This window comes from Miniopterus schreibersii (assembly GCF_964146895.1).
Source record: "Miniopterus schreibersii genome assembly, chromosome: 1".
Classification (NCBI taxonomy): domain Eukaryota; kingdom Metazoa; phylum Chordata; class Mammalia; order Chiroptera; family Miniopteridae; genus Miniopterus; species Miniopterus schreibersii.
In genome coordinates this window covers 165,901,494-166,045,672 of record NC_138101.1, presented here as the reverse complement: position 1 = coordinate 166,045,672, position 144,179 = coordinate 165,901,494, and the positions used below count along the sequence as shown (strand labels likewise).

General features: G+C 41.8%; 1 protein-coding gene across 4 annotated transcripts; it reads right to left on the bottom strand.

Annotated features, from left to right (window-relative positions):
• Positions 1–50,150: 50,150 nt before the first annotated feature.
• On the bottom strand, positions 50,151–124,864 carry FRMD6 (FERM domain containing 6). 4 transcript variants are annotated; one of them, XM_081123469.1, is made up of 14 exons: positions 124,756–124,864; positions 87,134–87,376; positions 80,094–80,184; positions 77,141–77,244; positions 76,077–76,153; positions 73,669–73,855; positions 69,976–70,131; positions 66,388–66,453; positions 65,480–65,548; positions 62,709–62,883; positions 58,535–58,870; positions 57,304–57,435; positions 54,925–55,016; positions 50,151–52,988 (listed from the first exon to the last, which is right to left on the bottom strand). In XM_081123469.1, exons 2-14 carry the CDS (start codon positions 87,230–87,232, stop codon positions 52,704–52,706), a joined length of 1,869 nt encoding a protein of 622 aa, XP_080979595.1. In that variant the 5' UTR covers positions 87,233–87,376; positions 124,756–124,864; the 3' UTR covers positions 50,151–52,703. The 4 variants fall into 4 exon arrangements, with proteins under 4 accessions (XP_080979595.1, XP_080979597.1, XP_080979598.1 ...); XM_081123471.1 differs by having other exon boundaries at positions 77,165–77,244; positions 124,756–124,855; XM_081123472.1 differs by lacking the exon at positions 124,756–124,864 and adding an exon at positions 124,526–124,731 and having other exon boundaries at positions 77,165–77,244.
• Between the last annotated feature and the right edge of the window lie 19,315 nt (positions 124,865–144,179).

Here is a 144,179-nt window from a genome sequence, read left to right as displayed (position 1 = left end):
AGCTGAGGGAGTCACTGTCAGGAAATGCTGGACATCAGAGGATACTTCCAGTTCTCTCACTGCATCTGCTCTTCAAGATTCCCAGGGCCAAGATTCCTTTTTTCTCCTAATTCAGTGGTTGTCAAACTTTAACAAGTATCAGAATCACCTGTAGGACTTGTTAAGATGCAGATTGCAGAATCCCACCCCCAAATTTCTGATTCAATAGGTTTGGGGTGGGTTTCAAAAATTTGCATTTTTAACAAGTTCCCAGGTGCTGCTAGTGCTAAGGGCTTGAGGCTCACACTTTGAGGACTATTGTCCTAATGTATGTGACCAATGGTTCCCAAATTATCTTCATGTTAGAATTACCTGGGGATCTTCAAAGAGTATGATGTCTGTGCCTGTGTCCCATGCCCCTGGGTTGCAATTTAGTTCACCTGAACGTAGCTTGGGCTTTGCAGTTTTTAAGAGATCCTCAGGTGACTCTATGTACAGGTAAATTTGGAAACCACTGGTATCCATACCTTCTCCCCTCCCTTTCTCTCCTACTCATCCTGGAAGGTATGGTTAATCATCCAAATAATACCTCCTACTTGGAAATTCCCCAGTATCCTTGTCTCAGCCTCTTCCCCCAGGGAACCTCAGACCTGTGTCAGTCCATCTTCCCATAGCCATCAAGTGTCGCTGGAGAAAGCCACTATGTAGCCTTGCCATTCTATGACTCATCCTAGCTGTGCTCTTTCGTTGACCTTCTAACTTATCTTTGGTTCTCTCCAGTCTCCATCTCCCTCACTGATAATCCCCAAACTTCACTGTTTCAATCCCCCTGCTTGACCTCCAGACGACCACATATCCTTCTTCATCAAGTAACACTGATATTATCAGGCATGATCTCTTTGTTTTATACTCCACCCAAAATAACAAATTTATCTGTCTCCACACCCTTTGTTCCTTTCTATCCTTTCATCTCAGAGGATGACACGTCCATCAAGTTCAAGGTCAATGCCTCCACCCTCCCATGAGAATCGCCACACTAGACTGACACTTAGCAGGATGAATTGGGTGCTCTATCCGTACACCTCCAGCCACCCTGTCTCTGCTGGCTCAGCTTCAACCCTTCATCCCTCTAGGCTCTCACTCTCCCCCCTTTCCTACTGCTCGCTCACCTCTCACATAGAACCGCAGCTCCTATTTGTCAACCCTTGCTGCCCACCGACGGCTGACTCAGGAGGGGTAAATTCTTCCAGATGCCAGCCGTAAAGGCTTTTGAATTTGGTATTCAGAATTCCTCTTTTTTCCTCTCTCTTTTTTACCTCCCACCTTGCCACATGCAAGGGGACTCTGCTGGCACTGTCAATGCCACCACACTTCTCTTTATTTCCAGACCCGGACTTCTTTGCTCAGTATGCTCGCCACTAAGGAGAAAGCTGCCTCCGAAGCATAAAGCATCATATTAATGATACTTTCGCTGCCAACATGTCCTTACTGCTCAACAAAAGGCAGGCACACAGTTCCTGTCAGCACGACGGGGAAGGAACAAATCCAAATGCAGAAACACTTTGGGAAGCCAGTTGTTGGGGGATCTGAGGGTCTCCTATTCACATGGTGACAGCTCCAGCAGAGGCAGGGGGAGAAAAATGAAGGAAAATGAGAAAAACTCACGCAGGAAGCACAGCGCAGGAAGGAAATCAACGGGCAGACAGAGGAGCGTCGGAATAGTTTGTTTGTTCGACGGAGACAATGAACCTCAGCCCGGTGGAGGAAGTGTGCGCGTGTGCACCGCGGCCCAGGTGTCAGGCTGGGTCTCCAGGGCTAGGTGAGATGTAGTCATTTCTTCCACTCACTGGCTTTGAAAAGCCTTGACACTAATTTCTAACAGAGTACTTCTGTTGCTTCTGTTCAAAATGCAAGTAGGTCAGGAGGAATAACAGGGAAAGGTTTGGTACTAATTTTCCTCATAACATACGTTTAATATAATAGCAAATATTATATTTGTATAAAATAATATATTATGTATTTAGAATGTTAAATATATTTATATATTTCTTACATTGACAATATAAAAACAGTTGATATTGAAAGCATGATACTTAAAAAATTGCTAAATTGGACCTTATCAAAATAAACTTTGTGCCTCAAAAGACACCATTTAGAATATAAAAAGATAAGCGACTGGCTGGGAGGAAATGTTTACAGATTATGTCTTTGTAAAGGACCTGTATTTACAATTGTGAGGTAATAGAAAGTAATATTGGTCACTGCCCTCAGTTCCTGAGCAGCGCTCCTGAAACCCGTAATTTCCTGGGTGATAAGAGCATCCTTTGTTCTAACAAGGTGACTTTAGGTGGGCTCCAGGATGGCTTCTGGTGGGGCTGGTCACCAAAGGACAAAGTCATGCTTAGAAGGGAGAAGGGCTGAAAATGGATTCAATGACCTATCATGCCTATGTGATAAAACCTCCATAAAATCCCAAAGGTACAGGTTTCAAAGAGCTTCCAGGTTGGCAAACACAGATATCTACACGGAGAGGTTGACATACCCCAAATTCATGGGGGTGGAAGCATCTGTGCTTGGGAGCCACCCAGACCTCACCCTACGTATCCCCTCATCTGGTGGTTCATCTGTATCCTTTATCATATCTTTTAATAAACTGGTAATAATAAATGAGTGTTTCCCTGAGTTCTATGAGCCACTCTAGCAAATCAGTCTAACCTGATGAGGGGGTTGTGGGAACCTCTGATTTGTAGCCAGATCTGACAGAAGTTGCATGTAACCTGGGGACCCACCACCTGCAGTTGGCCTCTGAAGTCTTGTGGGACTGAGCCCTTAACCTGTAGAACCTGGTGCTTTCTCCAGGTGGGCAGTGTCAAAGTGGAGTTAAACTGTAGGACCCCAGCTGGTACTGGAGACTTGCTTATTGTTGGGGGGGGGGGGAAACCCATACACACTTGGTGACCAGAAGTATCAGAAGCTAAGTGTTTTGTGTGAATAGTAAAAGAAATACACAGGATATAGACTGAACTGAGATTTTCCCCTACAGAGAAAAGACTGGGTTTTTCCTTTTCCCCAGGAGAGAATGACTGGGTTTTTTATTTTAATAACATATAAAAACCTCTTACAATTCAGTAAGAAAAAGATAACCCAATATTTTTTAATGGGCAAACGATTTGAATAGACATTTCATCAAAGAAGATATATGAATGAAAACAAGAACATGGAAAGATGCTCAACATTCATCATTAGGGAAACGCAAATTAAAACCATAATGAGATACCATCCCACACCCACTAGAATGACTATAATCAACAAAGAAATCCCACGTTAGTAAGGAGTGCAGAAATTGGAACCTTCTTACATTGCTGGTGGGAATGTAAAGTGATAAAGCCACGTTGGAAAACAGTTTGGCAGTTTCTTAAAAAGTTAAACATAAACTTACCATATGATCCAGCAATTCCGGTCCTAGGAGTCTTTACAAGAGAAACAAAAACATATGTCCACATAAAGATGCAGATGTGAACATTCATAAGAGCATTATTCATAACAGCCCACGCTGGAAACTTTTCAAATACCCATCAACTAGTGAATAAGCAAAATATGCTAAACCTACACAACAGAATAATATTCAGTGGTGAAAAGGAAAGAACTGCCGAGTCGTGCTACAATGTAGACGAACCCCAAAAGCATTACCCTAAGTCACGGGGGCCAGGTGCAGAAAACCGTACATTGCACGTCTGACTGTATTTGTATGAGTGTGTGATTAGCTGGGTGTAAGGATACTCTGAGCTGATGAAAATGCTCTAAACCGATTATTTTAATTATAACTTGATCAAATTACAAAACAGTTAACAATTCATAGTTCTTGAAATTACCAGCGAGCCAAATTTCCATTTTTAATTGCTAGGAATGAAACATAAGTAAAGACTTTCAAATATGGTGTAAGCATTGACCTCCCCGCTCCCCCCCCCCCCACCTCCATCTCAGGGCCACACTTAGAGAAAAGGCCTCAGGGAACTCCAGGTAGTTCGTGAAGATGGTCAGCCTTGTGTTTGAGCAGACTGATACAAGGAATGGAATTAACAGCCTGACAGAGAAGCCTGCTCTCCTCTGTTCCCACTTTCCCATACACAGGAGAAAAAAGCCAGAGGCCTAGACCATCCATAAACTGGATCATTATTTTGAATAATAACTCATTTTATGTCAGGTACCAGTTATTTTTGCCATCATCATATATCAGCTATTGTTAAAGCCTATCTTGTTAAAACATTAGGGAATAAATTCACCTGTGGTATTTTCTTCCCTGGGGTTATACTGAAAGGTGTGGGTGAAGTGCCAGGACCATCCTTAACATTTACGGAGCATCCTTCAAGCACTAGGCTTGTGAGCCATGCAACAAAGACGACGCAGCGTCTGAGCTCAAGGAATGTGTAAGCTGGCTGGGGAAGAAAGCTAAGAAGTAGTTATAAGTAAACAGTAAACGATAAAAAGCATTGCAAAATCAAGTGGAAAACCTCAAAGTGTAAGACAAGGGAATTGCACTGCAATATGGTTTGATTTCCTTCCAGTGTGTGTGAATATTCTACCACTTTTTAAGAGAAAGATCTGGATAGTTCATATATATAGGCTGTGGCTGAGTAACTTAAAGATTTGTTATGTTTCTGTGGCAACTACTTATTGAGTGATTTTTTTTGGGGGGGGTCTGTTTCTTAAATTGCATGAATTACAAAACTGTCTCATTTCTAAGTCAAGAGCTCATCAGTAAAGCTGTGCCAAACGTGTGTGTGTGTGTGTGTATATGTGTGTGCAGCTGCAAAATTTCCTCTTTTTTTTCCTGAGACACTCAGCTCTGCAAAATGATAATGCTGATATTCTGAAAAGTAAAGTCTATTATGAAGATTGGAAAGGGCACAAGGCAAATTTCCCAGTACTGAGCATGGTCGCATGAGCTGACCTTGTCCTAACAAACCAAACCAAACAGAGGTCCTTGGCAACTGGTGTTAGGTGCTGTACTTGAGTTTGCAAATAAAACCCAGATCTGTTCAGTGAAGGCAGATCACCGCCCTATGTACTGACACTCCTGACCTACACCCACTGTGGAAGCAGTGGTCTCATTAGTAGTTCCTTTCCTATTGGAAAATCACCCTGGCTTTAGAATAAACATATGAATTGCACATGTTAATGATGGCAGCCTAAGTTTTTGCAAATTTGCATTCAGTTTATATAGTGTGCCTACACAGAGTCTTTGAAATATTTAGGAACTTGTGGAAATAGGAGTCATTTTTTAACATCGGGTCAGGACTGAGGTGTGGGTATAAAGTGATGAAAACTGAAGTAATATCTTCCCCATCTGCTCTCTCTTATTCCCACGTCCTTGTATTTATAGATCTCCATAGACATGGAAGGGGCCACATCTTACCTAGGCGCTGCTAAATTAATCCTTCGGATGCGTGAATGCTCCTGGGGCTGAGAGGTTCCTTAAGCACATTCCTGCTTATTCTTTTGCACCTGCACCTGTCTGGAGAGACTTCCAAAGATGAGACTTTTCCTGCTCCCAAGGCTAACTCGTGTCTGGCCACACCCTGCCCCTGCCTCCTGGAATGCCATTCCCTTCCCTCATGTTCCAAATTACATTATGAGGTTTTATTTAGTCGGAAGCATTATCCTGACTTCCTTTTAGCAATCTTGTCTTGAAATGCAATACAATGCAGAAAATTATAATGTTATCAAAAATGATGCTTACCCAGCTACTTAATTCTGGGGAGAAGTAAGTCAAGTTAGACCTTTATTTCACATGACATGCCAAAACATATACAAATGGGTAAAAGCAGTAAACACAGGCCATCAAAATATTAGAAAAGGAAAAGCTAAATATGTGTCTGATTTATAGGTAGAAAAGCCCTTTCTAAGGTTACAATCAACTGAAGAAATCCTAAAGGAAAAATATGGAATTGAGCAAAATCTCTCTATAAGTAAAATTATTAATAAAATTAAAGAGTAAACAATAAACTCAGAAAAATTTTTGTGAAAATATCAATAAAAGTTATTCTGATATTGAGAACTTATTTAAATCAATAAGTAGCAATATTTCTATAAAAAGTTAATATCTCAAAGGCATAAATAAGCAATTTATAAAAGAAGCCAATTTATAAATATTAAAGGCTTCAATCTCATTAGAAACGAAAGGAATAAAAAGACCTAAGTTTTCGCTAGTCCCTTTGCTCAGTGCTTACAGTGTCAGCCTTCGGACTGAAGGGTCCCAAGTTCAATTCTGGCCATGGGCATGTACCTCGTTTGGATCGGGCAACCAATCCATGTCTCTCTCTCCCTTCCACTCTCTCTGAAAAGCAATGGAAAAAATATCCTCTGGTGACGATAGAAAAAAAATAACACCTTAAGTTCTTTTTTTTTAAGATTTGACAATCTGATAGACAATAACATCCCAGGATGGTGGGAGTGTGAAGTGAGAAATGCCTTCTCATATTTGGTGGGGGGACAAACTGATAAAAACTTCCTGGAAGGCATTTTAACAATATATATAATAAATGCCTTTATAATATTCATTGTTTGACAGATTAATTCAACTACCAGGAATTTATATTATGAAACACACCCAAATGAATGTATGAGAATGTTATGTTATTTACAATAATTTATAACAATTTTTTTAAGTAGTCTTTAAGACCAACATTAGTGAAGTAGTTAAGTAAATTATGGAGCAACCATGTAATGGACTATAATGCAGTCATTAAAAAATATTTGGGGCCTGGCTGGGCGTGGCTCAGCAGTTGAGAGTCGACCCAGGATCCAGGCTATCAGGGTTTGATTCCTGGTCAGGGCACATGCCCGGGTTGCGGGCTTGATCCCTAGTCGGGGGCGTGCAGGAGGCACCCGATCAATGACTCTCTCATCATTGATGTTTCTATCTCTCTCTCTCACTCTCCCTTCCTCTCTATGAAATCAATAAAGATATATTAAAAATATATATATATATTTGGGAAATATTTCAAATGACACAGGAAAATGTTTCTGATTTCATACTAAAGGAATCTGCAACAGCATAAAATATAGTAAAGTCATGGAAAAATTCATTTTTAGAGAGCATGGTAAAATATGTAAAATATTAATAACTGTGGGGTTATTATTGATTGTTATTTATTCTTTATACTTTCTATACTTATAAAAAAAATTTTTAAATCCTCACTGGAGGACATTTTTTACATTGCTTTTCAGAGAGAGTGGGAGGGGGGAGGGAGGGAGAGAGAGAGAGAGAAACATCAATGTGAGAGAGACACATCGATTGGTTGCCTCCCACATGCACCCCGACCAAGGCCAGGGATCGAGACTGCAACTGAGGTACGTGCCCTTGTCCATAATCAAACCCAGGACCCTTCAGTCCTGGGGCCGACTCTCTAACCACTGAGCAAAACCAGCTAGGGCTGTACTTATAAAATTATCTACCATCAGTAAGCATCTGTTTTCAATAAGAAACAAAAACATTTTTTCATAATGATACCATGAATATTTAATGATATGAAAAAATTATGATTTTCAACATCCTATGACATGACTACCTCAAATTAAAAAGGTTTTGCACAGCAAAAGAAACAATCAACCAAGTGAAAAGGCAACCTATGGAATGGGAGAAAATATTTGCAAACCATATATATGATGAGTTGATATCTAAAATATACAAGAAAGTCATACAACTTAATAGCAAAAAAAAAAAAAAAAGCCAAGTAATCTGATTTAAAAATGGTCAGAGGACCTGAAGAGATTTTTTCGAAAGAAGATACACAAATGACCAACAGGTACATGAAAAAGTGCTCAACATCACTCATCATCAGGGAAATGAAAACCAAAACCACAATGAGATATCACCCCACACCTATTAGAACGACTATTATCGAAAAGACAAGACATTTGTGCTGGTGAGGAGGTGGAGGAAAGGGAACCCCTGTGCATTGTTGGTGGGACTGTAAACTGGTACAGCCATGATAGAAAACAGTGCAGAGGTTCCTCAAAAGGTTAAAAATAGAACTACCATCTGATCCAGCAATCCCACTTCTGGGTATATATCTAAAGGAAATGAAATCACGATCTTAAAGAGGTACCTGCGCCCCTATGTTCTTTACAGCATTATTTATGATAACCAAGATGTGGAAACAATCGAAGTGCCTGCTGACTGTTGAATGGATAAAGGCAATGTGATATATATAATGAAATATTATTAAGCCATAAAAAAGAAGAAAATCCTTCTATTTGCAACAAGGATGGACCTTGAGCATATTATGTTAAATGAAATAAGGCCAACAGAGAAAGACACATACTGTGTGATCTCATTTATACGTAGAATCTAAAACAGCCCAACTCATAGAAACAGACAGTAGAATGATTGCGGGGGGGGGGGGGCTGTCTGGAAAGTGGGACATGTTAGTTGAAGGGTACAAACATCCAGTTAGAAGTTCTGGGGACTGAATGCACAGCATGGTGACATAGTCAGTGTACCTGTGGGCTGTACCAGTGGAGATGTGTTACACGAGTTTGGGGAGAGACTGGGGCTGGAGACAGAAGCAGAGGTTTCAGTTGTGAGTTTAGAGGACATAGAGGATGAGAAACGAGCCAAGGGTCTGGGACAGGGCTCAGAGGAAAACGAACATCTAAAAAGGCACCTGAGAAGAATCCCTTAAGGAACAGAAATCAGGAGGCCGAGGTCCAGAAGCCGAGGGAGGGAGAACTGCAGTGAATGGTGCTGAGCGCTACGGGGAGCGCCCGAGTAAGAGCCGAAGCGCCACGCAGGAGTCAGACTCTCCACGCCTCTGTGCGTGAAGGGAAAGCAGAGTAAGAAGAGAAGCTGGGGCCCCGGGAAGAAGAGGGGGTGGGGGGAGCGGGCAGTGAGATGTGAGGGCACTGCTAGGGCCCAGGGCGTTTCCAAAGTCCAGAGGAAGCCCACATGTGCGGAGGTGAGGGAAATAGTATAAGGGTGAGTAAGAGGCACATCCCCTGCTCCTCCTGAACGCAAGCTGCCCTAAGAGACAGGCAACACCCGAGGGACTAGCTAAAAAGGAACGGCTTTTCTCAAACTTCTTCCAAACTTAACTCACGCCCATAGGCTGCAATACGCCGACTGGATGGCTGCAGCAATAGGGCCTGGCCATCTGAAACCTGAGCCGGGAGCTTACCCAGCTCAGATAATGTCACTGCCAAAGAGGTCCTTATCCTCGGTTCCATTCGGTCACACCTCAGGGCTCTGCTGCCAGGCCCATTAAATGCTCTCTATTCTCGGCTGCCCTGGACCCCTGCCAGGATCTACTGTCATCCCAGAGCCTCTAATATATTTATCTGTCTTCCCAGCAGAAAAGCAGTGTCCATTTAAAGGACAAGTAGCCACAGATCTGCTCACTTCAGGTGTGCAGGCCATGACTTCTGGAAGCTAGCCTGGCACCGAAATGAGCCCAGTGACACAGCAGGACTGTGACACAGTGGGCAGGGCGGTGGGAGGGCAGGCAGCCATGACCTCCATTCCACTGTTCCTGACCTAGTTGTTTGCATACTTCTCTTGGTACTGACATTCTGTAGTGGTTCCTGGGGTGAGTTTTGTCTCCCCCTATAAAGAGAGGGCCCTTGTAAGACAGGGTGATCGAATCTCCGTTTTCATCTGCCCTGAGATTCCAGCGCGCAGTGCCTTACACACCCTGGGCCCTTTTCTGCTTTCTTCCTGCTTTGAATCCAGACATGATGTATGGAACTTGAGCAGGCACCTTGGGACCAAGAAGTGACAAACATGAGGGAAAGGCCAAGAGCATCACCAAGTTTCTAACCATGATGTCATCAAGCTGCTGAATCACTGCCAGCAGCCAGCTAATGCAATAATTTATCTATAAGAGAAATAAAATGTTTTGCCCTGAGCCCCTTGTAAGCTGAGTTTTTTATTTCCTACAAATAAATGTCATTTACCCAGCAACCATCCCCCCACTTCCTCACTAGAAGAACCCCAACTTTATTCAGATATCCCTCCTCCCCCACTCAGCTAGGTGCCTTGGGTGATGCTGATTTCATCTCCGGTTCTGAGGGTGGCCCTGGTCGGCCAAGTGTAGCCCCACGACCCGTGCCAGTGTTGAGCTAAGGAACGGGCGAGGCTTGGGGGCTGAAATCTGTTCCGGTTCCTGGGGAAAGTTTCCTTTGATGTAGCAGCAGGAGAGTCTGTCTCTCTCTCCTCCTGTGAATATTGTGTCCAGGTCTGAAAACTAGAACTGCTGCAGTCACCTTGCTACTCCCCTGAGAACGACGCCAACACAGAATGCTGGGGGGAAGAGGCAAACAGAACTGGCTCCTTGTAGACACTGTTGCTCCTGAACCAGCCAGGCTTGAAGGCTGCCTGGGCCGCGCCCTTCCCGGCTGCCGCAATGTCAGCTTCTTTATTCTTGAATGCAGTTTAAGTTGGGGGTTTGGTTTCTTGCCCCTGAAAACTACTTTACTGATAATGAGGGTATTTTAAAAGTTTTATTTGTGATTATCTGACTGTAGCTTTTTATAGGAAAAGGTTGATCAAGCATCAGCCTGTGTATTTAGCATTTTCAAATGCTGAATATTACTATTTCCTCCCTCTCGAAGGAGAAGCTTTAGGCTCAGAGAATGGTTTAGCTCGAATGGTGTCCTGAGGCCAGCGTTACTTTTATCCTGGCCTACCTGACCCAGCGAGAATGCTCTGATTTATTAAACTCGTGTCCCTAAGTAAGGTAGAGAAATTGAACCAATAATAACGGATTATCTCGTCTCTGATAGGGCTGTAAGGGGAAATAAGCCACTGAAAATTAACACTCACACTTTGGTTAAGACTTGAGGAAGAGAGACCAGTGATCCTTTTATAACAGGGGCTGGAGCTGCTGCAGTTGGTATCTCCCTGACCCCCAACCCTCTCCCAGTCCCCTCTGGGACCATAAAGATGGGGACTCCTGAGAATGAGCTGTGGTTGGTGCAATTAATAATAATTAATTAATACTAATAATTAATACTGTGTCTTGGAGTCATTTCATTTCAAGGAGAGGAATGCCTTAAAATCTGCCAGGTCCATATTGCTGGAACAGTGCCCGGCACATAAAAAGCACTGAAAACTATGTGTTCAGTGCTGGCCAGTGTTGCTCAGTGGTTAGATCGTCTCCCCAGGCACTGAAAGGTCTTGGGTTCAATTCCGAGTCAAGAGCATGTACCTGGGCTGCAGGTTTGATCTCCGCCCAGGTCGGGGTGCATTTGGGAGGCAACCAATCAATGTGTTTCTCTCACATCTCTCTCTCCACCCTCTCCTCCCTCCTTCCCACTCTCTCTAAAAAAAAAAAAATCAATGGAAAAAAGATCCTCCGGTGAGGGCTAATAAAAACAAAACAAAAACCTCCAAAACTATGTGTTCAATAATAAATGATGGAGGCTAGGCAAGTGGTACCATTTATATATCTCCCCCTCCACCATCATTAATCCAGTAAGCTGTCCTCTTGGTTCAAGCGTCCATTGCTGCATACAGCTCAACTATGCGGGGGCTTTGGAGAGACAGGGTAGCCTGTCAGAGGTCATTAAATTAGTCCACAAACACACCACAGTACACCTCCTCAACCCCCAGCTAAAACTTTAAGCCCAGAACATTCTTAAAAGCTGTGATCTAGAGGAGAGCCCTTCCCAAAATATTGTTTAGGGACCCAGAATTTAAACACTCGCTGCTGCCTCCAATCCCTGAGAAGATGGAGGCACGAATCTCTTGCCACGGCCACGACAAATCCTTCAAAAATGAACTTGAAATGTTTCAGGAATACAGCCATCCATGTCCCTCACCCACTCATGGTGAGGTCATCTGAGAGCAGGTTCCCAGGCACAGCCTTTGAGGCTCTCTGCAAGGCGTGTCTTCTTAAAGGGCTTAGTTCTTACATTTATTCTAATATTACACTTGCTTAGTAAGCAGCTTCCTATTCAGACACATATTCTCCCTTTCAACCCTGAACGTCATCACAGGGACTTCAGTGTGTTCCCTGTCCCTTCTGTGAATGCCCAGAACCCAGCACAATGAAGCATGCTAGAGTGCTCAATGTACGATTGTGCAACGAATGAATAAACTGAGTAGGTAGCTAGAGCGGGAGTAGACACAGGACTTTCTTTCCTAATAAATAAGTGCCTCATGTTTAAGGCAACATAGCTGATAGATTCTAGCTTACAAATTTGATTAAAAACAGCTGTAATGGGAGTGAGAGTCTGAATGCAGAAACTGGAAGGGTTTTCAGTCTTAAATATGCCATCACAAATAAATACTACTATTTGTTGTTTATCACATATATGTGTGAATTATTGGCATGGCATTAGGTGCTACATATGTGAAATCACATTTTATTCTCACAATGATCTTATATAGTAGATAGCATCAGTGTAATTCTTAGTCTAAAGATGAGGAAAGGTAGGGCCCAGGGGATTAGGTAATTTTCCTGTAGTCACACAGCTGACAGTGGTCTATGCATGTGCTTGACTTTAGAACTCTGTTAGAGTGAGCAGGGTACCTCTAATAACTTTATCAAATCAGAAAGAAGACACAGGAGCAGAGAGAACTTGGAACCAGGTGGACACTGCAAAGATTTCAAAGCTGTAAAAATCTCTTAGGGCACTATTAAAATCCATCCTGGTGTGGGTTTGGCTAATATTTTGTCCACTTTCCAGTGATAAGTTTTCAACTCTTTCTCTATTAAAAAATGCCTCTAGCCCTAGCCAGTATGGGTCAGTGGTTAGAGCATCCACCCAAGGACTGAAGGGTCCTGGGTTCAATTCTGGCCAAGGACAAGTACCTTGGTTGCAGGCTCTATCTCTGGCCCAGGTCTGGGCGAGTGCGAGAGGCAACCAATCGATGTGTCTCTCTCCCACTCTCTCTAAAAAGCAATGGAAAAAATATCCTCAGGTGAGGATTAAAAAAATAAAACAATAAAATAATAAAATAAAAATGCCTCTAATGCTTTAATCCAAGTTGATAGAAACGCTAGTAAGCAGAAATATGCCAAGGAAGATGGATGGAAGGTAAATGCTTACCTGAGCTACAGTGCTATCATGAGAGTAATCTTACTTCATATGTACAACATAAGTACCCATCCAGCTCAACAGGTTTTCTCGATAGAACCTGTGTTCTGAACTCTGTGCCAAGGTTTTCTCTTTTTCCCAGAACACCCCTCAGTCCCACCACCGTCAGTCTACACCCTGCTCTTCCATGAACGCATTATACCTACAGTAGCAAACAAAAGTCCCCACCTTCATCAAGCTTATGTTCTAAGAGTGACAGTTGGGGTGTAGGAGGAAGACTGACAATAAACAAAGAAAATATGTTGGTTGGTTGCAAGAGAAAGAAAGCAGGGTGAATCAGAACCTGACTGGGGGTGTTATTTTAGGTAGGGTGGTGTGGCAACCTTGGCCCAGGGGGGCGGAGGCAGGGGTAGCCACAGGCCCATCCTAAACCACAGAAGATATTCCCAGGATTGAAACCCAGTGGAATATGTCTTCCTGGACTTTAATATTGCTTAGGACCTTTGTAATAGGAATGTCTGTAGCCATTACCCTATGCCTGTCCCACCACTGTGTTTGGGAAGCAGGTAACTTTTCTAGTCTCTCAGGTCCACATGTAGAGAAATTTTATGCCAGGAACAGTCAGACCCAGAGACCCCCCCAGAGCTGTTGTAGATTATTTAGATGATGAGACATGGGACTTTTGAGCAGACAAAATTTAGATGAGATTTGGTCTTGAACTGATGCTTCAATGGGCTGAGACTTTTGCGTATGTTGGTATGTGGTGAATGTGTTTTGCATGTGGGAGGAATATGAGTCTGGGGACCAGTGGGTGAACTGTGGTAGGCTAAACAATGCTCCCCCAAAGATAGCCACATCCTAATACCTAAATCTGGTTAATTTTACTTTATTCGAAATGAGGGTCTTTGCATATGTGATTAAGTTAGGGCTATTGACATGGAAAGACTATCTTGGGTTATCCAGGTGGGCCCTATATCCAATTATAAATGCCTTTATAAGGGAGAGAAAGAAGGTGATTACATATGAAGGGGAGGAGGCAATGTGAGCACAGAGGCAGAGACTGGAGTGATGTAGCCCCAAGTCAGGAATGCCAGCAGTCACCAGCAGCTGTAAGGGGCAAGAAACCAATTTTCCCCAGAACCTCTGGATGACACACAGCCCTGCTGACATCTTAATTTTGGCCTAGTGGCCTCTGGATCTGGGAGAACATTTCTGTTGATTTAAGCCATCCAGTTTGTGGTCATTTGTTACAGGAGCCACAGGAGATGAATTCAGGTGATCAGGGAGGTTTCATTTCATATAGTGATACTTGAGAAGAAACCTAAGAGAGGAAGGGAGCCACAGGGCTCTCTGGGGAGACCTGTTCTGGGAGGCGTGACTAGCAAGTGCCCAGGAAGGACTGTGCTTGGAGTATTTAAAGAATAGCAAAGAAGGCAGTGTGAATGATTGGAGTAAGAAGAGAGAAAGCAGTGGGAGACGGAATCAGAGAGCTGAGGGCAAAGGGCAGAGGATGTGGCCTTTTGCCCTCAGCTGTGGAAGGCACCAGAGAATTGCGAGTAGAGGAGTAACATGATCTGACTCTGTAAGAATCCTTTCTGGATGCTGTGTTGAGAAGAGACTATGAGGGACCAGGGTGGGAAAAGACTAGTTAGGAGGCTCTTGCTAATGTCCAGGAATGAGAGGACAGTGACTTGAACGTGGATGGTAAGCAGTGGGAGTGGTGAGAATTACGATTTGCTGTTGGATTGTAGGTCAAGTGTGAGAGAAGGGTCAAGTATGACTTGACCTGGTTTGGGGCCTGAAAGAAGAGAGTTACCATTTCTTTTTTTCTTTTTCAATATATCTTTATTGATTTCAGAGAGAGGAAGGGAGAGGTAGAAACATCAATGATGAGAGAGTTGTCACCGATCGGCTGCCTCCTGCATGCCCCCTACTGGGGATGGAGCCCGCAACCCGGGCCTGTGCCCTGACTGGGAATCGAACCGTGACCTCCTGGATCCTAGGTCGACCCTCAACCGCTGAGCCACGCCCGAGTTACCATTTCTTGAAATGACAAGACTGTGAGGACAGTGCATTTCGGGAGCAAGGAATGAACACTTTAGTTCTGGAAGTGTCAAGTCTGAGATGCCTATTTAGATATTTAAGATGTTCAGTAAGCAGTTGCTTATCTAAACCTAGCGGTCAGGGAAGATTTCTAGCCTGGAGATATAAATGTGCAAGTCATCAACAAAGAGATAGTATTTAACACCTTGGAACTTACTGAGATCAGCTAAGTAGTGGATGTAGGTAAAGAGGAAAAGCTGTCTGGATCAGTTCACCCTAAGGCTTCTCTCACATGACCCGGGGCTTTGTGCTGTATGCTAAACTCCTAACGCGCGGTGTCTTGTGATTTTGGCCTATATAATCTGTAACCTACACACTATTGGGGAGTTCGGGCTTTTGAGCATTAGCTCCCTGTTCTCCTGGGTGGTGCCATTAGGAATAAGATGGCCAATATTTCTCCACTGCAGTGTTCCAGTGCTTGGCTCTGGCAGCGCAGGGTGGGTGGGCTCTTTCTGTTTATAACACTCCCTTAGATCTGGCTTCCAACAGGAGAGAGGCAGAAGCTATGGTGCAGCTCAGAACTTAGGCCTGGATCCTGCATGATGTCACTTCTGCAACGTTCTATTGGTCAAAGCAAGTCACAGAGAGACTTCATTTCTTTTTTTGTTTGTTTTTTGTTCATCCTTACCTCGAGGGTATATTTTCCATTGTTTTTGTTTGTTTTTTGTGGGTTTTTTTAGAGAGAGTGGAAGGGAGGGAGGGAAAGAGAGAGAGAAACATCGATGCGAGAAAAACACATTGATTGGTTGCCTCCCGCACACACGGAGATGGGGCGAGGTTGAACTTGCAACCCACGTACGTGCCCTTGACTGGGAATTGAACCCGCGAACCTTTGGTGCTTGGACTGACACTATATCCATTCTATCCACCGAGTCACACAGGCGAGACTCCACTTCTTGAAGGGAAGAGAGGGAAAGAACCTGTGGCCATCTTTAATTCCCTGTGCCATCTCATGCCTTCCACGCACCTCCTCCCCGTATTCCCCCACCTCTACCCAATAGTAACTTAAGACAGCCACATTACAGTGTTAAGGAGTGGGCTCCAGGGATGGATCTGTCCAAGTTTAAATTCCAACTCTACTGCCTACCTACTCTAGGGCTTGAGCAAGTTACCAGACCTCTGTGCCTCAATTTGCTCAAACATTAATTGGGAGGTGGGGGCATAGGGCATTGTGCATCATAGGGAGTTGTGAGAATTCAGTGAGTGCATACAAAGTGCTGGGATGAGGCCTGGCTTTAATCAGTGCTTCATACATGTTATCTATTATTAGCATTTGCTGGATCTAGTTCTTAGTTGGTGCAGAACACAGAAGAGTCAGGCTGGACCTTGTTCGGGTTTAGGCTCCAGGCAGCTGGTGTTAGAGAAAGGGGCACATACAATCCCTAAGGAGTCACCCTTGCACCAAAATGCCTCAACTTAGTGGATTACATGAGGAATATTTTAGGGGAGAGTGTCATCTCTGTCAGTTTCAGAAAGTGCTCCCTCCAAAACAGAACCCCTATTTCTGTAAAATTGGAATTCCACATCCTATATGCTGAAAGGTAATCTCAAAATCACCTGAAGTTCTGGTTTTCCTATTTTTTTTTTTTTGGCTTCAACTTTATCTTATCAAGCCTTGGACTCCCATTACTTAAGTACCCTTTCTTGCAAGGGCACTTTTCAGATTCAAAGGAGAAGCATATGGGAGAAGCTCTCTGCAGGATTCTGAACATTGGAATTCCAGTCATGGCACACAGCTCACTCAGCCCTGAGCAGCCATGATTTACAGCTGCAGAGTCTGAGCAGGAAATCCAGCAGCTCCCACTACACACGACAGAACACAGAGCCCCAAGCACACAGACCATGTGGCCAGGGGAGTGGGGGAGTGAACTGGGAGCTGAGAGCAGACCTCTGTGGGTATCAATAGTCTCTCTCTCTGACCATTAGTCATATTCTGTGGCTGTGAGTCTGATTTTTCCAGTTCCACTCTTACACAAACAGGTTAATCATTACTCTCACAAAGAGAGAGAGGAAGGGAAAAAAAAGATTTAAATTCACTCAGAGGCTAAGAATAACCATACTGTTGCATTAGTTCAGATGTTACTTTGGGCAAGATCGCTATTAGTCTGCCGTAATTCATCTGAACATTCTATAATAAGCCTTCTTGCCATTATTTATTCTTTTTACAGCACTAAATATTCAAAGTGTAGTCTGAGGGATGAAAGTAGAGCTTATGCTTAAAATTCTGAAATAAATGCGTGTCCTTATTGTCTTTAAGTAATATCTTTGTAGCATCAAGTATGTATGGATACAGCACTATGCTAGGCACTGAGGAAGGGGGCTGAGATATAGGGAAAGAAAACCAGATGTTTATTGAGCCCATACTCTGGTCAAGGCACCCTGACAATATTGGATTCTAATGGGCCCTGGACGTCAAAATCTGTCCTCAATAGCTTATAATACAGATGTGGAGATGACACAGATGTAAATAGGTAACATTTTCATTTTACCCATACTTTTTCGAGCTTTCTTGAGGTTAATTGACTAGCAAAACTTGTATATATTTAAGGTGCACAATATGATGTTTGATATATATACACATTATGAAATGTTTATCACAGTCAAAAGCTAATTAACATTATCCATCACCTCGCATAGTTACTAAGGAAGGTAAGAACAATTAAGATCTATTCTTAGCAAATTTCAAATATAACAATACAATGTTGTTAACTATATACGCCCTGTTATACATTAGATCTCCAGAACTTATTCATCCTGCACATCTGAAACTTGTACCCTTTGGTCAACATTTTCCATTGTTTTCACCCCTCAGTCCCTGGAAACCACCATTCTACTCTCTGTTTTTAAGAGTGAGACCTCTTTAGATTCTAGATATGTGATATCACACAGTATTTGCCTTTCTGGGTCTGGCTTATTTCACTTAGCATAATGTCCCCACATTCATTGTCATAAATGAAAAGATTTCCTTCTTTATAAAGGCTGAATAATATTCACTGTGTGTGTGTGTGTGTGCGCGTGTGTGTGTGTTAGATATTCTTCATCCATTCATTCAGTAGTGGACACTTAGGTTGGTCCCATATCTTGGCTATTATGAATGTTGCCACAATGAAGTGGGATTGCTGGATCTATGGTAGTCCTATTTTTAATTTTTTGAGGAACCTCCATATTGTTTTTCATAATGTCTGTACCAATTTACATTCCCACCAACAGTGTGAAAAGGTTCTTTTCTCCACCTCCTCTACACTATCTTTCGTCTTGTTGATAGTAGCTATCCTAACAGCTATGAGGTGTTATCTCACTGTAGTTGTGTTTTTGTTTTTTTAATTTTATTTTTGTTTAAAATATTACAGATGTACCTTTTTCTCCCCAATGACCCGTTCCACCCTGTCCCACCCCCCTTCCCAGTCCCTTTCCCCACCATTGTCCATGTCTTTGGTTAATCCCTCTCCACCCACCCACCCGCCCTCCTCCATCCCTCTGACATTCGTCAGTCTGATCTATGCTTCCATGTCATTGAATCTACTCTGTTCATCAGTATATTCACTGTAGTTTTAATTTGCATTTCTCTGATGATTAGCTATGTTGAATACCTTTCATATACCTGATGTCCATTTGTATGTCTTCTTTTGAGAAATGTCTATTCATGTCCTTTAACCATTTTTATTCAGGTTGTTTTCTTATTTTGAGTTGAGTTCCTTATATATTTTGGATATTAACCCCATTATCAGATATTTGGTTTGCAATTTTTTTCTCCCATTCTCTTCACTCTGTTTATTGCTTCCTTTGCTGTGCAGAAGCTTTTTAGTTTGATGTAGCCCATCTGTCTATTTTTACTTTCATTACCTGTGCTTGTAGGGTTACATCCAAAAACTCATTTCCCAGACCAATGTCAAGAAGCTTTTTTTCTGTGTTTTCCCCTTGTAGTTTTATAGTTTTAAGTCTTATGTTTAAGTCTTTAACCCATTTTGAGCTGATTTTTGTATATGGTGTAAGATAAGGGTTCTTCTATTTCATAATTCTACACATGGAAACCCAGTTTTCCCAATAGCATTTATTGGAGAGATCATTCTTTCCCGATTGTATGTTCTTGGTACCTTGTCAAAGGTAAGTTGACTGTATATGCATAGATTTACTTCTAGGCTCACTATTCTGCTCCATTGGTCTAAATGTCTGCTTTTATGCTGGTACCATGGAGTTTTAATTACTGTAGTTTTGTAGTATATTTTGAAATTAAGGAATATGATGCCTTCTGCTTTATTCTTCTTATTCAAGATTGCTTTGGCTTAAGGCAACATATTAAGAAATACTTTGAGGCTAAGTGAAAGCATGGACTGTAAGTGTGAGCTCCTGTTGTCATGGAAACCTTCCTTGAGGAGCAGTGTTTTGGATATGAATATAATCTATAGGTTAAGGAGCATGGGCTCAGAGTCCAGATTCAGGTTCTGGCTCTACCATGTACCAGCTGTGTGAATCTGGCAAGGTACCTGATGACTCCTCTGTGCTTTGGTTTCTTCATCGATAGAGTGGACATGAGTTACATCTTCCTCTCACAGAGTGGTTGTGAAAGTTAAATGAAGATAAAATGCTTAGACTCACCACATCATTAGTGTCATCCAAGTGCTAGATATTAGTATTTTTATTGTTGTGATGGGCAGAGAGGAAGGAGGAGCAACAAAATCAAAGGCTTATGGTAGGGAATGACATAAGCCATCTTTTACAAGACAAGAGTAATTGGCATAGGGTTGTCACCCTCTCTCCCACTCTCCACCCTTTAGCTAGCTTGACTCTTGGAGCCAGAGTGTGTGGGAAATAGAGGGAGGCGGAGGGGACACAGGGTTTGCTGCAGTCAATCTCTTGTATTCCCTTTGACATTCTTCAAGAGGTTCCAGTAGGGTTGGAATTTCTTTGTAACTATTCTTGCCCTCTATCAGCTTTTTATTTAAATGTAGAATGGGGGCCGAGACTGGCAAGAGGGACTTCTGATTGTTTTCCCCTAGCCTGAAGTGATCTCAGCCGCCTCTGAATCCTCAAGACTCTGTTTGAACTATGTGGTGGCTTTTTTTAACCCTTGAGCTAGTCTGTACCGTATACTGTGTTTACATTCGCACATCTCGTGTGACCCTGATAAACCACATCAAGGTAAAGACTGAGCCTTACTTGCTTTGCATTCTGACCACCATGCTTTACACAAAGTAGCTCGCAATAATTATTACCAAAATAAGGATGTGGCTTCTTGTTTTCATTTCAGATGCTGGCACTGGGCAGAATTGAGACGTCTCAGCCAGCTCCGCACTGGTTTTCTCCCGAGGTATAAGAGTGTGCTGGAGCTGGGACTGTAATACTGTTGATGTAATTGGCTTCCTAGTCAGATAGCTGTGAGCATAATTTGAAGGCTGCAATAGATATTTTGAGATAAATTGCACTTTCAGCCTATGCTGCTAAGAATCCTCTTCACTGCACAGAATAAAAAAAAGCAACTCCTCCATACTGCAGCTTAGAAAATATCACAAGGCCAGAAAATACCCAGACAGATTTGGGATTTGTTATCCTTTCCGGTGGTATTATTGTATAAGAAATTCTTATAATTCAAAATAGAAGTTTAAGGAAGTAGTTTTAGAGCATTTAATTCACTCCTTCACATTACCCCCCAGGCCAGCGGAGATTAATCCATAAGAAGGCAAGTTTCAGTGGGGTCGATGGAAAGAAGGCAGCCGAGGTAGGACTTGTTCAAAAAGCAGAGTGTGACCTGTTTGATAAATGCCATTTGAAGCTGGAGGCTACAAAATGGTGGTCTCAATCCTGTTAGAGACATTTTCCCTATTTGTTTTTAACTTTCACTTTTTATTGAAATATGACGCATTCAGTGAAGTGCACTGATCTTAAGCGTGAATCTTGGTGACTTTTTTCAAGGGTACCTACCTGTATAAACCTATCGGATCAAGATAGAAAACATTTCTAGCACCCCAGGGATCTCCCTGGAGGTAACACTCTCCTAACTTCTATCACTGGGACACATTTCTTGGTTCTTCAACTTCATATAAATTTGATCATATAATATGCACTCTTATTATCTGTTTTGTTTTGTTTTTACTGAATTATGTCTGTGTGACTCATCAGTGTTTTTGTATGTATTCATTGTTTATATTTTTATATTATGTGTAGTATATATTATATATGCTGTACAGCATTCCAATGTATAAATATATCACAGTTTCTTCATTCTGCTGTTGATAGGCATTTGGATTGTTTCCAGTTTGGGGCTCTTATGCATAAAACTTCTGGGAGTAAATAATCTTGTACATGTCTGTTGATGCCATATTTATCCAATTCTCTTGGGTATATACCTAGGAGTGTAAGTGCTGGGTCATAAGGAAGCCATATGTTTAGCTTTAGCAGATGCTGTCAGACATTTTCCAAGATGACTACATCAATTTATATTCCTACCAGCAATGCATAAGGGTTCCAGTTGCTCTATGTCTTCTCTAATAGTTGGTATTATTCATTTTAAATTTAAATTAAAAAAAAAATTAACCAAGATTGCATTTATGAAATACTAGCCCCAGAAAATCATATGTAATTCTCCTGGGGCAAGACTCATGCACCAGTCCTTTGAGAAGCTCTCCTGAGTTGTTCTCCTGTGCAGCCGGGGCTTGGAACCGTGATGTCCTACTCGGCTGGCTATGAGAATCAGCTGGGGAAATTTAAGAGGTACAGGCTCCTGGGTCCTGTCCTAGACTAACTGAACCAGATTCTCCAAGGGAGGATCTGTGATTTTTGACTTGCTCCTAGAGGTGATTTGAATGCAACGAGTCCTAAGTTTGGCAACCACAGATTTAAGACATGATCGCTTAAATATTTAGCTTCATTTTTTAATTTAAAAAGTCTTACATACATAGTAAAAAGCAAACAAAAAATAACAGCTCATTTGCATACACCATGGAAAGTAAGTCTGCCTCCTAATCTAGAATCCCAGTACCCTTCCATTGAGGCCACTGTATTGTTAAGTTTCATGTTTTGTGTGTATCCTTCTGCAAATTTTCTGAATATATTGTATTTGACTTTTCCTCTTTCTAATGAGAAGTATTTTGTTTTAATGATCAGTTGTTATGGCACTAAAGATATAAAATAAAGGACCTCATTTCTTCTGAAATGTTAAATGTAGAAATATAACCTACTAGGCAGAGCAAGTCTGCTCAGATTGTTTGGTTTTTGGCAAGTATTTCAGCTTTAGGCCAAACCAGTGAGAAAGAAATCTATGATATTGAGGGGTTTCTGAGAAATCTTTAACTTTCATTTGATTACTTTAATTTGGTTAATTTGAAATGTGATTTAAATGCATATCAATACTTATTAGTGAAATGTATACAAGATTAGAAGTTGCATACATGATTACAGAGTACAAGGTTACTTTCTTACTCAGAAACATTACTTAGAACAATTTCTATGTAAACTTTTACAATGTGGTCTGAGTCCATAGATATAAATTATAAAAAACAAAAATTAAAGCATATTTCAGTTAAAATTCCTCATCCATATTATATTAGGTCAATTTTTAGAAAATATTTCTGCACAAAATTTTCACCCATATTTTTTAATAGTTTCGGATATTTTGTATGGGTTTTAACCAAGAAAGTTAGGTTGCCATTGTTTTGATAAAGGTATCCCCCCATTTTGCATTCTGTGGGAATTGTATAACTACCACCAATAAACTTTGCCAGTAAAGTGTATTCCTAATTTTACATGGACTTATCTTAGAAAATAGCTCATAGAGAGCCCAGAAATGAACACGCACACATATGGTCAATTGATTTATGACGAAGGCGTGAAGAATATGCAATGGGAAAAGGCTCCACTCAGTGGTGCTGGGCAAGCCAGACAGCCACAGGCAAAAGAATAAAACGGGGCCGCCCTCTTTGATCGTAAACAAAAATCAACTCAAAATGGGTTCAAGACTTGAACATAAGACCTGAAACCATAAAAATCCCAGAAGAAAACATAGGAAGTAAACTCCTTGACATGAGTTTTGGCAACAATCTCTGGATTTGACGCCAAAAGCAAAGGCAACGAAAGCAAAAATAAACAATTGTGACTACATCAAATTAAAAAGCTTTTGTGCAGCAAAGGAAACCATCAACAAAATGAAAAGGCAACTTAGGAAATGGGGGGAAATATTTGCAAATAATATATCTAATAAGGTGGTAATATCCTAAGTATATAAAAAAACTCATAAACGCAATTGAAAAAAACACTCTGAAAAATGAGCAGAGGATCTGAATAGACTTTTTTTTCCCCCCAAAGGAGACATACAAATAGCCAACAGGTACATGAAAAGGTGTTCAACAGCACTAATTGTCAGGAAAATGAAATCAAAACCACAGTGAAATCACCTCACACCTGTCAGAATGGCTGTTATCAAAAAGACAAGCGGTAACAAGTGGGGGGGAGGGTGTGGAGAAAAGGAAACCCTTGTACATTTTTGGTGGGAATGTAAATATGTGCAGCTACTATAAAAAACAGTATGAAACTTCTTCAAAAATTAAAAATAGAACTACCATGTGATCCAGCATCCTACTTCTGGGCATATGCTTGAAGGATGTGATCATTATGTCAAAGAGATATCAGCATCCCCATGCTCACAGCAGGAATATTTACAACAGCCAAGATGTGAAAACTACCTAAGTTTTCCTTGATGAAAAACTGGATTAAAAATATGAGATATAAGATATATATATTCATATATCATGATAAAATTATAATTCAGACATAAAAAAGGATATTCTGCCATTTGCAATGATATAAATGGTCGGAAACAGAAAGACAAATAGTGTATAATCTCACTGATATGTGGAATCTAAAAAAACAAAACAAAACCAACCCTGAACTCACAGATATAGAGAACAGATTGGTGGTTGCTCTAGGTGGGGGGTGGGGGTGAGCGATGGCCAAAAGGTATAAATTTCCAGTTATAAGATAAAAAAGGCCTAGGGATGTAACATACAGCATGGTGACCACAGTTAACAATACTGTATTGTATATTTTCAAGTTGCTAAGATAGTAAATCTTAAAAGTTCTCATCATAAGAAAAATTAGTTTTGTAACTATGTGTGGTGATGGATGTTAACTATACTTATTGTGGTAATCATTTTGTGATCTATACATATACCAAATCACTATGTTGTATACTTAAAACTAGTTCAATGTTATATGCTAATTATACCTACATTTTTTAAAAAGAAAGAAAAAATCCTTCAACTGAAACATAACAGGTTTTAAATTCTGTTAGAGTCTTTGTTTTTATCATCTTTTAATTTGTGATTTATTTTTTTAAAAATATATCTTTACTGGTTTCAGAGAGAGGAAGGGAGAGGGAGAGAGAGAGAGAGAGAGAGAAACATCAATGATGAGTCATTGATGGGCTGCCTCCAGCACGCCCCCTGCTGGGGACCGAGCCCGCAATACCGGCATGTGCCCTGACCGGGAATTGAACCTCGATCGCCTGGATCATAGGTTGATGCTCAAACACGGAGCCACACCGGCCAAGCTTAATTTGTAATTTAATAAAGACTTCAAAATGACTTCATCAGTACTGTCACAGAAAGAAGGGGACAAAGTGGCTCCTTTCCCCTGCCCGCGTTACAGCCCAGCAGGCAAAGCACTGACCAAAGGGCAACATGGGAAAAACTGTGAATTAACTAATACTTGCTGGCATGTTTCCTTCCATTTAAACATCTTTACCTAATCATCTCTGGAGGATTTTCAAACACTTCGGTCACTAAAATCTGCTTTTGAGACCAAGACGATTCCTCCCCGAAAAGTCAGGGGAAATATAAAAAATGAAATTCGTGATTAAGGATACAAATTAATTAATACAATCATTTTGGCTTAATTATTTAAAGTCCAGTTTTTTTCCTCCAGAACATCTGGAAATTCACTATCCCCCAGCTATCAGAATTATACTGAGATCTGTCATTTTTATTGATGAATTTATAGCTCTCACATACACCAAGGGAAGAAATGAAAGAACCTTGAAGGTGATCTGCGCAAAAATTATGACGCAACGACATACACACCTTTTGAAAGGCAAGAGAGTTTTCTCACAGTTGCAATATCTGGGCTGACAGACATGCTTATGTTTGGGTTGCAGAACCGACCGTGTCCGTGGGAGTGGGGAGTGGGAGCACAGGGTTCACTCTCCTGGGAGGGAGGGACTCTCTGGAGCCGAGCATCGTATTTATCTGAACTGATGCTGCCTGAGAGTTTTCCTGTGGGCCCTCCTCTACTCCCCCTATGCCTTCTGAAAGGCCCCTCTTTCAAAAAGGGCTGTGGCAAGAACTGGGACTTGGAGTCATGGTTTATAGGTTTCTCCTCAGCCCCCACTGACAGCTCCTCTCGGGTAACTACTGGAATGCCCTGGAATTTTGGACATAGGCCCTTTTTCTTGTCTAGCTACATTCGTTCCCTAGGGGATCTCTACCAGTCTCCTGAATAAAATAAATGTGTATGCTGATAACTCCCCAATGTATATCTCCTATCTAATCTTGTTCCTAAAACTCTGAATAAATTTATCCAACTGCCTAGTTCAATAAGTGGCTCCACCATTCATCCAGCAGCTCAGGCCCGAATTCTTATTGTAATCGTCCACCCCTCACTCTCAACTGTTAGGCCTAATTCAATCTGAAGATATGGTCACTTTTATCTTCAAAATACATCTGAAAGCCCACCACTCGTCACCTCCTTCACTGTCAACAGCCTTCCCCTGTCACCACCAGTTCTTTCCTGCAATGGCCTCCTAACAGGCCATCCTGCTCTAGTGCTCACCTCTCTACAATCTAATCTCCACAGTGTTCCCAAGATTGATCTTTAAAAAAATATTAATCACATCACATCACCTCTGTCCTCATACCTCTAAGAGCTTCTCATACTATTCCCAGAATAAAGCTTGAAGAGCTTGCCATGGCCTGCGGGTCACGGAAGGCTCCCCGTGATCTGTCTCTGGCCGCCACTCTCCTCTCCTCTCTCACTGTTCTGTGCACACCCCCACCCCCACCCCTGCTGTATCCACACTGGGCTTCTGCAGATTCCTCACACGCACACAGCAGTCCCACCCCAAGGTCTTGAATCTTACTTCCTCCTGACTCTGCAAGTCTTCCCACAATGTGTCCACGGTTCGTTCCCTCGCTGTATCCAGGCCCTGATGCTAAGCCCCCTTCTCTGAGAGGCCTCTTCTCACTACTCATGGAAAGTCTCCCCCTCCTTGTGACACAGTAGGTTGCACCATATGCAATTGCCATTTTTGTGGGTCAAAAGTGGTAGAATATCATCAATTTTAATTAGTTCAGCACACACATATATAACATACTTACCTGTCACCGTGTGTATATTTATCGGTTTGTTGTTTATTGGTCGGTGTGCTGTCTGTCTCCTCCCGAGGACCGCAGTATCTGCAAGGCAGCAACCTGGACTGTCCATCTGTAGGCAGCTCTTGGAGCAGAGGCGTCCGCAGGTCTCGGGGTGTGCCCTTCCCCCACCCTTTGCCTAGCCCTCTGAGAAGTTAAGCTCATTAAGCTGCTCTCTGAGCGGTCACACTGGCAGTTTCGGAGGCCAGTCCCTTTCACTCCTCATCAAGAGCCAAGCCCTGTATCCTCAGAATTTTACTTTTAAGTCCTTATGTCGGTTTCTTTTATGGAGTGTCTGGTTATAGGACTAGGCTATGCTTCTGAGAGCTGTGTACTAACATTTAGGACCCATGTCAGAGGCTCCTCAGAATGGTTTTTCTTGGTCATTTTAACCCCTCACGTGACAGACAGTCCCAGAGCCCCAGCCCGTTGGGTTCCTGTACTTCTGCTTCGGCGGCCAGTTCTTCCTGGGAGGCGAGAATTAAATCTGGAGAGAAGTTCCTTTTGCGGCCCACTCTTCCTCTGCGTAATGAAATCACCAGCAAGACAGGGTCGAAAATACACTGTAAGTTCTGCTTTTAGAGACATGAGATTTCCATCCAAACTCAGAGGACTGAATAGTTCCCCTTAACACTGTGACTTGCAAATGTGTCGATTCTGTGATCTTTTTAGGAATATACGAGTCAGAGCTCCATCCTGCTCAGCTGAGGAAATGAGATTTGCTTCCATTATGCCGAGTGCTTTCCAAACCATTTAATACGGGATGGCAACCTCAGTTATCAATATGACAATGTTTAGGACCCTCCCCAAGAAATGCACCAAAGACCATGACTCGAGTTCTCAATTATAGTTGATTCAAAGTAGTATTTGAGTGTCAGTGTTAAAGAAAAAATATTTAATGGCACTTTGTTAAAGGTGGTAGGCAGACTACTGGGGACCATTTTAAAGCTATGGGAACTACCGGGATGGAATCTTGCCATTGGGGACAGAGGCTGGGGACAGAGATTGGGCTCAGCTCCAAATGCAGCATAAACAAGTGGGAATCTATGGCTAAGGAGTAGGGTGGGGGATTGGCAGATGGAAAATTACTAAGAGGAAATGTCGGGGTGGGGTGTTCTGACTAAGTCTACCTAAGAGGACTCTAGCTGAAGACAGGCCAGAGTGATCAGACATCACCTGGGGGATGTGGAGGTTGAGGGACCTGATTAGATATCGAGGGTGATCAGATATCGAGGATGGGAGTTCTGGTTAAACTGATTTAGCAGGGTTCTTGCTTAAACTAGAATATACTTAGGAGAAGGTTCTGGAACTTGAGTAAAGTTTTGTCAAGCCAGGAATTGTCTGCAGGTTGCAAATGAGGTGGGGGAATAGCACAGAGCAGGAATCCGGGGCCAAACTTGGAGTTGGACACACTCGTTTTTGATCTCTATTGCTCCTGTGCGTATTAGTCAGAAACCAAATCAGTAACTTTACCAGAAAGTAATTTAATAGAGGGAATTGGAGTATGAGTATTAGAGACCCAAAAAGGTAAAAAAGGGTTACTGGGCCACCAGAGAGAAACTTCGGGAAGCAGCTACTGCCCCTGGGGCTAGTGGAAACAAAGATAGGAGGAACTCAGAACCTGAAAGTTCCGAGGGGGGCCCTTTACAACTGCGACCCAGACCTCTGGGAAGGGGGTGCTGGCCGACTGGTGCTTGTATATCTGAGGGGCTAGTTCTGGAATGTGGGAATTTGCTGTCGCTGAGGTGAAACCACATTACTGGGGTGGTGGTGACAGTAGCAGGAAGCAAATAGGACAAGACACCTTATCCAGCCTTAGGGTCTCCTTCTAGCCAACAAAGAGCCGCTGACAATGCAGAAACATGGTCTGCAGAGTCCCAGCCTCAGAGGCACAGGGCAGAGCACAGAAGAGTGGTTTTGAAACAGAAAGAAATTGCTTAAGAGCCAGTATAACAGCCTTACATAAACTACATCACCCTTCTAAGCCTCAGTTACTCTACCTGTATAATGGAGAGAAATGCTTCCTTGAAGGTTATTGTGAGGATTAAATGAGTTATGAACACAGATTGCTCGCTAAGTGTACAGTATTGACATAGCTTCAGCTCTGACTATGCCCCTGATACTCCATCCAGCTCACTCCAGAGGCCAGAGGGTGACAAGGGAAGAAAGGAGGAAAGATGGAAAGAGGGGAGAAGAAAAATGAGAGAAAAGAGGAGGGAGGGGAGAGCAGAGGAATGTGAGAGGTGCTCTGGGCACATGTAGCCACTTCTAAAGGGAGATTCACCAGCACCAGAGAGAAGGGCCAGAGCCCTGTGGACCATTCCTGGTCTCCTTGGGAAGACTTTTCCCATTTAGAACGAATCACATGCTCCAAGTACTTTTACTGACTCCTAGGGGTTATTGTGATTTTTGCAAAATCAAGGGAACTAATACATGTAACTGGAGGAGCATGGTCATCTGCTAAAATGAAGGCTCGGTGGCTCAGCAGAAGATGATAGCAGGAGGTCTTCATGATTTAGACCACTAATCAATCCTGCCTTGTTTCTCCTTAAACTGTTTTTCTCCCCTTTTTATTTGCTGTGTCTTTGGCTGGCTCTAGCAGCTGTTCCCACTGTGTAATTAAGTCATTTCTGAGAGAGCAGAGCAGCTGGGTCAGCACCACATGTTCTAGTGATCACTGGCTGTCAGGTTGACGCTGAAATTAATAATCGGAGTCGTTATCGCACTTACGGGGCCCTGTCTTCATGGAAGCTGGCAACTGGAAGCGTTACTGGTATTCAGGCTTCTATTTCCATCAACAAGTTCTAAGAAGGGATACAATCCAGAGCCAGCCTCATACCTCCCAACAATGTTTCTTAGACTGACTGTCGACGTGAAAAATCAGCAAGACTTAATTTAGTCCGAGGAATTCAAGACATTACTGTTCACACCATGCTGAGTTATCTCCCTGTGCCTTTAGGCCTTATTTCCTTCCCTGATGATAAACATAAATTTCCTGTAACTCAAAAGGGTTACTTTCTGGAAGTGTAAATTGAAATACGCTGGCTGTATAAACTTATGAAATTAGTTCAGCAGGTGGAACAAATCTTAATTAAAGGGCTGCTTTGAAGGAAGGAAGAGTCAGAAGGTGTTTCTCATTATGTTCTCCTCGGCACCGGCCACATTCACTTTATTGACCTAATTTCTGTTTTTCTTATGTAATGGGTGACATTAGAGTAGCTTTCCCAACAGGTTCATTTCCAAAAAGTTAATGAAGTCCAGATAAGTACATAGGGTATGTTATTAGGATTTCTGCTTACAACCACCAGTACCCCCCAGTCCTGGATTCCACTTTCTGTTTGGGGAAGAATGAGATTTATCAGAAAAACTAGTCCTTCTTTTCATACTAAAAGGCTGCGTCCTCTATACCAGGAAATCACTTAGCTATCAAAATTACAGGGGAAACATCTCCCCCAAATGAGTAAATTTGCCACAATCATCAGGCTTTTTATGACTTTCCATAAAAAAAAAAAAAAAAAAAAAAAAAATTGAACCAAACTAATAAATTGAATGTATGAGAATCAAAAATTGGGAATGTAAACACCGATAAGTAGTGACCCAGTCTTATTAGGAAGTGTGTGTGTGTGTGTGTGGGGGGGGGGGGGGCAGGGTTTTAAGCATTTACTGAAGGCAGAAACAGGAGTAAAACTTAATTTTTTATACATATTTTTAAGGTGAGACTATACCCGCCCTCTCTTACATCAGGCTTCTTTTGAAAAGAGCATAGGGCTTGGGGTCAAAGGTCTGGGTTTGCTGGTCTACCATGTCCAGAGAGGAGGGACTAACAGGAACCAGGCTCACAGTTCCTGCCTGAAACAACCAAAGAGCTAGAAAAAGGAAACAGTGGTTTTCAAAATATAAACTCTAGGAAACAGAGGACTATGACTCTTGAAAAATAGTAAAAAAAGTAAAAATAAAAATAAAAAATAGGCTAGTCTTACAGTCAGTACAATCCAAAACAAAATCTCAAACGTCTTTTTCGTAGAAATTGAAAAGCAGATTCTAGAATTGATACAGAAATGCAAAGGACCAAGAACAGTCAAAACAACTTTGAAAACAAAACAAAACTGGAGGGCTTAAATAGCCTGATTTCAAGACTTCCTATAAAGCTACAGTGCCCTGGCCAGTGTGGCTCAGTGGTTAGACCACTGGCCCTTGCACCCCAGGGTCTCAGGGTCAATTTCCAATCAAGGGCATGTACTTGGGTTGCATGTTTATTCCCTGCCCCGTGGGGTGCATGTGGGAGGCAGCCAATCAATGTATCTCTCTTAGATAGATGTTTCTCTCTCCCTCCTTCTGTCTTTACCTCCCTCCCTCCCTCCCTCCCTTCCTTCCACTCTCTAAAAATCAGTGGAAAAAATACCCTCAGATTAACAACAACAAAAAGCTATAGTAATCAGACAGTACGGTATTGGCATAAAGATAACAAACAGCTCAATGAAACAGGACAGAGATGATAGAAACAGAGTTATATATGAATCTGCCCACTTGATATTCAACAAAGGTGCATAGCAAATTCAATGGAGAAAGGATAGTCTTTTCAACAAACAATGCTAGGACAATTAACCATTCATTTGCAAAAAAAAAAAAAAAAAGAGAGAGAGAGAGAAACAGGCTAATAGAAAAAAAAAGAACTTCAATATATCCCTCACATTTTTGGTAAAAAAGAAAATAATAATAATAATAATAACCAAAATGGATCATATATCTAAAAGTAAAACCCCAAACTATAAAACCTCTAGAACTTTGTGACCATGGGTTAGGCACAGGCTTCTTAGGCATGGCACCAAAAACATGATCTACAGAAAAAAACAACCTAATAAATGGGACTTTTACAGCAACATTTAGAACTTCTACCCTTCCAAAGACATTAAGAGAATGAAAGGAGGCGAAACAAGATGGCGGCGTAGGTAACAGCTGCACCCGCCGCCTCCTGCAACCACAACAAAATCACAACTAAAATACAAAACAACCGTCACTCAGAGCCTCCTGAAATCTGGCTGCACAGAAGCCCCACAACCAGGGAACTGAAGGAGCAACAAGACCGGGAGGAGGGGCGGAGACTCGGGAGGATCGGGGCTGAATCCCAGAGACGTGGCCTCGGGCCCACACCCCGTGCTGCGGCTTAAACCCAGGAGGGAATCTCGGCAGTGGGGGTTTCCCAGAGGAGTGAAGGGTCCCAGCCCCACAGCAGGCCCCCAGCCCAGGGCTCCAGGGCCGGGAAGAGACGTCCCCACAACTCCAGGCTGTGAAACCAGCGGGGACTGTCCCTGAGGGTCGCGGAGGCTGCGGGAGCCCCAGCAGCTCCTCTCAAAGGGCCCGGCACGGACTCACCCGGACGCTCCCTCCGAGCCCAGCGCAGGGCAGCGGCCTGAAAGGACCTGGGACACTCGGGGAGGAACTAACCTGCCTGGAATCCGGGCGAGAGGTGGAGGGACAGCTTCCTCCCAGGCAGAAGGGCTGGCGGAGGCCATGGCTCCTTTGGCGAGTCCTCCCCGCACACAGCCGGCAGGCAGGCGCCATATTTGAATCGCCAGCACCTGACTCTCACCTTTGGCCCCGCCCCATGATTCCCGGAGGCCCCGCCCCTCCCCACCTGCAGCTCATCCAGGCCATTTCCAGGGGCTTTTCTGTGCAAGTGGCCTCTCCAGCCTCATGCTTAGGACTTTCCTAAAATCTCTCAACCAAGCAGCAGCGGGCCCCACACGGCTTGATAAGCGGCCCCAGGCCTGGCACTAGCGGCAGCCTGCATTGGCTCATAGCTTGGCCTCTCCTGGACACCTCCCAGCCCAGCCCAAGTAGCAGCCAACTACGGTTTGCTGTGTAGCTCATGCGGAGTGGCCCTGGGCAAGGAACTGGCAGAGGCTGACTTTGCATGTCCCGGGAGGCCCCAGAGATAGTGCACCTGGTGGTCAGACTCGACCACGCTGGATTACAACCCTACCACATCCACGAGTGACACACTCAAGGGACTCACCTGGTGAACACCAAAGCTCCATTGAAGTAAATCCTGATCCGTAGGGGTGTCTCCAGCACAACAGCTCTTTGGTTGTAGTTGCAGCTGATCTTCACAGCTGATTGGCCTGGAGGTCAATTCCTCCCAGTGACACCAACAGCAACCAAGGCTCAACTACAACAGGACAGTGCACACAGCCCACACAGGGGAGCACCTAGAAGGCCCAGCTCAGGTGACTGGGGAGGCTGAGCCACTGGACCCTACAGGACACCTACTACACAAAGCCACTCTACAAATTCCAGGAGACATAGCAGCTCTACCTAATACATAGAAACAAATACCTGGGAGCAGCCAAAATGTGGAGGCAAAGAAACATGTCACAAAGGAAAGAACAGAAGAAATCTCTAGAAGAGAAACTAAATTAAATAGATCCAAGCAAGCTAACAAACACAGAGTTCAGAATTTTGTTTATAAGGATGTTTAAGTAGACTATTAGGGAAATAACTGAGAAAATCAATAACATAATAACGTACCAATTTGAAATGAAGGCTACATGAACTGAAATGAAGAATAATTTACAGGGAATCAACAGTAGAGTAGAGGACGCTGAGAATCAAATCAGCAATTTGGAACATGAGGAAACAAAAAACACCCAACCAGAAGAGCAAAAAGAAAAAAGAATCCAGAAATATGAAGATAGTATAAGGAGCCTCTGGGACAACTTCAAGAGGCCCAACATTCGTATTATTGGGGTGCCAGAGGGGGAAGAAAGAGACCAAGAAATTGAAAACCTATTTGAAAAAATAATTACAGAAAAATTCCCCTACCTGGGGAAAGAAATTGACTTACAAGTCCAGGAAGCACAGAGGGTCCCAAACAAGAGGAACACAAAGAGGCCCACAGCAAGACACATCATAATTAAAATGCCAAAGGTTAAAGACAAAGAGAATCTTAAAAGCAGCAAGAGAAAAGCAGTTAGTTACCTACAAGGGAGCACCCATACAACTATCAGCTGATTTCTCAACAGAAACTTTGCAGGCCAGAGGGAGTGGCAAGAAATATTCAAAGTGATGAAAAACGTGGAACTACAACCAAGATTGCTCTACCCAGCAAAGCTATCATTTAGAACTGAAGGTCAGATAAAGAGCTTCACAGATAAGAAAAAGCTAAAGGAGTTCATCACCACCAGACCAGCACTACAGGAAAAGTTGAAGGGTCTTCTTTAAGAAGAAGCTAATGAACAAAACAATCTGATGAATTAAATAGATCCAGAGACAATGACACATGCAATAGACGATCATATTTCAGAAGAAAGATGGAAGGGGGGTGGAGGGTGGGAAGAGATTAACCAAAGAAGTTATATGCATAACCCATGGACACAGTTAATAATGGGGTGAAGGCCTGCAGAGGAGGTGGGAGCGAAGTGGAGGGGGTCAATTGGGGGGAAAAAATGGGATACCTGTAATATGCTCAACAATAAAGATAAATTAAAAAAAGAGAATGAAAAAACAATCTATAGGATAAGAAAAATACTTGAAAAATCACATATCTGATAAGTATTCATATCCAAAATATATAAAGACCTCACAAAATTCAATAATCAGCCAACAGCCCAATTTTTTAAATGGGCAAAAGATTTGAACAGATACTTCACTAAAAGAAGAAATATGAATGGTTAATAAGTACATGAAGAGACACTTAACATCATTAGTCATTAAAAAAATGTCACTTGAAGCCACAATCAGATAGTGTTACATACCTATGTGAATGTGTAAAATGGAAAAGACTGACCATACCACGTGTGGGCAAGGATGTGGAGAAACTGGAACTCTCATACACTGCTGATGTGTGAAATGCACACGCACTTCGGAAAACAGTTCAGCTGTTTCTTAAAAAGTCAAACATATACCTATCTTATATCCCAGATATTCCATTTCTAGGTATTTACCTAAAAGAAATGAAAGCCTATGTCCATTACAAAAACTTGTGCATCAATGTTCACAGCAGCTTTATTCATAATAGCCCCAAAATAGAAATAACCCAACTGTCCATCATCAGGGGATAAATAAAAGAATATTCCTCAAGAACAAAAGAGAATGAACTACTGATACACACAGCAACATGAATGAATCTCAAGATAAGTATGCTGAACAGACAAAGCCAGACAAAGTGCATACTGTATGTTTCCATATATATACAATTGTATAAAATTAAAGTTATAGTCACAGAAAGCAGATCAGCGGTTGTCTGGGATGGCAGTGTGGGGCTGGAGAGAAAGCTGGGGGTGGAGAAGGCGGAAGGATCCCCAAGAGGACTGAGGAAATTTATGAGGAAAAAGAATATATTCATTATCTTGAGTGTAGTGATGGTTTTGTCATTTTACACATGTCAAAACTTGTCAAGTTTTACTTTATGTGAGGTCTATTGTGTGTCAGTTTTACTTTATGTGAGGTCTATTGTGTGTCAATTATGCTTCAATAAAGTTGTTTTTTAAAAAAGGCCTGTGTTTAAGTCATAGTTGTGTGAACTCGATCAAGTTTCTTAACATCTCTGTACCTGAATTCTGTCAGGGGTCAAATGGGGGCAATGATAACAGACACCTCACGAGGTGGTGTGTCAGATGCGACCCTGCAGCGAGAGCCTCAGAAAAGCACTGCATCAGCGGCAGGTAGGGCGTCTTGTCCTCCCTGGAAAGGACTTCATGTTCTCTCTCTAGGTTGTATCTTTTATCTTCAGAAATCAAAGAGCATGATTTTTGAAGCTTAGGTACTTTTATCTCTTAAAATGCCTTTATAAAAAAAGTCAGATGTGAAAAAAATGAGAACACACACGGAATTGAAAGCAACAGCATAGCATCTGTAGCTTTGTCAAGTGCTCAGGTGGAGACAGCTTGCCCGATCATCAAGGTACACAATAAATTCAAGCCATCTGGCCTATGTGTGAACCCCACCCCCAACACACACACACACACACACACACACACACATACACTCACATGATAAAACATTATAAAATTATGCAAATTTAAAATAAGAGACTCTATGCTCTGGAATCATATGTTGGATCAGACCCTGACTCATCACTCACTGGGTCTGTGACCTTGGATGGCTAACTCACCCTTGCTTGAGCTCAGTTTCCTCATATAGAACCAAGGTCCCATAGGTTGGCTGTGAGAAAGAAACTGAAGAAACATGAAAAGTACCTTGGACAGCACTTGGCACAGGGAAAGCGCTGGCTAAGTTTCCCTAAGGTAACAGGCTCCATCGTTGCAGTGCTTGGGTAGGAACCGCAGGGCCCCAGGCCAATGCCCTGTTTACTGTTGCCAGCTCACCTGTCTCACCTGTCTGTGGCAGAAGGGTCATTAGACACCAGGTGTCTTAGCTCTTGTTCTGGCCACTGTGCAAGATCTTTTTTTTTTTTTTTTACCCCACCATGAAGCAGAATTTATTTACTAACTAGGGGGAAATGGCACCGAGAGATGAAACCATTCTGGTGACAGGCCAGGAAAATCCCATTAGACCATAGTCCAAAGCTATTAATTACTAGTTCAGTCCCCAGTGTCTCTCCATGGTGCCTTCTCTGATTGCTCTTGCCCCTTAACCAGAACCCTTTCTATAGCTTTACACCCAGTAACCCTGGCGCGGGACCGCGCAGGATGCGGCGGGTGCACGGTTGTTGTTGTGGCGGCCCCCCGCCACAAGGTGGCACACGCCTCTCTCTTTCAGAAGAAAAACTGGCAAACCAGGGGAAGTCTGAAACCAGGCACATTTCAAATCTGATGAAAATGATTTGTGTTTTAAAGGCTGCCTTCCTCACTCTTCAAGTGGCGAGGAAAAACCGAAGATCATGAGAGGAGATTCTGCTGAGGCCCAGGGGATAATGGGGGACGGGGAGGCTGTTGTGGGGACAATTTGGAGACTTGGTTGGAAGTCGTAAGACTTGCCTTCTCCGTGTTTGTACATGGCCTTGTTGCTCCCCCTGTGGTCACATTCTTGTCCGAGCTCATAACTTCAAAATGGGCTAGCAAGGGGTCTCTGCCTCTGTGCCAGGGTTTATTTGGACCTTGACTAAACGCCGACATTCCCAAATTCCTCCCATGAAGGTGTGTGCATCCCTCAGCTCTTTTCCCACAGTGGCGGGCGTGCTGTCCCCGCTGCCCCTGTGCTCTCTGCTGCGGCGCGTTCAGTTCAGACGTCGTTTATTGTTGCTGTTATGTCAGTGGAGGAAATGGGAGTGGATTTCAATTTCATCCCACTTCAGATACACCAGTGCCTGGGCTGCAGGCATCTTGCCTCTTCTCGCAGCCACGACTCCATGTCACCCCTCTGCATATGGGGTGATCATCTTCTCTCTCTGTCCTTCCTCCTCACGCAGAAGCTAAACAGCTTATAAAAAGCATATTACAGAACCTAATGCACCCGTAGTGCCTCCTCCATAGCTCACAAATCTCACTCTGTAAGCAAGAGGAAATCTTGCTTGCCTAAAGTAAGTGGGAGCCCTGCACGGAAATCCACCATCGTCATTTTTCCCATTGATCCCGAGAACATGTGGGACAGACACACAGACAAACAGGTGCCATATAAACCGGAGGGGGTAAGGAGGGGTGGCTGGAGATGATTCCCAAAGACTGAGTGGGAGTTAGCTGGGCCTAAGCAGTTAGAGGGAAGACATCCTCCTTGGACTCCACTGCAGGAGGGGTGGAAGCCAGGAAGAGCCAAACGCAAGCCACAGGCAGTTCTGCTTCTTCAGAGGGCGAAACGCAGAGAGTCGTCGAAGAAACAGCTCCCCCCACAGGCAGCTGCTGGACATAGGCCCTCGTGAGCCATGCGATAAGCCTGGGGCTCCTGCTCTAAGTGATGGACGACCGCAAAAGGGTTTGATGAAGACAGTTTGTATTTTAAATAGAACCCCTAAGGTGGGGGGCAGGTTTAGGAAGGATATTCCTGCATGCAGGGGAATTAGCTGGGGTGTGATGGCAGTAATTCAGGCAAGAAATGACGGCGGCCTTACCGGGACCGTAGGAAAGGCATAGAGTAAAGGAGCGTTTACCAGGCTCACTCAAGAGGAGCTGAGCAACCGACTGAGTGCGAGGATCAAGGGCGATGCCTAAGTGCCCTGTGACACTAACTGATCTTTCTTTGTGGTCACTAGACAAAAGAATAGTAACTCTGTGGTTTGGGCTCTAGACAGGCAAACCTACCTCACTTTGTTGATCTTCACTTTATTGCACCTCACAGATGTTGGGGGATTTTTTTTATAGATGTTACATTTTTTACAAATCGAAGGCACAAGACTCCACCTGCAAAGTGATACAACGCGATCTATTGTGATCTCTTTACTGCAGTGGTCTGGAATGGAACCCTCAACAGCTCATGTATGCCTGCATCTCAGGTCTGGAAATATAAAACCATGTTGTTATTCATCATTAGAGGCAGGTGATCCCCAAGATTTAAAAAGGGAAAAGAGAGGATGGTATATCACTGGAGAGACTTCTTTAAGTTGTCTGTTTTTATGACCACTTGCCCCCTGGGAGGGACTGAGCATTAGGGGGTAGAACAAGTTTGGGGTCCAGATGCTGAGACCCAGACCCAGGGGGACAGAGAAAGGGCTGCAGCAGCAGGGAGCCCACTCATCCCATCCGCAGGCGTGCCAGCAGGTGAGAGGCAGACACGGATCTGGGCTCATGAGGAAAAGGCACCCATCGGCATGAGCGGAGGGGGCCACAGCAAACCTGTGTCTGGTTGCCAGTTTGTTCACCTTGGCCACACACACCCCAAAGAAACTTTTATAAAAATTAATGTGTTTTGAAAACACTCAACTTCTCCTTGTGCTCTCTCTCTCTCTCTCTGCTCCCTTGGATGAGATGCAGAAGTGAAGCTAAAATGCAAGGGTAGGTGTGCCATTATTTAGCTGTACCTAAATAATGGAGACGACACAAGGAATTTGGAAAATCCATGACCTGCATATCACCCCCTCTTCAAATCATCCCAGTCTTGGCCACTGAGCCTCTGTAAGCAGAGGTAGAATTTATAAGGGTATAACTTTCCCCCAGAATACCAAAAAGTCAAAGGCTCTAGGTTCTTCCTACCAAACCGCTCACTAACCACCAGGGGTCAGGCTGAGCTAATAATAGGCAGTGGACACCCCAAAGCAGAGCTCATCCTCGTTCCCCCCAAACCCCGCCCTGTGTGCCGGAGAACTCACCCAAACTGCGCCAGCAGTGGCCTGTGGAATTCCTTTCCCATTTGCAATAGAAGCTGCATGGAGTTGGGTTAGTCCCCAAGGAAATCACTCCCTCCTTTCCATTTGCTAAGTTTGAGAAGGACATACCTGAGAATCACGGGGGGATGGGGGGCAGGGAGGAGCTTATTAAAAAGCAGACTCTGAGCCTCTGGGGTGGAGGGATTGGGCCCAAGAATCTGCATTTTCTGCAGACTCGAGTGGTTCTGCCGCAGGTGGTCTAGGACCACACCAACAGACAAAGCTTTAAGCAGATGTTCAACCGGGGCGGTCCCAAAGCAGAGCCTTTGGCTTTGTGCCACGTCCAGGACTCAGGCAGGGCTGCAGGCTATCAGATGTACGATTCTGAGGTGACACAGCCACTCCTGGCCACATGAATAAGCGTGGCCTGAAGAGTCTGGGGATGGAGAATTCTTAATGCGCAGCGCAGGATGAAGACCACAGCGGGCGCCCTGCCCGCACCCGATGCCTTTCCTGCTCGAGTTCCTCCTCAGCATTTCTGGGCACCGGTTTCCTTGTTTTTCTCTTTGATGTCCCCCCCTTCTCCGCCTTGCTCAGGAAAAGCATCCTGGATTTAGAGCAGCTAAGCTCTCTGCTTGAGATAAGCTTTGTTTGTCGTCCCACTGGTGCTAAGAACCATCTACAACAGGGGCACCCTGACTTACTCGCAGCTTCTCAGGGAGGAGTGAAGGGAAATCAACGTGAAATACGCACACCCGCTGTGAGGTGCAGCCTGGATCCAGAATCAATAAAAGCTGTGTTTTAAAACTGAGAAAATTCTCTCTTACTTGATTCATTCAACTCAAACTCATTGAGTACCTCCTGCAGGAAGAACCTGTTCTAGGTGCTGTGGGAGGGTTAAGCGAGATTCATGAGGTCATCGCCCTCACAGTGCTGATATTATGGCGCAGGAGGCAGATAATTGAAAGATAATATATAAATGAAATAGTGAATCAGAGAATTGGAGATTGTGACCAGTGCTACAGGTGGAATGGAGAAGCCAATTTTAGATGCATTCAGGGGTCAGGAGGTCGAATGAAGAGAAAGACCAGAGGAAGAGTGTTTGGGGTAGAAAGGACCTTCATGTGGTTTTTACCAAGCCTACCTGGCACCTTGGCCTATGGCTACAGAACTTTCACTCATCATTTGACTCAACATTTATTGTATCCTTTTTCTAGTTCTCATAATACTAGTTCCTCAGGATACAGTTGTGGGCAAGAAATAGTTCCTGCCCTCATGAATTATAGAACCTGGTGCAATTCTTAGAGATAAGGTTCTGCTATCCCTCAGTTTCTAGGTTTACCATTTTTCTTCATCATAGAAAATCTGTTTTAGATTTTGGATTAGCATGGCCTTGGTGGGGAAGATTTTGTAATTACAGATACCAAAACCCAATGGCAAAATCACCTACAAAAGTCCCAACAACCTGAATTAAATGTATGGTGATTCAGATTTTAAAAAATAAATTAAAAAATCCAGCCACCACTTCATGCCCACTTTGGGGGGCGGGGAGAGCTTCTGTTCACTCTCTAGAACTCCTTTCCTGCTATCCCAGTTCTGGGTGAGAAGAAGAAATGGTTCCCAAAGCAGAGCTCATCCCTTTCATAACTGCATGCAGCCGGTTCAGTCACTGTCCGTTTGGGTGCCATCTTTTGGTGCTGAGCAAAAGCACAGTGGCCTGGTCAGCTCCAGCGGGCCCCCTGCCCATGCCTCAAACCATTCAGAGGTTCTCACTGAAGATGGATGCTGAGAATAAAAATGACAACAATCCACAGAAGAGCTTTGCTCCCACCCCTCCCAGGTAGCACCTGCTTCTCCTACAGCACACATTCATAACTGACAGATGCTGTCAACCACTGGCAGAAAGCAGATTTTTACCCTTGGGTTTCAGAAAATCCTCTCTGCATCTGAACTGCTTATAAAGAAGAAAAAACAGCTCAGATGGGGAGAGGCCCGACTACCTTAGGGCCACCTGCAGGAGTGGACTGGAACTGGCCCATGGGGCTCTCAGGAGTGGGTAGAATGAATGGGTGCATGAGTCCTGAGCCTTAGCCCTAGAAGTTCTGATCAGTAAGCATGGTGTGAGGCCGGAAATAAAGCCATCTCTTTAAAAAGCTTCTTTGGAACACCTGATCATCATTGGGGTTTGTGAACCTTGAAGTAGGGATAGACGGATGAACAGTCTCCTGGTCAGCTATCCTTCCATCCTCACAGCCTCCGTGTCTCTACCCCCTCCCTCCAATACCAGGCCTCAGGTTCAGTCTTCTGCCCCACGAGTTGTCATGAGTCCTCAGGGGCCTGTGGCTGAAACCTAAGTCAGCCCCAGCCTCACGCCAGGTGGAACAATTGACTGGCCGGTTCAGTAAAGGCTTCAGGTTACCAGACACCCATCTGCTGGCTGTTTTCTCCAAAGAAACGAGAGCCAGATCGCTTTCACTGGGCATCAACCCCACACTTCCCAGTGCGCAGGGAGGAAGGGAGATCCTCCCCACCTTCTGGTGCTTTCACTACAAACAACTCCCCTGTGGTTCCCCAAGGCCCTTTTCATTAATATCTCAACACCTCCCAGAATAGCCTGCGTGCGCTGTCAGTCAGAGCCCACGTCCAAAGGAAAAACCGCTTCGCTCTCCCATTCCACCTCCCGGGCTCAGCGCCCACGTACTCTGTTCACTGGGGACCAATCTCACAGCCCGATGCCCAAAACACCTTCTTGCTTCCATTTGCTGTTCCTTTTCTCTTTATGGTCTCTGGAAACCCAGGGTTCTATGCTAGTGACTGAAATATTTTTTATCAAGCTAAAAATAAATTTAAAATCATTTTTAAAGTAATACATCTACATCATTTGAAAGTCAAATGCACTACAAAGCACCTAACAAAAAAATAGCAATTTCTCCTTCCTTCCCTACCCAGACATGAACCTTTCAACTCCTGAGGTGGTTTTAGAAGAAAAGTATTTACCTCTATATTTCTAAGTAACATTCTTATGATATTTGTATACTGCTTTTGCAATTTGGAATATCATCTGTCAACTTCCTGTTGAAAATAAGAAGCTAGCGCTTCTCACACATTCACTTTCTCACCACCACACCCAGAATCTCTCTCTCCGCCCAATAGGTATGTCATATTTTTTATAAATCAATATTTAATAATGTTTACATTATGATTGTGCAAGTGTTAATTGTTGAGCCTATTTAGATAGTATTATTACTATCAGTTTTAGTTTTATTCAATTTTTTTGTTCTCAGAGTTAACAATTTCCTCTTTTAGTTTGTTCAGTTATTCTATGTATATATATATATATATATCATCAAAATTTCCCATGTTCTCACAGAACTATAAAACCCCTCTCAATACTATGTTCTGCTTGGTCAAATGCATTGAGTGGGTTGTTAGTTTTATTTCCTGCCCTCCCCTCCGCCCCCAGACACCCCTCTTGGAACCCTTCACTCCCTGCTCCTATGTGAACTGGCTGCTCAGCTATAAACCTGTGGCTTCTGTTTCCTGGATCTCATATCTGTCTTCCTCTTAATTGATTTACTCCCCCATTTTGTGGGAACATGTACTTCAGTAGCTTTCTGAGTATGAAGCTATCAGAGATAAATTTTTTAAGCTTCAATGGCTTTATTGTACTTCAACACTTGATTATTGATTGGACAATTCTAGGTTGAAAATCACTTCCCTCAGAATTTTTAAAGCATTGTTCATTGTCTTCCAGCTTCCTGTGTTACTGTTGGAAACACTGCTTCCCTTTTGTGTCCTGATTCTTCATATATAACGTTCCCTCTTTCTTTCTTCATTCCTTTCTTCTTTCCCTTACTCCCTCTGTCCTTTCTTTCTACAAAACCTATGCTGTGCTGGGGCCAAAGGTATACAAAAAATATCTGTACATAGGAAATCTCTGTCCCTTCCCTTCAATTTTGCTGTAAACCTAAAACTGTTCTCAAAAAAATAGTCTAAAAACAAAACAAAACACCTCAACCAGGGGTCGCAGGAACATATAGAAGCTTTTAGGGTTGTGTTTGTCTATCCCTGGTATTTAAATTTTTCTGATGAAGTGTCCTGGATTGGTCTTTATTACTCATTTTCTAGGCATTCCTTGCTTTTTTTTTTTTTTAAGCTAGGAAATTCATGCCTTTAAATTCTGAAAAAAAAATTTCTTTTTAATCCTCACACGAGGGTATTTTTTCCATTGCTTTTCAGAGAGAGTGGGGGGGGGGGGGAGAGAGATGTGAGAGGGACACATGGACTGGCTGCCTCCCGCACGCACCCCGGTGGGGCCAGGCTTCGAGCCTGCAACTGAGGTGCGTGCCCTTGGCCGGAATGGAGCCCGGGCCCTTCAGTCCGTGGCCGAGGCCCGGCTGGGCTGAAACGCCTCCTTGCAGGATTTTCCCTTGACCTCAGGCGCCGCGGCTGCTGCTTGGGCATGTGCGTGCCGAGTCCCCGCACGGGCTGCTTCTGTCCCGCCGCTGGGGTCTCCTGCGGCCTCCAGCTCTGCCGTCGAGGCGTTTCTTTGGCTCGCATTTGGAGGGGCCCTGGCAGTTCTCTCTGTCTGAGTCACACGGCAGGGGTTTCCAACTCTCTGGGTGCAGTATCTTCTCTCTCTCAGAATATTAACAATAGGTTGTTTTCCCTACAGTATTTTTCTCTCTGCCTTGCCTCTGTTTTTTTTCTGAGAATATGGAGTTCAAACAAACAAACAAACAAACAAAGCTAAGTCCCCAGTTCCTCCCATCTTTAATCACCCCCTTCTTCAGTTACCCCTGGTTTAGTTTGTTAGACGCCTTCAAGGCCATTTTTCACGTACTCATGCACATTGCAACGTACACATGTAATCACATACTTCACCTTTTCCACAACTACACTAGTACACTGCATTGGGCCTTTGTTTTCATACTAAGCAGCATATGATAAAGATCTTTTAATGTCTGCATTTCTAAGCCACTTATTTTAAACTGCTGCATACTACACCACAGTAAGATTGTGCCAGTATTTATTTGACACAGACAATAGGACATGTTTCTCTTTTCAAATTGATGCTATTAAGTCTTTTTTATTTCTCTAGGATAAATATCTAGAAATAAATTGCTGAGTTGCAAGTTAACTTTATTCAAAATTGTCCTAGAAAATGCTGTATGAATTTATATTCCTATAAAAATTATGAAAAAAATCTATTTCTTCACACACTTTTAAACACTGGATATTATCGGTTGTTTTAATTTTTGCCGTTTGATTGGTTAATCTGCCAATAGGCAAAAAATATGAGTATATTGTTTGGTTGCCTAGTTATTGGCAAGATTGAACAGCTTTGCATGTACTTATTAGCTGTTTTAAAATTTTCTTCTTCTGTGAATTGTCCAGTCATATTTTCCCCATATTTCTTCTGTGTTGTTTGTATTTTTTTAAATTGATTTGTAGAATCTCTCTATATACTATAGATGCCAATTATTTGTTTGTTAAAAACGTTGCAGATATTTTCTCCCTGTTCCTTGCCTATCTTTAGGGCCATCTATTTTTAGGTAGTACACAGGAGAGCTTAAATCAAAAATTTTATGCTCAAGTTTATCAACTTTGTTTTTTGTGACCTGTATTGTTTATTTTAGGAAAGCTTCCCCCACCCCAAGTTTATGAACATATTTTTCTTTATTGCCCTATAATACTTTTATCACTTTAATTTTTTAATGTTTAGCTCTTTAATTAACTTAAATTTGTGAATGGTACAAGGTTGAGATCTAATATTATTTTTCAAAAGTGTAGATCACTTTTGTGGCACTAACTATGAAATAATCCATTCTTCCCCCCTATGATTTGAAATGCCACCTAAAGTCCCTTTTATATACTGATCTGCTCCTAGTCTATGACATTGCTCTAAATCCAAGCAATTGTTCTAAATGTGGCAAACCACAACCCATGGGTTAAACCTGGCCTCCTGACTGCTTGGTAATTAAAGTTTTATTGAAACACAGCCATGCTCATTTGTTTCCATATTGTCTACGGCTGCTGTCATGTATAAAGGTAGAGCTGAGTAGTTGCAACAGAGAACACTTGGCCTGCAAAGCCTAAAATATTTACTATTTGGCTCTTTAGAAAAAATATTTGCCACCCCTTGAGTCAGTATCATTAATAACAGAACTATACAGTGTGCTTTGCATTTGTAAAAGTAAATATGTTCTCATTGGGTTTATATTTTTAAAAATTCTTGGCTTTTCCTTATAAATGTCTTTGTGTGAATTTCACATTTAATTGATTATTGACATGGTTGAGTTTAAATGGACCAACATTCTATTTGTTTTTTACTTGTCCTACTACAAGTTCTTTTCTCCCCACTCTTTGCCTTCTTTGGTTTAGTAATTTTTATTATTTTGCTTTCTCTCTTATGCCTCTTTGTTTTAGAGTTTACAGTACGCACCCTTACGCTATCATAGTTCACCTTCAACTAATGTTATATCACTTCAAATATAGTATGAGAAACAACAGTTGAGCACTTTCATTTCCTGTTCCTGGTCTTTTTGCTAACCTGGTCATACATTTTACTCTTTACATATGTTATAAACTCCATAATACATTGTTTTTATTTTTTTCTTTATATGACCAATTATTTTTTTAAGAGATTTAAAATATAAAAAATGTATTTTATATTCCCACATATAATTTCTCGGGCTCTTTATTCTCTGTGCACATAAAGTTTTTCCTATGGTATTTTCTTTTTGCCTGAAAGACTTCTGTTAACATTTCTTGCGCAGATATGCTGGTATTGAATTCTTTCAGCTTTTGCAGAATTGAAAAAGTTTTTACTTCATTTTTGTTTTTGAAAGAGATTTTTGCTGGGTATAAAATTGTAACTTAACAGCACTTTTCTTTCAATATTTAAAATGGCTTGCTTTTTTAACTTTGTTAGGCAGGACAGTGCAACTGTTAGTTTTGGAAAATACCCTTCTGAGAACTTTACAAGATGCCCACGTAGTACAGGGTGGTTGTTTTTCACTCCAGCTGGTGGAAACACAAACTATTTCTGGTCCTATGTGGGCTCCAGGGATTGTGCTGCCCCTTTCTCATGGTTCTCTCCCCAACTCCAAATGCTTTTCTCACGTGTATATGCTGATCCATACTCAGCTGCAGCCTTGAGAACCTTCTGCAGGTCCCCAGAGCAGAGCATGCTCTCTCCATCTTTCCTCCCGCCCTCCCTCCTGCCCTGTACAGGGCTCTCTTCTTTGGCACTCTGCCCTGTGAATTCTAGTTACATTGGCCTCCCTGCATTTTCCCCTCTGCCTTCTCAATTCAGGGAGACCACTGGGATCTACTTGGGTTCCTCCTCCCTCACTGTGTCCTGGAAACTCTCTCCAGGCAGTAAGCTAGGGCAATGAGAATGCCCATCTTGTTTCCCTCCTTATGGGACTTACTCTGCTACACTACATAGTGTTAAATGTCTACAAAACATTTTATATACAGTATATATTTTGTTGTCGCAGGTGAGAGGGTAAAACTGGCCCCTATTACTCCATCATTGTTAAAATGTTTCACTTGGGGTTTTAATTAGAATTGATAGGGAAAATTGACATTTCATTATTGAGTCTTTCCTTTTAGGAACATGGTATATTAATTTACTTGGGCCTTCTTTCAGTTTCTCCAGTGGATTTTGTGATCTTCCACATTCATACTGACCTTGTATTCAAAGGCCCCAATATAAGCTATTTAATTCCTCTCTTATAGCATCTTTTTAGACCCTGTAGCAGTAACTCAGGGATTGTGTAAAGACGACCCTGGGGCTTCTACTTTGAGTGTCTCCTAGATCCATCCTGTTCCTCCCACCTGTGTAGATCAGGAGAGGGCCTGTGACTGGATCTCAACTGTTGACTTAGTTCCCGATCCCTCTTTCACGATGGCAGAGCAGGGTTCAGCAGCTCTGGACTGGGGCCTGGAGTCTGGATGAAAGAACCCTAGAAGCACCCCTCACAGAATCTCACAGAAATCAGCTTAGAGCTTTTTCATTTTGGCATGGCTTACCTGAAGCTTTTTTTCTCGTTTCATTTATGGTTGGGCATGGATGAACTCTGAGGAGTAAACCCTAGAGATCTAACTACTGGACAGGCCTCCTGGGGGTGCTGTCATCTCTGCCTGGTTGTGGAGTCCCTCCACCTACCTTATTTATACTCTGGGTCTCTTCTTTAATAGATGGTTACTCATTCACAGAAAAAAATTATCTCTAATATCATCTCTGGGATAAACAGGCATTCGTGAGCTAGTTAGGGAAGTTGGGGATGTGTTTTCTAAATATCAAACAGCAAATTTAGAAGCAGACTTGGAACATAATCCCTTCCTAAGTTGGGAACTGTCTGTTCTTATGAAATCCATCTCTTGCCATAATGAGTAATAAACTGAGGAGACCTTAACTGACTACCGTTCACACTAGATGGGTAAACACACATTTTAAGTAATGAGTTGGTTAATTATAGCTGTGCCATGTTTATAGATCTTCGCTTAATCTCCTGAGTATATAAATCCATCACCTACAGCGACTCACAGCTTCTGAGCAGAACTTTTCAGAGGTCAGGCTCCTCCATTAACTCAAAATACATGTCTTAAGAATCAAAGAAAGGCTCTGGCTGGTGCGGCTCAGTGGTTAGAGTGTCATCCGTGCACCAGAGGGTTTCGGGTTGGATTCCTAGTCAGGGCACATGCTCAGGATGCCGGTTTGATCTCCGGTCAGGGTGTATATAGGAGGCAACCTGTCGATGTTTCTCTCTTTCTCTCTCTCCCCCTCCCCCTTCTTCTCTCTAGAATCAATGAAAAAACATATCCTCAGATGAGGGGTAAAAAATAAAAAAGATTCGAAGGTTGGGGTGGAATTTAGCTTATTTTCATTATACCTGTGTGTGTTAATTTGTATGAAGAGTCAGAGCAATGATGAGGCAAATAAAGCAGTGGCAGGGAGATTCTTAAGTATTTTACTATACTCACAGAACCCCACCCTTCTACTTAGCCAAACAGTCATATGTATGTAACATCCAAGTCTCTAGAATGTGTTTTTAGACTTCCTGAAACAGTGAGCTCAGTGCCTCACGTGAACCCTGGCCCACTCTCTGACAGCTGTATTGGTAAAATGTTAGTCTCACAAAATGCAACACACCCACTCAGGAGCTGCAACCCACCCCAAGTGTGGGTCACACTAGCTCAGGAGCTGAGAGCCTGACTGGGCTGCATTGCTTGGGCTCACCCGTAGACCAATGGTTTGCAACCCTGACGTGCATAAGCATCACCTGCAACACTTTCACAGTCCCATGCCCACTGCAGGCCAGATACATTGGCAGCTCTGTTCTAGATCCTGGGCACTGTTGTTTCTGTTCCCCAGGTCATTCTAATGTACAGCCAGGGTTGAGAACCACAGCTAGAGTGGTGGTGGCCATTGTGCCAATATTCAAAGTATTCATGCAGAGTAGATTTTTAATTTATAATATAAAGCAGTAACTCTTTAGTCTTCCCAAGGATATTTCCAAGTATGGCAAAACTGCCTATGTTTCTAGTATTTAGCTTAGGAGGTTACAACCACGTGTGTGTATATGTGTGTGGGGAGTGGGGGCCCAGTAATTCTGCTTCCTGCAGAGCTTTTGAATTGTCCCTTCCTCTCTCTGCTGCCACATCCTTAGTTCTGGCTCTCATCTCTCTAGTCTTGCTGGCCCCTCCCCACCTTCCACTAGCACTGCTCCCATTATTTCTCAAACCCCAAACATGCCTTTTCTCTCATACCCTCTTCAATGGGTCCCTGCTGTCCCGAAAAATCTGTGTCCTCATCTGGACGCCTAAGGCCTTTCATGATGAGGCTGGAGAGAGTCTCTTTGAATCAAAGGGCCCTTGTGGGTCCTTGCAGGTCCCTTAACTAGCAGGTGTCTCCAGCTCCTAAGCCTTTGCTTGGACAGCTTGTACCTTACCCCCTCCTGCCAGGAGTCTCCTAAGGCTTTTTGTCCAAGTAAAACCTTCTCTGATCTTCCCGCGTCCTGTTCCCACCTCCTAGGTCTTCACTGCCTGTGCCAGAGCAATACCTGTATAAGCCTTGTGTATGTCTGGCAGAGAGTGGGTGCTCAAAAAACAAGTAGTGCATGAACAAATACTTTCATTTATCACACTATCAAAATTTCAAGTCTGTCTTCCCTACTAGATCTGGGCTTTCTCTAAGGGCAGTCGGTAGCATGGTGTATATAACAGAGAAAGCAAAGCATTTGGAGATGAGTTTGGGTTTAAAACTCTGCTCTATCATTTACCAGCTGTAGGATCTTGGGCAAGTTTAAGAGTTTCCTCAGCTACAAAATGGGGGTGACAACTCCTTGAAAGGTTGTGAGGATCAGACATGCTGTGTGTAGACAGTAGGCAAACAAGTGTTTTCCTTGCCTCCAGTTTACTTAATTTACCACTCTGCAAAACTCATGAGTAACACCCACTAAAAGCTTGTGTTTTGGATTTTATGCTTCCAAATGACCCAGTGGCTGAATTCTATAAAGTTCAACGATTGTCAGGAGATTTGAAAACTTCGTCTCTCCCACCTTAGTCATCTGGGGCACATCAGACCTATTACCTTATTTAATCCCCAACGGCCCTTTGTACTATTATTCCCGTTTCTACAGCCAAGGAAACAGGAGCAAAGAGGCGCAATGGACTTTCTTTTCGGAGAGCCAGGGCGCTCCAGAATCCTGCCTGCGGTCCCGAGGCCCTGGCCTTTGTCCTTGATGCCGTTGCCCTCGCATGGTCTTGTGAGTGCCCGCTTTTAAGTGCAACCACTTAAGTTTTTTGAAATGAAAACCAATGCTCCAATGATAATTGTTTTAAGGGCAAAAGTAGTAATAGTTATTGTAGTTAAAAAACAATAGCCCTGGCCGGTGTGGCTAAGTTGGCTGAATGTCACCAGTGCACCAAAGGGTCACTGGTCTGATTCCTGGTCAGGGCACATGCCGGGCTGCAGGCTCGATCCCGGGTGGGGGGAGTGCAGGAGGCAGCCGAGCGGTGTTTCTCTTTCTCTCCCTCTCCCTCCCTATCTCTCTAAAATCAATACAAACATATTTAAAGAAGCAGAGTCTTTACAGCCACACAGTTGGAAGTGAACAGTGGCTGTCACAGCCTCTCGGACTGGGCTCAGCCTCCGGAAGCCCTGCTCCTTCATCTCTAGCGTAAGAAAAAGAATAGTACCTGCCTCGGGGACAGGAGGGTGGCAGCGCCAACAAAGGAACTTCTAGCGCACGTGAAGCGGGGTCCGGCCACGGCCCACGGCCCACGGCCCACGGCCCACGGCCCACGGCCGGCTCGGTGCTCTAGCACCCTGAAGCTTTGGCTCTATAGAAAAGAACAACAGAGAAACCATTCACCCTTTAACACTTTTGCTCAACTGAGAACTCCAACAACACAAAAAGCACTCAAAGACAAATAAAAAGTAACTTTATTGACTGTTAATCTTACCATGAAATGCCTATAAGAATAATTACAAAATAATGCAGTTTTGTTTTTTTTTTACACACTTTTGGTATCATCCCGATATGATCCTTTCACAGAAAGGATTATTTACAGTTTGTGTAGATATAAAGCTCACTGTTGCAAATACAAATGTAGAAGCAATGGGTATTAACAAATGCAGAATAAATAACAGCTTTATACTTTTTTCTTTTCTTTTTTAAAACAATTTCCAAATACAAAAATGTAGGTATTCAAAATGGATTTTCATGTACATATATATAATCCTGCTGCGAACAGTGGATCAAAAAGCAAAGATGCCCTCAGCATGTTTCATTTTGGAAAACCTACAAGACTATTCATCCACCCAATTAGAAAGAAGGCGTGCAAACCACCAACAGTGCTGGCAGAACCCTGAAGACTTGACTCAGGTTGAAGTCGAGAGAAAAGCAAGTATAAAGCGCTACCTAGTAAATAAATTTATGTTTTCTTCTTGATGTTTGCAAGAAACACTGAGAGCAAGGGAAACACAGCACATTGACCTGGGGGCTCTTTACAGTCCAACTTCACCAGGACTTGTCCCTCCAGCATCTATAGGAAATAGTGGGTTATTTAATGACTTCTAAGCAAAACTGTCATTAGATGATCCTTTCATACTTTCACCCTTTTATACAGAGACTGAGATACTTTCATACATTCTTATATCTGAAACTTTGGTTCGTTCAAAACATTTGATAGAAGTAAAATAGTTCCATGACCACAGAATTCTATAGAATTTTTTTTTCTCTTACAGTGTCACGTTAGACTGATTGACCAGGCTTGTGCGTGCAACATGGCCCTGCCGCACCCACGTGGGGGCAGCACAGGTGGGGCTTGTTCGTGTTCGTGTGTCCGTAATACTGACTCCCATGCATGGGTAACACTGCACATTCTGCTGTGCCCTAAACCTATGTCTTTGTTACCTGAAAACTTAATTTTGTATAAAAATATGACTGTTTCTTTAGAAAATAATATATAGCTGTTTTTTTAATAAAACCTGGTAGGTAGAAAAAATGGTATATCAAAATATGGTAAACAAATGTTTTAAATATGAAATCATTAAAAACAGCTCATAGAAAGTCATTGTGCTAACATTCTCCCCTGGAGAGAGAGCAACGTCATCACTGTACATCTAAGGTTCACACGTTCACTCCCTTGGTTTCCTTTATACCTAACAGTAGTGGCAGTAACTGTCTTACAAACGGCCCCTTCTCAAACTCTAACATTTTCTGCTTTTGCTTTTAAATTAATAAAAAGACATCCTCTTAATCAGTGGTTTTCAACTCTGCTGCATATCAGCTCCATCTGGGGAACTTTAAAGGTAACGGCAATTCCACCTGGGTCTCACCGCAAGAGACTCATTTAATTCATTGGAGGTGGGACCCAGACATTATATATTTTTTAAACCTCTCCAAAAAAAACCTATTATGCAACCAGGGTTGAGAATCACGGCAAAAATCACATGAGAAAATAGTCATTTTTTAACTATGTATGTCAGCTGATTGTCTGTAGGTATCATTCATTCAATGACACATCCTCCATATTAAACAAGACAGACCATGTTTACAAGATAGTCATGGAAGCTTTCAACACATATACACACGCACCATCTCGTGTATTTATATATGTATAATAACATGTGTATAGTTAGGGTATTTTTGGTTAAGCAGAAACTAGCATTACCATAATCTGTTCTTGATTTATTTAAAAAACAACAACACTAAGTACAACGCTAAGTACAAAATGTCTAAGACATTTCCATAGTTTTAACAGAAAACAGTGTTGGAAATTCCACAAAATACATTATGACGTGAACACAACTGAGCTGGAAGAGCAGGCCGACGTGGCACTGACCGGGGGGGAGGCATCGCAGCGTGCAGTCTCCCGGGTGCTGCTTCATTCGCGTCTTCGGGGTTACCCTGGGCTGCACTTCTGTTCTGTACGTCTCTTTGGCTTCTAGAACCACAGAACTCTGCCTGCTCTGGGACAGCCCCAGGGAGGCGGCAATGGCTCTGGACTAGGCAAGGGCCTCTCCAGTAAAAGAAGAGAGACTCTTTTCTCTCCTCCCTCAAAACGTGGGCATTTCATGAGGGAGCAATAAAAAAAATTTACAGGCAAACAAACCTAACAACACATTCACATGGTAAAAAACATGATGTTATATGTGACTGAACTAAAAACCAAAACGATCAGCAAACACACCACGGTCCAATATTCTGAAGGCTTGGTAACCAGTAAAGCACATTTCCTTTCAAAGGATCATGAACTTCCAGGCACTTATCTGGCTGTACATTCTCTTTGACCTCTGCATAATACTTAAAGTGCAATTGTCCCAAGGCTTTTGTTTCCGTTGCAAGTATCATAAAGAGCGAGCTGTGTTTTGGGCGGAGGAGATATGGCACAAGAAATAAGAAAGAACTCATGGCTTTCACAGCCTCTGGCCAACGGCAGGCGGCCGCAGAGCTGCACGCAGATGGACTTTATACAACAAACTCCGGAACCTCATCGTGAGTGAGATCCAGAGAAAAGTATTTGCTGGTTCTTTTGACTGGAAAAGCATCTTGGATGTTGACACACTGCTGAGCCAAGCAGCTGTTGCAGTAGAGGCCTTCTTCATCCAGTTCATGGCCACATCCGAAAGTGTAGCTCTGAGCAGTGTCTTGACACAAGCCTGCGATGCGCAGGAAGTCTTTCTGGTAAAGTCTGATGTCATCGAGGCTCAAGCTATGTCGATCGGTGGAGGTCTTTGGTTTTCGACATATAGTCTGCAAAACAAGGGAAGGCTGAAACAACTGCAAGAGTACAGGCTCAAGTGAAAGGTCAGCAATATTTGCCCTGTAAAGAGAGGCTGCAAAATTATGTGCAGGGTTAAGGAATCCCTGTATGTTAGACAGGCTTCCAATCTCAGGTACCTGACCCCTGAGAAGAAAAATATCACCACCGCCAATAACAGTAATAGCAGCTATATTTACTGGGTGTTTATTATGCGGCAGGCCCTGATATAAACACACTACATGCATTATCAACTCATTTAATCTCCCTATTAGCCCTATGAGTCCCGTGCTATTTTCCCCATTTTACAGATGCATAATCCAAGGCACAGAGAAGTAAACTCAACAGGAATCCAACCATCTCTGGCATCTCAGAAATGAAGCAATTGTCTTAAAATAAGGCTGTATAGAAAAGATAGTGTTTCTTTGTTTTTTTCACTGAGATACGGCAGTTCAGTGCAGCAGCACTTTCATGCCGAGGTCTATTATTATAAGAAATGGGAAAACAAACCAATTATTACTCAAGAAACACAGATCGAAGAACTATTTTTTTAAAAGGCCAGAATTCTTGGGTAGAAAAATAACCTGAAGCGTTCTTGGTGCGGCGAAGGCTGGTAAGCAAGCGCCAGGACCAAGAGGCAGCTCTGGAACACTGCATGGGGCCCAGTTCTGCCAAATGCTTCACACAGCAGGTAGCAGACTTTTGGAACTGTTATCCCAAGAGGTGGTACTGGCTGAACATATAAATAGGCTGCAAAATAGCTCAGCTAATTACATAAATGGAAGATACTAAATGGGTTGTTTATAGAAACGAGATATTATATCTCTAACTTATGCTGCTGACCACCACAAAGGCCAAACCTGCCAGAATTAAGAGGCAAAAGTACCAGGAGAGAACAGGGTCTGAGTCCAAGAGTATTTTAGTGGGAAGTGTCCCATCAGCGCACTCCCTAAAGATGACAGTCCCCTGTACTGATGAGGCCCTCCCAGGCGCCCACGTGCTTCCACACGGAGAATTCATTAGGTCATCACCACGAATCCTCAAGGCAGGCACACAAATGCTCTCCCTTTGTAGGTAAGGACTCTGACCCTTAGCTGTGCCCCACGAACGTTTATGTACAATAAGAGCGAACACATAGTGTCCTAGCAGGATGCAAACCCAGGCAGCTGGAGCCTGGAGCTCGTCCACCTAATCGTCATGCTACATACACAGCTTTAAAAGTCACTCATTGGAGTTTTCAGAAAATATTTAATTGTCATTTCACATTATGACTACTAAAATGGGAGCGTAAGAAAGGGCAAGTCGGGGGGTGTGGGGGAGATAGTACGCAAAGACTGCCGGAATACGAGAGAGAAAAAAAATAATAATAAAAGAAACACACAGGAAGAAAAAAAAAAAGAGAGTGAGAGAGAACCCAAGAAAGAGAGACATAAAGGAGCAATAGAGAGTGCTCAGAAAATAGAGATGAATATATGTTGTACGTTATATCCAAATGCTACAACCATGAGTATTAGATTGTTAATTTATCTACATCTTTTGACATTTTAACAGCCTAACCAGTGAACACAGCCTACCAAATACTCTCCCTTTGAAAATTTACCCTGAACGAAAGAATCAGAGCGTGGAAACACTTCTACACAGCACAGCTGACAGGTTGTGGCGAGTCAGTGCATACTCACACAGAATCGACCTGAAGTCTGAGCACTAGGGCTTCCCACCCACAGAGTGTGAAACGAAGTACATAATTTACCCCAAAACCAAATCAACTCAAAAGTAAGTGGAACTAGCAAATAAAATGGAAGTGAACTCAGCATAAAACTGTAATGTATGTCTCTGGTAAGAACCATTTCCTCAGGATTTTTAATTTTTGCCTCTTTATATAAATATCAATGTTAAGTTCCTATTTAAAATGTTCAGTTCCTTCCATACCTGTGGAAGAGAATCGGTACTCTGGCCACGAAGTTTGACAACTGTTTCTGAGGAGCTGGAGGTGGAAGAACCGATTTCTTTCACAATCAGCCCTAAAGTAAAACAGAAAAAAAACCAAAGACTTCAAATTATTCATACCTCTTGCCACATATCTGAAATATATTACTACTACTAAGAATGAAAGGTCAAATATTAATCATTATTGGAAACTCTCACTGTGACTCTTTGGTGGTAGACAACACCGTTTATCTCATATCTTACAGTAAATCGGGGGTGGGGGGAGATGAATGTAGGAAGTAGTTTAGAGCCTGAATTTTCTAGAATAAATTTCTAATTAATGATGAAGTTAGTAGTAAAACCAAACACTGTAGGTGTAAAGCAGTCTCTTCATTACACCTCCTAAAGTTTTCCCACTTTTCAGACAACACTAACTTTGAATGTAACCCCACCTGAACAGTGACGGAGCCTTCCAGGTTTGGTTCCACTTGGACGTGCAGTGGGTAAGTGTGAGGGCTCTGGCCTCTGGGGTCACACAGATCTGGGCTGGAACTCGGACGGATATGGAATTAACTACGCATCCTAGCCGGTTACTTAGCCGCCCTGTGTCTCAGTCTCCTCCTCCTATAAAGGGCGCTCTCCATAGAGTTTTATGATGATTGAAGGGCACGTGCTTGAAAAGGGCGAGGCACAGGGCCTGTGTATGCAACACGCTTGGTTCACGGAAGCTCTTCTTGGCTGACAGGAACGCTGTGGCCCATACCTCCCGCAGCCAACCCCACTCACTGGTAAGAGGCTGAAAGGGGATGCCACAGTGAAGATCCAATCTGGATCTCTAAGATCAACAGGGTCCCTAATCACCCCAGGGCTCAGGGGCAACCTGCTGATATTTGGAAACAGAAATCCAGGGCTGACACTTTCTTATGAGACTGTGGCATGTGAGTGAAGCATCCCCAAGAAATGCTTCAGAAGGTAAAACTGCCAACAAGAACTGGAGATATAAGGGGAGATCACTGATCTTTTTCTTGCAAGTAGATAAAGCAAGTGAGTAGGTCAAGTCCTAGATCCTTAGGGCCAAATAGCTTAAGTACCATCCCACCTTATTTAAAAAAACCCCTATGAGTAATGTGGTTTTTATTCAGCCACTGCTAGTAACCTACAGAAATAACTTTCTGTATTATTTTCCCTTACACCCCCTTCCCACAGGCACTTTGGTGTACATTGCTTTAGGTGCTTGCACTTGCGCACACGCACGTGCACACACATAAGCGAGAATGTGCTGGGGAAAATTCGCAAACGGGCAAAAAAAGGGGGGAAGCTGGGTATAAGAACTCTAAGCATGACCAGAGCACCAGCCTGCTGAATCTTTGCTGGTCAGGCAGAGCGATTCTCCTCCACCGCCGGTGGGTCTGCTCCTGGCAGAGCATCTGCAGGCCATGGTTCTGCTGGGCTAGCAACTGGAATTTGGCAATAAAAGGTCCCTCACGCTCTTGCAGAGTAAGAGCCAGGATGGTGCCGGCTGCGTGCTGGCCTTACTCACCGCCCCTGCGCATGGCAGAGGCTCGCCATCAGGGACTGGGGGTCTTGACAGGGCAGTGGCAGTCACTCCGGTCCTAACAGGGTCTCTCACTCAGTCAAAGCTTTGAGTGGCTTAACAATAGCACCTAGGCCATTCAATAGTACTGTTCCTAAGGCAGGCATCTTTCTCTAAAGAACAGAGGCGAATTCGTGACATGTGACAAAAACAGAAGTAACTGAGGTTTAAAAACAAAACCTCTGTTGCTATTTTTTTAGGATAACATCTTTCATTTGATGGAACTAAATATTATACTATATTCTGTAACATTACAGAACCCTATACTAGGGTTATGGTGAATGCATGTTTTCTAGAATTCATCAAACATGGAATATAAAAGTGCTTTTTTATTGATACTTTTTCCTCCAGACTCCTGTACCTTGTGAAATACACTGGGGAAAACAACACATACACCTGGGGACCTGACTTCTTTCCAGCCATGCAGCATCTGTCCTCTCTACTCTACAGGGTTTCTCATCTGTGAAAAGGAGGAGGCTGGTCTAAAGGGTCTCCAACGACCCTTCCAGATGTATGATTTCCTGATTATCATTTAAAATAACACAGGAGAAAGAACTCTATATTACAACTTTATCCAGAGCAAGGGGTAGAAGATGCCACTCCCCAATCCCGGGGGCCTCTCCCCCTTCCCTTTCCTTCCCTCCACAGGAGGCACTCCATCCTGCTGTTCATGACACTGACTTGGAAAGGCTCTAATTCTAGTCCTGTCTCTGACCCAGTCCCACCCCTTCTATTTTTGCTTCTCATGGACAATCACTAGCTAAGAAGAACTTCCCATGAGAGCTCACCAGAGTGTCCATTCAGCTTCCGCGACAGGAGCATGTCCTCCGTGATGTAGATGCACATGTCTGGGCTGACCTCCAGGGACTCTTCGTTCATCTGCTCCAGGTCCCTGGGGTCATCAACCAACATCTCTATTTCTGCCACAGAAAAGGAAAAGACATATAGTAACATAAAGGGCAATGGCCGCCATAATGAGTAGCTACATGAGGGAGGTTATGTAATTATTCATATTTAAAAATAAATTGGGCTAATACGGCTCTACAACAGTCCACTCCAGGGACAATTCTCAACTAGATGCTATTTGTTTTCTTTTTCAAAGGATTCCTGTGTTATCTACAAGTCTTCTAATGGCACTATTTGACTGTTGATAATTGTTTACTCTTTAAGAAAGAAGAAAAATTGCACTATCACTCTGCAGTGACAGGGCAAACAGAGACCGAAGGGTCACCTGCCTAATGCCAAAGCAGACTGTTGACACAGAGAGAGTGAGGAGTTCATGAAGCTCCCCACTGCCCACAGCTGCCTACTCTCAGGGCAGTCAGTGACTCCATTAGAGACCCACATGAATCCTATAATAACCAAACATATGTTCTGCAGTTTTCCTTAATGGAGTCAGAATCTTTTCCCCAAACCTGAATGCTATAGCAATTATTTGAGGCAGAAAATAATAAAAAGGGTGCACACAAATGCCAAGTTTGGCTGATACAGGCTGCTGGTCTTGTCTCCTTTCCTTACCACAGAGTGAAACAGCCAGATGCTGCATTTATTTTATACTCCCTAGGGTTCTGGTGACATGGGAAGTATTTAAGAAATGCTAATTAATCAAATGGCCTGGGCTCATATATTTTTTTTCTATTTTTGGTAGAAGCTCAAGACATTTATGTTACCATCACTGAATCCAGTCTGTTGTCTTAATCGACGCTTATTTCAATTGGAAATCAGAAATGTGGACCCAAGGGCTGCAGGACTAACTTCTACTCCATATAAACCACTAAACTTAGAATCCACGAATCCACAACCATCCAACCCTGTGTGGCAAAGGATCATGACTACAGGGATGTTTTGTTCACAAACACAACCCAACCAAGTCATTGGGGAAGATGGCAAGATACCTCTTCCCCTCCTGCTACTTCTCAGATGTTCTGCTGACGTCAATTCTATGGACCTAATACCTGAGAAACAATTCGGAGAGAAGAGGCGGCACCGTTAGCTTGGGGTGCCTGGGGAAAAGGTTACCGTCGTCCTGGGAGTCCTCTTCCAGCCGGTCCTTGCCCCCGCTCTCCACCCCGGAGGTGTGCGAGCTGCCGTGGCTGGTCATGGAGCTGCAGGTCTTCAGCTTGCGGTGGACGGCACTGCCGGAGTAGCTGTCCTCGGGCCCCGCGTCCCGGGGCTTGGTGTCCGCCTCGATGCCCGAGGTGTGGGAGCTGCTGTGGCTGGCGGTGGAGTGACGAGACAGGCGCTTATGCTTCACGCTGCCCGCGCTGCTCCCGCTGGCCCGGGACCGCTTTTCCAGCTGGTCCATGTCAAGGTCCAGGTTGTCGCTGATGTAGGACTCCCGGTACTGCTTCTTCTCTGGGGGGGGAGCACAGCTCATCACTACGGTCAACCCAGAGAGAAGGGCCGGCTGGGGAGCTTAAGGGGGTCACTCATCAGGCCCGAACAAGGACAATTTCACACTCAGAATCTAGCGGCTGGAAAGTGGTTCTAATTCTGACAGGCTCTCCACTTAAGAACACTGAAAAGTGAGTAAAAACCAGGACGACACATTTGAGGGGAGCACTTGAACCACGAGGGCGTTCTGAAGCTTCTAAGGCCAGGGAAGGATGCTACCGACCACCTCTGGTCAGCAAACTGCTCCTGGTGCACCGTGAAATAAGTTCGGTAACTGAGAATAAACACTTAGAAAGTTTTAGAGCAATCTGACACTGTCATGGCAGCCACTAGTGTGACTTTGCATTTTGCAGAAGTATCAGTCCACAGTGGATCAGAAATTTTAAAAGCCCGGTCCTTCCCCACCCCCCGGACAATTTCAGAAGCACCGCTCTAGGAGACTGTTGAATAAACCTACTGTGCTAACTGCCATTCGTTTTATTTGTTCCTTTGGTCCATTGTTTGCTTAGCTCTGTTGAATATGATTTAAAATAAAACTATTCTTCTGAGAATTTCTTTCAAAGAATTCCGAAATTTAGACTTACACTGGTGAAGGCTGCTTTTCTCCATGAAGGCTGAATTAGTGAGGCTTTGTCATCTACTTAGAAAACACAGTAGTCACTAATGGTTTGCCATGTGGCCTCTGGCTGGTAAAAATGTTCTGTAACACGTCGGTGCTGTTCTTTAAGGCAGACACACAATATTGGAAAGTCCCTTTTATCAAATGCTAAACCAGCCATTATACTAAGGCACCAAGTTACAACTGGGGTGCAGGGGTAGAACTGACACAAAAACGTCAGAAATTTAAAACAAAAAAATAGTTGAGCCTCCTCATATTTTTAATACGGATAAGAAATAGCTCATTAGAAGAATGCTAAAAATGGAGAGAGCATTTGGGGAACGTTAGGTTGATATTATCTCAGAAACTGCTAACGAGGAGACTAATTGGGTTCTCAGGGGGCTGAAATGGATTTAATTGTCTTGTTTCTCGTTAAGTAAAAACACTTGCACTGTGGATGTCTGAATCCAGCTCTGAAGTGCAATTGCCACAGGATCCTGAGAGGGAATGAGCATCAGCAGAAAGAGAAGATGGTGTGCTTTCCTGGAGGCATAATAGGAAAAATGCTTGGAGAAGGGCGAGTGTGATTTCTGGGCTCCGGCCCCTTCATGCCAGTTCTAAGGAATTGGGCTAAAACACAAAGGCGTGTGTGTGTAGCCACAGAGAAAGCAGCCTCGACAGGACATCAGAGCCCAACACACATCACTGAGAAAAAAGTGCATCCGATCCATTTTTAGGGCAGGACAGGGTTCTAATGATTCCTGTTTTCTGAAGGCAACAGGGGTCAAAATGAAGATGAGAGCTTTATAAAAGCACCTGCAAAATTCTCATACAATTTCTATTTACTGTAGTTTGAAAATAATAGATAGTCAGTGACCCCTGGAAGAGTGGCAAGTGAAGAAAAAAAGAAAAACAGTAAAAAAAAAAAACACCAAGAAAAAAAAGGAAAAGTTTGTATAGGGTGTCAGAGTTCTAAGACGATTGGGAATTGTGGATCTAATAATTTAAAAGCTTTACTACCTCTTTACAAATAGTCCTTTTAATCCCAGCTTCCTGGAGGCTTTGGAGCCAATCCTAGCCGTCTGTGCTCAGGAGTCCACTCCCTGGACGACAGGCACTCGCCGCCTGCTTTCCTCCTGACAGCCCAGTGTAAACCTACTTGCTGTCAGTGTGCGGCAGCCCTGGTGCTCCACTGGCTGGCTTCTGTCCCCTTCACAGTGAGTACTGCATCACTCAGACCCTCAGCAAACCTTTAAGAAGCTTCACACCACTCAGTCACAAACTGAGGGAAATGCTGAAATAATGCGGACATTTATTCTGAGAGATGCAAAATGCACCAGATGCAACCTCTCATCCCCCGAGTAATCTCTGGTGTCAACAGCGCAGGCGGTCTACATGCCCGTGTTCTGCTATTACTTCTGTGCTAAAAGCTCAGAGACCACAGGTGTTCACACATTATTTTAGCATATATGCAGTCGATGTGACTTCGGGATATATGACTTAAGAATAAGCTCCAGCTACCGAATAAAGTTGGGTTAAAATGTTTTTAATGACAAAGGCATTTCTTCCCTTCTAAATACTATGGGAGAATTCTTGTGATCATTTGCTACTACAAAATGCTAAAATAGTATTTCAGACAAGGTGACACTAAGTTAAATTTAATTAAGAAAAATAAGATTCTTTTTGAAGATCCAGCTTACAGCTTTCTCATTCCTTCATCACCCTACATACATAAGCCCCAAATGCACCTGGTACTATGCTGAGTCGTCTACCTTAGACTACCCTATGGTTCATGTTCATTAATTTTTATGGGCTCTAAAGAGCTCCTCCTAAAGTCACCTAAACAAGAATTTACTAAAATGCTGCTGGTAGAGGAGAGCTGGGGGAATAAATGAACTTCTCAAGGCACCAATTAGGAATGAGACTGACTTGGCAAATGATGGGCTCTGAACCTAATGAAGTTGCCTACCTACTCTCGCAAGTTTCCTTGGCACTCTTTCCCGTCTGAATTCTTCATAGTCATGTCAGTGTCGGAGAGATATATTTGTGATACCAATGAGTCACCATGGGGAAGAACTGGCAGTCTGGCAGCGGAGGAAGCCAATACACCTGACACTTTTACCCATTCTCTCAGAAGACAGATGCAGCTTGGTGGCAGACAGGGAGATGATTCATGTTCTGATAGTTACTTAAATTACAATGACAGCTCCAAACTGGGTCTCATTTAGATAGGGACAGCTTTGGAAAGATATCTATCAGATGTGCACACCTCTATCAGGTTTTTAGCTTGTTAAGAGTGAACTGGTATTTGCCTTGTTTCTGTGGGAAAGGTGGGGTCTGAGAGGTGATTGTTTCAGACACGGACCTAAGATATGAACCCGCATCCTAATGATCATGCAAATCCCTAAAATCTACTGATCTGATCAAATTACCAAGAATTAGAGCAACATAAATTTGCAAAGTAAACTAAAGACATTAAAAAAATAAACAAATATGCAAAGTCACATTTTGGGAGATGAGAAGTTGGGAGTGTTAAATGGAATAACCCCAGGTGGCATAACTGAAGACAAAGAGCCAGCCATGAGTTTATTATTGTAAAGTGGGAGCCTGCTCTTAGGGGCCCTAAGCAGACTGCTCTATTCTGTCTGTGTCTCAGCCAAGCCCCCACAGAACTGGCTAATAAAAATCCTCAAATGAAAATTTCTCTCTCCTTTGTCATTCTTCCTAAGACAGACTTGGGGACCTCCCTGCAGGCAATCCGAGACACTCAAGCCATTTCTGTGACCCACTTCACTGGAAGGAATTTCAGATCACTTGCAGATAATAGAACCAAGGTGGATCAGTGTACATACAGAGCTCTAAGATGCAGATAACCCTGGGCCTGCACCTTCACGTAGTGGCTTTTTGCAAGGATTTTTAAGCCGAGCATGAGATAATTTAAAGAGACAGGACTCAAGGGGTAGCTAAGTGACAGGGATAACCTGGGCTATTTGGGATGGGTACAGCTGGTGGCGTCCAAGCTATCCCTTGCCTCTTGGAACGTTGCTGAGATATAAGCAGAAATGCTACACTAAATCGGAGAGGCCCAGCCCCCAAATCCCAGCCTGCAGGAGCCCAAAGCCCAGCTCATGGCAGCTGTAGGGTAAGGGGTCCCCGGTGGCAAAGGCAGCATCTGCTTCCCCATCAAAGAGCCCGTGGTACCTTCGTTTTCCTCCAGCTTCCGGATGTGGCGCAGGACGGGCTGCAGGTTCATGTAGAGGCGGTGGCTGTTGCTCAGGAGCTGCAGGAGGTGCCGGGAGCGCATGGGGCACCCCGTGTAGTAAATGAGCTTCCTGGCTGAGGGCAAGCCATCTGGCAAAATCTCAAATTTCTTACCCTGGGGAGGGAAAGAACAAATCACATTCGGGAAGAAAAGTCTCTGATTTACCCAGGTCTCCTTCGTTTTCTATTTATTAAGGAAAGCAACCGATTCAGAAATAGATATGCAGAAGGGCCTTGGATGACGTCATTTCATCACAACATTGATGAGATGCTGTGGGAACCTGCCTCTTGTTTCTATCAATTAGCCTATAACAACATTGGTTTTGTCATATGTCATTTTGCTTAAAGTCACTGAACCTATTGATGACTTTGAGGACTTACTGTATAAAGCTCCATTCAAACTTGGCTGAGGCATAAATTACTGTGTTCTCTTTCAAAACTGCCACAGATAGAGGATTACCCAAAATTCAGGAGAGTGTCTAGCAACGGTCTGTTGGTAATCACTGGCTGAGTACGACAGCTGAGGACTATCTTCAGTTTCTCTGGCTGGTCAAGCCATTTATATTATGGAGGAGAGAAGGGCCCATCATGACAGCATCCTCAAATGCAATCCCAGCACCTTAACTCAGCAAACCAATTCCAGAAACGGAATGCATTCAAATACCTGTGAAACGTGTGCCATGGACCAAACCGTGTGCCAGACAGAAACTGAGAAAATAAGTGACTAGAACAGACAAGGTCCCCACCCTCCTGGAGACACATTCTGGTGGGACAGATGGTAAATTAACACATAAAATAATTATACTTTAGGATAAATTCTGGGAAGGAAAAGAATTATGATAGTGGAAAATACTGGATACCTATTTAGGGGTTAGAAAAAATATAAAACCTCTCTGGCTGGGAAAAGCAGGAGCTGGAAGCTAGAGGGATGGCGAGAGGGATGGTGAGAGGGATGGGACAGGAAAGAGAAAGAAGAGATGTAAGTAGTATCAAGTATCTATCAAAAGAGATATAAGGAGTCACATGTTTTTAAGTCTGGGGTCATTAACATAAAGTTCACAGTTGAGGGTGAGTTTGGCAGAGTTTCTTACAGTTATAGGATATTTTGAATTTCTTTCACTTTCCTAATAATGAATAAGGCTGCAGAACTAGGAGAAGGAATATTCCAGACAAAATGATTCTCAGCCAGAGGGGAGAAGTGAAGCAAAGAGGGAGGCACAGTCTAACCTGAAGTCAGTACAAAGCAGGGGTTTATGTAACTCAGGTAGGGATGGAATTTTTCACCTCTGAGTTCACTAAGCAGCTCATTCATCCTCGCAATAAGGCCATCGGGGAGGGCCAATTATCCCCATTTTGAAATGAAGAAACCAAGGCACAGAGGTTAAGCAATTTGCTCAAGGTCACACAGCTAGGCAGGGCTGGGCTGGCTGCGAGAAGACTCATCTGGGAAGTCTGTCAACCCATGGCCACTGAATCAAAAATCTCTAGGACAGGAGGACGCGGCACAAAAACCTGTATCTCCAACAAGCTCCTCAAGACGTGTCTGATGCAAACTAGATTCAGGGACCACTGAGTCCAGGACCCTTAAAACACTCAATTTCATAAATGCATTTTATTATTACTTAATGTGGGACACGAGAGGAGCAAGTATGGTAATAATTTGCTCATTTTCAAACACCTCAGATCCTTTCACAAAGAGCTGGAACAAAAGAGAGCCAGCAGGGAGGAGGCAGGTCAGGCCCCACTTAGTGTCTGAGTAAAGTGAATCAGATTGAACTGTGCCCAAGCGATTAAAGTAATGTAAAGTCAGGAGCAGGTCTTCTGACTCACAGGGCAGTGTGGAATCTGTGCCCAGTGCTATCTGGCAATACGGCCCTTTCTTTACAAAGGCCATCTTCCTCATGGGACAGGCCCATGTGCACAAGTCCTTGTCTTCCCCCTTTCTTTGTGTATTTTTTCAATAGTTTCTGAATAAAGAAAAACTGTGGATTTTAATGACTACTAGACAGGCACACTATTAACTGTAATTCTTTGAACCCTACTAAAATATGGATATAGCTGACAAAGAAAAGAAACAGCTGGAAAAGTCATGAATTTGCTCTACCCAAAAAAAAAAAAAAGTGTACCATTCTCAATATCCTAAAAGTAAAAGTGTTTTTCCCGTTAAGAACTCTAGACCTTTCTTTATAATGATGAGTTTCAAAGAGTCAGATATTAATAGAAACATCTTTTTATATTACTCTTTATTCTTTGCTCAAAAGAAGTAACTTCCAAAAGAATTGGCCGGCCCCCGCACTAAGAGTAACTTACCCTGTGATTACCACTTTCTGTTTTCTAATCCCTCCACTGTATGCTTTTAAAATAATTCTATTTGAATGAACTCATCTTGTACTTTTCTTACTACATTTATTCTGTGAGTAGAATAACTTAGGGTGGTGTGGTAGAGACCAGACACACAAATTAAATTAGTAATTTATTTGCTATAAGATTCTTTAATTTTAGGTTCACTACTGACAAGTGACAAGGATTATAGCACATGCATAAGAATATAAGAAAGCTAATTATCTTCATCATCAACTTTTAAAGCCTATCAACTTTTGTGCCTGGGACAATATTGTTTTAAGAAACAAGAAACAACAAAAATACAAAAACCCCCACAAAACCCACAAATAAGTTGAATAATTTATTTTAGTCAGTTATTTTAAACTTACCACAAACACCAGCTTTCCAACATTCGTCCAGGGGAAATCATAAAGTAATTGTTTCTCTTCATCTAAATTCTGTGGGAAGAATTATAATGCATATGGAGTTACTGATGAAACTGACAGACACTGAAATGGCTCTAATTTATCTCCCAGAAAGTGAAAACCCATTAATTAAAATCTGAAAGAGGTCCTCAACTCTCTCTGGAGATGCGCAGACAGTAATTAAAAGATTAGCGATACAATTCTGTAGCTTCTGGTTCCTGAGTGACTGCATCATTAACGGGCCCTTTTAAGGCAAGCTTTCCTCTCTTGGCCTATCCGTAAATTTAAATAAAAAGTCCAAAGACTCAGGCATTCAAGAGATGAGATAAGGTGCTCAGGCTTTCACAGTTGGGTATTTGGCCTACATCCAAGAGAAGACATCCTTAGATTCTCCTAGGTCTCCCGGAAAGGGGCCTTTACTTCCCCTCGTTGATGGCTGTAGCAGAGCACCATCCCACCTATTTATTCAAGGGACAGCTTCATCAGAAAAGTGTGACGGAAATTAAAACGTCGGCTCAGGCACTGTATTAATATGTCATCTCTATACAGTTATAAATGCTCCAGAGGACAAAAGAGTGCACTGAAAACCAATGACACAGACCAAAAAAATGTCTGGACATTAACGATCTATTGGTGATGAATGTGGGCTGATCTTTGGCTTTTTGTTTTCTGTTCTAAAGGACTTGTTACTACAAGGTTTCGGCTGCATCGCTCCGTCCATCTCACATCATCCACATGTGTGCTGGATGCAGGAAACAAGGGCAATCCCTGCCATGGAAGGACCGGCAGACCCATCCCAGGACCACACAGGCACCCGGCCAGCGTGAGAGAGAGTAGGCACCACTGGACACTCATTTCCCTCAGTTACTAACCTGGAAAATCTGTATTCCCCGCATGGTCAGTCCAAGGGTCAGAGAAGCTTCAATTTCCCTTTTATCCTGTAGGAATAAAATTTTATGAAGAAGTATATTTTTCTTCTACAATGGACAATTCAGCACCAAACAAAAGAAAGACAAAGAGAAATTTCAGAACTGGAAAGTTTTTGACTTGAAATAACTTTGCTCTTGCCTTTTGCATCCCTAGTTTCCTACAAGCTTTAAGGAAATCATAAGCTCTGGCCAGTGTGGCTCAGTTGGGTGAGCGTCCTCCGGTGCACCAAGAGGTTGTTGGTTCAGTTCCCGGTCAGGGCACATGCCCCGGTTGCCCACTTGATCCCTGGTCGGGGTGGGTAAGGGAGGCAACTGATTGATGTTTCTCTCTTACATCAATGTTTCTCTCTCCCCACCCCTTCCTTCCTCTCTCTAAAAGATCAATTGAAAAAAGAAAGAAAAAAGAAAAAAAGAAAAGAAAATCATGAGCACGTGGCAAATCAATGATGGTCTATTCTACATTTTTAAATCCTTGAGATTTAAAAGCATCAGTGTTTTCACTATATTCAATATACTTTCATATCTAACAACATTCTAAATACTTATGTTCTTGAGAACTTCAGTAAATAAGACAATTTTTGCAGCGTTTGCATTTTTTTTTTTTTTACCTCCTGCCTTATACTTAACCTTCTCTCAGATCTTAGAATCTTGACTCTAATGTGATAGTTAAATTCTGAGATGCACCAGGCTTTATATGTTTCAAACTGGGTAACTCTCCCAGCTCAGAAGCTAAAAATAGAGGCAAGCCTAAATATTTATGGGCTTCTCATGCAGACAGATAATAAAGCTGTAAAAATTTTATATTCAGTTAGTTTTTTTAAAAAGTACTTATTTTTAAAATGTTCAATTATTACTTGCCAAAATGATATACAGTCTACCAGCTAAACCATAAACTGTTAAAAATAAAATACAACTACATAAGGAAAAAAATTCTACCATTAAGAATGTACTCAGAGAATCGGCCAAATCCTTTAAGTGTGCATCTGTAACAGTGAATATAAACGATAAACTTTAAAATGAGACATAAAATTACTAAGTAAACTATTTTCATTATGAAATTTCTCAGTAAAAACAATAAATATGTACTCATGTTTATTATGTTTGGTGCCAGTTTCTCCGTGAACATGGTAAAAATATTTTTTGAAAATGCATCCTCACCAGGCACAGAAAACAGAAGACATAGCCTGATTTTACTGTTTGGGTTGTTTTTTCCAACCAATATATTTTTACAACAAGAAAGGAACATATTTATAAGAGAAACCAATCCATCACTAGGAGTTTAGGCCAATTTCCTTTTCAAGGCTGTTCTGATTGCTTCCTGAAATCAGACTGTGCTCATAAAAATGCTGGTTGTGCGTGTATGAGGTGTGCAGTACTGGAAAAGAGGCACAGAATTTTATCTTTTTCAGCATGTTTCCTGTCCTCCATCTACCTTATTTCCATTTTGTAACCAGGCCTTAAATGAAGCAGTTTTAGTGGCCGCCACTTGACTTCTCCAAGGAATGAAAACTCTGCCCATTAGGTGACAATATCTATTTCCCCACTTCATTCAGTTACATTACTATGATTAATTATCTCATTTTAAGAAGACAAGAGTCATTTTCCATGCCATGTAGAAGTACTGCACTTTAAGTAAATTTGAAAGATTAATTTTTACACAAAAGATAAATTGAGGATGTCTACTTCACTAAATGATTCTTAAAAGGGCTTTTAAAAATTGATTTTTAGAGAAAGAGAGGAAGGGGGATGAGGAAGGGGGGGAGAGAAAGGGAGGGGAAGAGAGAGGGAGAGAGACATGGATTTGTTCCACTTATTTCTGCACTCATTGGTTGATTCTTGCATGTGCCCTGACCAGGGATCAAACCCGTAACTTTGATGTATCAGGACACCGCTCTAACCATCTGAGCTACCTGGCCGGGGTGAATAGGATTTTTTTTAAATACTAAATTTCCCTATCAAATAAGAATCACTGATGTACCAGGCACTCTACCTGGTTATTTCAGATTCATTATCTCACAGAACTTCCCCAACCTCAGAAATATATAGAATCATTCCCACTTAATAGATGGCCCAGAATTATAGTTATGTTTGCTTGGGGTCCTAGCAATAATCAGTGGTAATACAGGGTTTCTAACTGACATCTGATTCCAAAGCCATACTCTTTTCAAGGCACCATTGATACTTCACACATTTTAAAATCCTACACTGATTGTCAAAAATGTCTTTATTTGCATTTCTTCCTATAAATTAAGTGTCACAAATAAAATTTCTTAAGGAAAAAAAAAATACCGATTCAGTCCTTTAGGAATTTAGCCGAAGAGATTTTATGGAACTCAGCTGAGCCTTTCATGGGTGACAGGGCGTTAACAATGCATCTCTTGGGCGTGGAAGAGAAAAAACATACCATCCTTTGGTCCCTTGCTGAGTTTTCTGAACCAGGCAGGATGATCAGCAGAATATCCCAACTATAGACCCGTGTCCAACGGTCCAGTTATGCTAATCTTACCATTACGGGTGCGGCAGTGGTGACGGTAAGAACCGCTTCAAGCGCTTTTCATCCACTACCCTTTCGGTCTTCAGTGAGCCTCAGAGGCAGGCATGTGACCAGCCCCATCTAGCTTCGGGGAAGTTAAGCAAGTTGCCTAAGGCCACATGGTGAGAGGTCAGAGGAGTCAATCCCACAAGTCAGGCCCAAGAGACCACTCTCTGAACCACGCAGTATCCGATTCGGTTCGAGAATATTCCTCTGAATATGTTACTGGGAATTCAGGAGTGAAATGTGGCAAGGAGAGGGGAGGGGAGACAGGAGATGATCAACAGTAGTGTGAGTGATTCCCTGCAGAGCCTGGCCCCCAACGGTTATTTGGGAGCGTGACCTCTGACCCCTGAAACAATGAGGCTAAGGGATACACAAGACACAAAAGAGAGTGACAGACATCAGAGAGAGAGGGAAGCGCAGAGTTCGGTGGTGAAAGTGCACAGGCTCTGTCTTCAAATGGACCCGGGTTGAATCCTGGCTCTGCCACTTACTAGCTGTGTGGTCCTTAGTCTGCTTCCTTGTCTGTAAAATGATTATAGTTCCTATCCTACAGAGTTGTGAGGAATAAATTTAAAAAAGAGTAAAAATAAACATAGGACTCAACAAACACTAGCTGTCTTCGTGACACTCTTGTTATTAATGGATACGATGCAGGCAGGACTTCGCTTGGAGGAATATTAAAAACTACCGATCAAAGAAGCTGCCAACGTTACTCCCCGAGACAGGGGTGCAGATCCGGGGAGGAGAAAAGGAACTATTTCTTATCACCGAAAAGCCAGATCACAATATGCGGCCACATGTTACTGCAACATCAGAACCTGCGCCCAGGCCCGAGGAAAGGCATCACCCACTCCGAGGCTGGCCTGCGGTGACAAACGGCGGGTCGCAGGAATCTCTTTTAAAGCCCCTTAAAAGGTGAAATGAGAAGTGAAAGCTCCTTGTGCTGGAGAAGGAGGTTTCCCCGAAGCCGAGGACGCGCTGCAGCTTTGTACCTTGTACAGTCGGTAGTAGTGGACAGCGACGTCGTCCAGCCGCACGGCCTCTTTGATGTACTTAAGATGAGCCTCGGAGGCGGTCAGGGCAAACTGATCTTTGTGCATGTTCGGAATGTGCTTCAGGATGTAGTCCTTCCCTCGCTTGGAAACAACCTGTTGGAATACAACGGGCGTGCAATGCAGCGTCTGTCGGGGGGTGTAAGTGCCCTCACCCGCAAGCGACTGAATTGACAAGGGCCTAAAATAAGCCGCAGACACGAGCTGATAACCTGCTAGAAAATTCCCCCTTTACTCTGTTCTCACCATTGGTTATGTTACTAGGCTGAATCAGCTAATACTAAAAGCGACAGTCAATTTAGCTGTAGTTCTGAATATCTAACAAGAAAAATCACAAGAAATGGGAAAAAGATGTTCTCTTGGCTTTAAACTCACCAAGAAGCAAAAGAAGAAAAAAACAAACCAAAAACAAAACCATGCAAACTTGCAAATTTTTGTACACATCATTGCTTATTCTTGTAAAATTATTGGTACCATGAAATACATCTCCTGTCAGCACATCTTCAGGTTCTGGATCCCACTTAACTCTTCTAAAATCACAGTCACAGAGTGGGAGGTGCTAAATGTTTAATCCAAAGAAGGCAGGGGACTGCAAGACATTCTCTGAAACGTGCGGTTTTTGCATAAGAGGCTGATATGAACAGCTGATTTGAATACTTATGAGCAAACAATTTCTTTCATACATTCACTGTGGCTTATATTTTCATCAGATAGTAGCCTGAGTGTTTAGATATCAAAAATACACAGTATCCAGCAGCTGCAGGCTAAGAGGTGTTGATTAAAGATCCTACCTGATTTCATAAGGATTATAAAATGGGGAAAGAATTATGTAAAGGAAATAGGAGTACTGTTTAAAATCATCAGAATGAAAAAAATTAGAGAATTTTTAGTTTTAAAATGTTTTTATAGATACTGACATTTTATTTCTTTCTATTGAATTAAACATGATAAATTACCGGCCAATTTTCAAGTTTTCCTGAGAACTCAAATTACAGATTTTTCTTTTAGATGCGCCTTTTACATAAAGATCATCCAAATCAGTACTTGTCGACCTTTTCAAGGTCAAAGAACACATAGAAAATAGTATTTGCAAGGGCAATGAAGTAATGGTTTTGGTGGTCCCATGTGTTGAAGGCACTGGTACCTGGGCACTCCGGATGCCAGGCACACTGATGGGAAGCTCTGATGTAAATGACCAAGGTTCAGTGAGTGCCTGGTAACAACTAGGGAATGTAAACGCAGGCTAATTTTGGCCCAACAGACATTGGTATGTAAAAGCTTGACACCTTTTGTGGTTTCTCTTCCAACAACTGAAGCACTGTCAATGAACTATCAACCAAAGCTTATATTGAGCACCTTAATGTGAAGTGCTGAAGAAACAGAAAAGGTTACGTTTATGCCTGTCCTTTAGAACATACTAAGAAACACTAGCTGGGGGGGCGGGGAGGAGCAAAAGATAAACAGATTATTTGAAAACGAGGTGTCAAACACATCCATCCAGGGTCTTGCTGAGTGCAGAGAAGGGGTTCTGGGCACATGGACAGTCTGCCCAGAGGAAACTACACCTGAGCTGAGTCTTGGAAGATGAACAGGAGTTAGGGGAAACAGGGAGAGGGCTTCACATGCCAAAAGAACTGGAGGCAGAAAGGTCAGAGTGTGAGCCACCACAGGTGTGGAGACACAGGAATTACTGCAAGATGCTACAGCATGAAATTCAAGGTGCTGGGCAGTTAGAAAGGAATCTGGAAAGGCTGGCAGGGGCCACATCCTGCAAAGATCCTCAGTCATGTTTGGGAGCCTGGGCTTCGCTCTGTAGGTGACAGAGGTGCCCCGGGAGGTTTCAATCAGAAGCAAAGTCAAACCTGCACTGTAGTGCTGCTGAGAGCTGGGGAGAGCTGGAACCTGGGAGGTGGGAGGAACAGTGATGGCAAAGGGACGCAACAGACATTTTGAAAGTTAACAAAAATACAGAGGAACTTTATTTGAGGAACTTTATTTCTTAAGCTGGGTGATGGGTTATCAAGTGTTCATGGGTTATCAGTGTTCTGGTTGACTGGGTGGGACTGGGAGAAAGGAGGGTGATAAGGGAGAGTTCTGTGCAACTCCAGGTTTCTGGGTGAGCGGGTGGATGGCAGTGCCACGGGCTGAGATTAGGAACACAGAGGTAGGATTACACAGAGCTGAGCTGGTGGGAAGATTAATCTGATTTGGCACATTTTGAACTTGAGATGCCTCAGGACACAGGGGAGAGGTGGTTGCTAAAAGCATTCAGCTGGATGAAATCTCCCAAGACTGGGAGGAGTGAATTGTCAAGTGCGGCTGAGAAATTCAGGAAGTGAGAAGGATTCGTTGGACTTGGCAATTTAAAGGTTATGGTGACCTCGGGGACAGCCCCACAAGTGGAGCGGTGGGGAAAGAGGGCAGGTGGAAGTGGGCTGAGGAGTACATGTGGGAAGTAAAGAAGCTAGAAAATCAAACATACATCACTTTTTCAGGAAGCTTCACTGAGACGGGAAGGCTAGAGAGACAGCATTCCTTTCCCTCCCTTCTTTCCCGAGGACGGGCCGGTGCAAACCACACACGTCGTGTATGTTCTGACTGAAGGAGGGTTGGTTTGAGCAGAGGGTAAAGGTATAGGACAGAGAGGTTACAGCAGAGACCTGGCGGAAGGGTGGGAGCAGGAACAGGGGGGTGGGTGGAGGGAGGACAGCTGAGACTGTTCATGCTGGAATAACTTTAATTTTCCTGCTGAAGTCAGGAGATGGCGGTCAGAGCAAGGAGTTTACTTAGACACAGCGTCCCTGGCTTATATGATGGCTCAACTTACGATTTTTTGACTGCGGTGTGAAAGCGATATGCACTCAGGAGAAACTGTACTTTGAATTTTGAATGATTTTTTCCCCCCTAGGCTAGTGATATGCAATTTGGTACTCTCTCTGATGCTGGGCAGCGGCAGTGAGCCACAGTATAGCTGGTGAACAGCTAATACTCTGTGTCTACTGTGCTACATTTTTCGCTTTAGTTCAAGGCTGTAAACATGCTTCAGGCTGTGTTCAGGCTGTCAGCTGTGCTCCTTAGAGCTGGGTGCCCACACACCCTTCTACTGTTCACTTTCAGTATCGTATCCAGCAAGTTACATGACATATGCAACACTTTATCATAAAACAGGCTTTGAGTTAGGTGATTTGCTTAAGGGTAGGTGAATGTAAGCGTTCTGAGCATGTTTAAGGCAGGCTAAGCTAAGCTAGGATGTAGTTTAGATGTATTGACTGCATCTCAACAATATTTCCAACTTACAATGGGGTTGACAGGGAAGGAGAATATGCTGCTCCAATTAAGAGTAAATAAGAAGATCAAGGCCATGTAAAAACCAAAAGAAGGCTGGCAAATTCCAAATTCCGCCACATTTAGAATGAAGAGCAGTCATCTTCTGCGTTAACTATAAGCCAACCAAGTGCATCAAGAGATCACGTGCACCATGCTCTCAAGTGTTAAATTTATACTTGGGCATCATGAAGGGTTTCACTGGCCACACAACATCTGGGTTCCCATTTCTTGAAGCAACACGAGAGGCTGCACAATGAACTAGAGATGCGTTAGAGAAAACATTTAGGACTTGCAAACAGTGCCTACCCAAGATGGGAAGTAAGCCTCGGGCTCAAAGTATTTTCCACAGTGCTTATTCCTTTTGAAGTTCCCAAGATCAGCCTGCAGGGCAAAGGCTGCCAGCAGGAAATAGGCCTCCTCTCGGAGCACACACTGAGAGTGAAGAACTTGTTTTCTCAGGTGCCAGTAATAATAGTATCTTGCTGCTCTGTCACTGGGAAAATAAAAGAAAACAGAACTCACATTTTGATGGTACAATCCAATGGCATGTAAACAGAACCCAGATCCTGCTATCCATCTGCTGACAAGGGCTTTTCTGTTTCTGCTCCCTCCTCCCTCTCCCTCCCCACTCAATGAGAAAAGGGGAGGCTGAAGGGAGCACCTGATCGCTGCCTCGCTGATTCTAAGTCAGACTGCGCGCGCTGCAAAAATAACACCCCCCAAGACCTGTAACGCTCCATTCATTCAGACACTGGGGAAAAGGCCTGACTCTCTCCACTCTAATATGGTAAATATTTCATTGAACGAGCATGACAACAGAGGCCTAGGCATTAGCTGTAGTAAAATAACTGTTGCAGTAATGCTGTACACCTAGCATAAGGAAGGGCAAAGCTGAGGGGACAACCCTGGCTTTAATGTTTTGCTACTCTTTTCTGTGTTTCAGCTGAGCACCTTACAAATACTCTAAGGCTCTTTTTAAAATGTTTCTGTTTATGAGACTGTCTAGAAAAAATTTTTAACTATAAATGGTGTTTTAAATTCCTCTCTCAGAATGAATGAACTGAAAAATGTTTCCCTTAAATATTTTATTTTTATTAAGTGGATGTTACTTTAGGGGTGTGTTTGAATAAGCACATGCTATGACAGTCATGATATTCCTCAAAAACGGAAATACTAATAGTGCACTCATTGCTATTTGTTGAGATCAGAAATAAATATAGTCCCCACTGAGTAAGAAGTGCTGACTGGGAAAAACATGGTCGAGTTCCAAAAGATGTCACAGGCATATATAAGATGTCTCTGTGATCAAAGTAAAAATGCAAAAAAAAAAAGTAAGTATATATTTAATGCGCTTATTTGCCTCCCTATTATTTTAGGTTGAAAGTTTACCTGAGATTCATAGCTCATTAGCTGATGATAATAAAAATACATGGGGTTTATTCTAATCAAGATCATGTTTAAATATGAAGAGTTTAAAAATAAAGCATTTAACAGAAACAAACACAAAAAGAATAAAAATAAAGCATTTATGTAATTTTTTTCCCCCTTGGTACTTTCAGAGCACTTCTTTTTATAATGCTGACCACACAGTGTTTGGACTAGTTCATCCCAGGGGAAAAGGGCAGAGGTACAGGGATAAATTAAACATTCATTAGCCCCAGGGGGTTAATTAGTGGCTAAATAATATATTTTCTTTCTTTCCAGTGCGTTCCATACTTAATAGATAAATTGAATAAAAAATTTGTACGAACTGGGAATAACTAAAAAGTTTCTCAGCCTTTAAAAAACATTCTTTATGCATATTTTACTTTGTAATATGCATATGGCGATGATATAATTAAGAGCAAATCTCACATATAACTCACTAGCCACACGTATCTTTGTCTCTTACATGGGGTTTCTCAAAGTTTAACAGTAAATAAGTAAAACACAGAGTTCACATGTCTAGTATTCTCTATCAGCCAGCAAAATCACCTCTGAAAGTTTTCTAGCATCAAATCCTCCTAAGCAAATGATAAGTTGCTTTTGAAACAGTGAATTCTCAGTCTGTATCATGAGGATTGTATTGTCCATGCAGCCACCTCCAGAAAAAGCATCAGTTACCTGCTTTTGCCAAATGGCATCTAAGATCCTCACTGGGTAACTCCACTGGGCGTAGCCTTAGCTTTCAAGCTACTGCCAGGAACAGAAGCAAGACCCCCAAAGTGAAAAGAACACCAGGCTGTGTAAACACCCAGGCGATTTTATAGAAGAGAGTTCTTGCGGCTGCCCACTCCCCACCCCCACCCCCACCAAAAAGGAATATAATCTTTTCATCAATTTCTCTACTCTTCACAAAAGTGCTAGTTCCTTCTTGAATGAAGTATCTTTATGGTGACTGATTTGTTATTGAAAATGTGGAATACAGAAAATGAGAGCTAGTGATATTGCTAACGTTTTTATCAACGGCCTAACATGATCATTCATTCATTTAACAAATTCATTTAACAAACTGAGTGCATACTGTATCCCCACTGTGGGACCTGAGGATACATGCGTGCGCAAAAAGGTTTAAAAAATAAAAAATCCCTGCTCTTACAGAATTTATAGTCTAGCAGGTGGAGACAGACAACCACAAGTACTTTATTTGGTGTAAGTACTCCAGTTGGCTTATTTACGTAGGGAGATGAGCGCTATGGGCAATGAAGGTTCCGAATCTCTCCCCGCCCTCTCACCTGATCAGCCTGCCATTTTCCACATAGTACTGCACTCGGAAGTGGATGATCATAGGAGGTCCGAACTGGTCAATACCCTACAACGAAGACACATAAAAATCAAGCCCTTTTCAGTTACTTCAACACTGGATTTCAAAAGTAATAAAACACCATTATTTACAAGATACTTTTTAAACACTGAAAGGTTTTATCTACTTCTAGTGAGTGCGGCCTTGCAGCGGGTAGACCGTTGTCCCATATGGATACCAGATTCGTGCACAAAGCATCATTACTGTATCTGATACTCATTCACCGTAATGCCAATGACAACATACGGGAAGATAAAAATAAATGCCAGTGGAAATTTCTAGCTGAGATCCAGCTCCTTTCTCAGCTCTGTCCCCTGTGGTGACCATTTGCTCCTAATTACAAATGCTCCCTTGTTCCTCTGACATTCCACATACCGAATTCTAATATGCTGTTTGTTTATGTAGACATTGGTGTTCCTTACTTTGTAGTTCGCTTTGAAGTAGCCTTCCAGTTTATTCCAAGAATTCTTAAATACAAATTGGAGGATCCAGGATTAGACTCTGGGGATTTATTCCCGACTTGCCAGGGTGATCCTGCAAACACTAGGCAAATCCTCCGCGAGCGCTCCCCCTTGTAACTAGAACTGATGTTTACCAAAGAAAGGCTCCAGCATGACAAGGGAGCAAAGTATCAAATGTAAGAACAGTAAAAGCAGATTCCAAAATTGCTAATAATATTTAGGACATCGGTTTTGACAACCAGCATAAGCCGCAGAAAAGGAACATGTACACTTTGTCCATGCTTTTCATGTCACAGCATTATCCCATGATCCCTGAGAAGTTATTACCAAACATCATTTAAAGATATCCAAAATCTAGTCATACGCTATAAGCTATTAATACTTCATTAATGTGACACTTAAGAACTTTCAGAATTCATTTCCCTTTCCCATTCTCTAATGTGTAAAATGTTGTTTACAGTATTTTTTATGTATAATAGCGAAAATAAACCTTTTAAAAAAATCAAAATAATTTTGCTCATAAATGTAATCTCACCCAAGTGACTTCGCATTGTCGTACCTTGCTGGCCTCTTTCTTCCATTCTTTTGGACAATATTTATAAAGCTTTTGTGACAACTCCATATATACATGTTCGTTATCTGCACATTAAAAAAAGGAAACAAGATGATAAAGGTGGTTGGATTTTTTAAAAGAAAAGAATATACAAAGAAACAAGTTTTTCAAAAAAAGCCTCCGGACCTGTGAATGTACTCTGAATTCACATACTACCAAAAAAGTACAAGATACTAAAACCTAAGTTCTGTGGGCTAGATATTAATGAGGGTCTTTACGAATCATTTCGCTTTTGCCATACAGAGCACATACTATTAAAATATGTACTATTTAGAAGAAATATTAGTTTCCTACTCCTGCTTTTACTTAGTTTCTAGGGTCAGTACAGCTTACAGTCTAACTTCCAACACTGGGCGTTACTTGGTCTGGCACCAACACATGCTTTTGTTTAGCTCACAGAAGACTCTTCTCACCAGCGCAAAATAATGAAAACTGGGCAGAAACACCATTTTAGCTGCGATATAAGAAATCAGATAACACTGATGATAATCGTACATTTTCGAGTGAGGGGGCCTGACCCACGCTTTGCAAAGAACAGTCCTCAAGTGTTTTCCACGTAAAACACAGCATGACAAACGGTGAACCATTCCTCACACTGCCTTTGGGATTGATCTTGTGGGAAGAGGAGAAGAATCTCATGAAAAACAAGAATGAATGCCAAAATAGTTCAAGATGAAGAGAAAACAAGGCTGCTAGAAGCCCATGTCAAAATGATCTAAACATGTGAAAGCAAGCTAGTAAAAAATATAAAAGTTTTGCAGGCTTCCCAAAGAGAATCTTTTAAGAGCGGTTTATTTCACAAGAAAAGCCTTCAACATTCCTATGTTGTACGAAGTTTTTAATCTTTTTTTTTTTTTTTTTTAAGCTTATTCCTTTCTCTCTAACCCTCACGGAGGGGGCAGGCTCATGGACAGCTCTCCATGAGAATGTACTCCTTCTGGAAGGGAGGTGTGTCTTTGGATTACTCCAAGGATGACATACTTGGCCACACACGGCCACTCCTCACTGCATGCTGGGGTTCGACGGGAAAAGTGCCAGGAGAGGAAGGGTAAAGCCACTCTTGGTCTATAAATGGCGATACTAAATCAACCGACGTGAATGAAAGGGACAGGGAAAAGGTCCCAGAGGAAAAAAGAGGTGCTTCTCAAATCCACTTATCAGATCGATTAGCACCACCTCCCGTCTCTCCCGTTTTACAGATTCAACATGAAACGGACAAGACCAGGCAGCCTTCCCGTTGAACCTGATTTGTGTTTGGCTTGAGTTCCCATCTGCAGCGGCAGAAGGAACAGAACTGAGGCCGCTCCCCAGGAGAAGCACAGACATATTTGCAAAGTACCGCGCTGTCCCTGCCATCCGGCCGTCGGACCAGACCTTTATCCTCTGAGGATTCTCAAGCGCGCATCGATCCTGCAAACAGGTGGCACAGTCATTTCCGTCTGACGTGTGAGAAAACTGAAACTGAGGACGTCAAGAGACACGTCTGAAGCCACACAGTTAGCTAGTTGTAGAACCAGAATTAGAACCAGGTCATCAGATTCCTGTTTCCAATGTTCTTTCGCCATATTACAATCTCTCTTCTAAAAAGATCATCTTAAAAACCCTTATTTTGAAACCTAAGGAAGCTGTAAACTGGTTTTATCAGACTGACTTGTTCAACAGCAAAGATCAACAGTCTGGCTGCAGTTGTAGTAAGAATGAACTTTGAGTAGAGAGTAAAATTTGTTATTCAGAATCTACAGGGCACCTTATTTCCCCCCAGCCCCTTTCTTGAAAGAACGACTGAGGTATGTACTAATACAGGGATGGAACTGAGCATTTGTGCTTTTATTGCTTTAACTACCATAGGAAGAAACTGAAGAGCAAATGGTTGATTCAGCCATTCCTGGTGTGTTCCCTGCTCTGGCCTCGCCTAAAAAGACTTTTGAAAATAGTTCACATTTTGGAGGAGATGGGCCTTGCTTACCAGTGGATCATGATACACTTTCCAACCTGACAGATCTAAGCATTTTATGGTACTAACCAGATTCTCAAGATATCATAAGCCTTTAAATTTAAACCAATTCCAGTAGTAGAAAATAATTCATATCCAAGTATAAAACATAAAAGCATTTCATAAGAAAATCTCCTTGAAAACTGAGCAAAGACAGGGAAGATTTTTGGCATCTAGAAGATTAGAGAAATTTAAAAATACAATTTGAAAGAAGAAGCTTATAAGGAATGGCTACAGCTAAACCCTGGGAACTTTAACTAACTAAGATGTTGGGGGAGAGATGCCCTTTACTTGAAAATCTTCTCCACATAAAGTATACAGAGGAAACTGATCCCACATCTCAAAGTCATATATTCTAACTGGAAAAAAGAGAAGGGGTAAAGAGAAAAAAACCCCAAAATAAGAATAAATTAACAGAAAACGTTGTTGTACAGTCAATCCCAAGTGAATATGAACAGAGGAAAGTCAGTTTTATTATGTCTACATTTCTTTTCATGCCAAAAATTATAAAACAAATTAAATTACAAAAGCATCCAAGCTAATTTCCTACTAGCTCTGGCTGCTCCCTCTGTGCAAGTAAACAAAAGTCAAGCTTGTTCATTAAAACATAAAAGAGCAAACACATAAAATCCAGACTCCTAAAGAGGAAACAATCTTTGAGTTCAAACTATAATAAATACATCATCTAAGATTCTAAATCTTATAAAAAATACCCAAGAGTTAAGTTTAAAAGATGAATACTAGACTAAAAATGATCATCAGTTTACAGGTATTTTCAGAATCAAAATTTTATAGCATATGCCCAATTTAAGTTACAGGTATAAAATGTCATTCCCTTAGGGATAGCTGGCTAAACCCATCAGAGATGAGAATAAGACTTACTCTGTATAACACTGAGTCCAAAGAGGTGACAGTCCTTTAGCCTGAGTAGGTCACACACCTGGACCAGCAACTGGTGACACAGAATTTTAACCTGTAGGGGGGAAAAACACAACTTGAGATAAAAATTCGACCAACTCCACAGAATGAGCCACAATTGGACAATTTAATGCAGCCTAAATAAATTCCTTAAAATAAGCTGACACTACCAAAACAACTGTTGGTTTATTGAAATCATCTACTTTAATCTGTAGCTGAGTTTCAATGATTATCACAATACAAATTTTTACAACAAGGTAATAAAGTTCCAATGCAATCTTGTAGAAGACTCAGGTAAATCTTATGATACACGGACAAGGCCTTAATCTAAATCCATTACGGCGCATGATAAATATTTCAAAAGGAATCTACCCAGATTATCAAAAGTATTAATTTGGCAAGTATCTCAGATTATCAAAAGTATTAATTTGGCAAGTATCTCATTTATCTCTACAATAAATGAATTCTTAGCTCTTATTTATCTTAATTAATCATTTTATTGTTTTATACCTTTCAGGGGCTTAAACCAAGTTTCTTTTCTGAATTCTAGTATAATTCAAACCTCATAAAACCACATTAATTTGAAACCCTGGGAATAAATTATTCTGAAAAGTCACATGATGAATGATAAACCAGTCCTTAAAAGATACAGTTTTAAGACTTCTCAGATGTTTAATGAAGTGTTTTGGGGGAGAGCAACTGTGCTGCGTATACCTTGTTGAATTCAGAATCACTAAAGCATCTTAGAGTTGGAATTGACTTTAAGAGACCCTACTGGTCAATTTCGTCATTTTATAGAAGTAAAAACTAAAACCCAGAAAGCTTAGTCAAGCGGCAAAGGCAGCAACTCACAACTTTGCTCATTTGTGTATTATAATATTATTATTATTTTTTAATCCTCACCTGAGGATATTTTTTCCCCTGACTTCTAGAAGGAGTGGAAGGGAGGGAGGAGGGGGAGAAGAGAGGGAGAAACATCGACCTGAGACACATTAATTGGCTGCCTCCCCCTCCCCCACCCCCACCCCCCGGGGACAGGGACAGGTAACCTGTAACCAAGTTACATGCCCTTGACTGGGAATCGAACCCGTGACCCTTCAGTCCGAGGGCTGACGCTCTAACCACTGAGCACACTGGCCAGGGCTGTATTATAGTATTTTTATATGTGTATATTAAAATATGTGCAACATGCCCGGCCGGGCGTGGCTCAGCGGTTAAGCGTCGACCTAGGATCTAGGCGGACAAGGTTCGATTCCCAGTCAGGGCACATGCCCGGGTTGTAGGCTGCAGTTGATCAATGGCTCTCTCATCATTGATGTTTCTGTTTCTCTCTCTCCCTCTCCTTTCCTCTCTCTGAAATCAATAAAGATATATTTTTAAAAAAAGAAAAAAAAAAGAAATAAAATAAAATAAAATATGTGCAACATGCCCAGCCGGTGTGGCCCAGTGGTTGAGCTGACCTGTGAACCAGGAGCTCACCGGTTCGATTACCAGTAGGGGGTGTGCAGGAGGCAGCCAATTGATGTCTCCCTCTCTCATCAATGTTTTATCTCTCTATCCCTCTCCCTTTCTCTCTCTCTAAAATCAATAAATAGCATATTTAAAAAATAAAATATGTGCACCATGACTGTCCTCTCAGCTATATCTATTAGGTGTGGCATTTCACCTCTCGCTTGTACTACAGCTTGCAAATTCTGTCTTCAACGACAATGAGGCCAATTACAGTCTTATTATTCTAAATTAGTTAACTCCAAATTATGACTTCCTATCATGCCTTAATATGTTACTCAGATTCGGAAAATAAAAACATGCTGAGATTCCTCAATAACTGACCACCAAGCAATTCAGAATGGTGTTGATGACAAATGGAGTAAGAAAAATAGGCTTATTACTCTTCCACATTCGTTAGGAAATGGGGACTGACCTGAAGCACCTCATCCTCCGAAAGTGCGAAAGGTCTGTACATCAAGGCCAGAGCAGCACAAAACTGGCGGCTCAGGACCACCAGGAGCTCGGCGAAGCCGGAAAGGTGTTTTGTTTTATACTCAGGATATACAGTAGGCACTCAGTAAATATTTGATGAGTGAAAGCCAGGAGTCTGATTTCCCTTTGGGCTCCTTTTGTTCTGTCCCACGACTGCAGACTGCTCTCTGACCCACTGAGCAGACCATTCTATAAATGCGCCAGTTAAGAATTTAGGGAAAATGTATTAATGCAAACCCACCACCACTGAGAGAACACATTTGCCAGCAGGAAACCATTATCATCTTCATTCATTCAAAACACTTTGGCCCGGCTGGTGTAGCTCGGCGACTGAGCATTGACCTAGGATCCAGGAGATAGGGGTTCGATTCCCGGTCAGGGCACATGCCTGGGTTGCGGGCTCGATCCCCAGTCAGGGGCATGCAGGAGGCAGCCGATCAATAACTCTCTCATCATTGATGTTTCTATCTCTCTCTCTCCCTCTCCCTTTCTCTCTCTGAAATCAATAAAGATATATTTTTAAAAAGAGAAAAGAAAAAAAACATTTTAGAGTTCTATGTTACCCTAATTCCGCTTTACAAATAAGCTTCCATAAACAGAATGATAAAGGAAAAAGTATCATGTTACACAAAACTGAACTATATAACACAAATTTCAGAATTAGAATGGCATACAGTCTAGGGAACCTTTAAACCTTAGTTTTGACTGTATTTAAAAATGTCATATACAAAGAAAGCACTTAGGATAAAATGTGACAAAAAGTTAACAGAAAAATTCTTAAACCACAAGCTGTACATAAAAATAAGCCACGATGCATTGTGTAACTGCTGTTCAAATAATGCTGTAGATTTCCCCCATATATCCCATATAATTATAATAATAATAATTATTATTAGTATTATTATTCCACATGTTAAAAGCAGGTCCTTGAAGACTACTGATAAAGCTCTTTAACAACTATCAAGTAAGTACAGTGTTCTTGTTTAAAAACTGCAATTAACTAAGGCTGTGGCGCTGAAGTCTCCCCGGCTGTGAAAACAGCTTGGGTTTTTGTGTTTGTATATTATGAGTCTTTTAAGGCAACACTTTAGCTCTTGTGAAACTTTTCATTCTTTAATCTTTAGGAGCAATGAGAACTTTAAAAAGTGCTATAGAGAATGAGGTATGAAGAATAAGAATTAAGGCATTATCTAAAAATATACTCTACACGTAAGTTTTTAATAAAAACAGCATTTGATCCTAAATGTCAATGGTTTGTTTTGAGCGAGAATGTTTAAACTATGTTCCAAGACAACACACACACACACACACACACACACACACACACACACAAACTGTTCACTCTAGTTTGAGTGAAGAGCTTTAAGTTCTTGATCACAATTTATAATCACTCAAAAATTTTGTGGGTCTTAAATTTACCATGATTTTATTTCCCAAATTTTCCCAAGTTTCCAAATTTAATATTTATCTGGTGAGTAAAATAATTTAAAACAGTCCCTATCAGTTCAACTACTCAGGGAGAATTCGGAATGATCAAAACACTAAATTTACCCCACGGGCAGAAAGACAACGTTCTATCAACGGCACTTGTCAGGGAATAAACTTCCTTTGTTTAAAAAACTATTTAGAAATGATGAAAAAAATCAGACCATTAATGAAATAGTTTTTGCTGCAGTTAATTTGTTATACCACAACTCTACAAACATCGACTGCTATTTTCCGAATACAAACACAACACTTTGTAGGAAAAGACAGGCCTTTGGCAACTTTGAACGGGTTCGCTAGCAAGGAGGGGTTTCTTCCTCCTTGGGTCGGGTAGGAGAGGAGTCCGGGCATGGCAGGGCAATCTGTACGCCCTGGAATGAGACTAGGCCTCCATGGGGTACAGGCTCCCCATGTGGGTTTCATTAACACGGCGCCCCAAATGAAGTGAGCAAACAGCTCCAAGTGCCTGCCAGCTGCCAGGAGCCGCCATAAGCACTTTCTGCATGCTATAGCTGTAAATCCTTGCAATGTCTCTGTGAGGAGGGGACGATTATCTCCACTTTAGAGATGAGAAAACTGAGGCAAAACATCTAACTTGACCAAGGTGCAGAGTAAGTCACGGACTATGGATTTTTACCCAGGTCCCTGTGACTCTCAAGCCCTCCTCAGTCATAATGATACATGGCTTTATAGTCCATGCTCACAATCCCGACCATCCTGTAGGAATGAATTATTATACTAATTGTGCAAAAGAAGGAAATTAAAGCAGTGCAAAATTAATCTCTGAGTAAGGAATGAAAGTAATAAAAGCAGCTATCATCTATGTGTGAGAAATTATGCTCTGTGCTAACCCTTACTTCTCCCAGTCACAGGTACCGTGCCCTTTTTATAGGTGAAGCTGTTGAAGCTGAGGGAGGTTTAATGAACTTGCCAAAAGTCATTCAGACATGGATTTGAATTCAGGTCTGTGTGTGTGTTCAGTACATTCATGTGTTTTTACTACCATACTGGCCCTCAATTATTCTTCATAAAGGGAAGGCAGAAAGGGAGCTAATATAAATCAAATGCCTACTATGCGTTAAGTACTGGGCAAGTTGCTTTTGCAAGTGAGGAAGGTGAGTGAGCTTAACTTGTCCAGAGGTCACAAAACTAGTAAAGTGTAGAGTCAAAATATGAAAAATCTTACATTTCTCAACAACAATGATGATAACTGTATTACTAACAACCAATATTTACTTTGTGTTTACTACATAGTCTAAGGACTAGGCCACTGACACGATGTGAAAAACACAATCCAGTAAACAGAGTTCTGTGGAGTTAAGCTAGGTGGTGCTGGTATTAAGGTCTTGGCCCATCTGGCTTGATTTTAAAATATCTATAGCACCTGCTTAGGGGAGGTTGTTAAATGCAGTTTCCTGTGTCCTACCCTAGACTTACGACATCAGTATCTCCAAGGAGTGGAGTATAATGGTTTGTATATTTAACAAGCTCACCAAATAATTCTGATGTACATTAAAGATTTAAAGCCACTGATGTACAACAATGAATGGATTGGCTATCTTCCAATCTGTTCTCTACAGTTATCTTCCTCACCTGAGATTTTAGTTCAAAATAATTTCCTAGAAAATTATAGTCAGCTTTTAGTACTCCTTATGAAGTCAGATTGGTCTTCCTTCCACTTCCCTGAGATCAGTAAGGTTTTGTTCCACATTCTGTGTGTCTATATAAACACACATGAACAGATGTATACATATTCCACCAGGTGAAAAGACAGAAATGGAACTGAGAGAAGTATCTTAAGTGCTTATGCTATATGATTATGTATACTTTTAAAATTTAGTGGATACATTTTTTATAACTGTATAAAAGAACTCAAATAGCATACTCACATATATCAGTAAATTACATTTGAATATATTTTGCCAGTGCCCAAAATGAAACAGAGATATGTTGCCAATCTTTATTAGGTTTTAAAAACCAAATGCTGTAAAAATAGTGTGATATTCACACATCAAAAACAACTCAGGTACCTCGAGTACCTAAGCAACAGAAATTATGCCCAACAAATGATAGTTAATGCAATAGGTAGGTTTGATTCTCAGACAACCCCTAGAAGCAAAAACAAGGTTGCAATAGTAAATCAAGAAACTGTCGTGATTGTCAAAATAAAGCCAAAATGGTTATGGTAATAAGCAGAACCTTTTCCCATCTAAACTTTTTAATGGGGCCACTTAAATATCATATATGTTCAGTGTAACATTTAGGAATACTCTTTATACAGCAATTGAGTTGAAATATAGTAGCATTAGCAAAAACTAATTCAAGGCATGCACTAAGGCAATTTTTTCCTTAATTCTATCCGAATATAATCAGTGAAAGAAAGAATATGAAAGTTGATAATAGGGAGAGGGGTTGAAAAATGCTAGGCATGATACTGATTACCATAAAATTGCCTGGCAGTCTCTACCAAAGCTAAACATATGTGTCCCTCAGGATTCATGATTCCACTCTCAGCTGTAAGCCCAGAAATATGTACATATATGCATATACATAAAATGTTCATAACATTTTTATTTATAACAGCCCTAAACTTAAAATAACTCAGCGCCCATCAGTAGTAAAGACACTGGGCATATTCACACAATGGAATATCATACAACAATGAAAAAGAAAGGATTACTGTTCCATGCAATAAAACTGAAGAATTTCACAGGTCAAATGTTGAGTGAAAGAAGCCAGATACAAAAGAGAACACACCACATAACTTCAGTGTCATGAGGTTCAGAGACAAGCAAAATTACTCTCTGGTGATAGAGGTGGTAACAGTTGTTACCCTTTGAGTGGACATTACCGACTAGGGAGAGTCACAAAAGATCTTTCCAGGGGGTTGGAAATGTACTGCGTCTCAACTCTCACGTTGGATGACGATTACATGTATGTATACACCTGTAAAAATTCACTGAGCTGCACACTTCAGATTTCCTATGCTTTGCTGCATGTAAATTATAACTCAATTTGAAAAGTTAAAATAAATAGTGTCATATCCCTTAATGTCCATGTGAACTAAAGAGAATTAATTTTGACTCATGAAGCATCGGCAACAGCTTAATGTTCAAAAGCACGGCCTATTCTTGAAATTGGCTCGACATAGGCTACTATTAAAACTGATCAAAACGCATTAAAAAGCCAGCAAGTATTACCATTTCATGTGTGTGTGTGCAGGTGCAACTCAGAAGTATTTAAAAAGAAAATTCATATTATATATCAATAAAAACTAGATTTCAATAGAAAGTTTAAAAATAGTAAAGTGTTTGGTTTTTTATAATACAGTAACCAAAATTCTCTAATTTTACCCCAGGCGAGAGAATGCTGAAGGCAGCTGCACTTAAGCCAAAATTCAAAGTTCATACCCGCGTGGGCTCCTTTAGTGGCCTTGTTCTGTAATAACTTCAGCCCTACTTAACCAAGTCATCACTTGAACGTGGCCACTGGTGGAAACACAACGAGCTACACATTTCTAAAGTGGATTCACTCACATTGATGATGATGTTCAGAGACTCGTCGTTGGGGAGGAAAATGCACACGCTGCGGCGGTCCTGCATGACTCTGTTGTTATGGAAGTTCAGCTTGTTCATTGTGTGCGGGCTCCCTCGCCGGCAGGGCTGGGCGCCGAGGCCTCGGCAATTCCTCTGCTCCGAGAACGCCAAAGCCGAGCTCCGCTCCTCATCACACTCTCTACAGGAGAAGCATCGTGGTGTTCCACTATGTAGGCTTCATAGCTGTAAAAGAAAAGAGAAAAAGCCCAACACAGGCAGTGAATAAAGGCAGCGAGACTGGTGAGGACAGCCACCCAAACCCAGCGCCTCTTGCTGGCCCCGGGACAGCATGTCCCAAAGCTTGGGCTGCCTGGCAGAATAAATGAGAACTCCCTGACACTTCTTCTGTATTTTGCCCACTAACAACTATTTTATTTTATTATTATTTTTTAAAATATACTTTAATTGATTTCAGAGAGAGGAAAGGAGAGGGGGAGAGAGAGAGAAACATCAATGATGAGAGAGTCACTGATCGAGCCCGCAACCAGGGCATGTGCCCTGACCGGGAATCGAACCCCGATCGCCTGGATCCCAGGTCGACGCTCAACCGCTGAGCCACGCCCGGCCGGGCTCTATTTTAAAACTTTCATTCACAGTCGTGAATTAAACACAAGCCCATGAGTGCCCCTCACGTTCACGGTGGTGCCGTGTGGGCAGGGCTCACAGAGGCAGAGCCTGCCTTTGTTTCCAGCCTCACGGGACAGGCAACAAAGGGCGCCGAAAATAGGCAAAATGACAAAATAGCAACAGCAACGAAAGTTCTCAAACTCTTTTTTCCTTCCATTAGAAACTCAAATAAACGTCTTGGCTTCTACGTGACATTCCTTCTTCAGCCACTCTGGTCCGGCTTTCATCTCCTTCATGTCACCCACGTGGCTCTGACAAGGGAAGCCAGTGGCCTCCAGACCGCCAGTAGTATCCAGTCACTGTAACTGGCGTCTCTATGACATTCACCAAGTTTGTTACACCCTCCTCATGGCTACTCTCCCCCTAGGTTTCATGGCACTACTCTCTCTCTTGATTCTCTAACCCGACAATGCAAACAATTTTTCTATTTGTTATTTCGCCAACCAATAAAATACATAGAAACAAGACTATATAGCAAACCATGATTGCATACAAAAGAAATGTGGATTTTGGATACCTCTGATATCTAATCAGTTTATTAAACATATTAATTTTACTTTTTTAAAAAAAAAAAATCTTTATTGATTTCAAAGAGAGGGAGAGAGAGAGAGATAGAAACATCAATGATGAGAGTCATTGATCGAGCCCACAACCCGGGCATGTGCCCTGACAGGGCATCAAACCCTGACTGCCTGGATCCCAGGTCGACACTCAACCGCTGAGCCATGCCCAGCCGGGATAATTTTACTTTTTAATGTCTCACATTTTCAATGTATACAACTTTGTTTGCAGGTAATGAAGATTTTCTCTCCAATTTTCAATAATTACACCTTTTATTTCTGTTTCATGTCTCATTGCATTGGCAAGATCTTGCAGAATAATTTTAAAACAGTGGTGGATATTTCCTACTTTTAAGGAGTGTATCTAGTATTTCATATATTATTGCTAATATGACACTATTCAACCAAGATAATGTTAAGACTAGATGCTTCTCAAACCATTAGCAATATTTATATTGTTCCGTTTTAAATACTGTTATATTTATATTGTTCCTATATTTGTGAAGAATTTCCAGGAATATAGAACTGTTTTACCAGGCAGAGAGTTATAGCTTTAATAGAAAAGTTATTATCAGAGCTCACATAAATCAAAGCAGAAATGAGACAGAATCTTGGCCTATTTGCTTCTTAAGGTTAAATGTCCATCTGTTATCAGCAGGAGGGTGGGAGAGAACACACTCTTGGATGACACCATGGGTAAATATAAACTAGTATTTCGATTTTAAAGTATAAATAATATACTGTCCACAAGGGAGCTACTCGAACTAAGTAAAACCAAATGGTAATCTTATATACAGTGTTCCCTCCTTAGGAAGGTGACCAAAAGCTCCCTTAGGAGTATCCTGCTTTTCTTAAAGGATATTTCACATTGTTTCAATTGTTTCACATAAGGTTGTAGCCAGCACATCACCCTACGGGGCCACTGAAGGTTGGTGCTGCAGTTCTCTGCAGGATAGGATGTTTGACCCATGGGCTCTACGACTACAAACTAACTGCACCCCAAGTCCAATCACCTATCTAAAACATGCACACTCTTAGTTCAACGGTTCCAAAGCACTCATTGTAGGACCAGCGCTGATTGCATCAGAATCACCTGGACATCTGAATTAAATACAGAATACTGAGCACAGTGACATTTCTACTCAGCAGAATCTCCAGGATCAGGGCCCCAGAACCTTAATCTTTTAAAAAAGCTCCCCAGCTATTTCTGATATGCAGTCACGTTTGGAAATCACACTTGAGTTAATAGAGGAAGGTACTGGGCACAGGGTTGGATATAATACCTCCATGTACACACCAGGAAAACATCTTGAAAGTACAGAATTAGGGGAAAAGCAACATATGTGAATGATATCATATCATCATTTTAACTGTGGGAAAAAAGTCCTCAACATTTTCAAAGGTATTAATTCCTAAAACAGGTCACATGTGTATACTCAGAACATTTTCCTGAAAAATGTTACTAGGTGATCTAGAAATAAATTGGCGAAGCAGGGTACCCTATATATACCTTCTTGGGGAAATTCAGAAAATGTTAAAGGCTCTGAGAAGTCCTGCAGGCAAACTTTTTAAATTTGTTTAACTTACTATTTCTTAAACTTACTTGGGCAGAGAATATTCCCCCACCTACCACATATCTATCAAGATCCTGTAGAATAAAATTCTTAGACAAGCCATTTAAGAAACACAGTTCTAAAATGATTTCCTTGTCAAGTATCATACTTCATGGCAAATGTTCCCCTCTGTAATGATATATTCCAACGCCCAGTCCTCCTCTCTGCTATTAAAATCTTTCAAGAAGTTATAAGCTATGCTTAAATGCATCTTATTTAAATGCAAACACTTAAGTGATATTAATCCCAGTATATTTCTTCTTATTTAAATCTACACTTCAAATTGAATTACTCCTATAATTTTTCATTTCTAATTAAACCAATTACAGAGCATTATTTCTACTGATCTACTTTCTGGAATTAAAAAAACAACAAAAACCTAGGGAAAAATATGTTCTATGGTTTGAGAGGTTTCCAAAGCTTCACTAATTTTAAACTTTCATTTTAGTACAATTTTTATTTCTTTCATGGTTCAAATAAAGCAGTTAAAAAAGACTAAAAGAGGATTACTGAAGAAAATTTAATAAAAGCAGAGTCTTTAAGAAGCAGTAATGCTTCATTGTCACTTTTTCTAGAAAGCTTTGAGAATGGCAAACTAAGAGTCCTAAAAGAGAGATAGGATTAAGTTTTTACTTTACCCAGGACTGCATTAAAGTTTATTAAAAGGTTCAATTGAAACAACAAAATTACCAGATCTCTAATATACTGCCGTGTAAAATTTAATCTTAAATTGGACAGTTCTGAGGAAAAGAATTAGAATAAATTGTTAGCAATCTGAATTGTAGAAATTAGCCTTTTATCCACCAGCTACTTATTCTGTGTCCTAAACTAAGTTTCAGTTCAGTTCCAGGAGGGCACACTTCCTATTTCAGGGCAGGCTTTTTTCTGTCCAATGATCTTAGGAAAAATTATCTACAAAGAATAAACCATGTCATAATATTATATTTTCCAGGTAACAACAAAACAGCTTTACTAATGACCAAACTCCACCTTACCATCTGTATTAACACCCAACTTACAAATAAAATGTTAAGCTACAAGATTTCCACTCTCGGATTTTAAACTCATATTGTTATAAAGCCCCGATTTCCTGATAAGCACCATTGGTTACAAAGTTACTTAATTTCTTTTAAAGATTAGGAAGCGACTAGGTAGTATGGACATTCAATATTGATTTCCATTATTTAGAAATTATTGGAAATAGCCTTTAAAACTGGGGGGTGGACAAAAGTAGGTTTACAGTTGTGAGTACGTGAAAGAGTTTATTCTTATATTATTTATTGTTTATTATTTTCCATTCGAATAACTGTAAGCCTACTTTTGCCCCACCCTGTAATATAGCAAGATTGGTTCAAATGTACCACATGGGGTATACAGAACTCTCGGTAATATCTTTGCAACTCTGGTATACAATAACAGTTTATTTTTAAAAAATTAAGTCACTAGAAATTTCCTACCCACATAACATAGTCTCACTTTGAATGGAGGCAAAGGGGAACTCTCAATTTTGAGATTGTCACCCTGAAAAACATGAAAGGATGGTAACTGGATAAAATTATTATAACGCAACCCAAAATACCTCCAGACATTGTCAAGTGTTCCCTGGGAACAAAATCATCCATTGCAAGAATCAATGCTCTACAGCAGGGGTGGGGAACCTTTTTAATGCCAAGGGCCATTTGGATATTTATAACATCATTAGTGGGCCACACAAGATTATCAACTCAAAAATTAGCCTGCTATATTTGGTCAAACATTTAACTAACTCACCCCTAATGTGATGGCTGAAACTGCTTCTCTTTGGTGAGGCCTTGGCAGGGCCAGACCGAATGATTTCTCTGGCTGTATACGGCCCCCGGGCCAGACGTTCCCCACCCGCTCTACAGGTTCCCTTAGACAGTCATCATGGGCTACTTTTTACCATCCAGCTGTTTTTTAATTACAGCAGGTCCTCAAATAATGTTGTTTCATTCAATGTTGCTTCGTTACAACGTTGGTGAGGGGAGAAAAACTGATTCCCAGTGGGGGCCACTGTCTGTGTGGTTTGCATAGTCTGCCCAAGGGTTTTTTATGTGTGTTTTCTCCTAGTACTCCAGTGTCCTCCCACATCCCAAAGATGTGCACATGAGGTGAACTGGTGTGTCTACATTGTCCCAGTCTCAGTGAGTGGGGGTGGGTGTGAGTGGCTCTGTGATGGAAGGGTGTTCTGTTCAGGGTGGGTGCCTGCCTTGTGCCCTAAGCTGCTGGGACAGGCTCCAGCCACCTGTGACACTGAACTGGAACAAGCAAGTTGGAAAATAATGATCTTACTAGTTTTTATTAACCTTTCTTAAAAGTAAGTATAACATACATTTGTTTCAACTTTTAACATGAGAAGTGTTTTGGGTCTTTATTTATAAGTTTAGTGATGTTTCTATGACCAGAAATACACTGTAGGAACTTAACTCCTGTTTATATCAATTAGCCCATGCTAAAATTAGTTTCATTCTACATTGTTTTGCTTAAAGTTGCAGTTTCCAAGAACCTACTGACATGTTAAGTGAGGACTTATTGTAACAGTACAACTCTTAATAAACACAAATTTCCCAACTAAAGGTAAGCAATTGAGTTCCAAACTCAGAAATCTGGCTTGAACCTAGAAGTCAAATTTTTCAACCTCTTGAATGTCTAAAGGCATCTGGCTTCAGAAAAGCTTTGAAGGTTAGCCTTCTTGACACCTAAATTTTAATGCAGTGTATTGCCAAACTTCTCACATAAGTACACATCCATTATTACCAGGTACTTGCTCCTAGAGAGCCCTGTATTTTGATCCTAGCACCTAGAAATACAAAAATTAACCTGGAAACAACTGACACTTGATTTCCAATTTGCCTGTATGCTCTGTACTATGAAGATTTCTTAATAGAGTCATTTGGGTCATTTGCTCATAAGAGCTATTTTGGAACCACAGAATAATTTTTCTTTAAGTAAATCAAACACTTTCTACTTCATGGCCTGTTTTGCAGTTCTGTTTTACCCCAAAAAGAAAGTAGTTAACATCTATCAATATTCTGGAGCCAAACCTTCTGGAAAGAACATCAGAATCAGTTCCTGTCTCATCTTACCCTCCAACCATTGCTCTAGTAGATAAACAAGGGCCTGTCGAAAGCTTAAGATCACTTCCCATGTGACTGAATGGCAGGTGCTTAGAGGCAATATGAATAGAATATTAATTAAGAAGACAGACTTTTAGCCTCCCCGGTCAAACCTGGGTTCTAATCTGGATTCTACAATATTAGCTATATAACCTTGGGCAAGTAACCTAATCTCTGAGCCTGAGTCGTCATCTGTAAAATCTATAATATTAAAAAGATTAAGTGAGATAGTAAAGTATTAGCTATCAGGTTGTTGAGGGAAGGTTCGTTAAAATAACAGTTAGCCATGAGCTGCCAGGTCATGAGAAGGCGCGTCTACAATTAATCAACAAGAATACTGTAATATCACCTAGAGATCTAGAACTTAGAGCCAGATGCAGTAACTGGACTAAACTTTGGGAGGCCCACTTTGGGCTCAGGAAGTTAAATGTACTGTTTTTTGTAAATGGAACTGTTGCATTATGTTAGGTGGTGACTCCTTTGAAATTTCATTTATGAAAAAGAGAAAGTGTGCATGACTGCATAGGTTCAAATGTGTGCTTGGCTGACCAAAGAATGGAATGCAGGCGACATCTGTTTTAATCTACTTGGCACCACCTTTCCATTGAAGAGTGCTCCTCTCCCATCCCAGAGGTCTCCCGGGGGGTTATCAATCACAGTATGTTCTCTACTCTGGATGGGTGGAGAGATGATGAAGGGTAAGGATGTGACCCAGGGCTGGTCAAACAGGTACCCGGTTCTCCAGTCACAGTGCTTGAGCTAAAGGGTGCACATATAACCCAAGCAAAGTCAGAATTCCTCCATGAAATTTGTTATACAAATGTTAAGATAGAGAGGGCCGCTCCTCTATTTGGATTGCCATTTGCACGAAAGATATGAGCCTGGAGATGCTGGAAATCATCTTTCCAGGTAAGAATTTTCCTGAAGAAGGAAGACATCACAGAGGAAAGTGAAGCTCAGAAGGAATCCTGACGTCATTTTAACTGTTGTATCTGTGTCTGAAGCCAAAAACCATTCCTGGGAATTCCCATCTAGTAAGCCAATAAGTTATCTTTCCTCTTAAGCTCATTCTGTCAACTGTGACCAAGTCCTCTCTAACACAGCCTATTCAAACAAGAAGCTGATTTATGGCTTGACACACTCATTCATTCATTCATTGAATGTTTACTATCACTGGCTATGGAGACTGACATTTATTTAGGGGAAAAAAAACACCAATGCTCCAAGGTTTAAAATTTCTCTCTATTCTAAAACAAAGTAGAATAACCACTATGATGAATAGACATCATTAGCAAAGAAGACCTTCTGGGTAGAAAAAAACCTGAGTAACTGAAAAGTTTAGGTGGTTGAGTTGCTGTTCATTCTCTAAGAGCACTACACACAGCAAGTGATGTATGGGAAAATGCATAAATTCATTTAATGCAAACAAAGTACAGGGCGATTAATTCATGACAGAAATCTTCGGCAACAACAGAATATCTCATCTTGAATACAAATTTGTGGGTGAACAGTTCTGTCTTATTAAAGACCACAATGTGCTTTTACAGAATTGTGCTGAATGTGCTTTTACTGTGTTGTCCATTTGTAATAAATTATAGCAGCTGCAAAAAAAATGCTTATTTTTGCAAACAAAGTAACTGGAGAGCACACTTGATATATAATTTGGCAATTGGTCACCTTAAAGTATAGTCATAGCAATTTTAGTAAAAATAGCTTTAATTCTGGGTATACTTTATAAATTTGGTAAGGGGAAAATCATTAAGCTAGTTACCAAATACAATCCAGAATAGACTGCACAGTTATCACACTGTACAACTATAAATGGATGTGTGTTACTTGAAATAGTTATTGTAATATGTATTGTATGTAATATATGTATATAAATATGTAAATATATGTGTATGCATAATGTGCATGGATATGTATATGTTATGGAGATCTTCAGAGTTATTTTAAATATTTCAAAAAGCCTGATAAAACTGGCATATTTACCCATGGTGATACCTCAAGGGAAATTAAAAGATCACTTACTTAAGTAACTTCATATAATTTTTAAGTGCTTATTTTGATAGCACAGTTTTACTGCCAGATTTAAACACTGAAAACAAATGACCTAATTTATTTTGATAGACAATCTTCCCAAACATAAGGCCCAAGGAAGGTGAAGGAGAGAAAGGGTAACAAAAGTGATCCTCGATGGTAGGAAAGGTTGGGGCAGATTTAGCGGCTCCACGTGTATACATTTAAAAAAGAATCTCGGGAAGAAAAGGAAATCCTCCTTTTGTCTCATCTATCATTCTAGGTGCCTTCTCCTCTACCATCGCTCCGCGCTGTGCTCTCGCCTGGATTTCTGAATGTGCTTGTCCTGTCCTGTTCTTTAAATCTGCCACCCCCACAGTGCTGGCAGCGTGGCCTCGTTTAAACTGCACATCCAGCCTTGCATCTCACACCCCAGCTCACATTCTTAGCGCCACGGCACTTGCACAGAACAACGCCTACCCTCCAAGGCACAGCAATCCTTCACCACCGGGCCCCATCCATCCTCATGGGACCATTCTACAGCTCATGTTTTATGTCACTGCAACGCTTTTCCCTTGGTTCCCTGAACAAGTCTTGCGCTCACATCTCTATGCTTCTGACCACGCTGTTCCCTCTGCCCAGAATATCCTCCTTTGCATATTACCTCACCCACCACCCACCTCCAAAACGAACAGAGTATCTTGGTACACCCTGAGAACTCGAGACAGCGGTCTGTGAAGCATCCCTCCACATCGGTGGGCAGCTGAGAGGCAGTTCTCCCAAACTTTTTAACAGAAGAAAATAAAATTTTAGTACATGTGCACAGGGAATTCACATATGCATGAAAATTCCAAAGACAGTGAGGTAAAACTGGGTGATCGGGTGATATGCAGACAACTTAGGAAGAGCAGAGCACACATGACAGGTCTATTTTTGTTAGGCCACCAGGAAATAATGGGACATGGGGTGGGACAGTTAACAGGCTCTTGCTTGGAGTCTTCCTGTCTAATGCTTTCTCCTGCACTCTTATCATCTTTGTACTTGTTGGCAAGACTGTCTCCCCACAGAGGACTGGAATTTCCTCAGCATCTTTATGTCTTTAATGCCTGGGTAGCCCTAGGTCTGTAATAGGCACCCAATAAATTGAATAAATTATTTCAAAATTCACCAGAAATGTGAATAAATCCCTTAGCAATTAAGATTAAAATCATGTTCTTTAAGAAGCACTCCACATCCCACAGCTTCTTAAATATTTTCTGCACGCTATTTACAGGGGGAAAGAGGTGCATTTTTTCTTGTCTTTAAACATGGTGGACAAACACAATGGAAGAATACTATTCCCCAACATTGCCAACAAAATACAGTTTCTAGGAAAATCTCCATGTATATCAAGTTAAACCAACCTGTGTAAAAGCAAACAGAAAACAATACACTGGCTGGGATGCAGTAAGTTGCAAGCAACAAAAATACTGAACTCAAACTTTGACTCTGGAGCTAAATTGCCTGGGTTGCCTCTGAGTTAGCTACTCACGAGCTGTATGACCTTGGACATCACACCTCTCTACATACATGTCAGCTTCCATCTGTAAAATGGAAATCATAGCAGTCTCTATTTTATAGGATGTTGGAAGACATATGGCAAGCACTGTGTAATGGTTAACTAGTAGTAGTTAAACTAGTTAAATGATATAAGGGGAATTTATAAAAACCAAAATAACTTGAAGCCTAGAAGTAGGATGGGTGGGCTTGTGGGAGGTTTGATGTGGTAGCTCACAATGTCATCGAGGACCTAGTTTCTTCCTGGTACCTTGAAATCACTGCACTTTAAGGTTGGCATCTCTCAGAGTGGTCACATCAACAAGAGTACTGAAACTCACCCTGACTGGACGCCTCATATCACCTTGCTGACCGGCTATTTCAAGCCAGAAATCACCTGTTGGCAAGATGTTTAAAATTACTTAAATTAACGTAAGTGCAGACACGAGTTATCCCGTGACCAGTCAGCAAGGTGTTAGGCCATCCATCACCAGGGGTGTTAGATCAGCTTACACGGCCCAGGGCCCACCTCCAGAGCTATAGCTAGAGTTGGGATTAACTTTCCTGAAGTACATGGACATCAAAACAAAAACTGCGTGGAGGTCGAGGTTCGATTCCCGGTCAGGGCACATGCCCAGGTTGCGGGCTCCATCCCCCGTAGGGGGCGGCAGGAGGCAGCCAACTGATGATTCTCTTTCATCATTGACGTTCCTCTCTCTCTCCCTCTCCCTTCCTCTCTCTGAAATCAATAAAGACATATTTAAAACAATAACAGTAAAACCTGGGCACCTTTGAGAAATTGGGAGATGAGGGAAGATTCTAGGTAGACAACAAGAAGAACAAAGACAATGATAAAATCATGAATTTTAAACCAGAGAAACTACTTCTGGTCAAGATGGTGGGAAGATGTGGTACTTATCTCCTCCCACAACCACGTCAAAATTACAACTAAACTACAGAACCACCATCATTCAGAACTGCCTCAAATCTGGCTGAACGGCAGTCCTACAACTAGGGAATTAAGCCACCTCAAGGCTGGCAGGAGGGGGCGTCGCAGAGCGGGCTGGCCCCGCACCTACGTGTGGTGGACAAAAATCAGGAGGGACGTCGCGGCTGGAGAGGAGCGAGGGGTCCCAGTGCCACACCAGGCTCCCCAGCCCAGGGTTCCGGTGCCTGGTTGGGACGTCCCCATAACTCGGGCTGTGAAACCAGCAGGGCCTGAGGCTCAGGGAGGCTGAGGCTGCGGGAGCCCCAGGCAGCGCCTCTTGAAGGGCCAGCGCACGGACTCACTTGGACGCACGCCCCTCGGAGCTCCAGCGCTGGTGCAGCAGCTTGTAAGGCACCAGAGCTGTACCGGGAGGAACTGAGTTAGTTGTCTGACATCAGCGCGACAGCTGGGGTGGGGGGCAGCTTTCTCCCAGACAGAAGCGCTGGCAGAGGCTGCTGCTCCTTTTACCAGCCCTCCCCACGGAGCTGGCAGGCAGGTGCCCTACCTGAGGCTCCATCAACCTGGCTCGCACGGCTTGCCCTGCCCTAGTGATTCCCTGAGGCCCCTCCCCACCCTGCTTTCAGGCCCACCCAAGCTGTTTCCAGCCGCTTTTCCATTCGAGTGGCCTGTCTTGGCTCATGCTTCAGGTTTTCCTAAAATCTCTCAAACAAGAAGTATTTGGCCTCAGTGAGCCCTGTACCTCTAAGTGGCCCCGGGCCAGGAACTACCAGCAGCTTGGCCTCACCTGGGCATCCCCAAGCCCAGCACAAGTAGCAACCGTCTGCAGATCACTTTGTAGCTCCTGCTGGGTCGCCCCGGGCAGAACACAGGCAGCGACTGACCTTGGCCTGCACTTCCCAGGAGGACCCAGAGCCAGCACACCCGGTGGACAGCTTCAGACCATGGCGAAGCATCACCACCCAACCATCTCTACAGACAACACACTCAAGGGGCAGAATGAGCGGGCACCGGAGTCCTGCTCTGTGGGGTGGGCCCCTGCACACCGTGGTAGGTGTTTGCAGCCAGTCCTTGCAGCTGACTGGCCTGGGGGTAAATCCCTACCACTGATGTACAAGAGGAGGGTGTACAGCCCACACGAGCGGTGCACCTCGAGTGCCCAGCTTGGGTGTTTGGAGAGGCTGTGCCACTGGGCCCTACAGAACACCTACCACATTAGGCCACTCTACCAAGCCCGGGAGATGAAGCAGCTCTATCTATACATAGAAACAAACACAGGGAGGCTGCCAAATTCAGGAGACAAATAAATATGTCCCAAATGAAAGAACAGAACAAAACTCCAGAAGAACTCAACAAAATGGAGACAAGCACTCTACTAGATGCAGAATTCAAAGCACTGGTTATAAGGATGCTCGATGAACTTAGGGGACGAGTGCATGAACTTAGAGGGCCTCGACAAAAAGACAGGAAACATAAAAATGGAACTAGAAAGCATTAAAGAGAACCAGTCAAAAATGAAGGATCCATTAAGTGACACGAAGAATAACATTACTGGGAATCAGCAGTGGAGTAGATGAAACAGAGGGTCGAATCAGAAATCTGGAAGATAAGAAAGCAGAAAACACCAAGCAAAACAGCAAACAGAAAAAAGAATCCAAAAAAATGAGGATAGTATAAGGAGTCTCCAAGACGACTTCAAGTGTACGAACATTTGCATCATGGAGGTGCCAGAAAGAGAAAAGAGAGGGCAAGGAATTGAAAGCCTATGTAAAAAAATAATGATGGAAAAGTTCCCTAACCTGGTGAAGGAAATAGGCAGACAAGTCCAGGAAGCGCAGAGTCCCAAACAGGAGATGAGACGGGTGTTGCAGGGATGGGTGAAAAAAGATTACGAAGTCCAAACTGGTTGTTACAGAACAGTCACGGGGAAGTAAAGTACAACATGGGGAATGTAGTCAATAATATGCTAATAATATATAGAGTCAGATAAGTGTGAGGTTTATCGGAATGATCACTTAGTAAGTTATGCAATGTCTAATCACTGGGGTGTACACCTGAAACTAATATAATAATGTATGTCAGCTGCAATTGAAAAATAAAAAATGATTAAAAAAATAAGATAAATTTATAGTACGGTTTTTATAAATAAACAAACCAGAGAACCTATTTTTTTACAGCCATCTGTACTCAAAAGTCATATTAGGTTTAGTAACCAGGCACAAAAATTCCTTTCAACCAAGATGAATTTCTAGCATGACATCGCCAACAAAATGTGCTGTTCTCAGGGAAAATCCTTCAACTTAGAAGCATCTGCTTCTAATTTCCACAAAGAAATCTTTGATTCCTTCATTCATGGGACGTGCACTCAACTCCCTGACACAGGAGCTACAGTGTTCTAGATGATGATTTTGCTGTGAAATTCTCGTTATCTGGCAGTAATATCTGAAATATTAACATTAACTTTACGTTTCCCCTGAAATGCTTTTTTCCAAAGCGAGTATGATGTCTAACATCGATTGAATTAAACACTCGGAAAGTCGCTAGCTTTCTTGTAACATTGCACAGGGATTTTCCCATGTCACTGAATGGTTGTTAAAAACAACAACTATGATGATGAGATGTGATGTATACAAACTGGAAACTTGAAAATCCACTGACAGTAGGACACATAATTAAAATATGATACATTAGTACATTAAGACAGTTCAGCAGTGAACACTAATGAACCACAGCTCCACATTAACAAGTATAAATCTCAAAAACAATGTTGAGCAAAGAAAGCAAGTTAAAGAAGACTACAGATATGGTATGGTTATTTTCTATGAATAAAAAGTTCAAAACCAGGCAACTATAAACAATGACTGAATTAGGAACACACACATACACACATATGGTAAGACTATAAAGAAAGGCAAAGGCTTGATTAACCTCAAAACAGTAGTAGTGGTGCTGGAGGGGCCGGCCAGGGGAGGGGAGTCTTAAGAAAGGGACACGAGCTTCAAAGGTGCTAGAGAAATATTCTTTTTCTTAAGCTTCGTAGTGAATACAGTGGTGTTCTTTTATTATTATTATTGCTTAAAATGTACATAGACATTATAAACATTCTTCTATGTGTGTATTTCACAATTTGAAAAAGTAAAATAAATCAGAGGTATTGGTGCTGAAAATGCTGTGGATAACCACGTACTACTAATTAAACTTTAAAAAGATACATAAGATAGGGCAAGTATGAAATCAGCTACAACACATTAAAATAATCCTTATAAAATATTATTTTGCATAATAAATAATTGTTTCCCTGGCCCTGAAACTGAAAAAAGCCTTAGGTATTCTAGTGTTGTTAATGAATTTTTATAGGAGCTATTACAATTTAGTGGCATGTACATATATTAATTTCTGGCTTTCTATCTACTACTAAATGGAAAAGTAATATAAAAGTACTATCAAATGAAAGCATGACCACTGTATCAGATCTCTGAGATGATCTAGTGCAATCCCTTAATTTGACAGGCAAAGAAACTGACCCTTTGAGTGAATGACCTGGCAAGACGATACCAGTTAGTTTTAGGCAGGCACCCAGTATGCTGTTCCTTCTAAAATTTTTCTTCTCTAAATTCTATTCAAAAATTCCCACAGGTAGGAAACAATTTAATGGAATCTAGACTCTTTTCAGAAAGTTCACGTTTTATGTATTTAAATAGAAAGTCAAGAAGCATGTTACAATGATTTACTAAAGTAAACATACCCAAATGCTAACCTGCCTCCTACCCTGGTAGTTGTAGAATTATATGTAAAAAAAAAAGTTTATGAAGCCAGGAAAAGACTTTGAGATGCAAAGAACCCAATCTTTACCCTTATACACATAAATTATGGGCTGAAATTATTTTGTTAAGTGGACACACCCAAAAAGGTAGCATATGCAGCCAGACACACCCTCACACATACTGTGCATGTGCCAAATGTGCAGAATGGGGTGAAGTGAGACTCATGGGTGCAGGCGCTCTTTACAGTAAAAGATCAAAAGCACGATCTAGACTTCAAAGTAAAAGACTTCTCCGGACATTCGAACAAGGCCTTATGTTGCTATAAAGGTCCTTATTTAACACCCTTTTGGGGGTTTTGTTGTGAATACATAAGTTAGAGACAAAGTTGTCACATAAACTTATGAAGACATCTGAAAATATCAATTAAAAAAGTCAGAGAAAAAGAATGATTATTTTAATCATCAAAACCCCTAGAACTTTGATTTATGGTTTTAAAAGCCCGTAAGAAAAATGATGGAAATGCTTATTTTGTATATGCCTTCTTTAATTATAGCTTCACAAAATATTTAACATCGTTACTGTCATGTGGGGATTCATCCTCAACCCATTAAGACACATAGATCCAAAGAATTGGATGAAGATTAACCAGAGATGGATAGTCCAACGACGGCCCCCCACCCCACGCCCATTCCCTTGGGACATCATCAATGCATTAGCCGATCCACTCTAAGGAGACGGAGGTGTTCTGTGTTATTCTGGAGAAACATGAATTTAAGACTGTTAAGGTGGCGGTGGGGATTATTACTGGGACCCGGGGGAATCTTCAGTCAGAAGCTGGCTCTCTCCTACCTGTCATCCAGTGTTTAATGCCCTTGGCTCACTTCTGGAAGACAGCGACCATAAATTTGACAACTCCACCAAGTGTGAAATCTCATTTTCAAGTGGTACTTATGCAGTAACATTCTATTTCCCATAGAGCAATTCGCAGTCTTCTTTCTGAAACTCTTCTCAACAGGGGTTTTGAAATAAGATACAAATCAAGGTCAACTCAACTGTTGCCTATATATTCCAAAGCTATTAGAAATAAAAGCTGTTTAACAGTGAACCTCTGGGCTCCCTGGTGTGTGAAGTCAACAAAATCCAATACTGAGTCACTGAACAGCCCAATCAAGTTGCCTCCTTTTGACTTGCCTGTTCATTGGATTTTCTGGTTCTCTGATGTACATCCCCCCTGCATATTGCTAAAAGACAGCATTCCTTCTTATAGCAATCATCCTGTAATGCTTTCAGAGAGACTTAAAGTCTGGGTTTTAAAGGGTGTGGAGGAAGGAAATCAGAATTACACCTTACCCTATGCTAACAGGGTTAATCCTCCTTAAAAAAATGGAACCACAGCTCAACCTTGAAGGTTGGAGTTAAAAACAAACAAGCCAATTAAACAGAAAAACAGAAACCACTCTACCTATGCTCAGCACTGCTTTTTAGAGGACTCCAGTCATGCTGGAAAGGCAACTAGTCCAGGAGACCTAAGGACTTACCCTGGAGAAATCAGATGAGCGGCTTCATTCCAAGGTCAGCCTTCCCTCAGGGCAGGACCACTGCCCAACACCAACGGTGCATATTGCCATCCATCCCACTCCCTTACTCCTACCACACAAGGGCTATACGCTACCAACATTTAACTTGGAATCATATCATTTCAGATCCAAAGACAAAGCTATTCAAGTGTTCAAAAGTACTCAGTGAGAGGAGTGCCAATTTTCCTTCATGGCCTTCACATTTGGGAGAGTAAATTAAGAAACTATGATGTTGATCCTAGTCATGGGCTTTCTAAGGAAAGCTGGATAACAATTCTTTTTCCGATAAAATTTGGAAAATTATAAGTTATCTACTGGCTTTTCACCTTCATTACAGGTCTAGGTAATCTGGAGATAAAATCCTGAAATTCCCTCTAAAGAGTCTTTCAAAAACATCTTCCAATTGAATTCACCTGTCTACGATTTGGAAATTATTTGCTCTAAGAGTATAAGAAATCACAACAGTTTATGAAAAATCTACAGCTAATATTACACGTAACAGTGAAAGACTGAATGGTTTTCTCCTAATGTAATAAGACAAGGATGTCTGCTCTCACTACTCATATTCAAAGTTGGTGGACTTAGACTTACTCTGAAGGGTATACACAGTAATCAAAGTGGTATAATATTGTACGAGAGAGAGAGATAAGCCAATGGAATAGAATAAAGAGTCCAGAAATAGAACCATACACAGTCATTTGATTCTGACAAAGGTGCCAAGGTAATACAGTAAGGGAATGGACTTGTCACAAATGGTGCCAGAACAATTAGATATCTATATGGAAAAAACTGACCTCAACCCTAACATAAAGCTTAACTAGAAATAAATTACAGATCTAAATGTAAAGACTAAAACTATAAAACTTATAGAAGAATTTTGTGATATTGGGTTTCTTAGGGCACAGAAAGCATTAAACATTAAAAAAAGAAAACCTGAACTTCTTTAAAATTAAAAATATTGCTCTCTGAAATTCACTTAAAAATGATAATGCAATCCTCAGGCTGAGAACAATATTTTAAAAACATTTATCTGGCCCCGCCAGGCGTGGCTCAGAGGTTGAGCATCGACCTAGGATCCAGGAGACTGAGGTTTGATTCCCGGTCAGGGCACATGCCCGGGTTGCGGGCTTCATCCCCAGTCGGGGGCGTGCAGGAGGCAGCCGATCAATGACTCTCTCATCATTGATGTTTCTATCTCTCTCTCTCCCTCTCCCTTCCTCTCTCTGAAATCAATAAAGATATATATATATTTTTAAATGTTTATCTGATTAAAGACTTCAACCCAGAACACATAAATAACTTTTACAACTAACTACCAGAAGACAACTCTCTTAAAAAAATATGGAGGAGAGACTTAAACAGTCACTTAATCAAAGAGATATACAAATGGCAAATAATCATTTGAGATTATGATCAACATGAAAAATACCACAGTGAGATACCACTGTGCACCCACTGGAATGGTTGACATTAAAAAGACTGGTAATACCAAGTCTTGGTGAGAGTCTGGAGCAACCAGAACTCTTAGACACTGCTGAAGGGAAAGCCAAATGATACAGCCACTTTAAAAAACAATTTGACAGTTTCTTATGAAGTCAAACATTCAGGGATCATACAACTCAGCTATCTCATTCTCAGCTATCTGCCCAAGAGCAATGAAAAGATGTGTCTACCAAATCACGATGTTCATAGTAACTTCATTCACAGTAGCTTCAAACTGAAAACAATCCAAATGCCCATTAATAAGAGGTAAATGAATAAACAGATTGTGACAACTGAATAGTACCCAGCAATGAAAAGGAACCACTGACATACGCAACAAAATGATGAATCTGAAAAAAGGAGAGAGAAGCATTACGCCGCGTGAAAGAAGCCGGGCACAAACGCAGGCACGAGAGACTGTGTCCTACGAGTCTATTCCTATGACATTCTGTAACAGGCAAAATGTAAGATTAGTAGTTATCAGGGACTGGGGTGGGCTGGGGGGTGTGATAAGGGGGAAAGGAAAGAAAAGAGGAAGTGAGGGTGGAGGAGAAGAGGTTTGACCAAAAGGTGGTTATAAAAAATTTCTTAGTGGGACAACCATGTTCTCTATTTTTTTTTTTTTTAATATATCTTTATTGATTTCAGAGAGAGGAAAGGAGAGGGAGAGAGAGAGAGAGGAACATCAATGATGAGAGAGTCACTGATCAAGCCCGCAACCCGGGCATGTGCCCTGACCGGGAATCGAACCCCGATCGCCTGGATCCTAGGTCGACGCTTAACCGCTGAGCCACGCCCGGTCGGGCCATGTTCTCTATCTTGACTGTGACACTGCTCACATGGTTACATACATTTGTCAAAAGTCACCAAATTATCTACTTAAAATCTGTGAACTTTATTTCTATTTTACATCATTTAGATCATGAAAACGCTGATATAAAAAAAAACTTTAACGAGGCTACATATTCATTAAAGTGCCTTATACACTAAGGATTACATTACCTCGATCCTTCGCTGCATGATGCAGGGTGTAAGCGCACGTGAGGAATACCAGCCAAACTGACTAAATTCATGGCTTCAGAAAGTTTAATAAACCAGACATCAGAATTAAAATGTAGGCATTCATGGCGATTTGGAAATAGATTATAAATTTAAAGGATACTGAGTAAAAACAGTTTCTGGAAATAAAAGAAAATTTCTTATTTTAAAAAAATAAACAAAACTGAATAGCAGGGTTTTAGGTAAGTAGTACTTCGCTTGTCACGGGGTATAATTGTTCAGTGTCTGTCTGTCTCCCCTCATCAAGCAGGTTCTAGCTTCCGGAGGATAGCTCTATGCCTTGTTTCAGCATTGAATTTCCAGCAAAATGCTTGGCGCATTAATGACTGTTGAATGAAAGAATGAATTGCAGATGTTCTCATGCTAAATTTGGTTTCTTATGCAAAATCCACATGTAAGTAAAACTTCCTACAGAAAAGCCCATGGCAGACAGATATGCTTCCATAAAACACTAGCACTACTTCATTACAGTGTCATAGCCTTCTTTATTCCAATTCAGAAATTACAAAGTTCTAAAGAGAAATAAAGCAACTGTATTGAATGTCTCCCTTTTAAATGTATAATGTGAAATCATTTCAAAACACCTTCATTTTAATTTCACTAACCAAGCCTACAGATTAAGAGATTTTTTTCAAGGTAACAGCTGTTCCGCACAAAGGATTGATGGTGTGAAATTGTATACACCTTTTGCTTGTTTCAGATAAAATCTAATGATCTGGAATTTTGTGCCAAGTTAAATGCATTATCATGGGAAGTAGAATATGTTTGAAAAGATTACTCTGTCTAGTTCAGACTGACACAAAAATTCTTTATGGCAAAATCAATGTAAGCTAATTAGGGAACACAAGTTGATTTAGTATCTGTCTAAACTAAAACTGACTTAAAAAGGCACTACAAAAAAAAAAAAAAATCAAAATGTTGCAATATATTTTGCAAATACTCTAGAAATCGACAGGGTAACTGTGCCTGTGGTGGCCTGAAAAAAAAGCACAGGTCTAGAGTTAGGTTTTGTCACAGACTGTGTCAGGTAAAGGTGTCAAATCATACAAGTCATTTAACCTTCTCATCTGTAAAACAGGCTATTTGAGGATGAAACAAAAATTCCTTTTCAATTCCTTTTAAAACTACAAAATGTCATATACATATGTAAAAAATTCTTTTTAAAACTATAAAATGACAAATAGATATGATGCTAGAAATCTAGTTGAAAGAAATAAACTCTCCAACTTTTTAAGGCAGATAACATATACAAACCATGGTTCTTAGATAATCTGAAGAATATTATGTATCCTTGCTCTACAAATAAGTGTCCATGCACACATACACACTGGTGTTTAATTTTAGAGTTTCAGAGTCTCCCCCTCCTGACCTGCAGTCTAGGTTAAGCAACCTTGCTGTGGGCTGGCCCATGTACACGGTAATAATTTCTACTCTTCTTTGTCCTGCTGACACCTACCAGTAGTAATGACTACCCAGGGAACTGTGATAAGACACTGAGGTGTGTCTGTACAGGGTATTGCATTTACAAAGCACTTTCAAATGCTCTTATTTCATCACAGTAGTATCTTCCATTTGATAAAAATACTTCAAGATGCATGACTCATTCAAATATCAATTATAATTCAACTTCTGAACTGTGATTTTTTTTAATAATACCAAACTGTTAATGAGAGTTAAATTCTTTTTTTTTGTTTTAAACATATATTTATTGATTTCAGAGAGAGGAAAGGAGATGGGGAGAGAGAGAGAGAGAAACATTAATGATGAGAGAGTCATTGATCGAGCCCACAACCCGGGCATGTACCCTGACAGGGAATCGAACCCCGATTGCCTGGATCCTAGGTCAACGCTCAACCACTGAGCCACGCCTGGACAGGCGAGAATTAAATTCTTAATCATGCTGTATGGCTATGTTGCTATCACATTTAGGCAGAAAAACCTCATTAATTAAGATGTATATATATTTATGAAAACCTATTTTATTTTACATTTTAGCATCTCAGAGAATTGAAAGAACATTTATAATTATTCTTATGGTTACCTAAATTATTCTCATTAGCAAGTATTTTAAAATATGTATATGATTTTTAAAATTACCATAGGAACCTAACCAATGACATCTTTGATTTGTTTCTTTGAGGAAAGTGGGGGTTTTCAATAAGTTACATTCTATTGGTAATCTTCAAAATTCAGTCTTTATTTATGGTTTTTGAAAGTTTAATTAATTTATTTTCTACAAGTGGATCAGAGTTTATTAAGGAGGGAGTGGAGAAGGTGGAGCAGAAATAGAAGTATGCAACACCCAAATGAAACCAAACCTGAGATTCCTGAAAAAAATCTATTACTCAATCGGCCACTTCCTCTCCCATAGACAGAGGGACTTGTCAGGGGAGATGAGGGAATAGGTCCGGTGGCAGGACCAGTGGTTGGCTCCTGGGGCTGGGAATGATCTCCGCTGAGCTTTCAAGGCCAGGCCGCCAGCTCAGGGTTGAGGCCTCAGAGGCAGTGCAGCCAGACCCAGCAAAACAGCTGCCACCGTGAAGCCCTGGGCAGCAATGTGGATGAGCATCATGAGCTGGGAGTGCTGGCTCTGACCCAGTGGGAGCAGAGGCGGCCAAGGGAACGGCAGCCGCCATGCCCAGTCAGCCTATGGGTACCCTGGGTTTTCATGTGTCTCCCGTTGGATCTTCTCCTTAAAGCTTTTCATTGTCCTAGAGTACTCTCTTCCAGGGCCTTTCGGTCCAGCCCAGGCGTCCCACCTGGGCATCAGGGCAACTGCCCCACTCCCCCATCTCATCATTGCTCTGGCCTAGGCCGAGGCACCTGAGGGGACAGAAAGCTGTCCTCTGAAGTCCATCCTCGGAGTGATTCAGGTGGTAACTGCCTGCAGCTCCATCCCATCAGCGAAACAAAATTTATTTTTCAATGCTACATTAAATCTAACTATGTATTTACTGTTATGAAAGTTACATATTTTACTCATATGTCAAACTTGGAAGATACATGGGTTTTCATAAACATAGTTTTTAATTTGTTTTATGGGTAAAACTGCTCCCTGGCTTGTGGAAGTGTAAATTCATAAAGGTACTTACAAAGTAACTTTATTACTTTATTAATATCCTCAGGGGGAAAAACATACACACACACACACACACACACACACACACACAGGAGTAAAATACACTAGGAAGGAGTAGCATCTGTATACATAATTTTAGTCAATTGTTTTCTATGAGCCTTTTCATCCTAATATAGAACATGCCATATGAGATTTTTTTTTCTTCAATTAAAATAGAGAAAACACAGGTGGTCAGATAAAACAGGACCAGAAAACAGAAGAGGGCCGAAGAAACAGAAGTCTGGGAAAACTAAAACTCCTATCTCCAAGGGGGTAAAGTCAACAGCAGATAAGATGGATGGCACAGCAATATAAGTTTCATTAGAAATAATCCCAACTTTGGGGTCTTTTTCTCCCCAATCTGAAATAAAGACCAATATAAACTCTTTTATAAGAAAATAGGCGGTCGATTATCACCTCATTCCCAGGTCACAGGGCCAAACAAATCAGCTCAAATTGTCAGAGGTCCATGTCATGTTAAGACTACCTCCTCATGGACAACTTGATCACCACAGCAGGAGTGGACACCAGGTGTTAAGCTAAGGACAGAACTGCAGCAAAGGTTAAATGGGTGTTTGCAACGCATTAAGCTTAGGCCTTGTCAACCCCAGGAAAGCAGAGGAACTTGGGCCCGCATTACACTAACAGAAAACTCATGGCACGAGGCACGAGGAAACAAGAAACCCTGTTCTTATGCAGGCTGGAAAGAAACCCCAAACAAACTAAGGCATTTCAAAAGAGGCCTTGCCTTCCTGCATCGAGAAATCACAGGTAATTTATATTGCTGCGTTCTGTGTTAATATTTAAAATCCAATCTTTTTTTAATTCTCACTAGAGGATGTGGTGTGTGTTTTTTTAAATGACTTTAGAGAGAGAGGAAGGGGGAGAGAGAGAAACACCGATGTGAGAGAGAAACATCCATCAGTTGCCTCCCGTATGCGCCTTGACAGGGATGGAACTCAAAACCTTTCGGTGTAGGGGGCGACATTCCAACTAACCGAGCCACCCAACAAGGCAAAAATCCAATCTTTACTAAGGGTCTTTTGAAAGTTTAAGGAAAAAAATGTGTATATTTCATACCCTTTTGAATGTTTAAACAACAAAATATATTTTTTTTCAACGCTAACATTAAATCTGAATACATTATTACTGTTATGGGTATTTATATGTCAGACTTGGGAGATAGGCATATGAGTTTTCATAAACACACTTCTGTTACTTCTTTTATGGGTCCAATGCCTCACTACTGACTTGCTCTAGTCTTAAATCTAGATAACGATTGTTACCTTAGCTAGATCAGAAAAAAATAAAGTTGTAATACTGTGGGGCTTAAAAGTCAAGAGCCAACAGTTTTCTAGAGACTACGGAAGAATTCAAGAGAGGGAGATTGCTGGGGGGTAGGAGGGGGGAGGTGGAAGAGGGTATAAGGAGCATAAATGGGGACGGAAAAAAATAAAATAAATAAGAGAGGTAGAAATGTAACATTTTGTGTGTCCTCAAACAGCTTACTGCCTACCTGGGAAGATGTGACTAACCTCCATAACACAGACAATAATATCATGCCAGGAGAAGATATATAAACAGGAGTCGCCACTAACACGTCAGGATTCAAACCCTGGAAAATGGAGTTCAGGTGACCAGTAACCAGCTTACCCAAGCTCCAAACAAAATGTCAGACCTTTTTCCACCCCTGAGAAAATATTTCAAAGTCACCTCAGTAGAAAATAGATTATACATTAAAATGCATTAATTTATATCCTGTATCTGTAATATACTGAATACAAATTTCCTGAAAATTTATTGGTCAGAAACATGAGTGGCGGCTAGTTCAAGAATCCATAAGGCAATTGTTAAAGGAAATTTTATGTTATAAATTAGATAACTTCTACTAGCTTTCCTTGCTAGATTTTACTCTACATCTGAAATTCATGAAAATTTCTCTTTCCATTTCTCTAGACCCCATAAACAGTAAAATAATGTAGTATATTACAAATCATCAGTTCAACATCCTTTTTGCAGATTGAAAACGAATGTGGACTCAGTTAATGAATATGAGAGGTTAAAAAGATTGTATTTGGATTTTAAATTCTAGCCTGGCCAGGCGTGGCTCAGCGGTTGAGCACTGACCTAGGATACAGGAGATTGGGGTTCGATTCCCCGCCAGGGCACATGCCCGGTTGTGGGCTCAATCCCCAGTCAGGGGCGTGCAGGAGGCAGCCGATCAACGACTCTCTCATCATTGATGTTTCTATCTCTCTCTCCCTCTCCTTTCCTCTCTCTGAAATCAATACAGATATATTTATATAAATAAATAAATAAATAAATAAATAAATAAATAAATAAATTCTACATGACACTTGACATTTCTTAAAAACTATTCCCTGATCTCATTTCCTCAAAGTCACCTTTGGAAATCTTGGGCATATTTGAAAACTTCCTTAAATATGTTAATTTTTACGCATCTCCTTCTATAATCACAAGTAACATGAGTTTCTCAGCAGACATTTCAAAAATGGCACCATCACAGCTGACCCTTGTTTCAGCTTGACACTAAACTATGCAAAAAATTAACTTTACCGCTATATTTAGATGGGATTAGTTAAGTATAGAATTCTATTTTCTTTGGGGGAAAAAATACTGAAAGCATTTCTGAATGTTGTTATAAAATACATGCAACCACACAAAATTCTACTCTATTTTTTGGCTTGCTCACGTATGTCACCAGCTTTATTGCTGAGATTTGTTGACACCATACTCACATCACTCCAAGATCAGACTGATAAACTACTAATCCTTCTCAGTCATGGGCTTGGAAGTATAAGATAAAGGTACTATCCACTAGTTACTCTTCAAGAAACAAATCAGTTTCCTTTTTATAACGTATTTTTGAGAAACATAAGAAAAGGCCTTGCTGCAAACATCTTTGAAAAAATTACAGTTTCATAAAATAAAAGTTTGCTTTGCAAGTTAGCTATATCTGAAATTTCTAGCCCAATTTCCCTTTATTTTATTTATTTATTTAAACAGAGTGCAACTCAGGCACCAAGCAAAAGAGTAAACTCAAGAGCTATCAATTATAATTATTTTTTAATTCATTAATGCAATGAGGATAGCCAATGGTAAACTATTTGGAAAAGTTTTAACTCTTATTTTGTTATAGAAATTACACCTCAATTTATTTGTTTCTAAGGTTAAATTTTTATATTCAGAATATTTGACAAACTGCTATGGAATTATGAGAAATTAAAGAGTCTGGAATTTAGTTGTGTTATACTCCCCATTACAGCCCCTATGCCCAGACCACAGTGCACTTTTTTTTTTTAATATATCTTTATTGATTTCAGAGAGAGGAAAGGAGAGGGAGAGAGAGAGAGAAAGAGGAACATCAATGATGAGAGAGTCATTGATCAAGCCCGCTACCCGGGCATGTGCCCTGACCGGGAATCAAACCCGATCGCCTGGAACCTAGGTCGACGCTCAACCGCTGAGCCACGCCCGGCCAGGCCACGGTGCTCTTTTATAAGAGCTCAGAGCACCCCCTACTTTTTAGTAATACTTGTCAAAACTGAACAATTATATACCCTGTTATCTGACATCTGCCTTTCCAGCTAAAAGGTAAAAGCTTCAGGAAAGCAGGTACCACCAAGCATGTCACATTCATACTTTCTCCAGGGTCTTCTGTACACACTATTTGTCAAATGAATGGGGGAAAAAAAAAAAGGACATTTAAAACAGTATTAGCCATTAGAAAGAAGCATATCTAAAATAATAAAATGGTCTGCAGTAATGACTCATTTACTTGGAAACTTCATCCACTCACATAACAGAATCAGAGAACTGGCAATAAATGAGGTGTTCAGTAAATCAATACTCAGAGAGATTACATAAATGTTACTACGAAGCTACAAAGGAATGGATGCAGTAAATTAAGAAAGCCCTATTGAGGAAGTAGATTTTACACAAGATTTTGATTTTCTAATTCTTCTATAGCACCATTATAATCATAGATTACCATCCACTGGAAGCTAAATCTAAACCACAGTCAATCTAGTAAACCTAAAATAAACTTGCTAGGCACTAGTAAATTATAAGATGTAGTCACTGCTCTCATGAAACTTTTAATACAGCTGGGGAGCTAGAAAAAATATATAAAAAGATGTGTATATAGGAGCATGTGCTACGTTCCAATGAAGTGACCCACGCAGCACGCAGCTCAGTTCCGTAGAAGGAGAGGAAGCATGACCCAGACTAAGTGTGGGTGTGCTGGATGGGACAATGGGGAGATCAACTGGGCTGGACTTAGGGAGCTTTGCAATGACATTGGAAAGTCAGTCAAGTAAGTACAACACAGGGATAGCAAACTCACATGCCTGCAGGAGCAGATAACAAAGGAGTGAAGCCTGCAGGATGAAAAACGCCAACAGCCACTTGGTCTCAATGTTGGGGGCAAGGGGAGCTCTGCTGGGGACTTTGGGCAACTGCAGAACACTCATGCTCCGTGTAAAAGGGGAAGCTTGTACGTTGCTCCAAAAATCATTGTCACACCTTCCAGTTTTTCAAAAGAAGGTGTAAAATTAAAAAATTTTAATGCATAATTTCTCAGTTTTTAAATGTTGGCAAATAAATATTTTTAACGCTGCGTTAAAAAACAAAACATGTCTGCAGCCAATCTTCCCAGCGGGCCACAGACTTGCAACTCTGGTTTGGAATGTTGAATTCCACACTAAGCGACCTGGACTTCATCCTACAGTCGCTGACTTAAGAAACTTAACACTTGTTTCAAAATTTGCTTAGTTTTACACCTCTGCACACTCCAGTGTTTACCATGTAAAATGCTCAGCACTGCCAAACTATTTCACATTGGCCTTGTGTATTTCTGTTACAAGCCAGGTACATTCATTTAACTAACTGTAGAGTGACTTATAAGTTTCAGCTGAAAAAACATTCAAAATGATACCAATAAAACCGTGTTGACAGAGCAGTACCTAAGAGAATGCTGGCATGAAGTGCATATGCCGCAATCCACGAGAAACACACATATAATCACTGAGCTCCGCTTCTCAAAAAACGTGCTATCATCTACTGCAAAGAAAAAGCCCTTGCTCTTTCCAGCATTTTCCCATAATTAGCCACTTTCTAAAAACTATTACTGTACTTTATTACCAAACAACATTCAAACACATGTAACAAAGTTTTAATTCTACAATCACTGTAAGCTTTTAACTACCCAAAAACAATATTTAGGCATTAAAGGCCTAAGTGTTAGCATTTTAATCAGCTTAGGGAAAGAAAAGGTAATTAGTATCAGAGGCTTGTTGATTCGTTCTGATGATAGTATTATAGAAAGTTAACATTATAATTCAAAGGTAATTCCCAGAAGAGAAAATTCCTGGTGCATAATTATGACATAAAATACAGAGCTATGGAAACTGCTTAATCACATGCTTTGAAATAATATTCACAACAAAAGTCATCAACAAAGTAAAAAAGAAATATTAAGCAAGCCATGTTTCCATGACTTCACTTGCTCTGGCTCCTGAGAGCCCCAGCGCTGAGCCATCCCCTGCGTGAATGAAGGCTTCCAGGCTCGTGGGGCACTGTGGTGTGTGCGTGGACTCCACAGCCCAAACCTATCACCACTACTGAAAGAGAAGCCAGCTCAGAGGGCATGTCTCACTGGGGCTCTGCTGTATTGTTTTCAAATAAAGGATCAATGGGCTCAACTAGAAAACAAAACAAACAAGAAAGTCTTCACAAAGTGACCGTGCCTCCAAGATACAGTTCTTACCCAAAGGGATGCAATAAAAAAAAGAGAGAAAGAGAAACTACATTAGGACTCTTTTCTATTTCAAAGAAACGGACTACAATCCACACACTAGAGCTTTGCCAATAATAACTTGGGGGAAGCTGAAAGGCTCCCATCCCTGGCAGAGTCTACTAAAGACTCTCGTGGCCCCAGCATTCCAAAGTCCCACCCCTCATCCTATCAGACGTGTTAAAATGTACTCACATCCAATATTGAATATTTATGAGAAACTGAACTGAAAGTCAGAATTATCTTTCATAAGCTTTTCATTCTCTCTTGAGCCCACTCCAATGAGGTTTTCATCCCCAATCCTCCATTGACACAGCTCGGGTGACCTGATGCGGCTCAGGTCCAAGTCACCAATGACCTCCATTGCGAAACCCAATGAGCACCTCCCGGTCCTCACCCTACTTGACCTCTAAGCAACCCATGACGCCACTGATTCACTCTCTCCTCCCTTGAGACACTTTGACTTTAAGGATATTCTTCTGATTTCCTTCCTACTCTTCTGGCTGCTACTTCTCAGTCTTCTCTCCTGGTTGCTCCTTTATCAACTCAACCTCTCAAGGCTGAAGCACCCCAGGCTCAACCCAAGTACCTTGTCACAGAAAAAGAAGTCATAGTTCCTTCTTCCCATGTGCGGGTCAACAGAATTATCAATATCTTCTAAAAATACCAGTTACTTAGGAAATGGAGACACCTTAATAATTTCCACTATGTTAGAAGTATGTGCACCAAGTATCCCGCTTAAGATACTCTCTTATGGGATTTCTCCTCCAGAAACTGTAAATACGGATATGACCCAAAGCTTAAGCCATGGACTGCTTTCTCTACACACATTCCCCAAGTTATCTCATCCAAACTCTGTTGGTGACTTCCAAATTTATATCTGCAGCCTACACGTATTCTTTAAGCTCTTTTTAAGAATGTATTTCTATTGATTTCAGAGATAGAGGAAAGGAGAGGGAGAGAGAGACAGAAACATCCAAGTGATGAGTCACTGATTGGCTGTCTTCTGCACGCCCCCTGCTGGGGATAGAGCCCACAACCCCGGGCATGTGCCCTGACCGGAATTCGAACCATGATCTCCTGGATCATAGGTCAATGCTCAACCGCTGAGCCACGCCAGCTGGGATATTCTTTAAACTCTTGATTCCTATATTCAACAACTTACTCAACTTCTCCACTTGGACGATGAATGTAACATGTTTAAAACAGCTTGGAGTTGTCTTTCTCAAACCAGCTCCTCCATGAGATCCCCATCTCAGTTCATGGCAACCCCATAATTATGCAAAAAGCCCTGGTGTTATCCTTACTCTGATCTCTTTCTCATATTCCTCAAACAGTTGACCAGGAAATCCTACTGGCTCAACCTATAAAATAAGTCTTGGTCATTTCCACTGCTATTGGCATCTCTCAATTGGATTACTGTAACAGCTGCTAACCTGATTCCCTGCTCCCTTGACCACCCTTTGACCACCTGGTCCATTTTTCTATCTCAATACTGCAGCCAGTGATTCTATTAAAATGAAAGTCAAATCACCTTACCCTCTGCTCAAAACTCCCCAACGATTCCCCATGTCACTCCTGGCCCACCATGCAGGCCCTGCGCGACACGCTCTCCAAACCTCTTTGACCTCATCTGGTGCTCTGTGGCCCTTCTAACTGTCCCTGGAACACACTGGGCACATGTCCACCCGAGGCCTTTATTAGTCCCTCTGCTGGAACACACTTCCCCCAGGTGTCTCTGTACGGTCAACTCCCTCCCTCAAGCCACCTCAGTGAGGCCAACTTTGACCACACTACAGTAAGCCCTCACTTAATGTCGTCAACGTTGTGAATAGGTTCTATGACTTTAAGCAAAAGACATATAATAAAACCAGTTTACTATAGGGTAACCGATACAAACGAGTTAAGTTCCTATCGCATCTCATCAATGTTATAATGAAACGATGTTGAACAAAACGAGGATCTGCTGTACTTCATATTGCCAGTGCTCCCACTTCCTACCTCCTATATGCCTATAAAGTTTGCTTTGTTATGTTTATTGCTTGTCTCCTAATAGGATATAAGCTCCATGAAGGCAGAGCTTCTTAATTTTGTTCACTGATGTATCTCTGGAGCCTAGAACACTCCCTGGCACATAGCAGGCAAACATTATGTGGACTGAATGAATTTAATTAAATATTTAATAATTCCAATTTCATAGTTTTCTTTTAATATTTGAGACTTTTATCAGATCCTGAATATTTTTGTTGTTCTTAAAAAAGCTCATTTGTACTTGAAAAATAGAAGGATCCCAGCCTAATCTCATGGCTCAATACAAATCCAGTGGCCCCAGGACAGCCAGGAACATCCTACCTTTGGCCCTCACTGATTCTCCTCCCTAAAGCCAGGGCTCCATTTAGTATGTATCTGAAACATCCAATACCTTTCCACACTCATGTGTTCTGTTCTCCCACCCAGACAAGAAACACCTGGGTAGGACTTGCACAAAGTATTCAACGTAGACGTGGATACTTCATGAAGATGTAAAACCTGTTTTTTGATGGACTTAGTGAACAGTTAAAAGCACTAAGTTTACTAAGTTCAAGTTATTACACAACACATAACAGGGAACAGGGTTATCTGGGGTAGGTCCCCCTTTTAATGAACAGATCAGAATGATTGTTCTGGAGGAGCCTGTGCCTATTTTGACTGGGCTTATAATTATGCTGTTTAGATGTAAATGTGTCTTTCTAATGTGCTTAAGTTTGTTTTTCTTAAACACTTCCTTTGAAAGTTTCAGACTATTAATTTCCTTTGAACAAATGGTTTAAAATCTTAAGCTCTGGGCCCCATAACAGAAAATTATAAAGGGGTCTGGGGCTGGGAGGAAGAAACAATTGCCTTATACTGTACCAATAACAGTGGCTTTCTTTAAAAGGACTCATGAAATCTACAGGGTTACAGGAGCAAAAGACGTGGGCCACTGGCACACTTTAATTTTAAAAGTACTTTGCACAACATTAGTCATCGTAAAGAGAATTTTTAAATCTGCAGATTTACTTTTTGGCATCTGGGAAGAAATAATTATCCAGCAGGCAGGAGCGGGGGGACTAAGATAGCTAAGAATTAGAAGAGAATCAGGAAAAATAACTCGATCACTTAGTGATCAGTAAGACGGGCCAGCTGTTCTTGTGCAGCACTACAGACTGCCCCTTATCTTCAGCTGAGAAATACTAGGGTTTGTTGCCTAATGAATGCCATCAATAAACAAAATACAGAGTGGGGCAAAAGTAGGTTTACAGTTGTGAGCATGGGAAACAGTTTATTCTTGTATTATTATTTATTATTGTATTATTTTCCATGCGAACAATTGTAAACCTACTTTTGCCCCACCCTGTATAATAAAATCTTGTGAACAACTGCTTACTAACGAAAGCCTAGGGGAAGTCTAAGAAAACTTTAAATCCTTCTATACATCATTTCTTTCTGTCTTTGGTAATAAGAGCTAACATTGCTTGACTTTTTACTATGTGTCAGACCATGCCAGTTGCTTTACATACACTATTTTGTTTCATAATTGACACAACGCTGTGGGATAGTTACTATTGTCTCCATTGAACAGATGAGGAAAAAAGGTTCAGAGAGGTTAAGTAACTTCCCCAAGGTTGCACACTGGAGAACAGTGGAGCCTGGATTTGGGCCCCAGAGAACTGATCTAAAAGATCTCGACATTTCTACTTCATGGCCTCTCTTCCATGTTACTCTTTTCTGTAGTCATTTCAGTGAGCAACTTGTCAGAATTGTGGCCCTAGAGTGACCTCATTTTTTATTTTCTACAATTAAACATGCTGTTATAAGCAGTATTTCATTCGAGCAGGATATATTTACTACCCATTTGTAAAACGTCTGCTATTTTACCTGTTTTTCACCTTTCTAATGAGCTTACATTCTTGGCCTTTTTTTTTTTTAACCATGTAAACGTCATTTTTCTCTTTAGGGAAACATGAAAGAAACTGTATCAGTAGTTTTCCTTTGCAAGCACTTTGTTTTATCTATTAGATTTCTCAGTGAAATAATAATCCTACGTTTTACAGTAAGTGCCTCCTGGGGACTGCCACAGATTTCAGCATCAGAATGTCACTGCTGTTTTAAGTAGATACCGGATGTTTCCAGGGATATTTAAGAATTAAAAAACCTTGGGGAGAGGGGCTAGGGGGTGGTGTACATTAAAAGTGGGGAGTCATAATGGCAGGAAGAGGCCAAAAAAAAAACCCCATTTTTTGCAACATTTTCTTAAGAATGAACTATTTAAAAAGTATTTAGGAAGCAGTCCTCTGAAATTAGGGTCACATCCCAAATCATTTATGAATCGATGAAACAATGAGTCAGGAGGGACAAGATATCACTTCCTTGGCACTCAAAAGCCAAGGTCTCACTGGAGAGCCCTAGGAGAGGGGGAGGAAAGGAGAGAGGAAGCAGAGGCAGAGCAGGCTTGAGGAAGTAAAATTCTGCCTCGCTGGGCCACACCTTCATTTTCTCAGGACAGGTCTGAGTCTATCTGTCCACAGGACACCTTTGTGTGAATCAGAAAAGGGTTCCCTGTCCTCCAGGCCAGTGGACTCGGTCAGGGGGCTGGGTTTCAGCCCTCAGATGGCACTAGTCTAGATCAGACCATCAGAACCAGCTTCGACCCTGGCACTGGCGTTTGCTGTAAGACTCTGTATGAGTCACTCAATCTCGAGGGACCTCAGTCCCTCCAACTCTAAAAAGTGATGGGACTAGCTAACTGTCACCTAAGGTCCCCTCCCTCTTCCCAGTTCTCAAGTGAAATCTGGCAATATCCAGTTGGTATATTCCAAACGGAGTCCCTGAAACACTAGGAATCTGTGGACTGAGTTGAGCCTTTAGTGTTTTCATGATATTGCATTTTTTCTCTCTCACATCTCTGAACTATTTTTTCTCTTTTAATCTTGACTATACTCTTCCTTAAGCTCCAAAGTGCTTGTTTTTTCTTGAGCCATCTAAAGTTCATGCCTGACGACATCAGCCCCAAACTACTCAAATGTCCATCAGTAGAATGGATACATAAGTTGGGTATATCCATTCACAGAAATAAAAAAGAACTGCATCAATTTGGACGTGACACTATGTTGAGCCAAAGAAGACACAAAACAGAACTTACATTTTATTTCATTTAAATGCAGCCCATGAATGGGTTAAAGCCAAGCACTGGCAATCAGAGTGAGAACAGTGGTTGCCCTGGAGCAGGGATTCTAACTGTAAGGAGAGGCTTCTGGGGGCTGGCAATGTTGTTTCTTGATCTGGATGCCGGTTACATGGGTATGATCACTTTCTGCTATACACTTCTAATCTGTGCATTTTTCTGGTTGTATGTAATTATTCAACAAGTTCACTCAAAGACATTAAGCCATAGGGACCCTTCTCCCCGCAAAAAAGCAATCAACTAAAACTGGACAGCACAAGTGGTGCTACCTATAGGGAGAAAATGAATTACCTTTCATTTAATGTTAACTAGACAGAGGACCACCTGAGAGGCTAAGTAAGAAACTTCATTAATTTCCTAATATCTTAATCCAGAATTTGCTTGATTTTTATAATGATTTCCTCCTTCACATGAAGCCATGGCAATAAGTTAGTATTGCTTTTCCCTGTCTCCATATATAAGTAAAATGCTACTGCTCAAAGTTCTATAATATATACATACAAAGGTATTAGAAAACATTTAAGAAGACCCCAGGATAATCAATTTAGAATACTGAGGTTCTAAATAGGTACTTTTGGTCAGAATTATCCCAATTATCACATTAACGAAATCACCTAGATAGTGCCCAAATCTCCACTTAGTTCCCTGCTGTACAGATCAAACTCCACTAGGTAAGGTCCCACAGGTGGGGAAAGGCATCCAAGAAAATGCCGTGCTTCAGACAACTTCAGGGAAGCTCCCACAAACCCTGCCTTCTCCTTCAGCCTATATGTGGTTCATCTGTGAATTTGTTTCAGCACCACCTTTTGCTATTCCTCCAGTAATACAACCAGCTTGTCAAATCAGTGATTTCTTTTCCCCTTCCCAGTGTTCAAAACTCCCTCTCTGATCAATGTGGTATACTGCACAACGACTCCATTTGATACATATAAAAAGTGATAGTACACAAACTTGCATTAGAAGTAATTATACCACTAATTCATATAAGATAACTGGAAGCACAGCTTGTTTCCTCTCAAAACTCTGTGATAACTTCTGCCATTACTTCTGTAAAGCTCCTCTGGTCCCAGAGCATGGGGGTGGGCAGTTGTAGTTCTTCCAAATGCTGGGGCACAAATTAAAATATTTGTAGAACCATTAGAGCTTCAACAACAACAAAATGTTTCCAGTCTTTGAAATGGGAAGTAGGGTGGGGGAGGTGGGGTGACACAATCATAAGCATCCAGTCCCTGAACAATACTGAACACCAAACGAGTGATTCAACACAAATTTCGGGTAAGGTTTCCACGAGAAACGTCACTTAGCGCTATTTCATGTTGTAAACAGACCTTATGGGGCACCTTAATTCTAATCCTTTTTTCTCAGCTAAAAAGATCTTGTTCTTTAATTCCCACTTTTAAATAGAAAGTTCTCCCTACACTCATCCTTCTAAGTTTAGATTTTCTTTGCAATTCAATGCTCGGTATTCTACTTCCTCCTTCCTCTCAAATGATCCCTTTCACTTGTTCCTACTTATTTTTACAGGCCCCCAAAGCCTCTTCCTCAGGCTAACGTGCAATTCAAAAAGTCCTCTCAACGACCCCTATCTCAAAGTTTAACTACAGAGGCCAGCAATACCATTTTTCCCGTTTGAGTTTTAGGAGAGATACATTTTAACTACAATTTCACTACTCATAAAATTCCTTCTCTAAATCTTTCCTAACCACCCTGCCCCACTTGGTTGCTCTATACACAATCACAATGTAATCAAACTCCCAAAATATGTAATTATATAATCGTACAAAGACTTCCTAAGATATATATAATTTTAAGTGTGTAACACACACCCTTTTAACTATGGTGCTGGAAGTACAGGTTGAAAAAATGCTGGAGTTTTCTTATAAGTTGTGTGTGTTGGTTCTTGTTGGCAGAGAAGACAGGGGGATGGGAGGATCATCATACAAGGACCAATCGCTGTATCACAAAACATAAACTGTGTTCCAATAGGATTCTACTGAAGATTGTCAACACACTTAAAACTTTTCTTTCTTTAAAAGAAGAGAGTTGAAGTTGGCATAATTGAAAGCCAAAGCTTCTATGCCTTGTCCATAAGGATACACAATACTGATTACCTTGTTTCCCCACTTACAAAATAGGCTTCATCTACCAAACCAGAGCATTTACGAGGTTTGTATTAATGAGTAATTGGAAAAACTCATCTCTGCATGAATGTAGAAAACTGTCTGTTCTTTAGAAGGCCTAAAACAATATTAAAATGACTCTAGAAAAGGCCCCTGAAATTTAGTTCTGAACCCAGAAAACCACCGAAAGGGTAATTTGTGCATGCCATCTGGGACCCAGGCAGCCTCATCAACTAAAGGGAAAACTTGTTGAGATCATCCAAATCTAAAATTCACATACATTTTTACATCTGGACTGAATTAATCTTTTCTTGGTACTGGCTTTCATGTAATAAAATAATTGTTTGCAGGTTTTATATTTTTTGTAAACCCGTAGCCTTAGAAATCAAAATGTGCAACATCCAAGTTGAAAACTACAAAGAATTCCTTTATCAAAAAAGTTAGTTGTGAGACAGGACTCATTTACACTAAACTCTGAACTTGACAGCTCAGTCAAAAACAATTCTGTTTGAAACTTTCATTTCAAGCATCTGACACAAAAGGCTACACAGTCTATTATGTCATTGGTTCTGAAAGCCAAAAGGTTTATAAGTGAAGTTAAAAGTGGAAACAAAGTACAGAAACTAGAAAAGCTCCACAACTACATCCCCCCCAATTCAGCTAGTCTAGCTGAATGAGTTTTTTAAAAACTTGTAGCTAAAAATTATTACCTAACAGATTTTGCTTTCCAAAGCAGTCTTATCCTGGCCTGTATTGTTTTCCTGTAGAGCTAGGAGCATCTTAAATCTTCCAGTTCAAATTATGTTTTTGAAACTGGTAGTTTACCCCTGTTGACCCCCTAAAAGGAGAGGGTGAAAATAGAGAAAGGTTTCCTGTCCCTTAAAATGTTCTGAGCACTGCAAGAGCTGCTGCTAACTGTGGTCCGTAGGTGTCAGATCTCAGGCATTCTTACAAGCAATTCGGGGGGGGGGGGGGGGGGGGGGGGGCGGGGAGTTGGATTCGTTCATATTACAGTCAGTCTGCTTTCTGGAGAAGATATCCTGCAGATAACTTGATAGTAGATATCCCCTGGAGGACCCTTCTCATCTAATAACCCCGAAGGCCCATTTTAATATGAAATATAAATCCAATACGTTTACAAACATACTGAAAGAGAACTCGAAGGTCAGTTGTCTCATATTGTGAAATATTTTCATTTTTAATATAGTACTTTTATTTCTCAAAACCACATCCAAGGAAAATGATTAAGTGCTAGAAGTTTTATACTACATGGAACAACAGCAAACGCATCTGTTTTCCTGCCTCTCTTCTCTCCCCTCCCCCACTCTCCATCCTGCTGGCTGTTTGTAGGTCTTGGTGGTTGTTAAAATTACTCTCTACAATGGTCTCAAAATGCTGTCGATTCTGAAAAACCTCTTATCCTTTAACATTGCTGAGACTAAATTTATGTGCTGTTCTAAAGAAGAAAAATCCAAAAGTCAAAAAGCCTTTTTAATGACAGATGTATTACGGAAAATTTTCCCCACAAAGTTTTGATGCTGTGAAATATCAACTCCCTGAAATCACAGAAAGGAAATGACTTACATTCTTGGAAAATGAAGCCACTAGCAGCTTTCTCCAGCAGTATTTTCTAATCCGTAAACTACACCCTGTGGCAACGGGGAGTATTTCCTGCAAAAACTAAATTTAAATAGATGCTTATAAAACCAATAAACAAACATCGTCGGCGGGTCCCAGAGAAAAAGAGACAGAATCATACATGGAAAATCCAGCACAAGATACTTTTTCTGAACAGTAAAACACACACACACACACACACACACACACACACACACAGCTGGAGAGCACAGGCTTGAAGTCAAAAGCAACCCGAGAACATTGCTGAAGTTTTCCTTCCCCGCTGTGGGCAATGCACAGCTCCGGAGGGAAATACTGGCAAAACAGATTTGTGCTAAAAAAACAAAAACGAAAAGGGTGTAAAGAAGCTAATATTTCTCTGGACAAACAACTGCATGCTCTGAAAATCTGCCAGCTTTCACTCAAACTTTAAAATATGCGTATTTTGACAGCTTTCCATTTATTCATGCCTTTAAGAAAACGCCCTCACCATCACCATTTGGTTATGCCGTCCCGGGACTCGAGGTGCTGCTCTAACCCCGCTGGACCTCACACTGGCGGCTCCCAGCTGTCCATACCTGACAGTTCCTGGCCATCCCAGAGGAGCGGCTGGCGGTCCCCTCTGCCTGGGGCCGGGCCTGCGCGCCGCGCGCAAGCTCCTCCAGGAACCCAATTCTGCAGGCTGCGCCCCCTTCTCACATCCCGCCGAGGCCCCCTTCTGGCGCCGCCGAGCTTCAACTCAATCTCCGTCTCCCCGGACTAGGCACTTTCAGGGACCAGGGGGCAGACGCTGCGCTCGGGTCCCTTCCCGCAGCCGGACAGCCCGGCCCCAAGGCGCCCACAACAGGCGGCAGGCACCGCACCCAGGAACGCAGGGCTCAGGGGCTGGCCCCGGCGCCCAGTCACAGCGACGGGGCGCGACGGCTAGGCGCCCCCAGAACAGGGCAACGGGGTCCACCGTGGAGCCGAGCGCGACGCATCGAGCCCGGGGCGCAGCCAGCAGCCGGCCTCCCGGCCTCCCGCCCTCGCCGCCCAGGCAGCCCCGGAGCTCCGCGTCTCCCTCGCTGCCCCGCTCGGTTGCCCCGGGGCCCCGTCCTCCCGCCCCGGCGTGGGCGAGCTCTGACTCGCAGGAGGCGACCTACCAGCCCGGTGCCCGACGCCCAGGGCAGAGGAAGCAAGGAGAAGACGAAGAAAGACGCGGCGAAGGGAACACTGCTTTCGCTGGAGCTCGCGACTTTCCCGAAACCCTCCCAAAACCCGGTCCAGCCGCCGCCGCCGCCCGGCCGGCAGGGGGCACAGCGGGCGGCCGGGCGCAGCAGCCGGGCTAGGGGGCGGGCTGGGAGACCCCAAGGCGCCGGGGTCCCGCTCGTACCTTGAATAAAAGTGTGGAGCACCAGCGTCCGACGCACACCCGCGCTCTGTCCCTCCGGCCCCGCGCCGCGCCTGCCCCGCTCCTCTCAGCCCTTGGGCCTGGGCAGCAGGGGAGCGCTCGGCCCCGCCCCCCGCCCCCGCCTCCGCCCCGCCCCCCGGGGCCCCGCCTCCCGCCCCGCCCCGCAGAAGCGGGGGCGGCCGCGGAGCCGCCGGAGCCCAGGGCGGAGATCGGGGCCGCACGTGCAGCGCCGGCCGACCCCGCCCCGGACCCAACCAAGCGTCCCGCGCGGGGGTGCCGCGCGTCCGGCGAGAGCGGGCGAAGGAGCCGCCCCTCCGGGGTCTGGGGAGGGCGGCGACCCGCAGGAGGTCGCTGTGGGTGGACCACCGCCATCTAGGCCTTTCCTCGCGCGAAGGACTCAGAGGCGCGCGGGGACAGTGTCCGCGCCCCCGCTCCTGGCGCACGGCCCCGTCCGACTCCCGCCCCCGCTCCCGGGGACGCTCCCTTCCCAGCTCGGTCGTGCGGGCCGGGGGTGGCTGTTTGGCCTCGGCGTCGTTTTACTAATTCGGAACGACGGGCGGGAGGCCACTCGGAGAGGAGGCGTTCCCCGCGCGGGCGGCTTCGTGACTCCCGGCTTCCCGCGCCCACCTGCTCACCCAAACTGGGGACGCCGAGCCCCCCAGAGTCGCCCTCTGGATGGAGGGGCGCCGCCCGGGACGCCGAGCCTCCCCCTAGCTCGGCCTCTCCGGGTCCGATGGAGACACAGCCTCTGCGGGCTGTAGCGTTAGTGCCGTGACCCCTCCAAAATTACATTTGTCCGCTCCAGGTGGTGTCCGGAGAGGGCGACGGGTGATGGGAGAGCCGGTGGAAGATGTTTTTATGGCACTGAGATCGAGGATTTTTTTTGCCATCTGTAGTTGGGCCCTCCGGGAGCCTGCGCCCACTGGGCGTGGAGACCGTGGGAGAGACCCAGCCTCTTACCGGCGCCCAGGCCTCGACCCACGAACCCACGAAGCTCCAGCCTCCTGGGCTTCTGCCCTCCCGCGTCTCAGGCGGGCTGTGGAGCCGCTGACCTCTGGGCGGGGGAGGGAGGGGTAACTCCCCCAGGGCCCCTCACCAAAGGAACGATGGGGTGTTTGTTCAGGGTATGACAGTTGGGTGAGGAGACGAGGAGGGAGGACCTGAGAAAGGGCGCTACCTAAAATCAGATTTATGCCCATAGAAGCCACCTTTAAAACTGGCCCACTCTTTTGATCCAAACATAAATATGTAAAGCTAGCCGTTGGTTACTGGTTTAGAGCAGCGATTTTCAACCCTTTTCATCTCAGGGCACACATAAACTAAAAATGAAAATTCTGCACAACAAAAAATGTGTTTTTTGGTGAAGTGACAAAAAAAAGTATAATTTTTGATTCAGTCACACTCGATGGCCAGTGTTGTGTTGGCTGTTGTCATTTTTTTATTTGACAATCTAAGGGAAAAGAGGTCAGTGCCCCTGACTAAATAGTCAGGTATTGCATGTTTTAAAAAATTCTTGCGGCACACGGGTTGAAAATCAATGGTTTAAAGTATGCTAGTCTGTGTGCCTTGTTTGCTTGGCAAAGAAATTCAGTTTTGTGTCCGTTAGAACAGAAGCTCACCTGGAATAGTTGTCTCATTCACAGCTTTTACATTTGGGAAACCAGGACATTAGAACTGAGTATGAGGAACGGTGATCTTTTGTCTTTTCACAATTGACAGTACATTCAGAGCTTATTTCTGATAAAGCAGAGTGGTCTCTAGGGATATTGCACATATGATTTAGAGTCATGACTCCATTATGGAAAGGACAAGAACTATGTTTCAATGACTGCTTTTAAAATGAGCTGTAGTTAATTAAAAGACTAAATTAAAAATTGGTTAATGGTAGTTTATTACAATGTAGGCATTTAAAAGTGGAGGAGTGAACTTTCATTTTCATCTGTTATATGCGTTCAAAATGAACGCATAGTGAACACTAGTTGGAAAGGTCTTAAATTAATTTGATGTCTAATGAGATAATCCAGCATTTCATATATAAATATAAATGAGAAAAATGAATAATATATTACTACCTTGGAAAACAGTTCCTAAGTCTGATTTCTTTTCAGGCTTTGTGCATAAAAATCTAGCGAATGAAAAACAACATATTGTTAGATTGCGAAACATTGCTGCAATATAAAATAATTAGGCAACCCAAGGAGCAAAATATTCTTAAACAGCTTTTTTTAAACATGTGTTTAAGATTGGGTTTATTGTCTAGAATTAGATTGTAGCAAAATTTACTGTATGAATATTTTTTGAATTGTAATGATCATATGAGGGAGACAAGGAAGCAGAGGAGGACCTGAGAAAGGACACTACCCAATTGTAGTACAGTGTGAAGAGCACTTATAAACATAGATTCTTACATAATACTTAGTAAACTAAGTACTTTAAAACTCTTAAAATCAGTTTTATAAACCCCTGAAATATCATAAAATTCTGAAAGGATTGCTTTGGAAAACAACACATACTAGCACTTTCACAGGTCCTCCCCCAGGCAGTGGGGCCAGGATTTGGTAGTTGGTGCTAAAAGAAAACCCTTGATTGCATTGTTGCCCTGGGACTGTGCCAAGGGCACCTGTCACTCAGTGGCAGAGAGAAAAGAAAAAAAAAGAAAAAAACAACACATAATCCATTCAAGACGGAAGTGGAGTTGAGAAAGAATGGGTAATTTTTTATATTTATCACAGGAAATGTTTTTCTGTGCTTATTAAAGAATGTAATTTTGTAGGCAAAATTATATTTTATGGTTCTTTTTGATGTTGAGATATAGTTGTATTTTTATTGGTATGAGATGTTTTCCTAAATATGAGACAGTGCCCATCAGTGAAACCATTCTAAACACATCCAGGCACGGATGTCAACAGTTACAATACCCTTTAATGCTTGGTATGGTAGAGGTGTGCGGGAGAAATAGTAGGAAGGCCTAGGACCTTCGGGGAGGGTATCATCAGCCCTCCCCTGTCAGTGATGGGAAGGGTGAACAAAAGTTTGCCTCGGAACAAGTTTGTTGAGGTGGTGGTTCTCAAACTTGTCCCTACATTGGAATCACCTGGGGGCTTTCAAAAACTGTTAATGCCTGTGCCCCGGGCATGTGATTTAATTGGCCTGGGACATGACCTGACTTGGGAGTGTTTTCAAGATCCCCAGATTATTCTAAGTGGAGACACATGTGGGAACCATGGGTTATAGTACCTCAGGTAAAAGTCACAGAATGAGCAAGTACACGGAGGCACTTTTAAATCACAATGGCCATAGCCTCATTTTGTAATTCAAGAGGCTTAACCCTTGGTAGGTGATATGTATGCATTTTGGTGAAAGGAACACAATTATATAGAAAATGAAGAGGTGTGAACAGCTATAATTCACATTCTTTTACAAGTATTTTCTGAAGACAGGAACAGCATGTTGAAAATTAAGGTTTCTTCAATGTATTAGAAGAAAAACTTTAGTTCTTTCTCATCTCTTATATATAGTTCAGGGTTATTTGGGACTTGGAGTATGATTTAATGCTGAAATATAAGTTCTAGTCAGAGAGAAAGAAGTAATTTGACATACTGACTTTTAAAGAATAGTTTCCCAAAATTAAGTACTGTTCATCGTTTTGGCTGATAATCATAATAAAGAAATTAGGGTTGCCTTTGCAAGTTTGGCTCAGTGGTTAGATGACTGAAGGGTCTCAGGTTCGATTACAGTCAAGGGCACATACCTCGGCTGTAGGCTCAATTGATCTGTTGATCTCTCTCTCTCTCTCAGCAACCAATCGATGTTTCTCTCTCTCTCTCTCTCTCTCTCTCTCTCTCTCTTCCTCCCTCTCTCCTTCCCTCCCTCCCACTCTCTCTGAAAAGCAATGGAAAAAATATCCTCAGTGAGGATTAAAAAACAAACAAGAAAATTAGCGTTCTTTTTCTTTTTTGGTTATTGCTGAAATTCATTTAAAAGAACAAAACAATACATTTTAAAGATATCAAAATAAATAAGTCCTATTCTAAGGTCTTAAATGTCCATTTAGCTAATGTATGGTACTTTGAAAGACAAAATAATTGCATGTGGAAACTTAATAGTGCATTGATGAAGTCCTGGTTTTTCACTGCCTAACATTTAAAGTGTACTTTTTATTATTCTCAGTTGGTATATTGCTGTGTTCTGTAAAATAAAAACACAGAAAGAGATTTTAATGGTGAAGATAAATCAGGAGAATTGATTATCAGTCATTTAATCCAGCTGTCTCATTACTATGTAGCATGAACCCCTAACCAGGAATACAAATAATTACTTTATAGAGCCAACGCTGCACAGTTATGTAGCACTCTAACTCTGGAAGGTCTACCTTTACCCAAATTAGGGACACAAAGTTGAAAAAATTAAATTCTCCCTTGGCCATCACTCTTTGAGATAATACTTAAAAATAGGATAACTTGATTATCCTGGGACAAAGTTTGGTTTGAATACAACATGCAAAATTTACTAAAGGCATTTTTAGAGCTATTTTCTTTCCCTTCTATTATAATTTTAGTGTCACCACAAATACCACATTCCAGCTCCTTGAAGGCTTGAATACTGCAGACAAAAAGTTTGATAAGACAGGATGGGCCAGGCCAGGCCCTCCGCTCTGGAGAAGCGGTTCTAAATGGTGCTGCTAAGCCGTGAGCCGCACAGAGCGGGAGCATCCAGCCAGAGACCTGCACTAAGGCCTTGGTGTGGAAAGGTGTGGTGTCACAGGCAAGTGCTAGGTTGAGGCAGACTGCTGCTAACCCTGACGTAGTGAGGAATTTAGCGTGAAAATAGCGCGGCTGCCTTACGCACGGGGCCTCACTTTATAGGAAAGAAGACTGAGGACAGGTAAAAGGGTCCTCGTACAGGAAAATGTCTAGTAGAAGGGATGAGACAAGGGGTAGACCCCTGACAGTATAAAACTCGACGATGTGAGCCCTTTGTGGGTTTATACAAAGGGCCACAGAGGTCCCAGAGCGGTTTTCCAGCTCGGATTCCTTGGGGAGATAGACCAGAAAGGAAAGGAAGTGGGAATCTGAAGATAAACTGGTTAGTCTGAGTAAGGCCTCAGGCACTCTAATCATCTTTATCTGATGATAATGCTCTAGGAGAAAACACTTCCAAACACAAACAATAACATTCATGTCAGTGAAATTCTCTTCGGTATTTTATGACATCTTATCCATTTGTACCTTAGACACACTGAACTAGAACGGGAAGGGGGGATGTGAACATCCATCCTCCAGAGTGCAGGCTTACAGCCTGGCCCACATAGCTTTCTTGAGAATAACAGTAAATTTCCATTTATAAAGAGGGTTTATGAAATCTCTGTTCTGTCTTAATTTGGTTACCTTGAGTAGATTGTAACATAACAAACATACACTTAAGCTTGTTTTCAGCTGCTTGAAAAAGAACCATGAGTAAAAGTGCAAATAAGAGAGGCTAGTTCTGGAATTTCACAGGAAGTTTATTGAGGCTATGGGGCTCTGTTGGTGGGGTCTCCCAGGGACACCCCACCCATCGCTGGTTGTTGGGAGTTTGGGTGTAACACAAGATCCCGACATGCTGATTATATTAACTAATTGGATAAAAGGGGGAAAATACTTATGAACACCACATTAGATCCCTGTTTTGCTCTCACTTGATCCTAGGTCAGAAACAAAATCCTCATTCACTCTTGCTTGGCTTGGCTGTGGAACCAAATGCCAGAAAATCTTAAGAGACTCTTCTATAGGCAAGGCAGTGGTTACATTTCCCTTTTAAGGGTAGCCTAATATACTACCCTTAACCTAAACAGAATTCTTAGGCTCTAGTTCTTTGAAGAAAGAACACTGGTAATTAGACCATGGAGTTTGATTTAGAAATCAAGGGTTGTGAGATTGTTCTCAAAGGACCTCAGCCCCAGATGTTTAGTTTTGACAGATAGGCCTGGAGACAAAAGTGCTGGGTGGGAGCACTCTGCATCTAGCTTTGAAGATAAACTGGGGCAGGTGGGAGGTAAGGCCTCCTTAAGCATGCTTTCTTTTAAAAATGTTATTATGTATTTGTGATTCATATATGATTGAGCCAAACATTCTATGTGATCTCTTGAGCAGAAATACAGAATCAGCAAATCAGTGATTTTCTGTTTGGCCAACAGTTCTATATTGGATAATAATTTTTGTCATTTATACCCTAATTTCTTTTTTTTTTAAGTCCTCACCCAAGGATACTTTTTCCATTGCTTTTCAGACAGAGTGGAAGGGAGAGAGAGAGAGAGAGAGGAACATTGATATGAGAGAGACACATTGATTGGTTGCCTCCTGCATGTGCCCAGACCAGGACTGAGGTACAATGCCCTTGATCAGAATCGAACCCGAGACCCTTCAGTCCACAGGTGGATGCTCTAACCACTGAGCCAAACCAGCTAGGGCTACCCTAACTTCTTAAATTAGGGTAGATTTCTAATACATGATAATTTTATGTATATATAGACTTAATATGACATACAAATCAAAATAAAATATTTTATTGTCACATTACTTATTTTTTCATAGCACTTTTCACTACCTGAAACTGTTTGTGAACATGTTTACTTGTTTGTCAACTGTCTCTCCCTCTGGAGTTTAAGCTTCACATGAGCACAGACCCAATCACTCTAACTGCCATGTTCCCCAGCATCTAGAACAGCTTCTGGTACATATTTGTTAAATGAACTAACCCCATAAATTACGTTTAGGTAAGGGGTGTGTGTGTGTGTGTGTGTGTGTGTGTGTGAACAAGCACAATGAGGATGGGGTGGAGAAAAGAGAGAGGCACTGAGGTGACAGTGAGAAAGGATTAACATTTTTTGAGGTGCCTCTTAGACATCCCAAGTGATAATGAGAAGAAGTGATCTATCCCTTTGAACGGGTTACATATATCAGCCAATTCCTATAATGTTGATATTTAAAGTATAAATATATGACATAATTATCAATATTCTGTATCTATTGATATTCCTTAATGTATGTTTGATTTCTCTTTTCAGCCTTCCCCCTACCTTTAACTACTCACCCCACAGCCTTTTGAGATACTAAGAAGACTGTTAGAGGGATTTCACTAGAACAGTTAATCAGTTATGGAATTCCTTGCCAAGCATTTTGATGAGATACCCTTGGGAACAGAGTGGTTTGATTTGATGGAGAGGAAAATAGGTGGCCTCGCATCCATTTGCTCAGTGCCCCCACCTCCGTGTGAAATTTAGCTGAACCTTGTGTCGTCCGGAGCTGCTCCAGCTATGAACACATGGACTGGAAACTGCTCTGTCCGCCACGTTTGGCCCTTCTACCTCTCCCACCAGAGCTGTTTTTTGACCTTGGGTCTTTCAGTCACCAAAACGCTCCCAGTTCTTTCAGTTTATTAGCTGATTTGGGCTCCCTTTATTTCCTTTTGCATTTAATACCTGGGCTGACCATTTTGAATATAGTCTCCTTCCTAGTCTCATGTCCTGTATTTCCTTGACCTAATGCAGTTTCTTAACAATCCCCCAAATTCATGTCGATGCAATTGACATTTTATTGCATTTTGCTTTAAAGTTATGAAGGATGACTAAAGAAAATCAAATAAAGCAGTTGATCAGTCACATCCCCAAACAACAGTCTGCCACAGGGGAGTACTCAGGGATGCTTGTCAACCTTTTATTCAGTCCTCCTAGGCTCCCTTCCCCTTTCACTACAGTGAATGTTCAGATTTTTTATAAGTATATTTTTAATTGATTTCATAGAGAGGAAGGGAATATGCCCTGGCTGGGAATCGAACCACAATCTCCTGGATGCTAGGCCACGGCCGCCAGCTGACCGTTCAGGTTTGTATGGCCTCTTCAGTATCCTCACCCAGCTCCGAACCCCTGCCGCTCTCGAGGGCCCGCCCAGCTTCACTCTTTGGTGGTCACTGGTCTAAAAGGTTTATCGGTCTTACCCTCTTTGAATCCTCGCAACAGCCCTTTGAGGGAGTGACTGTCATTATTTGTGGTTTACAGATGCCCAAGATCTTAGAGAATCTAAGTGGTGGCTTGCAGATCTGAACTTGAAATCTGACTCCAGCCTCACGCTCTTTCTCCTTACACTGTCTTGCTCCTGGCCAAAGTTGATACGGCATCTTCTCAGTAGGGCTTTAGCCCTCTCCATGGCCAAACCTCTGTGTATCTCCCTCTCAGGCCATTCTCTCCTGACTCTTCTCAGTTAATCTCCTCCTTCCAGAGCTCTGTGTCCTCAGCCCCACTGGCTGTTGAAGGGCCTTTTCTAGTATTCGCTTATTCATTTAGCAAATATTTCTTAAGTGCCTATTGTGTCTCAGGTTTGGGGATACAGAGGTAAACAAGACCTAACCTCCCATCCTGGAGCTTAAATTCTAATTATCCATTCTGTCTCTTAAGTATTCAATATCTAGCAGTCTCCTCGCCCCTTCTTTCCATCTACAGAATGTTGAGGTCACCGTACATTTCACGCTACCTCTAGCACCCACCCTGACGAGGCACCTGGTACGTGTTTGACGGATGGATAAATGATTTCAGGTAAAGTAATCAAGGTTTGAAAGTTTGTCCTTAGTCTTCTTTCTGAAAAGTAGCCACTTCGGGTGGGCTTTAGCTCGTACACCTTTTTGTCTGAGCAGACCTGGGGAGGTTCTGAAAACCAGCTCTGCCATTATTGACTGACTAGTTCACGTTAGCTGAAATGTGTTCCCACCAAAGTGATCTCAAACTGGTACCTACAGTGCAAGCCCTGTAACCTACGATTGTGGAAAGAAAGACACGTGACCTTATTAAAGGAATTTCAGCATTTTGAAGGGGGGAAATATTTGCGAGACAAGGTACTCTTTAAATCCATATTTTGCCCCGTCTAATCTAGTGGTTCTCAAAGGGAGGGTGATTTGTCCCTAAAGGAACATTTTGCCATGTCTGGAGACACGTTTGGTTGTCACAGCTGTCTGGGGAAAGGTGGGAGGGGGGCACACAATACTACTGGTGTCTAGTGGATAGAGCCTAGGGATGCTGCTAAATATCCTACAGTGCAGGGCATCTCATAGCAAAGAGTTATTGCCTCCAGTTGAGAACCACTGGTCTAAAGGGAGAACTTCACTGGAATAGTAGGTGCCCTGTGAGTTAGGTTAAAGGGAGGGTGTCATCTGGGGATGCTGGCTGAGCCTCCTGAAGGCCTGTTGGAAAGAGTTGCTGAAGGTGAAGGATCATTTGGGACCTATGAAGTGAGGTATCTGGACTCACTCCATCTGCTCTTCCCCTACTTTCACCTGGATCTTTTTGTTGGTCCCAAGACACTTGATGCACATTTTCTGTCTTCCTGTATCACCTGGGAAAAGTAAATAGCTTAGACCTTTTATCTGACAAAAGCATTTTTTGCATTAGTGTAATTCCTGCCTCTGGCTATAAAACCTCTGTGTGGTAGAACACATCCTCTTTGTCAACAGAGGGATTGCAACATGTGTCTTTGTCCAAATTAAACCATAGTGAAGCTGAAGAAAGTTAGACACACTAAAGCTTTTCACTAAGTCAGTGAAGAATCAACATATTGAACTAAGATTAGTCTTAAAGAAGAACTCTATTAATAAAGCATAACTGTATAATTTAACCAGTCATCATTAGCTCTCACAATGAATAAGAATTGTAATTACTTTAAAAATTTGCTAAATTTTATTTTTAAGTAGCATAGTAGAAATGTTTCATTTTTAATCCTCACCTGAGGATATTTTTTCCATTGCTTTTCAGAGAGAATGGAAGGGAAACAGAGAGAGAGAAACATCGATGTGAAAGAGACACACCACTCAGTTCACTCACCCCAACTAGGGCCAGGGAAGGGCCAGGGATGGAGCCTGCAACCGAGGTACGTGCCCTTGGCCGGAATCAAACCCAGGACCTTTCAGTCCGCAGGCTGACGCTCCAACCACCAAGCCAAACCAGCCAGGGCATAGAAATGTATTCAGCAGATTAAACAATGTGTGTTTTAAGCTCCTGCCAAACATGTAGAGGTAAATTTTGGAAGAATTGTTAGGGCGATCAAAAATTATTTGCATAAATCATATTTATCACATCCATATTGACTAAAGCTGTTTCTTTATTGGTATACTTCCATTATTCATATCATTAGCATTTATGATATAGAATGTATATGTATATATTCAAATATGTACAAATTCTCATGAAAGCAAAATCCAAGAAGAATAACAATAAAAAGTACATCATTAAGCTTCCTTTGCCTCTATAACTTGTTTCCTAAGCCCATTTCTTTTACGAATTACTTTTTCTACCTCTGAGATTTTCTAAATAAAAGTTCTCTTATTTAAAAAAAGTACATCATTAAGCAGCTTTTTCAAGCATTGCCTAATTTCCACTTAGACTTATTAGCTGATTTCTTTTAGGTAGTGGCTTCCAAACATGTAAACGCATCAGAACCGTTTCAGAACTGGTGACAGGGCCGGGAATCTCAAACTGAAATAACAGAAACAAACTCCAAATGATTCTGACACCCACTTGTGACCATATGGGTAGTTGCTCTATTTTTTCTTTTTTAAGCCTCATCAGAGGATATTTTTTCCATTGCTTTTCAGAGAGTGGGAGCAGGGGGGGGGAGAGAGAGAGAAGGAGACACATCTATTGGTTGCCTCCAGCACATGCCCCAACCATGCCCGGGGATTGAGCCTGCAACCCAGGTACGTGCCCTTGACTGGAATCAAACCTGAGACCCTTCAGTCCACTGGCCGAGCCTCTAACCACTGAGCAAACCAGCTAGTGCTGTAGTTGCTCTATTAATGCTTATGCTAAAGTAAGATAAAAATGAAGAGGCCAGATTAAAGATACTTTTGAAATGTTTAATTTGAGCCCCCAAAATGCTTTAGGTACTGTAACTCTACCATCTCCTTCCAATGAATAAAAGGGGGGGGGGACTAGCTGGTTTGGCTCAGTGGTTAGAATGTCAGCCCGTGGACTCAAGGGTCCCTGGCCCTGGTCGGGGTGCATGGGGAGGCAACCAATTGATGTGACTCTCTGACATCGATGTTTCTCTCTCTCTCTCTCTCTCTTCCACTCTCTCTGAAAAGCAATGGAAAAAAATATCCTCCAGTGAGGATTAAAAAAATAATAATAATAAAATGTGATTAGTAATCTCTTTATCATAATAGGACATTGATGTCAGGGTCCCATTCCAATTATGGAAGGGTTGCTTATTTTTAATTTTCTGTGATATGAATGTAGTAACTAAAACTGTGATTATTAATTTGGGCAATAAGCCATTGGACTAAAGATAAAGCAATGGCACCTACCAGTCTTAGTGAAAAACATAATTGCATCTAGTTCTCAGAAACTCCCACATCTATCCAATAGTGTATAAATGAATCACAGTCTTGCCATTTCCATAAATATGCTGGAGGGCAGCCCTGAGAAAAGGGGATATATACGGAACAGGGTGTGTAAGCATCCCAATTTTACTTCCCATTTCATAGCTTTGCTCTTTGGATGCTGCCTAATAAACATCTGTATATTTCACCCCCACAGCACTGGCCCATTTAGGGCTTTGGAAAGTGACACCTCATAGATAAATACTAGGTTGCATGAATAGGTATGATTTTGTTCTGTGAATGACAAGTGACTTCAAAAGAGGGTTTCCAGGGATGCAATGCACTTAAAATAATGACAGTTGATTGTTTATTGATCATTTACTGTTTTATGCACTGTGCCACGTGTTTTAGTGTACTATCTTATTTAAACATAATAGCCACCCTGTGCGATAGGTACCATCATAATTCTTATTTTTACAAACAAAGAAACCAAGGCATAGATCACTTACCCAGATTTAAATAGCCCACTAATACTGGAGCTTCTAAATAGTTAAAAGAAAAATAACCAATAGAAATGTCACATGAAAATAATGCAAACACCGAGATTTAATTAAATTTTTTCAAATCTGACATTAGTGTGTCCAGTTTTTTTAGCGGAGTGTCTGGTTTTCTGATACAAGGTCTGGTATCAGAATAGTACTTGGAGAAGTACCCAAGATATGTGCCCACTCAAACTGATTCAAACCCTATTTGTATATGGGACAGGAAGGGCTGGGAATACAATTCTCAGCCATTTCCGATGGGTAGATGTATTAAAAAATAATTATAAAGAATAACATGAGGTTATTTGTCAAGAAGGCGTCAGTAGGGCAGTTGCCTGATGACACCCCTTCCACTCTGAAAGCTTAAGTTTGCCTGTGTTTTAAATTGATCAGACTAAAGGAAGAATGACCAAAGCTCTCGAGTAAGGTGCTACACCCCTCTGCATCTGTCAGCGAACAGCTTTCCCCCTTCCAGCTTCCAGTTACTTTATTTGAGCCATACACACGGCATAAAGGAGAGAGTTGGACAGTTCAGGTTATTTATGGGGAAGCAGTCGCTAGAATCCCCTTCCCCTTTAGTCTCTGTTTTTGTTTACCATTGCTAGAGCCGGGTTGTAAAATCTAGCATGCGACAGGAGCCTCCTCCTGTGTCAGCTGTGGCTCCGGGAGCAGTGGCTGTCAGCCATGAGAGCCTCCACGAGGAATTCGAACAATGCAGAGCCACCCGCAGCTGGAGGCTCCCAGTCTGAGCGGGGTGGCAGGGACCTAGTTACTATTCCCACTGGCACTGAAGATTGGGCACCACGCTGTCTCACTCAGCACCTTACCCGAGCAAAGAATTTGGCAAACTTTTGATTTCTTCAATCGAGAATTCCCTATTACTTCGGCAACTTGGAGAATTTAAATAAACGTCCTTGAGTTTCAAGGAAAGCCAGCCATTAAAATTTTTTAGGAGATTTGGGGAGAAATGAGTTAAATTGGAACGATCTTTTAAAACTTAGCTGGATTTACAGATTACATTCATGAAGATATAAAGATATCAGCTTGTCTCCTGAATTTTATCTTTATCCTTACCTGACATTGCCCCCACTGTTAGTAATTCCTACTTCAAAATAAAATCCCTTTAGCTCTGGGACTTGCTATGCTAATTAACAAGAAGAAAATGTTTTCCATGTTCTCCATTTCCCTTTCGGGATGTTCGTTTTTTAGTTACACAGCATTGCAAGTGTGTGTGGCGGAGCAAAATGTGGTTACTAATTATGCTGTTCTGCGCTGATAACGTGCCATTTGCTTTATGTCAGCCACCCCCCCCCCAGCAACTATTTCTAGCCAGTGGGATCGCTCTTATGTGTTACTCTTCAAAAAAATATTTTTGCAAAAGTATGTTTCTAAAATAATGACACATATTTAACATCATTTATTTATGTACTAAACGGGGACACATCAATTATAGAGTAAAAAGAGTTTTTAACGGATTTTGATTTAATGGCTGCTATTTAAAATGTTATCCTTCCCCTTAAATAGGAGACATAGTCCAATAAATAAAATTTCCTGCTGATTATTTTAAAGAAAAACAAAAATTTATTTTTTAATGTAAAATACAATTACTATGTGTTTAAAATGTTTATGAATGTGGGCAGATAGTTCAGAACGAATCTGGCCTTTTTCTCCTACAGTTGCCTCAGTCTTTTATTTCTCAGTCGTCTTGGGGAAGGGGCTCTCCTTTCCCCGAGGTCATCCTTCTCCTAGAGCACAACCAGGACGTATGAAACAACTACCGCTGACCCTTGAACAACATGGGGATTAGTGGCACCAACCCTCTGGCATTTGAAAATCCACGTGTAACTTTTGAGCCCCCCAAAACTTGACTCCAGTAAGGGACTTGAGCAGCCATGGTATTTGGTATCCACAGGGTGTCCTAGAACCAACCCCGTGAGGAAAGCGAGGGCAGACTGTATGGAAAATGGTGCAGAACAACGCATCCTGGACTCCCTGCCCCACGGGAAAGGAGTATCTTGTAACAACGAGAGACCTTCCAGGGATCACATCCCACACTCTGGCCTTTTCCCTCTAGATTTTATCTTTAAACTGGACATTCATATCTGAGCCGCATTTTTTGCAGTTTTTAAACTACAGGCATTATCTCTTTTGCCTCACAGAAACAGTTCGGGGACTTCCTGAAATATCTTCACCACAAGAGAGCATTTCACTTGGCTGCTTCTTCAGAGCTGCCCAGAACAGGCCACCAGCACAGAGCCAGACAGGGAGACAGTCAGCCTTAGACAAATTTGATGAATTAAAGCAATTTAGTCAGCGGTAGAGCAGAATAGTACTCTAGGGAAGAAATGGTCAGGAGAAGTGAAGCAGGGATCGCCGCCTGCCTGCCTCACTTATTCCGCAAATGTGAACGTAAATAGGTCAGAGTGAAGGGCTAGGTACATACCAAATGAACTTTTCTATTGTATTCTTTGCAGGAAAAAGATGTTTTCCTAGATAACAAATTTGGAGAAGATCCATTGTAGCTGCTTTATTGAGTAGTTACTATGTGTGAGGCATTCTCCTGAGTGCCTTCCAAGTATTTTTTCATTTAGCTCCTGAGCCTCCCACAAACCTGTGAAGTAGGTAGCATTCTTTATTTTCTCTTTGTAATCACTTAGAAAAGACGAGGTAACTGAGTCATACAGAAGTCCCTCGTCCTAAGATCTTCCCCCCCCAACTTTATTGGTATATAATTGACAGATAACATTGTATAAGTGTGATGATTTGACACACATACAGTGAAATGTTTCCCACAATAGGATTAGTTAACACATCTATTCCTGCCTAAGTTCTAAAGCCAGGACTCAAACCCAAACAATCCGCAGAGAACCCAGGGTGGGGCAAAAGTAGATTTACAGTTGTTCATATGGAAAATAATATGATAATTAATAAATAATAATACAAGAATAAGTTCTGTTTCCCATACCCACAAATGTAAACCTACTTTTGCTTCACCCTGCATGTTCTTGACAACTAAATACTATGCCTTGTGATAATATTTACTTAAGATATTAAAGGAAATGAGAGCATTTAAATTTTTTTCTAAATAAATTTGTTTAAAAATTGAGTAACCAGAAGCTTTTGCTGGTTATACGCCAAAGGCTTTGTTTGCCAGTACCTGGGCCCATGTAGCTCGGAGTGGCTCTCGTCCACGCGCAGGGCCACGCCAGACTCTGCCTGCGTGGTACCGGAAAAGGCCCGAAGCTTAACACCAAACACCGGTCAGGAGTCTCTGGGGGAATAACAACTGGAAACTACACTCAGAATTTTAGAGCTGGAAGATAGATCATTTAATCTCACCTTTTCATTTTATAAATGAGAAAACTGATGCTTAGAGAGATTAAGCGACTACCAGGTTACACATAGCTACCTAGTGGCACAGCCAAACTCAAGCCCAGGCTTTCTGTCTGCTTTCTTTCAGTTACACCAAGCTGCCTCCAGATTCATGAGAGAGAAGTTCCATTTCCTTTCTCAGTGTTTTAAGAAATGTCAAAGCTAATACCCATGTATTTAAGTAAATTTATCTAAATTTATTATAGACATTGGTAAATGAAAATGTGTTTGGATTTCCCAAGAGTATGTGAGTTAGTTTCATGAGTTTTACATTTCCTACACAGGGCAGGCTCAGCAATTGGATTTTCCTGGGCTAAGAGCTCTGATGAAAGCCTTTACCTTGACAAATAATTGGTTTTGAGAATAGGGGAGAAAGATAATTCAGAGATATGATAAGCATTTATCCATTTACTCAAAGATGTATATGGCGTGCCTATGTGTTTTAGGCACCATGTTAGGTGTAGGTCATCCACAGATAATTACAGCATCCTTCTTTCCTTTTAGGAATAATTTCCCCCTTTCTTTTCTATTTGAGAAAAGAATCTGATATATTCTTGCTGCTCTTAAATTAGGCTGGTGTCTCCCAAGATATATGTATTAAGAGTGCTGCTTGTGGTATGCCACATGGTTTTAGATGGTTTCAGATAAGCATTTAAAAAAAATAGTTATGTGTTCATTTCAATGTATTTCAGAAAAACCAAATCAGTTCACAAGCCCATAGTTAACAGATAGTATGGCTTAAGACATGGCTAATCATGCTGGTGACACCCTTTATAAAGAACATGTGAACTACAGGCATGATGTTCAGGCATGTTCTGTGACTCTTTCTACAATAACATTCAAAAGGATGATAATATGGGTTAATAGCATGGATTCTGCACGTACTGAACTTCTGTGTTCATCACGGCATTTTTAATAAAAAGAGCCCAAAGGTTGACTGTCATTTAGTATGTGCAGTATAACGTGTAACTTTATTTTGCTAATCACACATAATGCCATTCTCTGTAAGGAACTCGTTTTTAGGTACACATGTTAGAAATGGATTAGTGTTATTATTATTTATATTGTTTGCTTTAAAATGTTTTATTTGGAAAATACAGTATTGCTTTTTATTAGAATTTTATGATTACCTTCTAATGGCAACTAATTATTCCCTTTTTCATTTTTAATTCAAAGATGTGCAACTGTGTTCGTATTGCAAACAGTAAATGTCAAAACTAATCAGTAAAAACAAGTCATGTTGAACTTATTTGTTTAATTAGATGGTTGAGCTTTTAGTTAGCATCTGCAGCCTCAAACTGTATCGCTGGGAAATAGATATTTTTGCTACATTAAAACTACTTCACACACCTACATCACTGCTTTGTAAAGTCTTAAAAAAAAAAAAAATACTGGTAGAGGGGGAGAGAGTAACCAAAGAATTTATATGCATATATACAAACCCAAGGACATGGACAATGGTGGGAAGAGGGACTAGGGAGGGGGAGGGAACAGGGTGGAATGGGTCATTGGGGAGAAAAGGGACATCTAATATTTTGAACAATAATAAAATTTTAAAAAATAACAATAATAATAAATAATAAAAAATAAAAAAATACTGGCCCTGGCCGGGTAGCTAAGTTGGTTAGAGGGTCCTCTCGATACACCAAAGTTGTAGGTTCAATCTCCAGTCAGGGCACATACAAGAATCAACCAATGAATGCATAAATAAGTGAAACAACAAATTGATATTTCTCTCTCTCTCTAAACAAACAAATAAAACAACAACAAAAAACAAGTGCTAGGCTGTGAAGACTAGGCAAGGGATAAAGGCTATAATAGACAAAAGATAGCTAGGATCTCAGTTTTCCCAATTAAAATACCCTGGCAGTGTGATTTAAAAAATGAGACACAGAGAGAGAGAGACAAGGGAAAGAAAGAAGAAATAGCAAAGTCCTAAGCCCAATCTCCAGAAAGTTTGATTTAGTAGATTTGGGACTGATAAATCTGCATTAAAAAAACCTTTTCAGCAAAAAATTCAAACCTATGGGAAAATGTTGCAAAAAAATAAAAATAAAAATCCCCATATATTCCATTACTTAGATTGAACAGTTATTAATATTTTGCCATTTTTGCTTCATCTATTTTTGAAGTATTTTAAAGAAAATCCTAAACATCATGATATTTCACACTAAACATGTGGGTGTGCATCCTTAAATAAAAAATAGAATTTTGTGATATAACCAGAGAGCATTATCGCACCTGAGGAAATGAATAATAATTCCTTACCCTTCAAACTTTCCACTTTGCGAAATGGTCTATTGGAATCCAGGTCCAAACACATTCCACACGTTGCACTTAGTTATTATACAAGTTCATTTCATTAACATCTTTTGGAACATAGTTTGGGAAGTGCATATGTGCTATTATTATTGCTTTTAGTAATAATAATTTACAATAAGAATTTGTTCTAGCAAATACCTTGTAATCACTTTTGCTACTTTTTTCTCTTAGATCTATGGTATAAAACTGGTATTTTTATTCCCATTCAAAGATAAGTGCTATTAAGTACATAATACGATCTGAGTAACAAGCTACTGCCAGAGACAGGATTTAACTTAAAGCCCTAAAATTTGAAGACTTAATTGGTAAAAATCCAAACAATCCCTAATTACCAGAATTTGTGTTGCCTGCTGTTAGAGAAAAAGTAAATTCAGAGTATATTACTCATATTCTCATCTCCTGTCCCCCCTCTTACCCACATTTCCAACCTAAACATGAACAACCCCTAACTTAATGCTCTAAGGGATAGAAGAACTAAAGGGAAATAGTGTCATTTCTCTTGAAACTAGATGTCCTAAACACGAGCTATCACTTTTTCTTTCATAATGACCATATAAACATTTGTGGGGGGAGGAATGGAGTGAGGGACACAGATCAAATATTCCTAAAGACAGAATGAAGGAGGCCTCCACGGTGAAACCTGTAAAGGCGTTTCTCTGAGAGGGTGCCTCCAAGTGCCCTGTAACTCCTTCTAAATGTCGCACTCCGCCTGTGCCTTGCTGTTATCGCCACCGCACAGGGATGCTAGTGTGTGGTGGGCGGAATGACATCAGTAAAGACTCCACCTACCCAAGGGAAGCCGAATGATTACTCAAAAAATGTACCAGTTTAATTCTGGAACTTCTCGGTGGCTCACCCTGCATGGTAAAAACGTCTCTGTGGGTTTTCTCTGCACTATCTGGGCAAGCGCTCAGAATGAGCAATCTTTCCTCAGCAGGGAGAAAATCAAAATGCCTTTCAACAAGGGAAAATACAACTCCTCATTTCTTCTATTGCTGCCAGCTGGGCTCTCAGTCCCCAGGGTTTGAACTTCATATATGCCTTTGGCACTGAAGTGTGGAAATAGCAAAAGGCCTGCACCACAAGATACTTGTTGGAAGTATGATTTAGGCATAATAATGGACCATTATAAAACCTCATGGTTATATTTCCTCATTAGTCCACATTTACATGACCCCGCCCCCCCAGTCATTAAAGTCTTCCTCCCCAGTTTATTTCTTCTCAGTTGGCTTAGTGAAATAAAACTGGCTTCAAACTAGATGAGTGGGCTTGAATCCCAGCTTCGCTTACCATCTATGTGACCTTATGCGATTTCCCTAAGCTTTCTGAGCCTTTACTTCTTCCTCTATGAAACTGTGACTATAAAACTTTCTCAAGGATTATGAGCATTTTATGATATGAAAATGCTTATCTCATAACCAGCATGTGGGAAGTTGGCAAAAGTTGGGTTCTTTGCTTTCTTCTCTTTCCTCTGCCTGCATCACTTATCACCCAATCCCATTGTTTTGGGAAGAAAATACAAAATAGACAACTTCTCTGAATTTGTTTGTTTTCTTTGAAATAACCTCATGGGCCATAAGAGACTTTCCCAAAGGGATCTGCTCAAATTTGCTGGAGCAGAGGAGGAGTTGTATAGGAGAAGCAGCTGGCCAATTGGCTGGAGGGAAAAGACCAAGCCTCTACCTCTGCCTACATAAAGTGATGGGTTATTATTAATTTTTTCTTTTCTTATTCTAATAGGCCAAAATGAGAAACAGCAGCTAGGCATTCCTTTTCTACTTGTACAGACATCAAAGGGCCTATTTCAAGTTGGTAAGTGGACTGTGG

What these genes read in the sequence shown, in the direction of transcription:
- FRMD6 (XM_081123469.1), bottom strand. Translation starts at nt 87,232, where the DNA reads ATGAACAAGCTGAACTTCCATAACAACAGAGTCATGCAGGACCGCCGC. An exon ending in GGGGAATACAGATTTTCCAG is followed by an intron (nt 65,549 to 66,387) that starts GTTAGTAACTGA and finishes TTCTTCCCACAG; the next exon opens with AATTTAGATGAAGAGAAACA. An exon ending in AGAGGACTCCCAGGACGACG is followed by an intron (nt 57,436 to 58,534) that starts GTAACCTTTTCC and finishes TTTCTGTGGCAG; the next exon opens with AAATAGAGATGTTGGTTGAT.